Genomic DNA, 114,585 nt, shown 5'->3' on the forward strand with positions numbered 1-114,585 from the left:
CATATATTTGTTACTTGAGTTAGGGTAGAATGATTTGCAGATAGATTTATGTCAATATATTATTTTTTTGTTATAAGATATTAATTATATTTTTTGGGGTTGAAAATTCATGATATTAGAAGATTTTAATTGATTTTTAATATTTTTAGAAAATATAAAATGAGCATTAAAAAAATAAATACATATAATTAGGTAATTGGACTCACTCCTAAAAATCATCTATGTTTTTGGACCTGGATCTAAAAGCTCCTTTTTTTTTTTTTTTTTTTAATGGAGATCATTTCCTAAGAGCTTGTGTGTGTGTGTGTGTGTGTGTGTATGGTGTGTGCCATTCTTTTTTTCTTTCTATTTCCATCTTTCAGATGCATGCATGTATATATTATACAGTCCACTATTACCATAAGGGAAAGTTTAAACTTTTTAGACTGAAGAGAAATTCAGTGCAAATGGATGGGAAATTTTTTTTAAAATGCATTGTAGAGACGAAAGATAAAACCTAGGTGGTAGTAGTCTTTGATTTGGCTGTAGAATGTTTCAAAAGTGACTCACATGAATTCAGTATGCTACTTAATTATGGATATCGCAATTGTGGTGGCATGACTTTGTTGTAAAAGCAATTTTATTGAAAATATCATGTAATTACCTGAAAATTATTCATGTAGCAAAAGAATTTTCATTGAAAAATATCAGATAACGTGAAAGTTTCCATTGTTTGATCCAAATGAAGTTTGATGCTTAACTACGTAATATTGGTGGCTTCACACACACACACACACACACACAAAAATTATCTTAGCTAGGCTTCCATGCACTGAGGCCGTTCCATTGTTTCCATTTTTGGTTGGAAGCTGTCTACTTGGAGCGAAGAACTTGTATAGCACTGGTACGCTACCATGGTGATAGTTTATGTCAATAAAGTAAAGAAAAGGGTAAGTTTTTATTTACATGTTCTTGTTTTATTGATACGAAACATGACATAAAGTCGATAACGTTTCTTACTATTTGTGGCTAGAAGCTGTGTTGATTCGATCACTTATTACCTATTACCATATGGTGAGGGCGATGGTACATCCACAATAATCTGACATCGAATTCTTCATATGAAAGTCAAACTTATGACCATCCATTTGGAAGTGGAGAAGAATATAAACTCGTAGTAGACCGTACTTCATAGTATTAAATAGATTTATGAGGTTAGATCAAATATTAACAAATAAATAAATAAGTGAATTTTGTGAGCTTAAATATATAAATAGAAATTATGACAGTATTTTCAGGATAGTTTCATAAATATCCTCTTCCTACGTGGGTCGACTTGAACCTTGCCACAATTCTACTAAATTTGAACCTTGCCACAATTCTACTAAATGTTTTTTTTATAAGAAATGAAAGCACAGGCTGGAAAGTTCTCCCAAACTTGTTTCCTAAGTATCTTCTAGTGGCATGTACATTTTTACTCTTGCCCTTAGATTAATTTAGAAGTTGTAATTGTACGTTTCCATCATATTTTTTAGTCTCTCTCTAGGCGAATATTTTTCTCACCGCTCTATTTATTACGAGTTTAAATTTTGAGATCTGTATAGTGGAGTAGTTGGACTGTTTTCAGTATTCATGTGATAGATATAAATATCAAAATTTAAACTCATCCAATAATAATAAATAACATTGTTCTAAAATTCCTGCTACCGCATGCGCCAAGTGGCATGCCACCTCCCCAATTAACTCCTAGTCCTAAGCATTTGAAACTTGAGAAAGAGCAAGTCTAGGCGCCTGTCTAGCCCACCTAGAATAGCCTAGGTATCTGCTTAGGTCACAAATCTCACTTAGACAAAAAATAGATAATTTTCATTTTGTATTTTATGTTTGCAATAAATTGTAAAATACTTGTTATAAATATTTGAATAAACACTCATTCTATGTTTGTTCCTCATGTTTTCAATATCTTCTAATACTTTCTAATCTATAAGTCATTTTATTTTACAATTATGTATTTTTTTAAGTACAAGTAGACATTTATTTATATATTATATAATTTAATTAAAATTAAAAAAAAATGCCTAAGCCGCTGCTAGGCGCTAAACTCCTGCTTGCCGCCCAATTAGCGTCTAACACGTTTTTGAACCTTAATAAATGTGTGGTGAGCATTGCCATCACTTCAAGATGGTGAGCAAAATGCACCCCTCCACACACACACACACACACACACACACACACACACACACACACCTATACACTTAGGGTGTGTTTGTTTCACCTTCTTAAGTGGGATTGGACTGGCTAGGATTATTGTCCCATGTTTGGTATGCTTGGGGACTAACTTAAATGAGACTAGCCCAGACTCGTGTGGACTCCGAGCCTCGTTAGGCCGTCCAAATTAGTCCAGCATCGAACCATGGGATTGCTAAGAACTCATTCCTCACAACGTTGTCTCATTCGTCGTTCCTCATCTCTCTGTCTCTCCTTCTCCCTCTCTCTCTCTGCTCTCGTTCTTTCACTAATGCTTGCGTCCTTTCCCTCTCTCCTCGCCTCGAACCCAGATCACATCCTTTTCCTCTCTCTCCTCGTCCTGCTAGATGCCGAGCTGATCTGCACGACCCAACCTATATGCCAAGCCGATCTGCACGACCCAACCCAGATCACATCCTCTCCATCTCTTTCCTCGTCATGCTCGAATCAGAGTGTCGTTGGGTATACAAGGAACGCAATTGCGATTTCGATTTCAATTGAAATTGAGTTTTTGATTGTTTGTGTTTTGGGAGCTTTATCGATTCAAATGGAGGAGAAAGATGTGGTTGCAAGTAGTGGAATTTGGATGGAGAGCTTTATCAATTGAAATGAAGGAAAAGCCGTGATTGGAATCTATGGAGTTTGGACAGAAAAAAAAAAATAAAAAAGGAGAGGGAAGAGAAGTTTCAGGCAAGAAAAAGAAATAGAAATAGAAAAAGAAAAAAAAGAATTATTTTTATTATCCTACTTCTAGTTCGATACTGCACCAAATGTTTTACTAAGTTAGTCCTGCTTAGTCTAGTCCAAGTTAGTTCATCTTAGTCTCTGAAGCTATTTCAGTCCGAGATAGTCTGATGCAACAAACGCGTCCTTAGAAGCCAAGTATATATATTCAGAAGGACTTGGAAATTTGGAGCTGTAGCTGTCCAAACGAGGAGATGATGAATCGAGGACCAGTGTCAGTGGAGACTGAAGACTCGTGCAATGCCAACAAGTTTTCATCCATCACTTGCAGATCGTATAATTTATTAGTTATTTTTGGTTTTGGTAAAGTCTTAAATTTCTATTTAATTTGTATGGAATTTATGAATTTCAACGTTTGTTCCAATTTCACATGTCATGACATGAGAAGAGAGGTTGTAGAATAAAAGAAGAAATTATGGGTTTCGAAGAAAAAGAATATTCAATTCACTGTTTAGTTAAATATGATATAATTAGTACCCTTTCATAGAGTTAAACAGCTTTATTTGGACAGGGGATTAGTATTCTACTAAAAAATGCACAGGTGGCTTTTGATATGGAAATCATTCCCTCTGTCAACGACATTATATTAATTTTTTGGAATCCGGAACGTAGTGGATTGTAAAAGAAAACATTGTAAACTAGGACAATTCATTACCTCCGAATTCATCTAATCTAAGAGAATTTACACCCTACTAAGGCAATAATTGCCCGGTCAATTGAGCAAATGTAATTATTGTCTTAGTGAATGGTAATTGTTCTAGTGCATCCATACCCCGTAAATGAATTGTTCAGGCAATTGACATTAAAAATTTTTTTTTTTTTTTAAAAACCTATGTTTAATTTTGAATATGACTTTTTAACCAATACCTTCACACCACTTGTTATTATTTGAAATTACAATCTCATCTCAGTCACGCTACGGTTCATATTTTTTTTTTTTTTTTTCTGTATTTATAACTTTAAAATTTTTTTTAATAACAAATTTAATATGGGCCATTGGATAATATATATTGCAATCCAAGCGTCTAGGTTGTGCCATGTAGACAAAATGTGGCACAAGAAGTCTTTTTCAAATATTTATTGTTTATTTTTGAAAATTAGGACTAAACACGGACCCTCGGATTTGCGAAATTCAACAGCCCATATTCGCATCAATCCTGACAGCTTGCATTGCGGGGTCCCGCTACCTGCATTTTATCAGACCACTTGCGCTCTTGCTCACGTGCGTCGCAAAAATGTTTATAATGTGGGTAAGACGTCACACGGCCTTACCACTGAGCAGTTGAACCCTGCTTCCTTTCACTGTAGCCCGATTGATTGGGTTTAAGGTGGAGAAGATTTTGTGAGTTTTGAGGGATTCAATCACTCGTATGCTTGAGCAATTGAGATGAGTGGACTTCCTCTAAACCAATAAGCTTTTATAGGATGAGTGATTTCTAACCGTTGACGCAACACGAAGTTAGTAAGGATTACAAGCATAAATCATTGAAGAATAAAAGTCTGAAATCTACCGGTTTGATAGAAATGCCAAAAGATAATATGATTAATTGATTGAAAATATGATTACAATAGAAGCCGTCCCATGGCTTAAATAATCAGATTACAACCCCTGGGGTATCTCAAAGGGTAGGTAATTAAAACGAAAGCAAATGACATAATCGGACAAAAAACCAAAAGTCCGATTTTATGACAAACATTAAAATGCTGTGCTGGAAGCTTAAACAATTGTTTTTGGCCTTAAATGTATCAGGCTTATGATATGCCATGAGTCTTGTTCGGCTCATGATTCTCTTCAAAATCAACATATTACAAGCCCAATTTTGACACCAAAATATTTCTTGCTACCTTTTATGTTGCGATATCGATTTAATGAGATATTTCCCAACTTTAATTCTTCTTTTCTAAAATTTGAAAACACTTTATTTTCTTCATTTTTGTTTGTTCGAATAGACCCGTATCTTGTCATACATCAACCGAAAAAATCTCGAACTGACCCGAAAATTGCTTGGCCTTCAAGTCACTTAACAAGAAACAAAAGAAAATGATTATCCAATTGGAATTGGGCAAGAACAATGCACAATCATATTGGGCTTAAGAAATAAACCCATTTGCAATTTAATAACAGCCCATCACCACCACCCTCACCATGACGTCCGGAACCTCGTTGCTCCTCCTTCCCTGTAAATTTGCCACTCTTTTCTCCATCCAATTTCTCCAAAAATGGAACCCCAACAAACTTCCTGCAAATCGGAGCACCACCACCAAAACCCCAAGTCCCCAGAATCTCCACCATCTTCCATCACCACCATCGCCACCGCCATTTCCACACCAACCTGCTGTAAATGCGGAGCCCCAACCCCCATGGCCGCTCCCCCACCCTCCTTCTCCGACATCTCCCCTCCCCCAAACTACCGCCCAATCCGAGCTCCCGCCATCAACCTCCCTCCAAACTCCAACTCCCAACAGGCCATCATCCTCACCCCTGTACCCCAACCCCTCTCTGTCCCCCAAATCTCCCCTCCCTTCCACTTCCAATCCCCCTCCAAAGTCATCCAGTCCCCCGACGACCTCCGCGGCTTCCACGACTCCTTCTCCGGCAAACACTTCGTCGGATTCGTCGCCGCCCTCTCTGAGTCCATCCGCGCCAAGAAAATCTCCGACCCCTGTCACCAATCCGACACCGTCAACACCATCGTCTCCATTCTAGAAACCCTAATTCAATGGGTCGACGAAATCCCACCCACCCAGCAAGCCGCCCGATACGGCAACGTTTCATTCCGCTCCTGGCACGAGCGATTGTCCGAAACCAGCCACTCCCTCATGCTGCAGTTCCTCCCCGAGCATCTCCACCCTTCTACCATCGAGATGGTTCCGTATTTCACTGATAGCTTCGGGAACCCGAGCCGAATTGATTACGGTACAGGGCACGAGACCAACTTCGCTGCTTGGCTCTACTGCCTGGCGAGAATGGGGGTGATTAATGAAGAAGATTATCCGGCCGTCGTGGCTCGAGTCTTCGTCAAGTACTTGGACTTGATGAGAAAGCTGCAGTTGGTGTATTGCTTGGAGCCGGCGGGGTCTCACGGCGTTTGGGGCCTCGATGACTACCATTTCCTGCCTTTTATTTTCGGGGCGTCGCAGTTGATTGAGCATAAATATATGAAGCCTAAGTCAATTCACAATGATGATATCGTGGAGAATTTTTCGAAAGAATATTTGTATCTCTCGTGCATTCAGTTTGTGAAGAAGGTGAAGAAGGGTCCATTTTCGGAGCACTCGCCATTGTTGGATGATATCAGCGGAGTACCTAATTGGAACAAAGTGAATAGTGGGTTGCTTAAGATGTATAAGGCTGAGGTGTTGGGGAAGGTTCCGATTATGCAGCATTTTCTGTTTGGCTGGCTCATCAAGTGGTATGATCCTTGCCCATTTCCCTCTCTGTAAATGGTTTGAATATGATTGCTAGTTTCTGCAAATATGGAAAGATATTTAGTAAATTTTTCATTTTACTGTGTAATCTAGTGATTGTTGATAGTTTAGCAAACTTAGGTTCGTAGGAACCACGCTTGCGCTTGGCAGAATGTTGAAGCTAGTTTTCCTTACTTGGATGTGTTGTGCTAGGATAGCACCAAACTTCTTTGGAATCAACTCAAGCTAACCCACAGTAAATTTTATCAAATGAAAATGCAAGAACAAAATATAAAAGACACAAAGATTTTAACGAGGTTCCTCCACAGTCAGTGTAACTGGAGTACGTCCTCGGAGTAGTAGGAGCTCACCCAATAATCCACTATCAACCAAATGGGAGTTTACAAAGTGTTGACAATCTCACAACCCAAAAGCCCAATACACCCAATAACTCTCACACACCAAAGAAACAAATAGAGAAAGAAATATAAAGAATAATTTCTTCTCTATACATATAGCTCAAAGCTATTACAACAACAACTACTTTGATGGATGATTACTAACCAAAGAGAGGAGCTCTTTTTCAAATGGGGGATGCGGCACCCCTTCTGCTCTCTACCTCTGCAAATCAGAAATTGCTCTCTTTTCTTCTCTCTTGTTTTTCTCTGCAACTCTTTCTACAACCATAAGGCATAACAAATGCCTTAATATAAAATGTTCAACTTTTCCCATGGGAGAGCCGAATGCTCTCCCCTTGGATGCTTTCTTTATGCTTTCTTCCTCATCATGATGTTCCTTTCATCATTTTCTTATTTCTTGCTTTCGGCTTCTTTAACAAATGCTGCCAATTAAAACAATAGGAAAACCACCCCGTGGCTTTCACATGGACCAAATAAACAAAACAACTTAACCTTTTTTCCTCCCCAAAACAAGGAAAGGTGTTGTCCACCTTTGGTTTGTTTATTCTAAAGTATATGGCCACTTGGCCACATAATCCAACTACCATAGCTTGAGTTGGTTCCAAAGAAGTTTGGTGCTATCCTAGCACAACAATTGGTATCAGAGCACTGGTTGCTCTTGGGTACTGTCTAATTGCCAAAAATGTTAGACGGGCAAGATGAGAATCCTTTTGGAAGCAGCTCCGGATTTGCAAGAACTACGGTGCAAAATGCAAAGTTCGAAGTTAACAAGTTTGATGGCACAAACAACTTTGGGATGTGGCAATGTGAGGTCAAAGATGTGTTGGCTCAACAAGATCTACTTGCCGCGTTGGGAGAGAAGCCGGAAGCTATGTCGAAGCCGGAATGGGAGAAATTAAATTTGTGGGCTTGCTCTTCAATTCGGTTGTGCCTTGCAAAAACTCAGAAGTATTTTGTGATGCGGGAGACATTGGCAAGTGTGTTGTGGCAAAAATTGGAAGACAAGTATATGACGAAGAATGCAGAGAACCGGCTACACTTGAAGAAAAAGCTCTACCGCTTCCAATACAAAGGTAGAAAACCTTTGGAAATGGATGAATGTGCCTTTTGTCGTAATAAGGGCCATTGGAAGAAAGATTGTCCTAAATTGAAGACCAAAGGTAAAGAATTCCAAAGGTTTTCTACCTTTAGAGTTTCCTCTAGGTCGAGACTGTGATTTTTTCCTACTAGAAGATGATCTTCTCTCCGATGATCTACCTCTAACAAATAAAGCTTCCGAGGTACTATCATGATTTTTATCTCTATGCCTCATTTCATAATTCATCAAGGCATTTGACACATCTTCAAATTTCACAGTTTCTTTACCATGCATAATAGTGGTAACAAAATGCTCATAAGAGTCCGGCAAGGAATTCAACAATATTAAGGCCTTATCTTCATCCTTAATATCCTCATCTAAATTTAACAAGTCGGCAATCAACTTATTAAAAGCATCAAGGTGTCTAATCATTTTTGTACCTTCTTTGTATTGGAAGCGGTAGAGCTTTTTCTTCAAGTGTAGCCGGTTCTCTGCACTCTTCGTCATATACTTGTCTTCCAATTTTTGCCACAACACACTTGCCAATGTCTCCCGCATCACAAAATACTTCTGAGTTTTTGCAAGGCACAACCGAATTGAAGAGCAAGCCCACAAATTTAATTTCTCCCATTCCGGCTTCGACATAGCTTCCGGCTTCTCTCCCAAAGCGGCAAGTAGATCTTGTTGAGCCAACACATCTTTGACCTCACATTGCCACATCCCAAAGTTGTTTGTGCCATCAAACTTGTCAACTTCGAACTTTGCATTTTGCACCGTAGTTCTTGCAAATCCGGAGCTGCTTCCAAAAGGATTCTCATCTTGCCCGTCTGACATTTTTGACAATTAGACAGTACCCAAGAGCAACCAGTGCTCTGATACCAATTGTTGTGCTAAGATAGCACCAAACTTCTTTGGAACCAACTCAAGCTATGGTAGTTGGATTGTGTGGCCATATACTTTAGAATAAACAAACCAAAGGTGGACAACACCTTTCCTTGTTTTGAGGAGGAAAAAAGGTTAAGTTGTTTTGTTTATTTGGTCCATGTGAAAGCCACGGGGTGGTTTTCCTATTGTTTTAATTGGTAGCATTTGTTAAAGAAGCCGAAAGCAAGAAATAAGAAAATGATGAAAGGAACATCATGATGAGGAAGAAAGCATCCAAGGGGAGAGCATTCGGCTCTCCCATGGGAAAAGTTGAACATTTTATATTAAGGCATTTGTTATGCCTTATGGTTGTAGAGAGAGTTGCAGAGAAAAACAAGAGAGAAGAAAAGAGAGCAATTTCTGATTTGCAGAGGCAGAGAGCAGAAGGGGTGCCGCATCCCCCATTTGAAAAAGAGCTCCTCTCTTTGGTTAGTAATCATCCATCAAAGTAGTTGTTGTTGTAATAGTTTTGAGCTATATGTATAGAGAAGAAATTATTCTTTATATTTCTTTCTCTATTTGTTTCTTTGGTGTGTGAGAGCTATTGGGTGTATTGGGCTTTTGGGTTGTGAGATTGTCAACACTTTGTAAACTCCCATTTGGTTGATAGTGGATTATTGGGTGAGCTCCTACTGCTCCGAGGACGTACTCCAGTTACACTGACTGTGGAGGAACCTCGTTAAAATCTTTGTGTCTTTTATATTTTGTTCTTGCATTTTCATTTGATAAAATTTACTGTGGGTTAGCTTGAGTTGGTTCCAAAGAAGTTTGGTGCTATCCTAGCACAACAGGATGAACCACACTTAAACTACTAGGTCAAGTACTCGGTGTTGTGCAGCGTGCTTGGTTAAGCTTAGTAACTTGTTTTGGTTTGATTAAAAAATTTGTATGGAGGATGCTTCGAATTGGTATATTTATTTCTACAACATTAGGCGAATGTCTAGCAGTTGTGGTAGTCCTTTATTTAATGTTATTGAATTACCTCCAATGGCTCATTTTTCACATCAGGTTGCATCCAAATTGTGCCTCTTTATGTTATTAACCTTCTTGTGTCAAATCAACGAGATTCCTGCTAGAGCAATTTTGGAGCAGGTTTAGCTGATCACATCAACTATTTCATCATTGTTAGCGGGGTGTTATTTTGGTTATCATATTCTAGTTATGATTTTCAAGTTACCTTTATGCTATTGATTGCACAACCCTTAAGAATGGTGACATTCTGTTTACCTTAAGTTTCAGAAATGGGAAATTCCAGTGTTGTTGTTGTTGTTGTTTTTTTTTTTATTTTTTATTTTATGTACTGTTTAGACAAAAAATGCAATTTATTAGGTGTTTCGGAGTTTCCTTTTTGAATACAAACATACTGGAATCCTGTTTTGTTCACAATCACGACAGGTTTTATGTGAATAAGATCTCTATTGCCATGAGAGAGACATCATTTACTAGGTCTTAAGTCTTAACTTGAGTTGGTTTCTCTCGTACCTTTTGATAGAACTGGGACATGCTAAACTGAGATTGATTGCCTAGTTGTGAGTGTATTGGGGATCATGGTACCCGCCAACAACCAGTCATTATATGATGATTAAATAAAATATGGACTACATATCCCTCGAGGGTGCTTTCTGGGCTATACGCAGGCAGGAAAAAAAGGATTTTGAAGGTGAATTTGTTAGCAATGTGAAGTTGAGCCTTGGTGGAATGGTATGGCTTGCACCAATGACCTGATTCGCTAAACAATCTAAGTTCCACTGCACTACTCTGTCCTATGTCACAACCTCTTGGGAAACAGGAGTGTATGTGTCCATCTTGCTTCCCCAATACCGTGTGTTGTCAGGAGCCTTCACTTAGTTGTGATTATGAGCAATCTCATGTTGGAGTTAAATAGATTTATTTTCATAAGCCAGTAATGCTTAAAGGTGGCTTAAAGCTATACCAGGGAACATGATATGATCATTTCACTTTTCGTTAAACATAGGATAACCATCTGAAGTTCCTATGAAAAGGGGATAACTGCCAAAACAATATAATACCGTTCACCTTGGTTGACCTAAAGATGTTTTGTATCAGTAGTATTCATAATTTGTTTGCGTTTCCTGTTATCTTAAGACTTTTCATTGGTTGATCTAAACGGAGATGTTAATTTCTCATACTGAATGTATCAATCGTGATTCGACAGTTAACTATCTAGACAGTCTTTTTAATTCAGCATTGTACATTTCAACTGTTGGAAGGCATATTTTCTTTGATAGCGTGACGATCAAATTGCAATTATATCCCTCCATCCCGCCCTGCGCGGATGGATATTTGCAGCTTATTCTGTTTGTTAAGTGATTCATTTCCCAAATATTTTCTTCACAGGGAGTAGAAATATCGTGTGAGGTCTACCGGAGGCATCTGTTGTAGAAGAAAGAAGTCAATTTTCTAACAGGTTATAACCCATTATAAGAGCAGAATGTTACTAGATTGGAAGCGTATACTCGTCGTTTCTTATTTGTCAACTTGTTTTTGTCCTTTCAATGGTTACTGAGTATGCAGTCTTGGTGTCATGTTACTGCACTTTTCTTCTTTTGATGTTAACGTCTCACTTTGACTGGAAAATTGATTCCAAAAGAAGAAAAAGGCCCATAAAAAAAAAAGGGTAAATTAAATTTTGCCCCTCGGATTTTGTGGTCGGTTGAAATGAGTAATAAATAAATGTATGCGGTTAAAATGTTTTAAAGATCTTATATGAAATTGCAATTAACTCTAAACCTCAGAATGTGGATCTTGTATGAAATTGCAATTAACTCTAAACCTCAGAATGTGGGCTATTTGAATGTGGTCAGAGTAGGCTGAAATGCCTTCCCATTGAGAATTAGTCTTACCCTTCGAGATGTGGGAATACTTCACGCTTACTTCTTGTTTTTTAGCTAAGGCGAGCATGATGCTTATACAACAAATGACAAGAGAAAAAGAAGGTTACGAGTCATTGAAACAAGAATAAAAAAAGGGATGTGCTATCGACATATCTCATTTTACTTCTCACACATCCTGATAATTTCTATCTGTTAATCTTCTTCAATTTATCCGATCCGACTGTCGAAAATTAAAAGGGTGTGTGACAGTGTGAGGAGTAAAATAGGGTATGTGGATATCACATCCCTAAAAAAAGCCAACCGGATCCTCTCCGTATCGTTGTGAGGATCATGGAAATTCGTAAATCGTGTTTGTTCATCTTGCATTGTACGGTTAATTTTTGTTAGATATTGTTTGTATTTAATTTTAAATAAAAAATATTTAAAATGATTTTTGACCGCGTGATATATGATGAACTGATATGATTTATGGATTCTCGAATCCTCACAAAGAGGATTTGGCAAGGATCCATATTCTAAAAAAGGTAGATAGATTTCATATTATTATGGCCAGCCCACTGCTAAAGCGAAGTTGAACCATATTATTATAATAAGCTCATTGCTTATGCTTAGTTCAGTCTCCTGTTAGCATATATATTATCATTTGTTAAAATAATAATAATAATAATAATAATAATATTGCAAAACATCTATTTTTAATGATTGTACGAAACCGGTACATTCGAGAGACAGAAGAGACGGCAGGACAGGACGGGGGAGACAGTGAGCGGAGGGTGAGGTGGAGAAATCTAGGCAAGAGGAAGGGTTTCAATTTATTTTATTTGTATTTTATTTTAAGTAATTTGGTTAAAATAAAAGAAATTGTTATAACATTTTAAATATCTTATTTTGCACTTTAAAATTTATATATATTTCAAAAGAAAAATACATTAAAAAAATATAAAATAAATTTTTTGAAATGCAGTCCCTAAATAAATGACAAAATAGGAAAGAAAAAAAAAAAATGCCAAAGTCCAAATGACAAGCAAGACTCTTAAAATCCCCTTTTGTCCATTTGATGAGAGGAAAGACAAAAATAGTAAAACTTTTTGTGCAAAGTTATTTTAATGCCCATAATTTTTTATTTTTGATGTGTTAACTCACATCCCTTTTATCAGGTACAATATTAAAAATATAAAATAGTCGATTTTTAGTTTGATATTGAACTAAACGCCTGATTATATAATCAATACTATTATATGGATAGATTAGTCCATTTGACAAAAATAGCCAATACAATTTGACGTACCAAACGAGGCCTTAAGTAATTTGTCGTATACCTTACTCACAAATACACTCCATCTTAATGGATAAGCTGACAAAACTTAGCACCACAACTAGAAATGTAACTTACATAGAATGAGTCAGTCTTCTATCACAAAAAAAAATGATGGGCAATAATGTAATTTTACAGGTCCAAATTTTACTGTTTTTTATTGAAACCTCACGTACAGATGATGTTAAAATACCTCTAATGTTTATATTAAAAAAAAAAACTAAAAACAAAAACCTCCCACTCCTCTACGTTCTTTCGCTCTCTCTCACTCTCTCCTCATTTTCTAAAATAATATGTTCATACATAAAAATGTGTAGGCAAATGGTATTGAATAAGGATCCCACATGACCGTGAATCCATTTCAGTTAACGTCCTCCACAAGAAGGCGTCAAAGGTGCCGCCAAGTGTCAGCGTTTTAGGTCTTTCTCTCTCGCTCTCTGATTGAAATTGAAATATACCAGAACCGCGTTAGAGCGCCACTCGACAGCAGAAGCTAGAAAACAAAGCGACGACCGTCAATGGCCTCCACACTTCCAACCCTCCAAGCTTTCAACTTGATACCTTGATGCTGCATAGCATATACCATACTATACTTGACGAAGAAGAAGAAGCAGCATCGGCAGCAAATCATGAACGCCGCCAAGCAATCCGAACGTCCGAAACCCAAACTCGAACGCCGAAACGCCAGCAAGAACATCGACTACGACGCCTCTACCTCCTCCCTTTCCTCTTATTCTCCTTTCTACTCCTCCTCGCACGGCCGTCAGTCTCCTCTCTCCGACCAAACCAGCTTCCGCGTCAGAGGCATTGACGGCGAATTCGACCTCATCTGCCGCAGCCTTGGCCTTTCCGGCCCCGAAGACTTCGCCATCCCAATCGCAGCGTGGGAGGCCCAGCGGGCCCGCATAACCCCTCGCTCTCGCCTCCGCGAGCAGAATCATCATCCTCAGTTGCGAGACAGAGCAAACGTTGACGTTTTGGAGAAGAAGTCCGAAGCTAGGGTTAGGCAGCTCGACAGTGAAATTCAGGCTTCGAGTTTGGCGGAATTTGGGGGAAATGTGAAAAATGGTAGTGCTGGTGGAGGAATTAAAGGTCCCCGCCCGCCTCCGGTTGTTTTGAAATCTTTTTCCCCCTTGGAGGACCACATTGGTGTAAATTCGCCGATTTGCGTTGGCGATATGAGGTCGGATGAAGAGGAGCTTGCAGTTAAAGTAAATGGCGAGAGGGAAGCAGTAAACGAAGCAAACGACGAGTGTTTGTCATCCAACTCATCTCCATCCAATTACAGTAATGATGATCAAAATGCAGATGCCAGTGTTGGTTTTGTTGGCATTGTAAGATTGAACCCGGAGCCAATCCATAGTATTTTTTCTCCGAATGGGAAATTCAGGCGGAGTGTTTCGTCATCGTGGCAAAAGGGTCAGCTTTTGGGAAGTGGTTCTTATGGGACTGTGTATGAAGGCTTTACTGAGTAAGTGATCATCTTCCACCTCCATTTATCCAAAATGTTTTTTAATATTTACTCTAGCTTCCAAAACTTTATCAATTTTTGTTCCTGCCTTGTTGTACTTGTTGGTGATTAGCACTATGTTTGATTTAAACCCAATCTGAACAAGATTACTTTGAATTTGAAACAAAAATGAAAAATAAATAACTATACTTTGGTAGGAGACTGGGAATTCGTTGAAGAACTTAGCGCTAACGAATAGAAACATAGGATATCAAGACTACCACCACTTTCATAACAAGGGGGACCACCATTCATGGTTAAATGATCCTCATTTCTAATTGTATAGTTTCTTGTACTGCTATCCATTTACACACTTGTTTGTTTTTAATCTTTTGCATAATGTACCCGAAAAACCTTTGAGGTAGTCTCGAAAACCTTTATCCCTGGCATTTTCCTTTAGCATTTCCCAATTGACTTGCCATTTTATCCTACATTTATTTTTCATACTGTAAGCATTCCATTGTACTTTAGGCGTTTCCACTCAAAGTGTTTAGAATTTTCTTAGCAAGAAATTGTAAAGTTAGAAAAAGGATGGAGAAGGTGAAGTTGGGATTGCATTAAACTGGGGCTATTCTGTTCAACAAAATTAACATGTTGGTCTCACTCTCCGTTTATCTGATGCTGCAATTGTTCTTTTGCAGTGATGGATTCTTTTTTGCTGTAAAGGAGGTTTCTTTACTGGATCAGGGGAGCCAGGGGAAGCAGAGCATAATCCAACTTGAGCAGGTCGAAAGAAGCAGTCTTGTTCTGATTTGTCTTAGTTCAGCTGCAAATAACTATCTAATGGCATTATTTTGTTTTTCAAAAAAGAACATCTAATGGCATTATTAAATGATTGAAACTTCATTCAGCTGCATAACTTTTTTTTCTTACTTAGTAGATACTATTTGTTTCCTGGACCCCTTAACATTCTTCCTTCTAATACGATTGTTGTTGTACAGGAGATTCATCTTTTAAGTCAGTTTGAACATGACAACATAGTTCAATATCTGGGCACGGACAAGGTATGCTTCTTTCTTTCTTGGTTTGCATTTCTATTTGGTTCCTGCCAGTTTGTTTAGTGGGAATTACAACTTTCTACGTATTGGGGAAGATTTATCTATTCATCTTGCATGTGTTCTTGTTGTTGTAGTTAGTGCATAGGTATTTGTACTTGTATGTGTGTATGTATGTACATGTATTTGTAGAACCATAAAATGATCAATCTAAGAAATGCTTCAGCAATGCAACTACTCAAGCTGCAATCATAAGATAGAGTAGCTCGCAGTATTTCAATGTTAATTTAATATATTATTGAACTCTCCTGACTTGTACACTAATTGTTCATTGTAATCTTATTACAGGACGAAACTAAGCTCTATATCTTCCTTGAGCTTGTAACAAAAGGCCCACTTGCAAATCTATATCAAAAGTATCTCTTGAGGGATTCTCAAGTCTCTGTGTTTACAAGGCAGATTTTAAGCGGGTTGGCATATCTTCATGATCGTAATGTGGTTCACAGGTAATATACTTTGGTACTGGAATTTTTGTATTGTGAACTTTCTTTCTTGTCTTTTGTGGTTACATTGGAAGGGATTGAACCATTGACCTATACTAATCTTAGTAGACAAAACTGTGAACAAGCAGTAGACCAAAATATAGGGGAGGGTTTGTGAAATGGGTTTGTATCATTAGGTACCCTATGTTTGGGTGAGGGCCTTCCAAATTCCAAGGCATTTAGGCAAAATGATGAAGAAATGGAACACAAAATGTTTGGTAGGAGGAATTAGAAATACATTACAAAAGGCATGATAGAGGAACTTGCAAATGACTACTTGGAAGGAGTCATTTACAAGTCCCTATCACATACCTTTGTAATGATCATGAGGTGCATTTTCTAATTCCTCTTATTTGGAAGTTCCTCACCCAAACATACCCTACAGGATTATGCAATAAGTTGGAACTGAATTACACCCGAAAATCTTCGCATACAAATAATTGGATCCATCTCCTAGAATATAACTGTCTTCTTTAACACAAAATTATGAGAGCAACATTAAATATATAGGTATATCCAATTTTGTATCTTGTCACTTTTGGTGAGAATGAATTAAAACCTCTCCCATCATATAATGTGAAACATTTTATTTGTATCAATACACACGAAAGTTACAAGGAATAGAGTGACTAGGAAAACATATTTGTCTTACAACATAAAGGCCCATTTAGAGATAAGACACTAGGACGTAAAAAATAATGAACCGAACAATCCTCATTTAACCTGCGTTTGTATAATTCCCTTGGACATATTTTTCTGCTTTCTAGACTGTGTGTTTCCTATATTGATATTGAACTTGTAGAAGTTTAAAATTTGCTTCTATCATCTATATTTATAAGATTATTTTTACCAGGGATATCAAATGTGCTAATATATTGGTGGATGCAAGTGGATCTGTGAAACTTGCGGACTTTGGGTTAGCCAAGGTATAATTCCCAATACTAACCTCTCTCTCATATACATTTCATATTCATTTCTGTTTTATTGAAAAGTAAATTCATAGAATTTCTAATGCTGAATCATTCCACATTGACCTTCTGTTTTTCTAGGCAACCAAATTTAATGACGTGAAGTCTTGCAAAGGGACTGCTTATTGGATGGCCCCTGAGGTTTGCCTCCTCTCTTTACAATAAATAAGTGTTTGTAAACATCAGATTGATATTTCAACAGACGCCTTGACATAGTAAAACTAGTAATGATGTAGAGTAATTCATCTAGTTGTGATTATCCATGTAGTTAGTGTAACTTCTATTGTTGTACTGGATATACTTTTATTTTATGACTAGGATCTCCCGAATTGAAATTAGGATTTAACTGTTATTGTCCCGTTACTCTTTGACGTACAAAACTTAATTTTCATCATTTACCTTGCAATAGAAAACTTAATGACATCTTTACATTTTGTTTTTTCTGTTCTCATCCATAGATCAATTTTCTGTTGCAATGGTATAACTGGGAATAAGTTGCTCCGAGCATGCTTATCTGTTTCATGGATTTTGAGTTAACCTGTTGACCAGTAAGCTGTAAAATTGTAGGTCGTTAATCTAAGGAATCGTGGATATGGGCTTGCAGCTGACATATGGAGCCTTGGATGCGCTGTGTTAGAGATGTTAACCCGCCGGCCTCCATACTCTCACCTGGAAGGCGTATGTTCAACATTTCTGCACATTTAATGCTAATCTCTTACCCTTTCTCTCGTATAAGAAATGCATAAGAATATGCCCACTTTACATTTTGACCTAGATCATTGGATGTAGGAGCCAACCTCATGCCACACATCCCCCACCATGTGATTTTACCCGGATCATCTTACCTGTACTCGGCCTTTGTGCTACTTATTAACAATATGTTATATACTCTTCCACGTAACTCGATTACCATCAATGACATCTTAGCTCTGAAAGCTCTTAGAAGTCCCAGTTTGCTTTGTGCCCATTCCTAAATTCCTTAATCAAGTGTTTACCCCTTATAAAACCTGAATCCGGCAATTTCTTCTTTGACATTAGTGAAGATTAGGGTAACCTTAGTATTCTTAATCAATTTGGACCGTCACTCATGCAAGAAGGCTAAGACATATGAAAGACGTGGTAGATCACTAGATTGTTCCCTGTGGAGTCATTTAAGAATCTGAGAAAAATCATGGTCTTGTTTGTGTTGATTGGCAGATGCAAGCTTTATTTCAGATTGGCCAGGGTGAACCTCCTCCAGTTCCTGATACCTTATCAAGAGATGCACGGGATTTCATTCTGAAATGTTTGCAAGTGAACCCTAATAGTCGACCTACTGCGGCTCAGTTATTGAACCATCCGTTTGTGGAAAGGCCGCTCCACGCTTCCTCTGTCCCAGCTTCTCCTCATTGCAACAGTTTACGTTCGTGAATGCTTTGGTCAACCAACCTTCATCGATATCGTAAGGTAATATAGAGGAACTGGTACTGCAAGTTACCACCCTTCATATGTGCTTAGTGTTTGAATCTATATACGTCGTCAATCCATGGTAGAACATTAACTTCCACGAACGTGGTTTGGGGAAGGGGATATGCTTCCAATATTAACAAAGATATCCGATTCGCTGAAATATATGGTTACATGGAAATGGCATAAACTTTGGACATACTATAAATACGGCTCTCACCCAATACTCGTTTGGAAACAAGTCAATTTAAGAAACTTAGGATACCATCTGATTAGTAGAACTAATAAAAACACTAACAAAGAAAGATCAAAAGATAAATTCAGATGACAGTTAATTACCCATCAGTTGAAATCACGGTACTTTCAGCACGAGAGTATAAAACCGGTAAGCAGCAAGGCAGGGAATCAAGTATGACAGCCTATTGGAGTGCTGTTTCTGATTGCTGGTTTGCATCCGACAGAAAACCAAATTTCGATTGCAAGCAACTTTTGTGAGTGTCTGATACAGCAACAGCTGTTTCTGAGACATCTCTCTTCATTTCAAAAATCTTAGACTGCACATATTCTTTGTACTTCGAGACTGAGTCAATTACCGCCATGAGTCCATAAGCGCACATCTGAGTTTCTTCTTCAGTTTGTTTGATTGCATCCTGCAATTTCAGTTTGGAGGTCTGCAAGAACAATGATATTCGTTATGATATCAAACTTAACGATGTTCGTATGGCATGACAATTTGATGACCATAATGTAAAAACAACATAAACAACTTGGAAGTTAATTATTCAAGAAAGAAGTTAAAGACAAACCTTCAGAATCTCGTTTGCTTCTCTTTCCACAATATCCAAGTTACGAGTCTCCCGTTCAACATCTTCCATCAAGTTTCTAGCTTCGGCTGCACATCTGGAAGTGTATTCCTGTGTCTCTTTCTTCAACAAGCTCAGTTGAGCTTCCACCTAACGGGTAAATTATACACAAGTAAAAGATACAGTCAAAAACAAAATCTTTGTAAAATTGCATTTCTTTCCCAAAGTCCGAACCATACTGGAGCAATAACCAATTACAAAAACTGAGGTCATGTATCGCAACAGGTCTACAGTTTCGAAGTCTGACCATTAAACACCATATGATCAATTACCTTTACAGTTGATATTTTACTTTGTAAGAGATACACCAGTTATCGAGTTCATAAGGTTAAATTAACGAAATAACTCGTTCCCTTCCTATGCACAACAAAGAAAGTAATATGTCTAAGGCTTAATCTTGATCCACTTACTTCACCGATGTGAGATTGAAGCGTCGCTATAAAATTTCGTTTGCCCTCAATCTGAGCAGAAAGTTCACTTGACTGTTTCTGAAGGGAAATCAGCTCTTCCAGTTTTTCCACAGAGCTTTTCTTTATGTCTTCTGAGTAGGAGTCAAGCGCAGGCTTTAAAGTTGATTTGTAGTCAATCCCCATAATCTCAGCTGGCGTCGATCCCTTAGCATTCAATAAATACTGAAATCCATTACCAAGTTTCAACCTGCTACCACCAAAGAAAGAGAGAAATTGCAATGCATACAAAGATTACTAATTTGTAAACTTATAGCACCATCAGCTGTCATAAGCCAGCAAGCAATTCAAACAAACATAAACAAGTAGGCAAACAACGTCAAACAAATCACTAGCCATGACAAAGAGTTAATTGGCTCGACGCAAAATTGGATCAACATATCATTGTCATGCACTATCGAAGCCAATGATATGCACCGCGAAACAATCACACGAAAAAAAAATTACATTTCTATATCTATGACATCAATTGGCAAGAAAAGAAGATCACATGAAAAGGAGGGCAAACCTCCTCATTGCCTGGTTGCAGTCCATGGCCACAGCCTCAAGGTCCTTAAACTTATGGCTAAGCATGGTATCAATTTCCCAAGCCTTCTCCTCCCACGCATTCCTTTCGAGCTCGGCTTCCCCAACATCCCTCTCCACAGCCTGCAACTCCCTCTTCATTCTATCCACATCCCTGGCATTGAAGGTCTGCAACTCCACTCTCTTATTCAACTCCGCATTCTCTTGGCAAATCCTCTTATTGTCCACCACTTTGGCCTCCAATTCCTTCTCTCTCCCCTCCAACACCGCCTCCAAATTCGCGATACTCTTCTCCAGATTCCCTATGATTTCATTAAACTTGACCACATCCCCCTCCAACAAACCCCTCTCCTTCTCCAGCGCCTCCTTCCTGGACGGCTCCAACCGCATTGTTTCCACCCTCCCCTGCAGCTCCGTGGCGGTTGCCTCCAAAACCCTGACATTCTCCTCCGCATTCTCCTTCTCCCTATCCAACTTGTCCAAGAAATCCCGGTCCAAGGCCTCCACGGCATCATCGTTGCCGTGTATATAATGCAAGTAGCTCTCCAGGGCGTACTCGGACATGGCATTGTTCTCGACGAAGGCCCGGGAATCAGCGGCGAGATGGTCGGTGTAGAGCACAATCTGGAAGATCCAGTGGATGACGGCGAGCAGAGTGGGCCACTGGTGGGCGTTGACGGTGGGGTTTCGGAGCAAGGACTTGTTGGGCTTGAAGGGGCATTTCAGGAACTTGAGGAGGAGGGGGAGGTCGTCCTCGAGCTTGGGCGAAGGGTAGTCGAGCCGGGCGAGGAGGAATTTCAGGGTTTCGGTGATTTCCCGGGCGGAGGGGATTGGGAATTTGAGGGAGAATTGGAGGGAGTGGGAGGAAAGGTAGGAATTGACGGCGGAGACGGTGGACTGCTGGAAAGAGCGGTCCTTGTACAGGTCGAGGGCGGCGGTGGTGGGACCCATGCCCACCGAGGAAGGGCGGCTGCTTGCGAAGCTGGCATCGGAGTCTCGTTGGAGGCGGAAGTGGTCCAGCGGCGTCGCTGGTGGTGGCCGTGGGTTGAACGACTCCCTTGCTCGGCCGCGGCTTGTGCCTCTCATCTTTCTTTCCTTCTCTTCTCTTTCAAATTTCGGACTGCGTTTCCCGCTCCTCCGAGTAGTGGTAGGGACTAGCGAAAGACTCGGTATTCAAAAACAGAAATGGTCTCGCTCTCCGGACCATGTGATCTAAGCCGTCCACTCCAGATCGTGTGGCCTCTAATTGGTTTTACTGGTATATCCACCATGTGATCTAAGCTGTCGACTCCAAATCTACGGCCAAGAATTCTTGTAATGGATTAAAACTTGGTACAATTTTTAATTATAGGTGTAGCTAATATTGCTGAAGCTTTTGGTATTGGGGTTTATTTTATTTTTGAAGGCTTATAGCGATTGTTGTGAATATATAATATACAATTAATTATTTTCCTTATTTAATATTTAATAGAAATACGCATTGAATTTCGAACGACAAGACTTCAGTTCGGTGGTTGTTTACATTGGACAGTGAAATGTTGCTTTTTTTTTTTTTTTTTTTTTTTTGGTACCTTCTTAGTATTTTCTTGTATTTTAATTCAAATTTTGCATCGTTGAATATTGTATTCAGTTTAAGTTTAAAACGAAGATTATTTTGTGGAGTTGAATTTAAGTTTTGACCAATTTATGAAATTGAAGTTAACTAGCTTTGATGCTATTTAACTTTTTTTTTTTAGTACAAAAGAAAAAACAAAATAGCATCAAGGCTAGTTAACTTCAAACTAAGTTGTTATATAATTGAACTCAAAAAAGTTGGACAAAGTTTGATTTATTTATAAAATTTAAGTTGACTAGCTTTAATCCTATTTGGCTTAAATTTTAAGAATTCTAGCAAACTAAGTTGTTACAGTGTTAATCTCGAACAAGTTGGACGATTTGAATCCAACTCAAATGTAAACTCGAACTCAACTAAACTTATTATTTGCCTCGAATGAATCTAAATCAAACTCAACCCAAACCTGAACCCGAAACACAAAAATTGTGTAGGATTGGATTTGCCTTCCAACCAGCCAACCCGCCGAGTTTCACCCCCATGTGAAATTGTGAATCTTAGAACGTGGACAAACATTTACGGAAAGAGATCCTCTTTAGATCTTTTCCACCAAGGTCACTAGATCAAGTGATCCGAATCTTTGAAATTTTATCTAATGGTCAAAAATTATTATAGCTTTTAAGTGATCAAAACAAGTGAGCCGTTGGATGAAATTTCAAAAATCTGAATCACTTAATCTGATGACCTTAGTGAAAGAGATCCGGAGATGATGTCTTTCCGACATTTACCACATAGCACGACGACACGTGACAGCGCGACCCCTTTAAACCGGTGAAACTGAGCGTGCTCGCCAGCCGCCCAAGCAGCGCGTGGATTCCAAATCAAAGCAGCTGCCCCACGTCTCCAATCACAAATCAGAGGAGAGAGAAAATGAGGGAGGAGAGAGATAGAGTAGCGTAGAAATAACTCGAAATTGACGAAAAGCTTGGAGCTTTCTCTCTCCTCCTCTCTCTTTCTAGAAAATTAAATAAACCTCGCGACTACGAACAGCTTTTGTGATTATTTGCTTTTCATTTCGCTGCCTCCCGCCCTCTCCCGCTTATCCCTCAATCGCGTATTAGCTTCGCCTCCTCTGAAACCCTAATCCCCTTCTTCTCTCCCAAATCCAAAATCCATATCCAAATTGCTCCTACTCCGACCCGCTTTAACGTCTCCGAAGTTTCAACACTCGAATAGTACATATATAATTCTGGTGCGATTGCTATGCTTTTTCAATTTCTCTCTTATCAGATGGTTTTGTACTTTTGTTCTTCCTTCATTCTTGAGCTTGAGAGTCTGTTTGGTTGCCGGGAAATGTTAGAAAAATCATGGAAAATCATTCAGTTATGTAGTTATTCTCTCTTCCTTCTGTTTTTCATTTTTGTTTACTTTTCAAATAAAAAAAATTGGAAAATTGGAATTTTGAAAGCTGTGTTATCCCTTGAGTGCAAAATTGAGCAACCACAAGTCTACGACTCTCATTTCTGAGCAAAATCGGAGATTTTCACCTTTTTCATTGGATTTTTACAAAAGATTCTTAATATAGTTAAATTTGAATATTAATTAATATTTTTGTGGATCTCTCTCAAATGGATGAAGGGTCAGCTGCCATGTGCTTTGCTCAAGCTTTGGGTTTTTATTTGATTAATTTATTAACTTCTTAAACACGTTGGTCTGTGTATAAATCTCTGACCTGTTTCTGTTTCTCTTGCCATTGTATGCAACTGACTTATTTTGGATCCGGAATTGCTCTGACCGCGGCTCAGGTGAGGCTTTCTGGTTTTCAGTTTCAATTGCGAAAGATTATATCTTTAGCTGGAATGAAGTGCATGTGTTTCTGGGTATAATTGGCTTCGAATCAAGGCTCAAGCTGTTTCTGGCTCTGCCCAAGTTTTTAATCTTCACTAATCACATAGTTTTTGGTGATATCTATTTACTTTAGTAGTTCAATCATTCAAGATTCAATTTCATACTAGTGTGGTTATCACTGATCAGAGAGTTGATCTCGGGGGTTCTTTGTTCTTTCTTCATAGGGTTTGATAGTTGATTTCAAATTCAAGGCTTATCGACGTTATTGTCCTAGTTTAGAATTCAATTGCTACAATAAATTTGCTAGTGTATTCAGGAAAACGGGTTTTTATCACAAACAGTCCTTTATGTTTTACCAACTCATCAGTTTGGTCCTTTATTCGTCCTTTATGTATTGACTCACACATCGATGTAGTCCTTACTGTAAGACTCCTTTAAAAATTCTGTTGAGATGCTTCTGTGTGTGCTTTTTGACCACTTGTATGGTGTGTTTATGAGATAACCTGATCTAAAAATTGGTGATTGAAATGCGTACTATGGATTCCTTTCGAATTTAAAGTTCTGATATATTGTTTTTCTTTGAGACTTTGACAATTGAAGCACAGGATTGGCATCTGCAGTAATAGGGTGAACTTTATTCTATTAACGTTGGTGTGGACGTTCCTGGTTTTTGTCCTGTATGTGTGTGTATTTGTAGCCGAATAATTTTAAAGTTCCATGTATGTATATCTGGACTGTCATGGTTCTGGTATAACTTTTGCAATGTGATTTGCAGGTAGATCTTAGAAATGGCAAAAGGCAGCCGGGGACGACGCAGAATTGCTTCCCGACGATACAGACCAACTCCATATCCATTGCGGAACAGTCAAGATCTATTGGAGGATCTGTGCTCGAAGAAATGCAGAGATTTGGAAAAAAAAGACTGGGAGGATGCAACATGTTCCGTGTGCATGGAGTATCCTCACAATGCTGTTCTTCTCCTTTGTTCTTCTCATGACAAAGGTTGCCGTCCCTACATGTGTGGAACTAGTTTCCGACATTCCAATTGTCTTGGCCAGTACAAGAAAGCTTATACTAAAATTGTGTCATCTGATCTTGGACAACCATTGCTTGGCTCCAACAACGATCCAATTATGGTACCAGATGCTGGATGGCCAGTACAAAAGTGTGAAGTCACAGAACTTGCATGCCCCCTCTGTAGGGGCGAGGTGAAGGGCTGGACTGTTCTTGAACCAGCACGAGATTATCTAAATACAAAAAGGAGAAGCTGCATGCAAGAAAATTGTTCATTTGTCGGAAATTACAAGGAGCTTAAAAGACATGTGAAGGAAGAGCACCCCTCTGCGCGCCCACGAGAAGTGGATCCAGACCTCGAAGAGAAATGGAGAAGTCTTGAACATGAGCGTGAGACGAACGATCTGATGAGCACAATCCAGTCTTCCATGCCAGGTGCAATGGTTTTTGGAGATTATGTAATTGAAGGAAATAATTATGGTTTGGATATGGACGAAGAGGATGGTGGCTTTAATGCAGATGCTCCAGAAAGAAATGGGGGGTTCGGGCTGGGATTCGATGGCAATCTGGTGAACTTCTTTTTCCTATTACATGCATTTGGGCCATCAAGGACTGACCTGACAAGACGTCTAAGACCGCCTGAGAGGGCCTTCCACCACTCATTGGACAACAGTGCTGCTGGCTTCCGGCACACAACTCCTGTTGGCGGTTTGGATTCCTCTGATCAAGATGAAGGGAATGATAGTGATGGTGATGATGACGGCGGTGGTATGTCTTTCGCGAGCCGCCTTCGGCGTCATGGCAGGGTGTTGTTGGGACGTTCTGGGAGGAGACGTATGCGTAGAGAAGGAAACAGTGATGAAAGATAAGGAAGTTAGGAACACTTGTTTAGGCACACAAATTTAGTAGTGATTGCACAAAAACAGAAGTTATGATTTTAACTTTCTCGGATTTGCATTGGATTTAAGTCTCATTGAAATTGAATAGCTGTAAAAAAGGAAATTGGAGATGAAGTTGTTCCTTTTCCCTTTGTTCTGTTGTGTAATATATTTTCAAAATCTAATTTTACTCCTTACTTTTTACCTTATTCAATGTACGAATATAGTTTTCTTCATGTATGTGGTTCTCTCTCTTGGGATGAGGATATATGGATTCTCTTTGATAGGATCTTAGGAATCAATTCATCTAGTCGTTCAGTTTTCGTTAGATAATGTTTGTATTCAATTTTAAATAAAAAATTCAAAATGATTTCTGATGCAGGGTGACCGATGAATTGATTTCTAGGATCCTCACCCTTGTATCAACAATCCATTTTGGTCAATGTGCCTGAATTTGTTTTGATAGGCAGGATTTGAAATTTCACTTTACTCGCTTGGTTTTTAACATTTGTAAATCTTATTTTGGTAGAAACATTTGTAAATCTTAATCACTGCAATAAGAGTTGGTTTGGAAATACTTTTAAAAATGACCAAAAGCGTTTTTAGAGAAAATATTTTTGGATTCCAAACGCATTGAAAGTGCTTCCTGCAAAAAATATCAGTTATGTGTTTCTTCTAAGAAGCTCTATGGATGCTTTTTCAAGATACAATTGCAATGTTACTAAAGTTTAGTTCCATAAATATTTTCTTAAAAACGCTATAAGTCAATTTCAAGATAAATTATTTTTGAGTTAAAAGTACATAATTCATTCATTTTAAAACTTAGAAACACATTTTTAAAATACAGCAAGATCAAGTCTTAAAAAAAGAAAAAAAAAACACTCATAAATCAATTTAAAAAACCATTATTTTTCCTATAATAGCATTAAACCAATCAAAGTGTAGAGAGGGGAATATGAACTCGAGTGCATAAGGAGAAACACATCCACACTAGCCACCACGGCATCACCTCAATGCAATTTGATTTATCAAACATATAAATGAATAATAATAGTTTAACAACCATTTGATTTCTCTCCCAGTGTTCTAATAGTTCAACAACAAAGCAAATGACACTATGAACGAAAAATTATGTACAAATTCCATCTTCCATTTACACTGCACATTAACCTGCATTTCCGAACTCTGCTCTAAAAAATGGCTGAAACGAAAAATAATGGAAATTAGTGCGTATTGACATGTTTACTAGACAACATGTTTGCTGATTCTTGCTAGAACACACACCTTAAGTTTCCATCCTGTAGTTGGTTGCTAAAATCGGAGACTTGAAACTTAAAGCTCGCCCGCGGCATTGATGAACTTGGAGAGCATGCCATTTTCCACATGACGGTGCTATGAATCTTTTCTCCGTATGCCTGTAGGAACACACCATAACATACCGGTGAGCTCCAATCAAGAAAGGGAGACTGCAAGCTTCACGAGCCTGACTCGTGAATGATCCAATCTTCGGCCTATGATCGCAAGAAATCGTCGTTGGATCACTTCCACAAGCTTCAGGCGATTTCTTTCTCGAGAATTTCTTGGCATTACCTTGACGGCCCCTAATGCACAAGGCCTCAAATTCTTCTGCTACTTTGCATTGGGCACAACCCTGAGAGGAACTCGATCTTTCTTCTAGCCAACCATCAAGCATGGCCTTTGCAAATCGGTTAATATCCTTGTCCGTCACTTCCCATAAATTTCCAATAGTGACAGGAGAACCGGCTAGCAGATAAGATAGTGCAGGACCGTGTGGAACATAACAACCATTCAGTGTCAGAGAACCACTACTACATCCTATCAAAAGAGTAGCAGCGCAGTTTTCCAGACTCTGAATCTGATGCATGGGAATGTAGTTCACCCCTGTACCACAAGACATACGGGCACAAATGTTGAGTTTGACGTTTTAAAAACTTTTTATGCCAAACACAAAAAAGCCAGAATAATCAAACATACCACTTCCATGGCCGATATATATAACGAGGTCGTGGCTTTTCAAGGCTTCAGCCAATTCTTCAGCTGGGGGTGCACATCCAGCCTTCCCCTGTGCAGGGTACTCAAATGAAAGGTTACTTATGGAAACATATAGATTTGTGCTTATATGTATACAGATAATATATGCCGCATCCTCGTGCATCTAATTTCCGACACTGGTGAGGAATGTTTCAGAATTCCCCACAGAGGGCATGCGATAAGCATCCTGACAGAGGGCATGCGATAAGCGTCCTGGTTTCATAGTATTACTCACAACTTGATCTTGATGGTAGTTCTTCTCCAGTGTTGCAAAGATGCTTCCAACAGAAGGCGTGCGGGATAAACAGTGTTACAAATTCTTCAAGTTGTTGAATTGACTCAGGTGCAAGCCTGCATCAGGGACAAACAAATCGTGTTAGAATAGTTCATCGACAGACACCGTCTATGTTGTATAGTGACAAAAACAACCTGAGTAGATTCGTTTTTTTTCTGATCTCAAACAAATTGAGCCAGTAACAAGTGAAGCCTGAGGATTTAACAACAATTAACTTATTAGTATGTGTTAAAGAAAGGAAACAAACATTAAGGTTGCTATGCAAATACAACAATCTGGAATGCTAATCAGCAGAAGAAAATATGAAGATTAGAAAACTTTAAAAACAAATGGCAGCATGCATTTGCATCAGGGAGGTAATTCCAAATGATGGGTCATTTCACTACTAGACAGGATATTCAAGTGGCAGACAATACTTGTTCATAATTACGCAAGAACAGATCGATAATATACCATCTGCATTTATCTTGGGTGCTAAGACCCACATTCAAGTAATTGATATAAGCCCCCAAGTTTAAAAATCTGGCATATAGATTGATTAGTATGCATGTAGCTTGATTAATTGCTTATATAAATAGACTAAATAAAAAGAACCAAAGTGTGTATACATACCTCATTGTTTATAAGGTGTTGAACATTAGATATCCCAGATATATTCGTGAAAAATTGGCAACTAAGATGAGTGCCAGGTGAAGCTTGATGAAAAAAAGAAGCCCAATGGTTTTCACGGAGAGTTTTAGAAGGAGATGACATAGAAAACAGATCACTTGGATTTGTAATAGAAGAAATAAAAGCGAAACGACAACAGACAGAGGAAGATACTTGGATTTGTAATATAAGAAACTTGAATCAGTAACATCCAAATTCAATGCAGAGTTGTTATTTACAGTTTTACATAGATTAGGAACGAAATCCAAGTCCTAAAACTCCCTTTGAAAAAACATGGAACACAAAGGATCGTAAATTCAAAATAATTCCTGTAGAAATTATGGATAATTGGATGTTCCAATCTCCACTTTTTAGGCAGTTTAGTCAACATCCACAATTTTTAATGAGACTACATGTAGGACTAGAGGCTTGGAACATTTCAGGCTTAAGTTATTTATTGCACCGTTATTTAGGTTAAATATCACAGAAATAGCCAAGACATAATTTTCCTTTTTAATAAATAAACACAGTTGGGTGTGTTAGACCATGCAATCCAATTTGACAAGAGCTGACCCTGGTGAGCTTGATGACATTACTAGGTTCGTAGTGTATTGAAGTTGGGTGATTTCTTAACTGCAGTCTTCAAGTGCAGGAACTGTGGAACTTGCAATGGTTGGCAAGCATTGCAGTGTACCATGTCTAGAGGATCAGGGAGGGTGTAATGCCAAGTGAAGAATTACACCTTGAGAAGGTAGACTTTCATTCATTTAGATTTTGACCTCTATGTCTAGAAAATATGGTTTGGGATTTTGGAATGCATATGTGGTTCTTGGTTCTAAGAACAAAAGTTACTTTTGTTTTGAAATTGCAATTTAGTTGATGATTCTGTCTGTGTTTTGTGAATTTGTTTTTAGGACCAAAGTTACATTGCTTTTCATTCATTCAAAAGTAGGAAAAAAATTGGATTTTTAGTTGGTTTATATAATCTTTTATACAAAGCCTTAAAAATGCCAAGCTTGATTCATTCAAAAGTAAGAAAAAAAAAGGAAAATTTTCCGTGAAATTGTCTGGTTTTGGTTCAATGGTTTAGGCAGTATGGATAAAAGTTACATTGGTTTTCAAATGGTATGCTTGATTCATTCAAAAAGGAGCAGAGAATTAATTGTATAATAAGTAATTCCTCATTCTGAGAATTTGAAACCTTGGACTGATATGCATTTCTGAGATTTATTTTTAATTTTTTTTTATAGAATATTTAAAGGTGGTTTTGAAATTTTAATGTAATTATAAAAGTATGCGTCTTTGATTCCATAAAAATTGCTGTTTATATATGTGAATTCAAGAGGGGATCATTTGTATGTGGATGTAATACAGAGAGGGTGCCTTTGAGAACGTTTGGCTATCTATTTTATATTGATACACTTCATCTGAAGTCTAAAGTCCTATAAAAATTAATTTGAGATCTCTGACTTTCTATGATGAATTAGGTGATGTTGAAAACTTCTAAGCGTAAATTTAATTCCGAATTTAGTGATACTGTGACATAAGAAATGTGAGATGTTAAAAAATGATAATATACGTTGATACACAATAATTTAATTCCTGAGAAAGTAATGTTGAATTTACTCTTACTATATGTTCAATTTATAATCTAATCTTAATTTGTCTTCAATTTCTTTTAGAAATAAGAATTTCAATTTTTATACTGAGGTAAAAGTCTCAACCCTTCTGACATAGTAGTACGTATATGATCATTTATTTTTAAATACAACCGTCTTATCTTAAAGTGCCAAATGTTGAAATATAGGAATCCAATCCATTTTTAAAACTATTGAGAAGCATGCTATAAGACAATTTGGTTCTTCAGTCCACCATCTTCTAGGATATTATTCCACATATATGCCCTTCTCCAGTACAACATTGTACATCAATGTCTTCTCCATTTTAACATTCCTTACATGTTACTTGTCACATCCCCGCCCGGGGGGATCACTTCCCGGGCCCGCTCCACCACCGTAGCACGATATTGTCCGCTTTGGGCCCCAACCACGCACTCACGGTTTTATTTTTGGGAACTCACACGAGAACTTCCCGATGGGTCACCCATCCTGGGAATGCTCTCGCGCACTACTCGCTTAACTTCGGAGTTCCCATGGAACCCGAAGCCAGTGAGCTCCCAAAAGACCTCGTTCTAGGTAAGGATGAGAATATACATAGGATCACTCCTCTGGGCGATATGGGATGTTACAATCCACCCCCCTTAGGGGCCTGACGTCTTCGTCAGCACACACGCGGCCAGGGTTAGGCTCTGATACCAATTTGTCACATCCCCGTCCGGGCGGGATCACTTCCCGGGCCGGCTCCACCACTGTAGCACAATATTGTCCGCTTTGGGCCCCGACCACGCCCTCACGGTTTTGTTTCTGGGAACTCACACGAGAACTTCCCGATGGGTCACCCATCCTGGGAATGCTCTCGCACGCTACTCGCTTAACTTCGGAGTTCCCATGAAACCCAAAGCCAGTGAGCTCCCAAAAGGCCTCGTTCTAGGTAAGGATGGGAATATACATAGGATCACTCATCTGGGCGATGTGGGATGTTACATTACTCATTTATATGCAAAAATTTCGTTTGCACCTTCAGGATCACAAATAAACTCTATCTCAGTTTTACATATATGCCCTCCTTTTGTTTTCTTATGTGTCCGTACTAACAATTCATTTTTTTCAAAATTTGTAGAAACTAGTTGAAATCGTAAACCTCAACATCATGAAGATGAAGATGAGCTAGAAACATTGAAGTAAGAGAATCTAGATTCAGTAACATGTTCATAGTCTATCTAAATATTTCGAATAATGAGCAATTTAATGTTGTTAATCTTTTGATCACTATATATGTTGCTAATTTACCTTTTCAAACAATGTACATATAAACATTGATATATAAAATTTAGGGTAAATCTCTGTTTATTAACCTCATGTTTCGTAGTTTTCAACATTTAGTACATCAAGTTTTTTTTCGTCCTAGAGTCATACCTAAAGTGTAAATTTTGGGACAGTCTCATACATCCGTTAGTCAAACTGTTAAGTCTTCCATTAAATGTGACGTGGTGCCCATGTGGACAATGATTGGGAGCCACGTGGAAATTGTTTTTTTTTTTTTTTTTTGAAGTGGCGTTGAGTTAAAAAAAAAATTCATAATTCATAAATTGCGACCCCCCATTTCCCCTAGAAAAAGTGAAAAAAATGAAAAGTGGTTTCACTTTTCAATCCCCCAAAAAATCGAGACCCCCCATCTCCGTTCGAAACCTTACCAATGGCCCGTCACTCGACCTCGCCATCGCTCCACCTCGCACACTGTCGTACGTTGCACACACATTTCTGGGAAAGATTGTCATGAAGCCATCGCTGACGATGGGGTGGGAAAAAAGGAGGATCGAAGTGGGTGAAACACCACTTTATTGTAAGTAACCTACCTTTTTCGAAGTGTAGATAATATGGGTTTAGGTTTTCTGATTTTTCAATTTTGAATTTTAAGGATTAGGGATCTGTGAGTTCCAATGCCATTTTTTTTTCTATGGTTTCTGGAATTGTGTTTTGTAGTGGGTTGTGCATGTGGTTGTCTTCAATCGTGGTCCCCATGGTTTTGTTTTCACCTTTTTTCCTCATGATCCTACTAGTGTTTTCATCTTTTTCCCCATGTGCCCCTAGGATTTTATGTTGTTTTCACCTTTCTCCTTGACTTTGCAGGCAGGCCCGAATTATTTAGCCTTAAAATTAACCACGATGAGAAATGGTTTGAAAGTGCATATACGGGAGGGTTTAAGGCTTGGTTTGATTATGTAGACAAAGACTTCATGTTTTTTTTTCGAGATTGATGAAATGGTTAAGGAGTTAGGATATGCTGGGTTTATGTTGTATCACTATAGGATTCCTGGGATGTCTTATTGGGAAGGATTAAGGCTTATTGAACGAGATCAAAATGTGGGTGAAATGTGCAAGTATGTTCCAGGGGTTAAGGAAATAGAAATATACCTAGAACATCTAATTCCGAAGCAAGCTGCCTTGAAACATAAGCTTTTGATGAATCTAGATGAGAGTGCCATATTAAAAAAGGTGTCATTATAGAAGATATTGAGGAATCGAGGGTGGCGATTTCGATTACAAAGGGAAGTAGATCAAAACTAAAGAAGGGTAGAGCAAAAAGGGGTGCGGATGACTTAGAAAAACGGCTATGTCTTTTAAATGACATAGCCTACAATGGTGACGATGAACATGAGGCTGAAGCAACTGAGGGAGGACAAGGAAGTCGATATGAGGCTGAAAATGGTTCTCTCAATGCTGATAATGAAGGTGATGAAGATGATGAAGGTGATGAAACTGAAGAAGGTTACGAAGTTGAAGAAGTTAATGAAGGGACCAAAGTAGAAGCTAATGAAGGTAAAATTTTTGAAACATTTATTTTTACAATTTTAATTTCAATATTCAATTATTTTTGCAAAGTTTAGGTTTTTAACAAATATGCATTGTTTGTGGCAGTAAATGCAGAGGATGACACTACAAATAGTGAGTTTGTGGAGAGTGACTACAATTTGGAAGATGATAATCATCGTGTAGTAGATGATACAGCTGTAGAAAGTGTCGTTGAAGATGCTGAAAGGGGTGAAAGGGTTAGGAACCAACATCCAGAAGACGTTATTGATGCAAGAGGTGTAGAAGACGTTCCCCTTGATGATGAGAGATAAGACTCAGATGGCCTGCATAGTGTTGATGATTCAGGTTCAGACTGTGATGAGAAGGTCATCTACCTTGAGTTTAATGAAGAAGTCGACATGGATGATCCAAAGTTTGAAAACGGATTGAAGTTCAGAGATACTGCACATTTGAGAGAGGCAATGTGGTCTCACTCTATTAAGCATGGTGCACCTTCTATTAAGCTAAAAAGGAATGAGAAATGGAAGATTAGTGCAAGGTGTGAGAAAAACTGTCCATGGACATTGTATGCTTCTAGGATGTACAATGAAGATTCAATGCAAGTGAAAACCTATGTTGAGAAACATGAATGTCTGAGGATTTGGAGGGAAAATCGTAACTGCAAAGTGGCATGGCTTGTGAAGAGGTATGTGGATAAGTTCAGACTCAACCCAAGTATGCCCATCACTACATTTATGGAGATAGTGAAAGAGGAAATAATGGTTGATATCCACCTCAAGACAGCCTACATAATGAGAGCACAGTGTTTGAAAATCCTTGAGGGGAGTAACATGGATCAGTACACAAAGTTGTGGGAGTACTGTGATGAGCTTAAGAGGACAAACCCGGGTAGGACAGTTCAGATGAAGGTGTTGCCCCTATGATGATGCTCATGTGATATTTTAGAGGATTTATATTTGTTTGGGGGCTTGGAAAAATGGATTTAAGTATGGAGGTAGGCAGCTTGTAGGGTTGGATGGTTGTCACTTGAAGGGAGTGTTCAAGGGCCAGTTACTATCTGTAGTGGGAATGGATGCAAATAACCAAACTTGGGTTATTGCATATGCTATAGTAGAGCTCGAGAACAAGGACAATTGGGTTTGGTTTCTGGAACTGCTAGCTGCTGACTTGGGAATTGTGAACCAGCATGCTTAAACTTTCATTTCTGACAAACAAAAGGGTTTGATACCAGCTTTTGAAAACGTGCTGCCTAATTGTAATCATCGATTATGTGTTAAGCACTTATAAACCAACTACAAGGCATATGGGTTTAAAGGGAAATGATTAAAGGATGCCTTGTGGAATGCTGCCAAGGCAACAACCCTTGCTGATTTTAGAGAGAGTATGGCTGAGGTGAATAGGCTAAATGAAGAAGCTTATAAATGGTTGGAGAATAGACCAGCCTTGCATTGGAGTAGGTCACACTTTAGACACACACTCAGTGTGACATTCTCTTAAACAAACTATGTGAGAGCTTCAATTCTTTTATCCTTAGGTCTAGGGACAAGCCTATTATTACCATGTTGGAAACTATAAGAGTTTATTGATGAAGAGGATATGATTGAGAAGAGATGCAATGAGGAATGATAAAGGAACTATCTGCCCAAAAATCGAGAAGAAGTTTGAGGAGTACAAACTGAAAAACTCACACAATATAGCTACATGGTTTGGAGGAGAAAATTTTGAAGTGGATGAAGGCAGAGGCAATATATTTGTGGTGGATTTGAATGGGTGCACTTGCTCATGTAGAAGATGGGATTTGATAGGCTTTCCTTGCATACATGGTTGCTTGGCCATCTATTATGTAAGAAGACAGCCTGAGGAATTTGTTTCCTTTTGGTACAAGAAGGAGAAATACTTTAAAGCTTACGAAAACTTGATTCAACCTGTCCAAGGCATGAAATTTTGGGAGCCATCTAAAAAGAAATGCATTCTTCTTCCAACTTTTAAAAGGTAGTCGGGGAGACCAAAATAAAGGAGACATAGGGAAGGTGATGAAAATGAATTTAGGTTAAGCAAGAGAGGGCAAAAAAGTGTGAAGTATAGTGTTTGCAAGGCCTCAGGACACAACAAGGCCAGATGCCCTACCACTCATCCTCCTTCAGCTGTTAGAAAAGGAAGAAAAAGCAAGAAAAATGAGGTATAATTTTGATATTTTTTGTTGATTTTTCATTTCTTAAGTGAATTTATTATTTGTGAAGTGTAGTATCTGTCATTGCTAATGCTATATGGGTTCATTACTTAGGCCTCAACATCTAAGGCATCACAACCCTCTCAATCATCGCAGCCATGCACTTAGGAAGCTCCACAACCTTCATCTCAGCCAACTCAAGCCTCTCAAACCACTTCAAAGTCTATTGCAAGAGGTCAGAAAAGGAGGAGGAATGTTCCATGATGCTGCTTTAATGCTTTAGGTTGTTTAAGGATTCATTTTGTTATAGTTGAATATGCCCTTAGTTTTTTTGGAAACTTTCCGATAAATCTTTAGTGTTTTGGGTAGAGTTCAATTAGTTGTTAAAGTTGACCCATTAGTGTTTTGGACATATCTTTAGTGTTTTTGGAAGAACACATTGACCTATTAGTTGTAAAAGTTGTGGTATGTTGATACTTTTGTGTGAATTGGAGGATGTATATTGAACTTTGTTGTGAATTGAAAGTTGTTGACAATTGAACTTTGTTGGTAGTTTAAATGATGAATTTGCAGATTTAGAATTCAAAGTTTGTTTGGAATTGAATTCGCAGATTTAGAATAGAAAGTTGTTGTTTTTTCCTTATTTAATTTAATTTTTTTTTCAAAAAATTTTGGTGGGAAAAAAATGTAAAGTTTGTGGGAAAAAAATTTGGGCGGGAAATTTTTTTTTTTGAACCCGTAAATTTTTTTTTTTTTCACTCAACGCCACTTAAAAAAAATCCACGTGGACCCACATGGCATCCAATCATTGTCCACATGGGCGCCACGTCATAATTAACAGGAGACTTAACAGTTTGATTAACAGATGTACGAAACTGTCCCAAAATTTACAATTTAGGTATAACTCTGGGACGAAAAAAATTTGATGTATTAAATATTGAAAACCACGAAACATGAGGATATTGAATAAGGATTTACCCTAAAATTTATTTATACGTTAATAGTATTGTCTTAAATGTTATTCTTAAAACCCACGACAAAGCGCGGGCATTCATGATCTAATCACCCAAAGCCAAAACGTTCATTACAAAGAAGTTGTACGGTCATAATTCTTGTCTTTCATATTTGATCAATTTCAATTTATTATAGAAAATCATTGGTCGACAGAAACAAGATCCATTTGCTAGCGAAACGCCATCTGTACACATACTTAACCAACCGCAGATTATTCCGTTTTATCATCTTACGCAACAAGTCATTCCGTTTTATCATCTTACGCAACAAGTCACAAAGCATTCACCTCATTTTCTTCCGTAAGAAACCCGAAAACCCAATTACAAAACAAAATATCTCCGGCGACTCCGATGGACTCTACACCCTCCAGCAGCGAAGTATCATTCGAGTTCCCCACCCTCTTCCGAATCTATAAGGACGGCCGAACCGAGAGACTCATGGGCACCGAAACCGTCCCACCCTCCACCGACCCGACAACCGGGGTGCAATCCAAAGACATCGTCCTCTCGCCACAATCCGGGCTCTCTGCCCGCGTCTTTCTCCCCAAGCTCCCCGACCCGACCCGCAAACTCCCTCTCCTTATTTTCATCCACGGCGGCGCTTTCGTCATCGAGTCCCCCTACTCTCCTCTCTACCACAACCACGTCTCGTTACTGGCTTCCGAAGCGAACGTCGTGGCTTTGTCGGTGCACTACAGGCGGGCGCCGGAGCACCCACTCCCCGTTGCTTTTGAAGACTCCTGGGATGCAGTCCAATGGGCCGCGGCCCATTCCAATCGTAACGGGCCCGAGGCCTGGCTCAACGATCACGTTGACTTTGACCGTGTTTTTATAGGTGGCGACAGCGCTGGTGCCACTCTAACGCATCACGTGGTGCGCCAGGCCGGGCTCTACGGTTTGAGTGGCACCAGGATAGTGGGGATGATTTTGTTTCACCCCTTCTTCGTGAATGACAAGCCCGGTAAGTTGTTGGAGGTTATTTATCCGACATGTGGGGGGTCGGATGACGCGAGGGTGTGGCCGGGTAAGGATCCGAAATTGGGTGAGATTGGGTGTGGGAGGGTGTTGGTTTTCGTGGCTGAGAAGGATTTCTTGAGGGACAGGGGCTGGGCATACTACGAGGCATTGAAGAAGAGTGGGTATGGTGGGGTGGTTGAGATTGTGGAGAGTGAAGGGGAGGGCCACGTCTTTCATTTGTTTAACCCAAGTTGTGACAGAGCTGTGGACTTGGTGAGAAAGGTGGTTTTTTTCATAAATCAAGACTAATCGACGGCCCAAGTGTGAAGATATGGGATCTTATGGTGACAAAAACGGTCAGATGATGTATTTTTTGTGTTATAACAAGAATTATCCATGGTATTATAAAATATAGATATACGAGCATGTATTATCCTCATACAGCAACCGTCAGATGATGCAATTTTTTCGTGTTATAATAAGCATTATCCATTGTATTGTAGACTAAAGGTATACATTATCCATTTTATTAGAACTAAAGTTATTGCTTTGAATTGCCAAACATGCCATGATTCCAACATAGTTTTGCTGCAAATGCACGTTACATCACACCCAAAAACGACCTCACAACTTTTTAAATCCAATAGAAAATCCCTCTTACTGAAAGTATCAGGACAATCACACTCACTTTTTCCTTGCAACTGCTTTGAAGGACCAAGTTGGGTGATGCAATCACACTCACTTATTAATGTCAGCAAGAAATCCAACTTCCAAACAAACAAAGCGTTACCCGCAAAAGGCGAGTTATTGAGATTCATAAAAAGAAAAATAAACAAAAACACAAAAACTAAAATCAAAATTACTTACAAGTAAACATATTGCATCTGATAAACACTGAATACAGTCCTTCAGACCTCTGATTCCAGACAGCCTTAATGCCCTTCCCTTTTTAAATAGAAAAAGGATAAATATTTAATGAACTCCAACAGAAAAGAGATATAAAATGTTCTAACCTGTTCCAAAACAATTTCGCGTATCTTCTTTGGGAATTTCTTACAAGACAATAACAAACTGTATAAAGTTTGAGCATCATCGTCGACATTCACATCCTTGTAACGTTTACATTGTTGGATTATGTGGCCAAGTGGCCATATCTTTATAATAAACAAACCAAAAAGAAGAAAACATCTTTCCTTCTTTGGGGGAGAAAAAAAGGGAAAAGATGTTTTGTTGTCTTCACCACCCGTGGGTGTTGGTTCAAAGAAAGAGAGAATTTGCTTTTTATAATGAGAGCTCATTCATTTTCGGTTTGGAAGAAAAACAAGGAGGAAGAAAGAGAGCTCATTTTTCTGCAGAGAGAAGGAAAGTTGCAGAGAGCCCAAAAGGAAGAAGAAGCTGCTGCTTCATTTGGTTAGTAATCATCCATCAAAGTAGTTGTTGTTGTAATAGCTTTGAGCTAGATGTATAGAGAAGAAATTATTCATTATATTTCCTTCTCTATTTGTTTCTTTGGTGTGTGAGAGCTATTGGGTGTATTGGGCTTTTGGGTTGTGAGATTGCCAACACTTTGTAAACTCCCATTTGGTTGATAGTGGATTATTGGGTGAGCTCCTACTGCTCCGAGGACGTACTCCAGTTACACTGACTGTGGAGGAACCTCGTTAAAATCTTGGTGTCTTTTATATTTTGTTCTTGCATTTCTATTTGATATATTTCCTGTGGGTTAGCTTGAGTTGGTTCCAAAAGATTTTGGTGCTTTCTTAGCACAACAATTGGTATCAGAGCACTGGTTGCTCTTGGGTACTGTCTAGTTGCCAAAGATGTCAGACGGGCAAGATGAGAATCCTTTTGGAAGCAGCTCCGGGTTTGCAAGAACTACGGTGCAAAATGCAAAATTCGAAGTGGAAAAGTTTGATGGCACAAACAACTTCGGGATGTGGCAATGTGAGGTTAAAGATGTGTTGGCTCAACAAGATCTTCTTGCCGCCTTGGGAGAGAAGCCTGAAGCTATGTCGAAACTGGAATGGGAGAAATTAAATTTGTGGGCTTGCTCTTCAATTCGGTTGTGCCTTGCAAAAACTCAGAAGTATTTTGTGATGCGGGAGACTTTGGCAAGTGTGTTGTGGCAAAAATTGGAAGACAAGTATATGACGAAGAGTGCAGAGAACCGGCTACACTTGAAGAAAAAGCTCTACCGCTTCCAATACAAAGAAGGTACAAAAATGATTAGACACCTTGATGCTTTTAATAAGTTGATTGCCGACTTGTTAAATTTAGATGAGGATATTAAGGATGAAGATAAGGCCTTAATATTGTTGAATTCCTTGCCGGACTCTTATGAGCATTTTGTTACCACTATTATGCATGGTAAAGAAACTGTGAAATTTGAAGATGTGTCAAATGCCTTGATGAATTATGAAATGAGGCATAGAGATAAAAATCATGATAGTACCTCTGAAGCTTTATTTGTTAGAGGTAGATCATCGGAGAGGAGATCCTCTTCTAGCAGGAAAAAATCACAGTCTCGACCTAGAGGAAACTCTAAAGGTAGAAAACCTTTGGAAAGGGATGAATGTGCCTTTTGTCGTAATAAGGGCCATTGGAAGAAAGATTGTCCTAGATTGAAGACCAAAGGCAAAGAAAGTTCTGAAGCTAATGTTGCTGAGGTTGAAACAGATTTTTCTGATTTTGCTTTAACCACTTCCTCATCATTTGATTGTGCTACTAAGTGGGTGTTGGATACGGGTTGTACTCATCATATGACTCCTCACAAGGATTGGTTTTCAAGCTTGAAAGAGTTTGATGGCGGTGTTGTGTTCATGGGAGATGACAATCCTTGCACAACAAAAGGGATTGGTACAGTCCGTTTGAAGTTGCATGATGGCATGGTTAAAGAGTTGACAGGTGTTCGGTATGTACCGAATTTGAAGAAAAATCTTATTTCTTTGGGAACTTTGGAAGCCAAGGGCTTCAGGTTTCATTCAGATGGGCAGACATTGAAGGTGACTTATGGTGCACTTGTTGTGATGAAAGCTCCTCGATGTGGCCATTTGTATTTATTGCAAGGAAGCACTGTGACAGGTGAAGCATCTGTAGTCTCAGAAAATATGGGCACATCCGATTCTGATACTACTAGACTGTGGCATATGAGATTAGGCCATGCCGGTGAGAAAGCTCTACAAGGGCTTGTGAAACAAGGTCTTCTAAAAGGTGCCACGACTTGTAAGCTTGATTTCTGTGAGCATTGTGTCTTGGGGAAGCAAACTAGAGTGAAGTTTGGTACTGCTGTACATCAGACGAAGGGCATTCTTGATTATGTGCATTCGGATGTTTGGGGTCCTACAAAGACTCCCTCTTTGAGTGGTAGACATTGGTTCGTGACCTTTGTTGATGATTATTCAAGAAGGTCTTGGGTCTACACTATGAAGCACAAGAGTGAGGTGTTGAGCATTTTCTTGGGTTGGAAGAAAATGGTTGAGAACCAGACTGGGAGAAAGATTAAGATTTTGAGATCGGATAATGGTGGTGAATACACATCCGACCCTTTCTTTAAAGTTTGCAAAGAGGAAGGGATTGTGAGACATTTTAGTGTCCGGGGAACTCCACAACAAAATGGAGTTGCAGAAAGATTGAATCGAACCTTGCTTGAGAAGGTTAGATGCATGTTGTCTCAGTCGGGTTTGAGCAAGTCATTTTGGGCAGAGGCAGTTACTTATGCATGTCACATCATCAACCGATTACCCTCAGCTGCTGTTCAGGGTAAGACGCCAATGGAGGTATGGACTGGAAGACCTTCTACTGATTATGATTATATTCGTATTTTTGGTTCACCTGCTTATTTTCATGTAACTGAAAATAAACTTGATCCTAGAGCCAAAAAGGCTATCTTTCTTGGTTTTAGTAGTGGTGTCAAAGGTTACAGGTTATGGTGCCCGAAGATGAAGAAACTTGTAATCAGCAGAGATGTGACATTTGATGAAGAAAATATGTTCAGAGACTCTGAAAAGAATGTGAAAGATGTCCAACAGGTGGAGCTTGAGAAAGTTGCCTCTAGTACTTCAAATCCTATTTCCGCTGATGTCGAAGCCACTACAAGTGAAGAAGTGGGAGACCATGAGGATGTTGAAGAAGTTGAACTTGAAGATTCTATTCAAGTTGAAGAGCAAGTTTCACCTCAAGAGTCTATTGCCAAGAACAGAGGAAAGAGAAATATTACCAAGCCAGCTCGGTATAGTGACTATGTTGCTTTTGCTCTTCCTATTATCACTGATGAGATTCCATCCAATTTTGAGGAAGCCATTGAGAGTGAGGAAAAGGAGAAGTGGTGCAATGCCATGGGTGATGAGATGAATTCTCTCTTGAAGAACAAGACTTGGGAGTTAGCTAAATTGCCTAAGGGTAAGAAAGCTATTGGTTGCAAATGGGTGTATGCCAAGAAGGAAGATGCTGATGAGAAAAGCAATGTGAGATTCAAAGCAAGATTAGTTGCTAAAGGGTATGCACAAAAGGAGGGCATTGACTACAACGAAATATTTTCTCCAGTTGTGAAGCACTCCTCAATTCGCATTATGTTAGCTCTTGTTGCACAATATGATCTTGAGCTTGTGCAACTCGATGTGAAGACGGCTTTCCTACATGGTGATTTGAATGAAGAGATCTATATGTGTCAACCGGATGGGTATAAAGTGAAAGGGAAAGAAAATTTGTTTTGCAAGTTGAAGAAATCACTTTATGGCTTGAAGCAATCTCCAAGACAATGGTATTTGAGGTTTGATAAATTTATGAGAGGCCAAAATTATTCTAGAAGTCAATATGATCATTGTGTGTACTTCAAGAAGTTGCAAGATGGGTCTTTCATTTATTTATTGATATATGTTGATGATATGTTGATTGCCTCAAAGAATGTCGAAGAGATTGAGAAATTGAAGAAGCAAATGAAGAATGAGTTCGAGATGAAGGATCTTGGTGAAGCAAAGAAGATCCTTGGCATGGAGATCACTAGAGACAGAGAAAAAGGTTTGGTATGCTTGAATCAAAGACAATACCTTGAGAAGTTGATTCGGAAGTTTGGAGTTCATGATTCAACCAAACCGGTTAGTACCCCTTTGGCTCCTCATTTTAAATTAAGTTCTCTACAGTGTCCTAAAACTGATAAAGAGAAGCTGCAAATGAAAGATATACCATATGCAAATTTGGTTGGTAGTTTGATGTATGCAATGGTATGCTCTAGACCGGATATTGCTCATGCAGTTGGCATGGTGAGTCGATATATGCATAATCCAGGTAAAGAGCATTGGCAAGCAGCTAAATGGATATTGAGATATCTCCATGGTACTCGAGACGTTGGTTTATGCTTTGAGAGAGATGACTCTGGTATTGGTCATTTTGCAGTTGGTTATGTTGATTCAGATTATGCAGGTGATCTGGATGGAAGGAAGTCTACTACAGGCTATGTGTTTACTATGGCTAAAGGGCCAGTTTGTTGGAGGTCCATTTTGCAGTCGTCTGTTGCTTTGTCTACTACAGAGGCTGAATATATGGCAGTTGCTGAAGCTATAAAGGAGGCCATTTGGATACATGGGCTGATTAGAGATTTGGGGGTTGATCAGAAGCAGGTGGAGGTGCATTGTGATAGTCAGAGTGCCATTTATTTGGCTAAGTATCAGGTTCATCATGCGAGGACCAAGCACATAGATGTGCGTTATCACTTTGTTCGTGAAGTTGTTGGTGAAGGAGAAATCATTCTCCAGAAGATTCCAACTAAAGACAACCCCGCTGATATGTTGACTAAGGTTGTTGGTGTAGCCAAGTTTGTTCATTGCTTGAACTTGGCTCACATTTTGCCTATATAAAGAAGGCGTTGAGCAGTAGGAGTTTTGGAGAATTGGCTCTGCATGAGTTGTTCTCTTGCTAGTGTTTGGGAGTGTTTTTTTGTGTCAATTGTGTTGGTTAGTTTATCATGGCGTTTTCGGAACTTGGCCAAGGTGGAGATTGTTGGATTATGTGGCCAAGTGGCCATATCTTTATAATAAACAAACCAAAAAGAAGAAAACATCTTTCCTTCTTTGGGGGAGAAAAAAAGGGAAAAGATGTTTTGTTGTCTTCACCACCCGTGGGTGTTGGTTCAAAGAAAGAGAGAATTTGCTTTTTATAATGAGAGCTCATTCATTTTCGGTTTGGAAGAAAAACAAGGAGGAAGAAAGAGAGCTCATTTTTCTGCAGAGAGAAGGAAAGTTGCAGAGAGCCCAAAAGGAAGAAGAAGCTGCTGCTTCATTTGGTTAGTAATCATCCATCAAAGTAGTTGTTGTTGTAATAGCTTTGAGCTAGATGTATAGAGAAGAAATTATTCATTATATTTCCTTCTCTATTTGTTTCTTTGGTGTGTGAGAGCTATTGGGTGTATTGGGCTTTTGGGTTGTGAGATTGCCAACACTTTGTAAACTCCCATTTGGTTGATAGTGGATTATTGGGTGAGCTCCTACTGCTCCGAGGACGTACTCCAGTTACACTGACTGTGGAGGAACCTCGTTAAAATCTTGGTGTCTTTTATATTTTGTTCTTGCATTTCTATTTGATATATTTCCTGTGGGTTAGCTTGAGTTGGTTCCAAAAGATTTTGGTGCTTTCTTAGCACAACATACATTCCATCTAGATATGGCATAAAAGTGAGATACCGCAGCATGTTCATTGATACAAAATTTTAAGATTATTTGAGATTTTGTGTTGACATTTGATGATTAGATGATGTTAAGTAAACACAATACGAAAAGTAAAGGAAACTCTCAGATGATACCTTAACCCACTGCTTCACCACAGCAATAGGTCCTGGCAGCCTCCTAAACAAGTTCGCAGAAATAGGCCAATTTTCAAAGCTCTCTAATAATGTTCTTTCCACATCATAACTGTGCAAGTCATTAAGAACATCCAAAGGAAAAGCACTTCTCGTACAGCACTCATTAAACAAAATCTACAATGGCATCTTCTGGCAGATCAACCTGGGACACCTTCTGTTTGTGTGCAAACATCTCACAAAGACGTTTAACACGAGTCCATGATGCCTTACAACGTAAGTTAAATGAATCTGATGCCTGAATCGGTACTTTACAAAGTTAACAAAAGAAAGGCCTCCAAAAGAATTATAAAGTACAAAAACGGTACAAAAGTGGTTTTATTGTTTCATAGGAAATTAGATTTCATTAAAAGAAAGGAGGCATGCAATCTAGTGGACAAACACATCCACTACCCCTAAAGAACTAAACACCTGCCTACACCAATAAATGAGCCAGATACAACTACAACATCCAAACAGAAATACACAGAACAATCAAACAGCTGCATTCCTATCCTATAAGATTGAAATAAAAAAGTTTCCCGTACAAAGTGATATTACAGGAACAAAAAGAAACATTAAAAAATAACAGAAAATTTCCTTGAATCTGGTTTAATTAGGACAAAAGTGAAACATATTTCAACAAAGCAAGAGCCTAGATGTATATAAAGCTAACTTATAAAAATAAAAAGTTCAGTAAATGAGAGATAAAGCAGTGCCTTGTCTGCAAATCTATCGAGTTCAAATGAAAGTACATATGCAGATAATCAACTAGAAGCTTGAATTATAGTAAGGAGTGATCCTATATTTCTATCACATCTGTTGTAAATTGATTAAATCCTTCTAGCTTTCTATATTTCTACTACCTATAATTACCAAACACAATGTAAAAGAAAAAAAAAAGACCAAAACTATCTAACATGGGACCTCAAACCATGCAGCGGGAATCATTTTTGGAACTAAAAACAAAATAGTTCTGATGAAATATAGAAGCAAACTAAACTACTAAAGCTAATGGTATAAAATGGTTGTAGAAAATACAACTTCAAACTAGAAATGGTTCAATGTTTAGAATGGATGTGTGGCAAGAATTTATTCAAGACATAAGAGCACTTACAGAGCCTAGTACAATGAAGAAAACAAGTAGAATATAATAGAACCCAACATTACTTTAGACTAAAAATAATGCTTCTCATTTACATCATATGCCATCCAGTCATAGATATATCATTCTGTAAAAGAATACCTCTTTTAGCTCCTTGTTTTGGTACAAATGTATCCCGGTATTGTACAGAGAGACATATGGATGCTTTAGACCATGAGGTTGAATCCAAGCACCGGTGATGATATTTTCAAGTATTTGCACTCTTGTGAAACAAGAAAAAGGCAAGCAAATTACCTAGTTTGCACATATAAAGATTGTGCTGTACAAGAGTCATAAGAAATAAATATTTCACTTATGAGAAAACAAATAACTCGGACCATTTCAGTATTATATCATAAGAATGACAACCTGCATGTTCAGCTTTGTTATGATGGCGAGGGTAAAAGCAGCCAGAGCAACATCAAGGGTGCTGTTTCCATCAAATCCATCTCTATCCACGTCATATGTACATCTGCACCTAGGCACAAACATATTTCAGATACATCTTATAACATCAACTGACTGTGATCTTGTGAGATGGTATTTAGGGAAAAGACTGAAGAAATTGTGGATTAAGAAGACCAGGCAACTTCAGTCATGAGTACATAATACTCAAAGAAATGAAAACACTGAAGCTTATCGTTGACTCACATTTGCAGAGAAAGAAAACAAAACTGATGGAATGTACCCTGGATATGGCACAATTCAGTAGAAACAGAAGCAGCTTCATTATTTGTAATAATCTGTTTCCTTCCTGAATTTACTACCTCTGTAAGCGGCCGGCATAAGAATTTCAATGCATTAAAATAAGACAGAAGATAGTTCTTTCTGTCCTGCATTTGAATCAAGTATTCCCCATTGTCCGAACTCAACTGTGAATTGGATAACAAAGGGTCGTCTGCAGTCAAATTGGAAAAAACTTCTCCATGAACCAAGCAAATCGGACAAACGATTCATTGCGTCCCCATCATCAAACAAAACTCTAACTGCACCTTCAAATGATTGAAGATGACTAATTTTTGACTTCATACTGCGATCAATAAAGTGCAATCCAGTGGCATAAACCCTCAGAATCAAATGAAAAGGTGCTCCAACCTGCACAAAAAAGGCTGTATTTTAAATTACAACACAAAATGCAAATACTGTAAACGAGTGCCAGTTTACTGAAATTTTTATGAGCAAACTACATAAATAAGACACCTGATGGAAATCACCTGCTAATTTATTTAAATGGGATCCAACAATACCGCAAAGGTTTGGGTTTGTAGTTTGACATTTCTTGGCACAATAAGCAATAATTTCAATAAACTCTTTTCCTGTATTTTCCACTTTAGCCTGCCAAAAGTTTACAGAAATGCAATGAGCAGCTGACTAATTCAATTCCATAAGTAATTATCTCCAAATGGTTCAAACGAACATAGCATCACCTCCAAAAGGAAAGAAATTGTATATAAGGTTCAAGGCAACATTTGTTATGAGGTGCTCAAATAAATAAAAAGTTTACATCAAGATGTAACTCAGTAAAAGAGACAATATAATGTACTAAAAGTCTATGCATATGAAATGGAAATTTCACTATAACATTGTAATGCGATGTTGACCCAAAAAAAAAAAAAAGCATTGTAATACAATTAAGAAACCAAGTATGCTCTGTCTTAACAAAACAATGGTAATCAAATCAGAGGAATAAAACATACCAAGTAGATACAACATATAAAAAATCTGCATGATCCGATGTCTAATTCCCAAGACATCATACATTTTCAAAAGGGGCAAAGCACTTTGAATCCAGAAGATATGGCAACCTTTTTAGCTTAATCATTGTATGGTATCTCGAAGTTCAAGAATTACAAATAAAAACATGCAATCATATTTCTGCCATTTAGTTGAAATAGAGGTCAACATTTCTAATACAAACTGGCTCAGCCTTCAAGTGAATACCTTGAAACTAAACATTGACATGGGCACTGATGATTACATCTTAGTCAAACCACATTCTTTAATCTTAAAATATACATTTAAAACTCAGTGTTACCTCACATTCGTGGACAAGGGAGTCCAACAAGCAAAATAAGATGCGAGAGAGCGTGAATCTGTCATCTCGAGACAAGAACAAAGATGAACACATCGTACGGGCAAACTGTATTAACAAAAGACAGTTACTGATTAGATACATGCATGAAATTTTTTATGAATCACAACTATAAAATCAAAACATAGGCTACCTTGAAGATTGTATCTTTTATTGATGACTTGACACACTCAGCCATGGTTACAAGGCAGAACTTTTGCACAAGATCCCCATTGAACGATAATAGCTCCCCAACTAAAAATTGAGTACACCTACTCAGGTAGACAACGAGATTCCTGTACAACTTCTCACATGTGCTTGCATCTAATACCCTGAGACATTTCAGATCAGGTACACCAATCGGTAAACTACATATCATAACCTTAAAATCATAAATAATGTTGTGCACGAAATGTTTATATGCCATGCATTATGTTTGCCGTTTGTTTATGCATTATTAGTAGCATATATATATCTGTATGTTGGTGCTGCGGACGCACAGGTAAGTGCCAGGTAAGTTATGGTTATATTCATGTTCAGTAGTGATTTGAGATGCATAGAGAGCTCAAAACCTGCACCCCCAGTGTTAGTGCTCCCGCCCAGAGTTAGGCACAGTCCTTCACGTGATGTTCACCTCCCGCACCACACGCTCATCTTAGATCCAAGTTAGGTGCACAGACCTGTTGTACAGACTACTTTAGGTGGTTCCGACTCGTAGGTGACTCGCGATTATTCGCTCAGCCTTCATGTGATCGTAGCACTCGAGCGTACTTATTATACACCCAGTCCTGTCGTACAGACCACTTTAGGGGTTCCGACTCGTGTGCAGGTACAGTTAGTGAGATGGAGATCTGAGCTCTAGATTCAACCGTACAGGTCACGTTAGGTGACTCCGGCTGACAGATTCATGGCATTGATTTTGACATTTTCCTGAGCACTTGCATTTATTCGAGGCATTTGGCATGGCATATTTCCGAGCATGACTTATATATATGCATATTCTATTTTTCTGGAAAGTATACAGGTTTTACGGCGAGGGATTAGAACCTTGTTTATGAAATGGTTTTTGAAAAGCTTTGTTTTTGCCCACTCACACTTTTTGTTTTGCGCCACTCCAGGTTCTAGTTGGCTAGCACTTTTGGTGGCTCCCCAAAGGATTTCCCCGGCATATCTGACAGATTACCATCAGTATAGGACCACCTTTGGGTGTGTTTTTATAGTGTTATTTCTCCTGGACTGCATTAGGTCTTCAAGCTCTGAACTTTGTTTTTCACACTTACGCTTGCACATGTATGTTCTTACTTTGTGTAAAGCTGGTTTTTAAATATTTCGTACTTTTATTATTATTTTATTAGTTTCCGCACTGTGCACATGGTTACGTCACTTCCACGTGACGGCCAACATGCCCTGATCTTGATCGGGGTGTGTCACCCAAGTATGTTAACATATGTTAATAAATGCATTCCTCATTCCACACCTCTATCCTCGTTAATTCGTAGTTCAAAATACATAGACCTCACACATCCCGTATATAATATGCTTATACTACTCGTCCTTATGTGAATTAACACCCATCAATTCTACGTAAGTGGTTGAATTCTACGTTTCCATTCATCACGACGCAAGCCCATATAAACCACATGACTCATATATATATCGATCCCTTTCAGTTTAACTGCATGATATATATCAATCAATTATTACAATAATACCAACAAGAAGTTCATGTGATCTCATGCATATTATCCAAGCAATTAAAGCGATTGAATGAAAGCTAAACATTCGTTTCAGATTAATGATTCCGATTATCCAAACAAATATCAAGATGTAAGTTCACAAATATTAATAAGCACAGGTTACATCATGCGGGTGGACGTGATCTAAATAGTAGATACAATAAAGCTGCTCCTTATTTAGGAGTAATAGGCAGCTGCACAGTTTACCGGCATGCGGTGCAGCCGCCGTAGTAATGATATTATATAACTCATTTAAAGAAAGGAAAGGCGTCCATTCCATTTTTCTTAATCAAGGGGAAAGCATTTTTATTTTTCACCATACCTGCACTGGTCATCACCACCACCGCAGGCTTACCCTTGTAATTCCACTTCTCTTTCATGTACTTGATGCCTGGTTTGGTTGGAAAACACTTCAATGTGTACCACGGCATCTTCAACCTCGACATCTCAAGTTGTTTTTCTTTGTCTTGGTTCCACTGCTCCACAACGGGAACCCAGACAATCCGATACGATGGGTATCTTCTTATTCCCTCATAAACTGGTTTCAGATATGAAATGTAACAATCTTCAATGCCTACATCGGAGAGTAACAAAAACATATCCTTCCACTTCAGCTCATTGTCGATATTAACCTGTTTGAAAGAAAATTCCAGCACAGTTAATGAATAAATTGTGACGAGATTCTTTAACTTTTAACGCCAAATCCGACCAGCTGGATAATTTGATAATTTTTAATGCCAAATCGTAGTTAGACTGTTAATATAGAATGAGAGCAAACCTGCTTGTTAGAACCATCAAGAAGGACAGGCGTCGCATCAGTATTAGTGAATGGCTGAGGACGAGTTAAACTCTTCAACACCACCACAGCTTCAGCAAGCGTTCGAGACAAGCCTTTGGCACGGCACTCCCCTGGTTAAAATAATTATAAAAAGGAGAAACAAAATCATTAGATTTAGCATTGCCAACATAATTTTATGTGCTCTTCCTATTGAATTAAATGGTCCACTAGTAACCCACGTGCTTCTGGTATTTCAGCGAAAAGCAAAGCGATTGCCGCAGCAGTCGTTCCAAACCAGGCAGAGTGCTCCTCCTCCTCCCCTGGTTAAGATAATTATAAAAAGGAGAAACAAAATCATTAGATTTAGCATTGCCAACATAATTTTATGTGATCTTCCTATTGAATTAAATGGTCCACTAGTAACCCACGTATTTCTTTTTGTATTTCAACGTTAAGCAAAGCGATTGCCTCCGTTGCTTGTGTCCGAATCAAGTCGATTATGTTTCCGATTGCCACCGTTCCTTTCCGGTTCATCACCACCACCATGGGATTACCTTTGAAGTTCCACCGCTGCTCAAGGTACCCAATCACCGTGCGCGAAAAATATTGCACCGCGTACCATGGCATCTTAGACCTCCACTCCTTAAACTGCTCTTTTCCTCCTCCCGTCCAGTCCTCAACGACAGGGATCCACACAATCACACACTTGTTATGCTTTTCGATTCCCTCGTACACTTCTTTGAGACATGAAATATCTTGATCAGAAACATTGTCCAGGCTTGAAATGTAAAATAACACCCACTTCCCCTCTAGCACATTGATGTTAAAAACCTGTACGTGAAAAATAGATCAAAGAAGATAACTACAATTAAATAAGTTTCTGAGTAGTAATACAGATACGAAGAAAATCAATGTGCTAAGGGACCAAACCTCCTTGTTAGTGGGATTAACACTGATGATGGGAGGCTGCGGATACGCTTTATGCTTGAAAAGAACCAGCCTTTGGAAAACCTCGGTAATTTTAGGAGGGGCAGTGCATACAAGTTTCCAAAGCTCTTTCTTGGCCCTTACCTCCTCTGTATTAATTAGAAGAGAAAAAAAAAAAATTCAACAATATTGGACTAATGGCAAATGCAATATATATTGTCCCTCGGGAGTCATATCATGCATCCACAACCGACCTTTTTCTTGTTGGCAGATTGTAAGCTGTCCCTCAAACTTGTTGAGGATGAAGCCCATTTTGTGAGAAAAATGGGATAGATCATATGACTTAATGTCCCTGAAATAATTTAAGAGCAAATCAAATGATAGTCAGATATAAATAGCAAATTTAGAATATACCAAACATTAAAGACGTTTGAACTGCAAGAAATCTGCCAGTTTTAAATTTGGATTATAGCAAATTTGACTTGATGTCCCCGAAAGTTTGGATTGCAAGAAATCTGCCAGTTTTAAATTTAAAGTCCAACTGCTATTGCATGCACCATATTAGTTTCCTAATTGAAGGGCTTAAATTGCTTTTAGCTAGTTGTCTTTGTTTTGTAGTGAAGTAGAAGAAGATTGTACAAACATCCAATGTTTGAATCAATGAAAATATCTTGCAGAGCTCCCGCAATTCTCTCTGAAATTCTCTGTGTTGTTCTTCATTCCTTGTTCTTAGAAATTACATCACAAAAACACTGTCAAATATAGATTTTAACAAAAGAACCCTTTTAGTTATTATATATGTACACACGCGCGCGTATACGTAGTTGGCAAGAAGAATTGTTTTTGTTTTCTTTTATCAAATCTTAATAGAAAAATTAGTACTAGAACTTACTCATCACTGGTAAGAAGAGAGAGCTCAGTTGCGCAAGCTACAAGAGTTATGATTGACCAGTAGGCATAAAATGGGGTATCCATAATTACCCTCGCCAATTTTGGTTCACTGTCTCGATCACCAGAAATTAGTCTCTCCAACTCAAGGATGTGCTCAATCACTTGTAATGCTTGATTGACCAGATTGTTAAGCTCAACTACTGCATCTTGGCGTTTCAGCGATGTCGATTTCTTGGAAAGTTGGCCGGAACATTCTTCATATTCCAAAGCAAAAACGGCCAGGGCCAAGACTACATGTACTTCACATGGATAACTTGATAGTTTTGTAAGTATTTCTTCCGTACGTGATTCAAATGCATTTTCGTTACCTGGACTCTTACACGACATCTGAAATTGCATCATAGTGTTGTTAACAACATAAAACGGGACAATAGGATTTTAATCTTTGGATAAAACACTTTTCCATTGGAAGGTGCATCAATGAAGCTACGATTAAAAGTGCTAAAAAAATAAACTAAAAAAAATCTAATTAATTTAACATCACACTTCAATCAAAGATATTTGATAATGACAATATAATGTCTTAAACAAAAATTAAACAACATTTTCATTTTCACCAGTAATTACCAAAAGGATTACCAAATTAAGAACAAAAAGAAAATAGTATTCAGTTAATATGATGACCTTGCAGCCGAAGGAGTTAATAAGAGTGCAGAAGCTGGAGCTGGCTTTGGGTGTTTCAACATCATTAAATCCGCTGCCCTGCGACAAGACATGCAAAAGTGGTAATCATCTTTGGGTGTTTCAACTAATATCTAATTAATACTTAAAAACTCAGACATTACTGGTGCACTTCTTTAAACATTTGATCTGATTTTTTTTTAAATTTTTTTTCACAAATCAAGCAATCCTGGATTGATGTAACATTTTGGCTATTTTTGGGGTACCGCTGATCAATAAATCGAGTCAAGTTTTCAAGTTTGCAATTAGAAGTTTGTCGATGGTATAATTCTCGTAACATAACAGTTAGAACGGGAAGAAACAAAAAACAGTCGTAAGGAACAAATATAAAAAGAAGGAAAAAAAAAGAGTTGTCGAGTACCCACCTCCACATTATCAATATTATTAAAAAAAAAAAAAAAAGAAAAAAAAAAGAAGAAGAAGAAGAAGAAGAAGAAGAAGAGCTAAATGAGCACTATTTTCTTACTGCTTAAAGTTCTTAAGAAGCAGCAGTATAAATACCTGCTCAATAATATTGTGTATGATCTTGGTCGAATCCTTAATGATTTTCTGACTAGTCGAGAAAATAGCATGAACATCAAAGCTGGCATGGCCCTCATCAGGAACACGGTAATTAACTGCAAAAATGAGCTTCATGATTTCGTTTTGAGACCTGTCGAAAAGGCTGATCCGTTCACTACCTTCACCTTCACCCTCACCCTCACCCTGATCACTAACCCCCATCTCCATGCGTTGCTCTTGCTCATCATCGGTTAGTAGTTGGACAGACAACTCCTCTGTCATGACCTCATTTTCTGGTAGGCTTTCCATGACCAACGAAGATGGACTTTTTTTTTTTTTATTCGGTCGAATGATCGAACCTTTTCAGATTAGTCTACGGTTTCTTGAATAAATAGGGAGCCCAAGAGAAAAACATAGACAATATTTCAAGAAACTCACGAGGGTCCAAATCAGGGTCTCCATCTCGCCTTATTAGAACGGTCAGACTCTAGTCGTCGGTTTACTGGAAGACTTTTCAAATGGATATTTAGGAAGGCGCAGACTCCGCGAACGTCCCGCGCCGCCTTATGCTAATAAAGGAAAGGAAGCATCAACCACATTCCTTTTTTTAAATATTTCAAGAAATGAAAAATACAAAAATACCCGAAGTCCAGCCCAAGAAACATTTTTTTTTTTTTAAAATGCTAGCCATACCCCTAACAATTATATTTATTAACATAGCCTAGCCCACACAACTTCAAAGAAATTAATATGTGCCATCAGCTGAACCCACTGATAGGATTTTTACCATACACGTAAAGAGGGTTAAAAACAGTTAGAATACTTGCAAGAGAAATAAGGTAATTATAGTATAGTCGGCTATAGCAAGATCATCCAATCGAAGTCCAAAACAGCTCCTTCCTACTCAATCTAACCTTCTTTGGTCAATTTTGGCAACTGGACATGAAGTCAATTTTGGCAACTGGACATGAAGTTATGAACTCGTGCCAGCATTATGGACTTTGCAAGTATCACAAGTTAAAAAAAAAAAAAAAACCCTAACATTATTTTTAGTTGAATGGAAGATGAAAGCTGGTATTGGCATGGGAGCCACAACTGAAAATTCAACTGAACAATGAGTCGATCAACATTTGGATATGAAATTTACGTTTAGGATAGTATTGGTAGGTAAGGATAGTTAAAGAAATAAATTAAAAGCAAAGTCGTGACTCGTGTCTCTCATGAATCCATGACTCGTAATCGCAAGGTCTCCCTAGTCAATCAGTACTATAATAATGTCAAAACTTGAGCAAAGCAGTAGAGGAAACTCAAAAGCCCAAACAACCTTCGCCGAGAATGATTATGGTAGTTCAGCACATTCCAAGCGAGCTCGAGGTTCCGTGATCTGCTGCCTGGTTTGCGTTTCTGAGGACCCAATCGAACTTGTAAGTCTATGACAATGAAACTCAAGAACTTTCTGTAGCTTAATCATTATGATAAGTTGCTAAATGTTGATTATTTTTCAGTCTTAGTTTCAAATGAAACGTGTTGCTGCAAATTAGTTAGAACAGATCCTTGTTTAGCTTAGTCCCTGAGTTTACAAGCAAGTGTTGCTGATTGTTTGATCGTTTTCATTTTTTGTTTTCAATTTCTTAAAAACTGAAAATTTGTTTTGTGAAAACTAAAAAATAAAAACAAAATGTTTTTCAAACGGCCACTAAATAAAATGAACTCATATGTGTCATATGTGGACACCATATCTATGATCTATTCCACTTGATATTCAACCATGTACGATCTGCTGTTGTGGCTTTTAATTATATATGATTGAAATAAATTAATGTTTTAATTATATTAATCTCAAAAGAAATCATAATATAAAAAATTATTTAATTAGATTAAAATTGAAATATTCGAACAAATGTATGTAAAATATCCTAAACTAACTACTCATGGGGTGACTACTGGGATGGCGGCTAAAGGTCGCTCGGAGGATCGGGGAGGCGAATGCTAGAGGCTACCATTGCCTGCACCATCTCTCACGTGCACTACGAAAGTCATCCTCCCATTGGCGCTCAGCTGCTTCCCAAGCTTCAGCTCGTTGGTGCATCGACTCTAACTCCATCTCCAACTACTGCAGTCTAGAAGTTGTAATGCCTGTAGGTTGAGAGGTAGATGAAGAAGATCCCTCGAGGTCCTGAACCTAACCCTCTCCTAGGTCGCAGATCTCTCGACCTTTTCGCTGCCCAACCCCATCCATCAACAACTGTAAAGACACATCTGGATCAGGCGTTAGCCGTTCCTTATGTAAAAAAATTAAAAAAATTAAAAAAATTAAAAAAATTAAAAAAAAAACCTAACTAACAAACAAACCAATTAAGATTATCAATCAAAATTTTAAAATTTTTAAGTGTTGAAATTTGAAATTAAAATTTTTGAACGGAATACTTACATAATTGTCGTCAGCCACTTGGTTGCCATAATTGTCCAGCGTATCCCCCCATGAGTCATTTCAGGAAAAGCGAACTCTTCGCACGCTGTTCCTTGACTCGAAAAGTAAAGGGCTGTGCACCAAAGTTATGGATGTATTGCTTCGCTTTTGGGTTACCTTTATTTGCCGTCAATTTCAGCAGAAAAAGGCACAAGTCTAGTACTATTTATGCAGCTTGTACTTCCACTCCTTGAACTGATCAATCGACACTTGGGTTATGTACACGGACATACCAAGCTCTTCTATGTTGATCTCAAAGTTGACCTGAAATAGATAAAAAAAAATGTTAGTTTAAAAATACACAATAAAAAATTAATAAAAAACTATTTTTATTTTATTTTATAAAAGCACACTTACTGAGATCTCTATCATCATCGCCTTTTTCACCTCTAAGGTGAGCTTCTTCTATGTAGGGGCTTTCATTAGGCACTTGGTGCGGACAATGGCTCTCATTTCATGAGTCAACAGGCTATTGACTTCGGCTGTGGATACGCTTGGTAGATTGGGCCTTCTGAACTGATGAAACTTATGATGTGGTTGACTCGGCAGTAACCACCTAGTTACCGCTGGTCCTTTCCAGTGGAATATCCATCATCTCTACCGCTTGGGTACCAAAGGCAGAGCAGCTGCCACTGGCAATCCACCACGATGACATCTGTGGAAAAAAATCACAAGGTATTGATTGTTTTGTAGGTACAAATTGGTCAAGACAAAAGGTGGCGAATTTCTGCTACCACACCTCTTTCGATTGTCGATGTCGCAAAATTGTCCAAATGGCTTGCCAGCCAAGGAAACAGTGTAGATATCAAACGTGACATCTAGAAAATAATATTTTCTGCTACAACTAACAAAATTAATTAATTAATTACACAATTAAACAAAAAAACTTAAATTAATTGGGAGAGGGAGAGTGAGATGTGTGATGAGTCAGGTGTGAGATGGGCATGAGTGAGAAAAAGAGCAAAAATATAGAGCAGAGAAGAGAGTTGGGAAAGAAGAAAGGAGAAGGAAAAGGAAATGGAGAAGGTCACATGACTTGTTTTAATGAATTGGGTTTATTTCGTTGGCACAGTAGCCAATATCATCAAGCAAAGGGGTGTCGATAGGGTTTAGGATAGGTCATCGTGGATCTTTGCTTGATGACCCATATATTAGCCCGACCAATATTTTGACGAACAAAGTTACTTCTGCCAACATACTTGTTTTTCTGTTGGGCAAAAGGTGGCATAATACGCACCAATTTTTTCCTTTGTTGCAAAAACATTACCTATGTAAATTTTGCGTCACCCAAAGTCTCTGGAAAAAACCAAAACCTTGATCACTTTTTGCCCACCCCAAATTTTTTTACTTCGTGAAATAAAGTAACTTTCCCAACGAAATTTGGTGCGTCGGGCAAATGGTAATTTTTGGTAGTGATAGTTTGCATAGAAGAATTGTAGCCTTCTTTTCCCTTTTTTTTTTTTATGTTTAAGTTAAAATATTAATTTGACATTTTCTATTTATTTATAAAAAAAAGTTTAAGTAATTAGCAACGAGGGTAAATTTGTCCTTGAAGGGTTTATGTGAAAATGAATTAAAATCTTAGGAGATGTTAATGCAAGTTTATAAATCTAAACGGGTTTTGTGAAAACATAGAAATCTTCAAAGGATGTTTGTGTAATTACCCCTTTAGGTTTACTGGTCTCTGTGGGTTTTTACGTAAAATGGTAAAATGGATGATCGAGTCGAAATGCAAAAAGTAAACAAACTAATCATTTGACAACTCATCTGTTTGGTTTTTTAACTATTCCTTTGGTCATCAAAATTGTTCCTGACATCCACTTCCGTTAGTGTGCAGATTTTACACTTGTGTGTGATCCACAAAACTAATCAAACGATGCCACGTGGAATAAAGAAAAAAAATTCTTAAAAATAGTTACCTTAAAGATTTAAATAAAAGGGGTCGGTGGGGAACGGGAAAATCTGGGGTGGGTCGATGGCAGGACAGCCGGAGAGGAGGGAGAGTGAGAGAGAGAGGGTCGGGGAAATGTGATTGAAAACCAATTGAGCATGGGTAACTTCAGCACAGGCGTTCATGTGCAGCATTGTCCGCGAGGTGGGATATGGTCAAGGTTTTAAGTGGTCTTCTTAATACATGGGGTATTATTGGTTGGGGAAGGGGGTGGGTCTGCTGGTGGTTTACATATCGGAAGAATGTCATGTTAATCTCCTTAATTCTACAGTTAACTTGATTTGTTTTCAGCGTTTCAGGACCACGAACAAATTAATTAGATTGGAATCATAAGTAATCGCTATGGACATAGACATTTTACTTGAAGCGTCGAAGGACACCTCGACGCCAAAGCTTCCCAGGTGCATCTTCAGAGTTCCTGAAGTTCTCCGCAGACATAACGTACTGGCATACGCACCTGACATTGTCTCAATCGGACCCTATCATCCACGAGACAATGTACAATTTCAAGCAATGGAAAATCTGAAATACGAGTATTTGCGTGACCTCCTCTTACACATGGATAGGTCACACGACAGGGATATGAAGACTTTTATGCGCATCCGTTTGAAACTCTGATGAAAATGGAGTTTCTCCACATGATGATACTTGATGGTTGCTTCCTAGTACAAATATTTAGGAAGTTTGTGAATAAGGAACAGAGGGACATTAATGACCCTGTATTCAACATGGATTGCATGTTCCAGTACATATGCCATGACCTTTTGCTCTTAGAAAATCAGATTCCTTGGTTTGTCCTCCAGTACATATATGAGCTCACCGTGAAGTATTACCAGAACCCTGAGCCCTGCCTCTCGGTACTCATCCTCACCAAGCTCAGCTCACAACCACAACTGTCCCATAACTGCCGGTGGTTTCTGGATCATCTACGAGGAAATAACTACAAAGAGGATGAAAGTGTGCTCCACATTCTCGATCTCATAAGAACTTCCATAGTTTCCTTATTCACTGAACGCTATGAGAAACCTTTCCACGATGCAAATATACAATTGATAGCTTCAGCAAGGATTGTCCCCTTGATGTCTCCCCTTTTCTTTCTTAGCCGAAAGTGGCCAAGTTGGCCGCCATCCAACATGGTTTCTACTTAGTCAACATGTTTGACTTTTTCTAATCTAATAACTGTAATAAATTTGATTTTTTCTATTTATTTATAATTAATTAGCAATGAGGGTAAACTTGTCCTTGAAGGGTTTTTGTGAAAATGAATTAAAATCTTTTTTTTGTTGGGGGGGTAATTAATGTAAGTTTATAAATCTGAACGAGTTTTGTGAAAACATAGAAGTCTTCAAATATTTAAATAAAAAAAGTCGATGGGGAATAGGATAATCTGGGGTGGGTCGAGGGTTGGGGAAATCTGATTGAATACCGGTTGAGCATTGGTAACTTCAGCACAGGTGTTCATGTGTAGCATTGTCCGCGAGGTGCGATATGGTCAAGGTTTTAAGTTGTCATCTTAATACATGGGGTGGGCGTGGGGCTTGAATCTGTGTAAGGAATTGTGGCTGGTGGTTTACAGATCGGAATTTTGATGACAAAAACTATAATTAAAGGACCGAGTTTGAAACATAAAAAGATCAAACTGATGAGTTGTCAAAAAATAGAAGATCTTTTGTGATTTAATAAAAAAAAAAAGTCCAAAAAAAGAAAGCATTTTACTTTTAAGTCCACATGATGTGTTGACCCAAAAAAAAGGCCATGCAGCTTTTGGTTGCAAACTGAATTTTGCGAGAAAATAAAAATAAATAATTTTTTTTTTTTTTTTATATACTAAAGCCCAGTTTTGGGTTACTGTTCATCTATAATGTCTGGACGAAAATGCCCCCAAAATGATGCTCTTAATGTTACTTTTCCCCACTTTTGCACAGAAAAATGGCGATTTTGCCCATTGTCCACACCTGTCGATCATCTTTCCTGCTCGACTTCTCTGCTTTTTGTTTTTCTGATTTCCATCTCTCTTTCTCTCTCTCTCTCTCGCACTCCCTTTTTTCCTTCTCCAGCCTTTGCATATTTCTGGTCTCCGCACAGCAAACAGTTGCAGCAGCTGTGACTTCTATTTCTTTTTTCTCTCTTGAAAATGGTATGAACTCTGATCACTCTGTCTCGATCAAATCTCACAAAGTTTTCAGCTTTTTCCGATTTTAATTTCTGGGTTACTGTTCTTTGATAACTTCCTCATCTGGGCAATCTCCAATTTTCATTTGTATTTTCATCTGGGAGGAGTTCTTGAATGCTAATTAATCAATGTTAGTAGATTGTTACTTATTAACTTGATGTTTAAGCATGGACATTTGTGAATTTCCAGGTTTACAGTTTTGTAGATTTTGTTTTGCTGTCAGTTGTGGTGCTTTGTTGGGGCTTTCCCGGCTAAAAGAGTACTTTGTGTTTTGGTTGCTCAATTAATAAATCTGAGATTTGCTAGCACCTGTGATGCTGCTGTTATATTTTGGGTACGTTTTTTGTCCTCCTGCTTTTTTCCAGTTTGCAGATGAATTGATAATTGTTGGATTAAATGGATTTGTATTTTTTGGGAAGAAATGAGAAGAAGAAGAAGAAATTGAAAGGGTAAAGCTTCATACTTTAGTATGAAGAAGGAGAAAATTACTTGGTAAAGATTTGAGCTTTAGCTACTGCATGCAGATTCAGCTTTCCTTTGCATTTGAATGAATTGGAAACTGAGTGGAAAATGTTGAGAGAGAGAGAGAGAGAGAGTTGTGTTGGGATTTTGGTGGTAAGCTAGCTGCCTTAAGCTCGCACAGGAAAACCCAGCAGCATGTAGATAAGTAGACTGAGTTGGCCTTTTGAATAAGTTTGAAATGAGTTGGAAACTGAGTAGAAAAATGTTAGAGAGAGAAACAGAGAATGTGATTTGATAATTGGTAATATGATCAATCCTTGGGGACATATATATTATATCAAATTAGATTAGAATTTTTTGATTAAATTAGATTAAAATTTGATCATATAAAGTAAAATAATTTATACATATTGGAAATAGGCATTAAAAAGTTTAAGTCTCACATTACATGGATTAGAATGACTCTTCTAGCTGCTTAAATGCTTTTTGCTGAAGAGTGTTTTGTGTTTCTACTGCCGATAACCAAATGTTGTAAGGTATACCTTAATATATATTCTATGCTGGTAAACAAAGAGGTTTTTCGTTAGAAATATTTGTTGCTGTTTTCGAGTTGCTCCATTTCTTTCAAAGTTTATTTCCTTAAAGGAATTAAGGTGTATGAAACAGCAAGTTATTATGGTTCTGATGCTTCTAAAATTTATGATTACAGGCTTCATTTGGCTGTTTGTTTTGCAGGTTTCTTTTTTGCACAGTAAAGGACATATGCAACACCTTCCACGATTTTAGAACACTTGAAGGTGAGACCTAAGAAATAAAATAGCGGTTTGAAAAGTTGTGATGGCATGCTAATTTCCCTTTTTGTGAACTGATTTTAAAGCACATTTACTTATTTATTTTTCCATATTTTGTTTACATTTGATTTATGATAGATTACGCACATACTTAACAAGTTTGCATAAATTTAATGCCTTAAGCTTACACCTTACCAAATACCTATGAAATCTGCAATATTATCTAATTGAATTGGTTAGTTTTGATTTGCATTTTGTTAATTTATATATTTGTAATAGTTGACTGTGTTGAAATTTTAGTGTATCACTTTCTGTCAACACTCTGCTTCTTTTTCATATTATATTTTCTGTGTTTAAATAGCATGAACATACTAAAAACCTGTTAATTACAAACTATCCATTACAAGTTTGTACTGCCTGTTTTCTTCTTTTACGTTCAGTAGTTTTAAGACCCGCAACAACGCGCGGGCACTATTGCTAGTAAAGAAATAAAACCAAGTCATGTTCAACTTCCCGGTTCAAGGTACAACTGCCCTCAAGCTCAAGGCGCAAACTGTATCTCTCTAATCCTTCTTCGCTTTGTATTCAATTTTCAGATACATTAGTTGGAAGTATTTTCAGTTTTATATCATTATGTTCGGAAGAATGTCATGTTAATCTCCTTAATTCTACAGTTAACTTGATTTGTTTACAGCGTTTCAGGACCACGAACAAATTAATTGGATTGGAATCATAAGTAATCGCTATGGACATAGACATTTTACTTGAAGCGTCGAAGAACACCTCGACGCCAAAGCTTCCCAGGTGCATCTTCAGAGTTCCTGAAGTTCTCCGCAGACATAACGTACTGGCATACACACCTGACATTGTCTCAATCGGACCCTATCATCCACGAGGCAATCTACAATTTCAAGCTATGGAAAATCTGAAATACGAGTATTTGCGTGACCTCCTCTTACACATGGATAGGTCACACGACAGGGATATGAAGTTAGAAGCATCGATCAATAAACTCATCGATTACATTTTAGTTCACACGAAAGTACAAGCCATGGCTGAGTTTGAGAGAAAAGCTCGTGATTTTTATGCTCATCCGTTTGATCCTCTGATGAAAATGGAGTTTATCCACATGATGATACTTGATGGTTGCTTCCTAGTACAAATATTTAGGAAGTTTGTGAATAAGGAACAGAGGGACATTAATGACCCATTATTCAACATGGATTGCATGTTCCAGTACATATGCCATGACCTTTTGCTCTTAGAAAATCAGATTCCTTGGCTTGTCCTCAAGTACATATATGAGCTCACCGTGAAGTATTACCAGAACCCTGAGCCCTGCCTCTCGGTACTCATCCTCACCGCGCTCAGCTCACAACCACAACTGTCCCATAACTGCCGGTGGTATCTGGATCATCTAAGAGGAAATAATTACAAAGAGGATGAAAGTGTGCTCCACATTCTCGATCTCATAAGAACTTCCATAGTTTTCTCGTTCACTGAACGCTATCAAGATGAGAAACCTTTCCACGATGCAAAGATACAACTGATAGCTTCAGCAACTGCCCTTTCTGAGGCCGGCATTAGATTCAAAATGAGCTCCGATGAATGTAACAGCATAATGAACATAGAATGCGAGAATGGGGTTATTATGATTCCGCATCTAGATATTGGAGAGTTAACTGAATCGATATTCAGGAACCTGATCGCCTTGGAGCAGTGCTGTTATGGTCGTTCGCATAAAATCACATCGTATGCCGTTCTGATGGATAACCTCCTCGGTTCTAGCAACGATATTAAATTTCTCTGCGACATGGGAATTATAGGTAACTGGCTGAGCGCTGAAAATGGTTCTGAGTTCTTCAGCAAGCTTTACTGCGACACGGTGCTTACTTATTTCTACTATGATGGACTCTGTACTCGAGTGAAGAAACACCAAACTGCATCGAGGAGGTGGCGAGAAATATTCAAGCGTAACTATTGGTCAGATCCATGGAAAGCCACCTCCTGGGCTGTAGCAAGTATCCTTCTGATTCTCACCATAGTGCAGACTGCATACACCATTAGGCAATACTATTCTCCTCCGGCATGAAGTTTTTTATTAGTTAAATCTGTGGCTTGTAAGCATGTAATTCATTTTAATTTTACAAATTTCTTTTCTTTTTTTTTTTTTTGGTATGACAATATATTTTAATTTTTGTTTTCGGGTATAACAATATCAACTCGTATTTTTTTTAGTATAAAAATGTGTTGTAAAGCTAAGATTGTTTTTTAAGAAACAAATAACACAATAATTTGTCATCCACCTTACTACATCTGTCCCTGGAATCTTAAGAAGTATTATAATCTCGTTCCAAAGAGCAATTGGGCAAAACCTATATTGGCTAGAAATTCATAACATGCAAAATTGATTTTCTTTTTCAACATATGCATTTCTATTTCTGTTTTTGCAACTGCAGTCAAATCCAACCATCAGATTTGGCCTAAAAAATAATCAGTTAATTGTACTTTAAGAAAAGAAAAAAAGATTCGCGCTTAAATAAAATAGTTTGAACCGAACCATGCCAATCAATTCATTTGTTATGCCAAATTTTGATACACGAAAAGTTTAGTATGGTAATTGGTATGTGATTTTTGGTACAGTAAACGTATCAAAACCACCAAAACGATCTCTCATTTTATTGATTTTCGGTAAAAATGATTTTCAAATGAAAATTAAGTTTGAACGGTTTTGATTAAAAATGTATACGGTGAAAATATGTTATTCGCAATGATGAGTTTTGTGCATTTCCCTAATAGGGAATGCAAGTATTATTCATAAATAGGTTTTGGTCTTGGTATTAAGTAAATGAAAATGGGTCATTACATAATCAGAGAGTTGATAACTATCGCAGCGAGAAACAATTATATGGCAACCAAAAATTGGAAAATTTTCTCTGAGAGTTGCTGAAATCTAAAGGCCGGCCGTGTTTCGAATTCGATCGTTTTATTTTCTAATTAATAATTTGCCATCCCCTTGACTACATCTGTCCCTAGAATCTTAAGCAGTATTATAACCTCATAATATGCAAAAATGATTTTCTTTTTCAACATATGCATTTCTATTTCTGTTTTTGCAACTACAGTTCAATTTGTAACAACCCGTCCCTAATTTTGCGATTTTATCAATTTTAAAAGAGTGAATTAATTGACGAAAATGCCATAGAGGCAAGATTGTTGACTTTCTTTGACCATCATTTCCTGACGTGTATGAGCTATTATTCTACCATATTCTCGAAGTACTCGACGGTACGAAGGCATAGGCACAAGCAGAATAGAAATCGGAGCTACGATGGAGGTTTTATAGAACTACGAATCTGGAAAATACTTTTGTAAAAATTACTATTTTATATTTTATATATTTCTCATAAATATTATATTATTATATTGTTATTTTACTATTTTTCGGTAGGATATTTTTATTATTTTAATATATTTTTTAGGCCGGGGGACCTATACCACAACCAAACTCTCATCTCCTTTCTTGCCACGTGTCACTCATCCCAAAAAAATATTAGGATCTCTCTCTTCTCCCGACTTCCCTTTCTCCCTTCACTATCTCGGACTCCCTTAGCTCTCTGTCCATCTCTGCAAACACAGACACTGACGACTCTGGCCTTCCCCAACTCCGGTGAGCTGCACTACTCGATGACCCAAGCCGGCACCACCTTCGACGTTTTCTCCCCCAGGTCGAACCAGCACCACTTACTCTTCCGTTCTTGACGAAGGTAAGGTTCAAAAACCCTCAAGAACTTCATAGATCTTGTTTTGGAGTACAATTAGGCCAAATTTGAGAATTTTTAGTGATGTTTGAATGCATAACCAACTCGGGGAAACTAATTCTCAATTTTCTAGCGAGAGCCGCGATTCTTGCAGGCGATTTTCAGGCCTCTCCGGCCACCTATTTTACTTGGGCCAAAACCCAGATTCGGATCTGAACCCGGGATCTGGCCCCGCCCATTTCCAAAAAGAATTCAGAATATTCCTGGAATATCTCGAATATTCCTAATGTTAACTTTTTTGATATTTTCTCGGAAACCCTCCTAGGCTAATTTCGACATCTCGAGTCCATTTTTGACATCCATTTGGTGAAATTTCGAAGTTTTAACATAGTTCACCGGCTCGGCATCTTGGTTGACTTTTTGGTTGACCGTTGACTTTTTACGAAATTTGCCCGGTATCGTTCTTAGCATATTTCGACGCTCTAATTCTAAATCCGGCTCCGTTTTCCCAAATTTAATCATTTCAGTTGAGTTTTACTAATGATACCTAATATTATGCTTCGGTGCGATTACTATCGGAGACTCTAGTTTTTCTTGTCCGAACGGCTGCAACCTCACAAGTATCTATGAGTGAGTTTTTTCCTTTATATATATATATATATATATATATATATATATATTTGTATAGTTTCCGTATATACATCTAATAAAAAAATTTCTATGTGATGGCATAATTAAATTAATGTTTATAAGAAATGTCATAATGATGAGAATTAGGAAATCATTATAATCTTACGGGATGCACAGGTAAGTGTACCATAAAGGGATGCCTTAATTATATTTACGACCAATAATAGTGTTATATTGACTAGAATTATTGAATTACTGTGGCATGATCATATTTTAGGTTATTTGCTCATTGTATATTACAGTAGTGTTAGTACTCGCCCAGGTCAGGGCCAGGCTTTACGTGTATGTTCACACCACACGCTCACTTTGGATCCATTGTAGGTGCCAGTCCTGTCCTAGATTGCTATAGGCAATTCAGACTCGTATGTAATGCGCATAACGCGAGTTTTCATGTGATTGTAGTACTAGAGCGTAAATCATTATTACACCTAGTCTTGTTATTGTCAGAGTATCTTTGCATGAACTCGTGTGTCAGCATATGTTGATGAGCACTCGCTATTATATGTTTTTTTATGTGAGATTATGTGATATCGGTTGTTATGTGTTTATTTACGCAATATTGCAATGTATTGCATTCTTATGATATTGTTGGCTACAGTAAATATTTTCATGCTATATGTAGTATATATATTTGTAAACTATACTTGTTTCACGGCGAGGGGTTATTACGTTTTCAAAAAGGTTTTATGAAGTTTTATTTTAGGCCCACTCACCCTTATTTTTCGCCTCTCCAGATTTTAGTAGCAGAGCTTTTGTGCCGACAAGGATTCTTGGCAAAAGTTGGTATGGAAGAGTACCTTCGATAGTATAATTCTCATTCTACTTTTACTGTACTTTACTTATGCTTTGACATCACGTGTGAAATGGGTTCATTCCCGCTCACATGCGCACTCTTCTATTTAGGCACTTTTAGGTTTAAATTTACTCACATTTTCCACATCACTACACTTTATGGCTTCATCATCCTCTTGATGTCGGCCAGCACAACGCAATTCGAAGTCCAATTGGACATTCCGGGTTGGGATGTGTCAAAATCCAACTATCAGATTTGGCCTAAAAAGTAATCAATTAATTGGACTTTAAGAAAAGAAAAAAAAGATTTGCACTAAAATAAAATAGTTTGAACCATGCCAATCAATTCATTTGGTATGCCAAATTTTAATATACAAAAAGTTTGATATGGCAATTGATATGAGATTTTTGGTACAGTAAACGTATCAAAACCAAAAAAAAGATCTCTCATTTTATTAATTTTTTTGTAAGGATGATTTTCAAATGAAGATTATGTTTGAACGGTTTTGATTAAAGAATGTATATGGTGAACATACCATATTCGCAAGGGTGAGTTTTGTGGATTTCCCTCATAGGGGATGCAAGTATTATTCATAAATAGATTTTGATCTTGGTATTAAATGAAAATGGGTCATTAGATAATCAGAGAGTTGATAACTAACATAGGAGAAACGGATTAGCTAGGACCGATCATCGTCAACTCCTAGATTACAAGCTGAAGTCCACCAGCAATCCGAAGAATCCACCTGAAGACACAAAAAACTCTAAAGTTGAATTGACAATCACATGAATAGTGTTGAAATTCAGCCCTAAAAGTTGTTTATATAGTCTTAGCAAACACTAGCTACAAAAGGAAAATAAAATAGGAACAATTAAAATTATAAAGACTTCCTAAAATATAAAAAATACAGAAGAAATGTTTCTAGCAGAATGGTCCCAAGACCAATAATCCCGAAACTTAGGTGCAAGTTTTTGGTGAACAAGTCTTCTGAGACTAGAAACCTAGAGATTTGTCAAAACTGACTCTTCTTTCTTTTTGGCTTGTCAAGCTACCTGAAAAGTCCAGAATATTAACTTTCGTGATATGACAACAACAAATAATTTTCTAACCCTAAAATTTTCAATTCTCCAATCACTTTTCTTCATTGAATGTCGCTTTCTTGTTTTAATTTTATTACATCTTGTTAGGGCCCAAAAATTTACTAAGAAGCCACTTATATTTGGAAGCACAGTCATTATATATTTGTCACATAGCTTGAATTCATGCGTAGAGTGCAAAACAAGGGGTATGCAAATTCATAATCATGCCACAACAATAGAAATGAAAATTCAAACATTCGGAAAATCACGCTAAGCCCATGCAGCACGCATATTCATTATGCCAAGTCATATCGAAACAAGCTTATAATATTAATATATTAACGTTTTAACCAGATTCAAACCCAATTTGCCTAGATTCATGCATTGACAGAGCCCAACCTTAAGTCCCGCACCTTGTTTTAATGTGCATGAAGAAACTTACCATTTTAAGCTCGTGCAGGAAACCAAGGAAGAAAATGGAGTAGAAGCATAGCTAAAGATGGAGCTTTGTTATGGGATTTGGTGTAGGAAAGGAGAGATTTGGTGCATGAAAGGAGGGATTCTGGGCAGAGCTTTCAACCTAGCCTTCACGAGGCTGCCAACTCGCTCCAATTCTAACCCAAAGAAGTAAGGTGTAGTTGTGACGATGGAAAAGAGAAAGGAAAATGAAGACTTAAAAAACAAGAAGATGAGAGAACAAAAGGATTCTCCATATGAGATTTTGAGGAATTCATGCGCCTATAAAAACAAGTCCACCCCTAATAAATGAGCTGGGCAATATCCCATTTTCCCCCTAGCCCCCCAAAAATCCACTCTACCTTGTCCAATTAGTTGGCCCAAAGTGGATGCCAACTTTGAGCCTAGCACAAAATGGACTTAGCAAGAGACCGGCTTACATGATGCCAGACTAACGTCAGCCATATGCATTTCATTTTTTTTTTCACAGTTGGCGCATGGGCACGCGTTCATCAGAATCTTATCGTTGACCACGTGTCCACTTTTGGTTTGTTGGATTTCAACCTTTTGGAAACCCAAACGGTCCAGATCAATTAACTTAATAAAAAATTATAAAAATTGTTTAAAAATACAAAAAAAATAAAACGAATTTTTATTTTATATATATACACACACAGACACATAACCATCTTCCACAAGAATTGTACTTTCGGATAATGATATGTGGCATGACAAGATTGATAATGACACGTAGTGTGACAAGATTGATTAAAAATCATATCCGAAATTAAAAATAATTTATGAAAAAAATTAATAATATTTTAATACGAATTGAATAGGATATTCAGTTTAGGGGTGGAGATGTACTTGAACAATTACTATTTATTTGGGTGGATTGAATAGACTCTTGCCCAACTTGGTTTTTAAGGGTGGAATTGCTCTAAATTCAAGCCATCATCATGCTTGGAAGGCAGAACGCACCAAGCAAAGCAAGCAATCTATGGGTACTGGAAAACCCTAATTCATGAGCCTTAGCTTTTCCTTCATTCTACGCCTCCCTGGTCCTTCAAAATTACCAACACATTAGAAAACCTAATTAGCCACTCCAAAACTAGCATCCATCAATGATATCTCTCTCACACTAAACTAGAAAGTTACAATTTGTTGTTTAATCATTATACATATTTAGATCACATTCTCTTAGGTATATATTATTTGGACTTATTGCTTAAGCCTATAACATTTGATGATATTACTTTAAACAATAATTTTTGCCCTTACATTAATCCAAATTAGTTTAACATATGAAATGTCCGTAAAATATCATCTCATGGTTAACTTTAGAGCATCTTTCAAACATAAATATAATATTAGAAAACCAAAAAGGAAAAAACAAAAAACGATCACGATGTTGCACTACCGCCATCTATCCTTCACCCTCCACCTCCTTCTTCCCGTGCCCACCTCCCATCTCCTTCTTCCTTGTCCGCGAAAATCCCAATAACCCTACCCCCATCTCCTTGACCGGCCACTCATATTTTTTGTTTCTTAATATAAAATTTTAGAATTAATTCAAACAATATGGAATAATTTTTTTTGTTTTCTTTACATGTGCTGACGTGGCATGCACATAAGCAAAGCATTGGGCCCCCACATGCCACATTAGCATTTTGAACAAAAAGGATTCTTTTTTTGTTTTTTTTTTTTTTTTAGGAATCTTTGATGTGGAAAATTTTATTGATAAATGAAAAAAGAAGTTACACCTATTCAAGAGGACATAAACTCTACCCTTGATAATACCGAAAAAAAAGGAAGAAAAAGAACATGAATAAGAAGGGGGTCATAAACCTAAACTCTCTAGAAATGAACAAAAAAAAAATGAACGAAAAAATGAACTGACTAAACGGCATAGGATAGTGTGAAACGAGCACGGCGAAGCGGACAACACAGGGGACACGGCGGTCAGGCAGTAGAGGCAAGGTAAATATCGAAGAGTTCCAGGGCAAATTCGTCATCTAACTTTGTGGGGTCGGCGAGGCGTTTGGGAAGAAGGGATAGCGCGCGGTTGAGGAAGGGGAGGAATTTCTTGGCGAGCGAGCGGATGAAGTAAGGCGGCGACGAGGGGATGAAGGCTGGTGGAGAGAGAGAGAGTGTTGCGGGTTTCGCGTTTGGGATGAAATGTCTGTCTAGTTTTCAGTCTTGGGCGCCAAGACTGCCCCTCTCGGCTTATTTCAAAATTTTAGCAATTGAGTTCATTTTCATGGTTCCATAATTATTGTTAATCTAACCTACGTATTAAATATTATTAGAATTGTAAATTTTTATTAATTATATACAAAATCAAAAAAATAAAAAAAAGGCCAAATTGGATTAATCATCCTCATGGTTGTAGGATACTTGTGTGATGACTCCTGTGGTAAAAGAATTAGAAATTAAAACTCTGTGGTCAACATTATTAGCAAATTTAATCCAGAAATGAAGTTTCTGTTAAAAATCTGTTAAAAATTGTATTTTCATGTCCACTAATCCAAAAACCATCCTACCATTGCTGATAAACTACATCCCAACATCTTTCACCGATCAACAACGTTAACTCTGGTACCATCCACCGTCGCGGCTTCTATTAATCTTTTCCTCTTCTCTCTCTCCTCTGTCTGCTTGGCCTCTATCATCTTTCTCGTCCTGCTTATGGCAGTCCCCAATACAAATCAGCATTTAATTTTGCAAACAAATTAACCCTTTCGATCTCCTTTCTACTGTTTTTGCAATGAAAGCTTGTTGAGCTTTGTTGTGGTGCTATGCGGAGGATTTGATTTTCCCCAGAATTTGACTGATTAATCTGCAGTATTTCTAATGCTTTTGCCCATTTAGTAGGATAATGCCCAAACTGCTTGCAATCAAAATAATCAAAAATAAAAAACCCAAAAAGCACCAAATGTATAAAAGGTAAGGACTAAGAAAGAACATAAAATCCCACTGCCAAGTCGACGAAGAAGCTTCCATGGAAGAGATTATAAACTCTGCTGGGCTTCCATATTTTCTCTCTCCTCTCCCCAATCTCCCCCTCCCCTGTCAATTTACCGAGTCCTTGTCCCAACTAGTTTACTATTGCACTCATACTATGTTCTTCCTCATTTTCATGGTTCCACAATATTGGGATGGATTCTATGGAACTAGGTTTCTTTCAGGTACATGCATACATATATCTACTTCCTGCTATTGTGCATGACACGCCTCGACCCCGATATTCCCCGAATACCAGGATAGGCACGTGCTGGCCGACACCCGAGGGTGACGAAAGCCATTTATTGAGTATAAATACTAAAAACAAAGGATAAATAAGGTTTATAAATATAAAAGAATAATTAATATGCAAATAAGGACCATGTTCAGAGCACACCACTAATCTAAAACACTAAAAGAAAAATAATATAAAATTGAATGAAACGAAGGAGTGGGTCCTACACCGAGAGGACTTGAAGATGCGGATGCGGAAGTACCTGGACGTCGGGATTGTATGCCTCGATTCTAAGTCCTGAAGGGGGCGCAAAACAAACATGAGTGGACCAGGTTGATATATATATATAATAAAACAGTTATCAACATACTAACCCCCAGGTTTTATGAAAACACATATATATAATGATAAACATAGGTTTTCCGAAACCTAGCATGTCGTGCAATGTCTCAAATCATACTTCGCATAAATAATAAACACTAGTGAATGTCCGATAACTCTTCAGGCCCCATGCCGGCTTCCCGTCTCTGAACCAAGAGTCAAAGGAAAATACACTTCAGGCCCCATGCCGGCTCCCCGTCTCTGAGCAGACAGTCAGAGGAAAACACACTTCAGGCTCTATGCCAACACCAAACCGTCGCCCGGGACGAACCGGATCTATCCCTACGTCCCGTAGTGAAAATGACCACTAGCTAAGTACAAAACCAGTGAACATACATATATTGAAAATCAACTTCATAGTATAAAGTCATGCAGCATCTATGTTATAAAGAGGTGTTCTAAACATGTTCTAAATATCATATCGTCATCCATCAGATATTCTATAAGAACATGGGTTATAGGAAAAATAGTAGTAATTCAAACTAGCCTCAGTAAGCATGTAATCTCGTAAAACGTTTCATAAAACATAATCATCAAATCATGTTTTTCATGTATGCATTTATACTATCAAAACATGCATTTTTAGAAGGGGTCCACTCACAGTACTTCGCCGTCGAAAAGCCACGCCATCTAGCAAAGAAGGAAACGCCACAGATAACGCCCCTAAGCACATAAATGGTACATTTAGTCAAACTCTACTCAAACGACTGAGTTTGGGAAAACGGACATCGGAAACGGGTTCAGAACGTCGAAATTAGCCTAGGAGGGGTCCCGCACGAAAACCCAAAAAGTCAACGGTCAAAGTCAACGCTGACCGTTGACCGGGTCCGGGTCAACAGGTCAAACGGGTCTGGGCTTGGATCCGGATTGGGTTAAAGGGTTTGGACTTGGGTTGGATCCGGGTTTGGGCCTAAAGGGGTTTGGGTTTAATGGGTTTAGGGTTAACGGGCCAAAGGCCCTAAAGGGAACGGCCCAAAAGCCTTTAAATTAACGAAACAAAATAAAAATAAATAAAAGGGTTGGGTTGGGCTGCCCAGGGTTTTGGGCTTGGCAGGAAAGGCCCAAAGGCCTTGGGTTTTGGTGGTTCGCCGGATTCCGAGGAAGGAGAAGGCCGGTTTTCGGCCGGAGAATTCCCAAGCTCCGTTGGAGCTCAAAACTCAACCAAAACATGTCATTCAATATACCAAATTGAAGCCCCGAAGGTAAGGAATCGAAATATACCCTTGGTTCCCATCATCATGGCCGGAGTTGGCCGGACAACAGCCTGGAAGCCACGGGTGTCCGCCGGAAACTGGGTAAGATTCAAATGAGTATAACTTCTTCAATACTTAATGAAATTGGGTGAAACAAAAAGGAAAGTTGTAGTACTCAGCGAGACGAAGAGATTGATACTAGCACGCCGGGCAACTAGCCGTGGTTTGGCTGGAAATTGCCTCAAAAGGGGCCGTGCTCGCCGGAAAACTGGGAAATGTCTCCGGGGTGGTTTCTTCGTGATTTGACGTCCAAAACACAACCACGGGGTTAGAAAAGAGCTATAGGTGTGGGCATAGGTGTGTGTGTGTGTGTGTGTTCTGCTCAGAGGGAGGGAGAGGAAGACAAAGAGAAAGAAAGAGAGAAGAGAGATATTTCAGAAAAAAAAAGAAAAGGGAAAGGGAAAGGAACCGGGAACAAAACAGGGGGTGGGCCCCTTGGGCTCACCAATTAAGGCTAAAAAACAATTTAAAAAAAGAAAGAATTCTCCAAACTTAGTAAAAATACAAAAATACCCATTTTCTTCTGTAAATTCCGAGACGGGTTGTTACAGTGCATCTCCATATCATGGTGACCACTGTTTCTAAAAAGAGTGTCATTATCTAGAAATGGTGACTATTATTTATAGAAATATTATTACTTTGTTTTAAATGATGCAAGGTTGTATTATTTAACTCATAAGATATGACATAAACTCAAAAAATTTGCCAAAACTAAATTGTTGTTTCCAAATTAAAATCAACACTCATTAAAGCTCCCTAATTATTTTCCATATTTCTAAGTTTTATCATTCCTTCATTCTCCCAAGTATGTTAGCATATGTTAATAAATGCATTCCTCATTCCCACCTTTATCCTCGTTAATGCGTACTACATAGATCTCACACGTCCCGTATATACCATGCTTATACTACTCATCCCTTTGTATTTGGTTATGTGAATTAAAATCCCATGGATTCTACGTAGGGGGTTGAATTCTACGTTTCCATTCATCACGACGCAAGCCCATATAAACCACATGACTCATATATATCGATCCCTCTCACAGTTTACACTGCATGATATATATCAATCAATTATTACAATAATATCAACAAGAAGTTCATGTGATCTCATGCATATTATCCAAGTAATTAAAGCGATTGAATGAAAGCTAAACATTCGTTTCAAATTAGTGATTCCGATTATCCAAACAAATATCAAGATGTAAGCCCACAAATATTAATAAGCACAAGTTACATCATGCGGGTGGACAGTGATCTAGATAGTAGATACAATAAAACTGCTCCTTATTTTAGGAATAATCGGCGGCTGCAGAGTTTACCAGCATGCAATGTAGGCACCGTAGTAATGATATTATATAACTCATTTAAAGAAAGGAAAGGCGTCCATTCCACGTTTCTTAAAGATAGAAAAGGCGTCCATTCCACTTTTCTTAAAGAAAGGAAAGGCGTCCATTCCATGTTTCTTAATCAAGGGGAAAGCATTTTCATTTTTCACCATACCTCCACTGGTCATCACCACCACCGCAGGCTTACCCTTGTAATTCCACTTCTCTTTCATGTATTTGATGCCTGGTTTGGTTGGAAAACACTTCAATGTGTACCACGGCATCTTCAACCTCGACATCTCAAGTTGTTTTTCATTGTCTTGGTTCCACTGCTCCACAACGGGAACCCAGACAATCCGATACGATGGGTATCTTCTTATTCCCTCATAAACTGGTTTCAGATATGAAATGTAACAATCTTCAATGCCTACATCGGAGAGTAACAAAAACATATCCTTCCACTTCAGCTCATTGTCGATATTAACCTGTTTGAAAGAAAATTCCAGCACAGTTTATGAATAAATTGTGACGAGATTCTTTAACTTTTAACGCCAAATCCGACCTGCTGGATAATTTGATAATTTTTAATGCCAAATCGTAGCTAGACTATTAATATAGACTGAGAGCAAACCTGCTTGTTAGAACCATCAAGAAGGACAGGCGTCCCGTCAGTATATGTGAATTGCTTAGGATGACTTAAATTCATCAACACCACCACAGCTTCAGCACGCGCTCGAATTAACCCACGTTTTGGCAATCGCAATATCTTTTGTCCCTCGGGATTCAGGGCTGGTTTGGTATTGCTGTGCTTTGAAAAAAAAGCTGATTCTGCTGTGCTGTGAGAATAAGCGGCTGTGAAATAAAGCAACAGAGTGTTTGGTAAACTTTTTTGTAAAAGTGCTCTTGAAAAAAAAAACAGTATTATAGTGTTTGGTAAACTTTTATGTAAAACAGATGTGAAAAAAAGCCGATTTTTCAAAGCTGGGTTTTGCAGCTTCTTGTTTTTGGCTTTTTTTCACCCAAAACTGTGAAAAAAAGCTGAAGCTGAATGTTTACCAAACACAAAAACAGCTCCCAGCTTTTTTTGATACCAGAGTTTTTCAGAATCACCTCACTACCAAACCAGGTCTCATATCATGCATCCACAACCGACCTTTTTCTTGTTGGCAGATTGTAAGCTGTCCCTCAAGCTTGTTGAGGATGAAGCCCATTTTTTGAGAAAAATGGGATAGATCATATGACTTAATGTCCCTGAAATAATTTAAGAGCAAATCAAATGATAGTCAGATATAAATAGCAAATTTAGAATATACCAAACATTAAAGACGTTTGAACTGCAAGAAATCTGCCAGTTTTAAATTTGGATTATAGCAAATTTGACTTGATGTCCCCGAAAGTTTGGATTGCAAGAAATCTGCCAGTTTTAAATTTAAAGTCCAACTGCTATTGCATGCACCATATTAGTTTCCTAATTGAAGGGCTTAAATTGCTTTTAGCTAGTTGTCTTTGTTTTGTAGTGAAGTAGAAGAAGATTGTACAAACATCCAATGTTTGAATCAATGAAAATATCTTGCAGAGCTGCTACAATTAGCTCCCGCAATTCTCTCTGAAATTCTCTGTGTTGTTCTTCATTCCTTGTTCTTAGAAATTACATCACAAAAACACTGTCAAATATAGATTTTAACAAAAGAACCCTTTCAGTTATTATATATGTACACGCGCGCGTATACGTAGTTGGCAAGAAGAATTGTTTTTGTTTTCTTTTATCAAATCTTAATAGAAAAATTAGTACTAGAACTTACTCATCACTGGTAAGAAGAGAGAGCTCAGTTGCGCAAGCTACAAGAGTTATGATTGACCAGTAGGCATAAAATGGGGTATCCATAATTACCCTCGCCAATTTTGGTTCACTGTCTCGATCACCAGAAATTAGTCTCTCCAACTCAAGGATGTGCTCAATCACTTGTAATGCTTGGTTGACCAGATTGTTAAGCTCAACTACTGCATCTTGGCGTTTCAGCGATGTCGATTTCTTGGAAAGTTGGCTGGAACATTCTTCATATTCCAAAGCAAAAACGGCCAGGGCCAAGACTACATGTACTTCACATGGATAACTTGATAGTTTTGTAAGTATTTCTTCCGTACGTGATTCAAATGCATTTTCGTCACCTGGACTCTTACACGACATCTGAAATTGCATCATAGTGTTGTTAACAACATAAAACGGGACAATAGGATTTTCATCTTTGGATAAAACACTTTTCCATTGGAAGGTGCATCAATGAAGCTACGATTAAAAGTGCTAAAAAAATAAACTAAAAAAAATCTAATTAATTTAACATCACACTTCAAAGATATTTGATAATGACAATATAATGTCTTAAACAAAAATTAAACAACATTTTCATTTTCACCAGTAATTACCAAAAGGATTACCAAATTAAGAACAAAAAGAAAATAGTATTCAGTTAATATGGTGACCTTGCAGCCAAAGGAGTTAATAAGAGTGCAGAAGCTGGAGCTGGCTTTGGGTGTTTCAACATCATTAAATCCGCTGCCCTGCGACAAGACATGCAAAAGTGGTAATCATCTTTGGGCGTTTCAACTAATATCTAATTAATACTTAAAAACTCAGACATTACTGGTGCACTTCTTTAAACATTTAATCTGATTTTTTTTTTAATTTTTTTTCACAAATCAAGCAATCCTGGATTGATGTAACATTTTGGCTATTTTTGGGGTACCGCTGATCAATAAATCGAGTCAAGTTTTCAAGTTTGCAATTAGAAGTTTGTCGATGGTATAATTCTCGTAACATAACAGTTAGAACGGGAAGAAACAAAAAACAGTCGTAAGGAATATAAAAAGAAGGAAAAAAAAAAGAGTTGTCGAGTACCCACCTCCACATTATCAATATTATTAAAAAAAAAAAAAAAAAAAAAGAAGAAGAAGAAGAGCTAAATGAGCACTATTTTCTTACTGCTTAAAGTTCTTAAGGAGCAGCAGTATAAATACCTGCTCAATAATATTGTGTATGATCTTGGGCGAATCCTTAATGATTTTCTGACTAGTCGAGAAAATAGCATGAACATCAAAGCTGGCATGGCCCTCATCAGGAACACGGTAATTAACTGCAAAAATGAGCTTCATGATTTCGTTTTGAGACCTGTCGAAAAGGCTGATCCGTTCACTACCTTCACCTTCACCCTCACCCTCACCCTGATCACTAACCCCCATCTCCATGCGTTGCTCTTGCTCATCATCGGTTAGTAGTTGGACAGACAACTCCTCGGTCATGACCTCATTTTCTGGTAGGCTTTCCATGACCAACGAAGATGGACTTTTTTTTTTTTATTCGGTCGAATGATCGAACCTTTTCAGATTAGTCTACGGTTTCTTTAATAAATAGGAAGGCTAAGAGAAAAACATAGACAATATTTCAAGAAACTCACGAGGGTCCAAATCAGGGTCTCCATCCCGCCTTATTAGAACGGTCAGACTCCAGTCGTCGGTTTACTGTAAGACTTTTCAAACGGATATTTAGGAAGACGCGGACTCCGCGAACGTCCCGCGCCCCCTTGTACTAATAAAGGAAAGGAAGCATCAACCACATTCCTTTTTTTTAATATTTCAAGAAATGAAAAATACAAAAATGCCCGAAGTCCAGCCCGAGAAACATTTTTTTGTTTTTAATGCTAGCCATACCCCTAACAATTATATTTATTAACACAGCCTAGCCCACACAACTTCAAAGAAATTAATATGTGTCATCAGCTCAACCCACTGATAGGATTTTTACCACACACGCAAAGAGTGTTAAAAACAGTTAGAATACTTGCAAGAGAAATAAGGTAATTGTAGTATAGTCGGCTATAGCAAGACCATTCAATCGAAGTCCAAAACAGCTCCTTCCTAATCAATCTAACCTTCTTTGGTCAATTTTGGCAACTGGACATGAAGTCAATTTTGGCAACTGGACATGAAGTTATGAACTCGTGCCAGCATTATGGACTTTGCAAGTATCACAAGTTAAAAAAAAAAAAAAAAAACCCTAACATTATTTTTAGTTGAATGGAAGATGAAAGCTGGTATTGGCATGGGAGCCACAACTGAAAATTCAACTGAACAATGAGTCGATCAACATTTGGATATGAAATTTACGATTAGGATAGTATTGGTAGGTAAGGATAGTTAAAGAAAAAAATTAAAAGCAAAGTCGTAACTCGTGTCTCTCATGAATCCAGGACTCGTAATCGCAAGGTCTCCCTAGTCAATGAGTACTATAATAATGTCAATACTTGAGCAAAGCAGTAGAGGAAACTCAAAAGCCCAAACAACCTTTGCCGAGAATGATTATGGTAGTTCAGCACATTCCAAGCGAGCTCGAGGTTCCGTGATCTGCTGCCTGGTTTGCGTTTCTGAGGACCCAATCGAACTTGTAAGTCTATGACAATGAAACTCAAGAACTTTCTGTAGCTTAATCATTATGATAAGTTGCTAAATGTTGATTATTTTTCAGTCTTAGTTTCAAATGAAACGTGTTGCTGCAAATTAGTTAGAACAGATCCTTGTTTAGCTTAGTCCCTGAGTTTACAAGCAAGTGTTGCTGATTGTTTGATCGTTTTCATTTTTTGTTTTCAATTTCTTAAAAACTGAAAATTTGTTTTGTGAAAACTAAAAAATAAAAACAAAATGTTTTTCAAACGGCCACTAAATAAAATGAACTCATATGTGGACACCATATCTATGATCTATTCCACTTGATATTCAACCATGTACGATCTGCTGTTGTGGCTTTTAATTATATATGATTGAAATAAATTAATGTTTTAATTATATTAATCTCAAAAGAAATCATAATATAAAAAATTATTTAATTAGATTAAAATTGAAATATTCGAACAAATGTATGTAAAATATCCTAAACTAACTACTCATGGGGTGATTACTGGGATGGCGGCTAAAGGTCGCTCGGAGGATCGGGGAGGCGAATGCTAGAGGCTACCATTGCCTGCACCATCTCTCACGTGCACTACAAAAGTCATCCTCCCATTGGCGCTCAGCTGCTTCCCAAGCTTCAGCTCGTTGGTGCATCGACTCTAACTCCATCTCCAACTAATGCAGTCTAGAAGTTGTAATGCTTATAGGTTGAGAGGTAGATGAAGAAGATCCCCCGAGGTCCTGAACCTGACCCTCTCCTAGGTCGCAGATCTCTCGACCTTTTCGCTGCCCAACCCCATCCATCAACAACTATAAAGACACATCTGGATCAGGTGTTAGCCGTTCCTTATGTAAAAAATAAAAAAATAAAAAAAAACCTAACTAACAAACAAACCAATTAAGATTATCAATCAAAATTTTAAAAATTTTAAGTGTTGAAATTTGAAATTAAAATTTTTGAACGGAATACTTACATAATTGTCGTCAACCACTTGGTTGCCATAATTGTCCAGCGTATCCCCCCATGAGTCATTTCAGGAAAAGCGAACTCTTTGCACGCTGTTCCTTGACTCGAAAAGTAAAGGGATGTGCACCAAAGTTATGGATGTATTGCTTCACTTTTGGGTTACCCTTATTTGCCATCGATTTCAGCAGAAAAAGGCACAAGTCTAGTAGTATTTATGCAGCTTGTACTTCCACTCCTTGAACTGATCAATCGACACTTGGGTTATGTACACGGACATACCAAGCTCTTCTATGTTGATCTCAAAGTTGACCTGAAATAGATAAAAAAAAAATGTTAGTTTAAAAATACACAATAAAAAATTAATAAAAAACTATTTTTTTTTTTTATAAAAGCACACTTACTGAGATCTCTGTCATCATCGCCTTTTTCACCTCTAAGGTGAGCTTCTTCTATGTAGGGGCTTTCATTAGGCACTTGGTGCGGACAATGGCTCTCATTTCATGAGTCAACAGGCTATTGACTTCGGCATTCGCTCGCAAATGTTCGTTTATGACCTTGGCTTGCATTATACAAGTGATCTAGTTCAAGGACAAGCCTTTACAAGTCCCCCACACTTTCACCTTCTTCAAACCACCTCGGAGTTCTTCATCCCCTGCCGGGGGCATGGCCTCTAAATCTACATCGGCCTTCGCAACGTAAAAAGCCGAGGTTGGGGTTGGCACAACACCAGGGCGTTTTCGGCTGTGAATACGCTTGGTAGATTGGGCCTTCCGAACTGATGAAACTGATGATGTGGTTGACTCGGCGGTAACCACCTAGTTACCGCTGGTCCCTTCCAGTGGAATATCCATCATCTCTACCGCTTGGGTACCAGAGGCAGAGCAGCTGCCACTGGCAATCCACCACGATGACATCTGTGGGAAAAAATCACAAGGTGTTGATTGTTTTGTAGGTACAAATTGGTCAAGACAAAAGGTGGCGAATTTTTGCTACCACACATCTCTTTCAATTGTTAATGTCGCAAAATTGTCCAAATGGCTTGCCAACCAAGGAAACGGTGTAGATATCAAACATGACATCTAGAAAATAATATTTTCTGCTACAACTAACAAAATTAATTAATTAATTACACAATTAAACAAAAAAACTTAAATTTATTGGGAGAGGGAGAGTGAGATGTGTGATGAGTTAGGTGTGAGATGGGCATGAGTGAGAAAAAGAGCAAAAATATAGAGCAGAGAAGAGAGTTGGGAAAGAAGAAAGGAGAAGGAAAAGGAAATGAAGAAGGTCGCATGACTTGTTTTAATGAATTGGGTTTATTTCGTTGGCACAGTCGCCAATATCATCAAGCAAAGGGGTGTCAATAGGGTTTAGGATAGGTCATCGTGGATCTTTGCTTGATGACCCATGTATTAGCCCGACCAATATTTTGACGAACAAAGTTACTTCTGCCAACATACTTGTTTTTCTGTTGGGCAAAAGGTGGCCTAATACGCACCAATTTTTTCCTTTGTTGCAAAAACATTGCCTATTGAAACTTTTCGTCACCCAAAGTCTCTGAAAAAAACCAAAACCTTGATCACTTTTTGCCCACCCCAAATTTTTTTACTTCGTCGAATAAAGTTACTTTCCCAACGAAATTTGGTGCGTCGGGCAAATAGTAATTTTTGGTAGTGATAGTTTGCATAGAAGAATTGTAGCCTTCTTTTCCTTTTTTTTTTATTTTTTATGTTTAAGTTAAAATATTAATTTGACCTTTTCTATTTATTAATTTGACCTTTTCTATTTATTTATAAAAAAAAAAAGTTTAAGTAATTAGCAACGAGGGTAAATTTGTCCTTGAAGGGTTTATGTGAAAATGAATTAAAATCTTAGGAGGTGTTAATGTAAGTTTATAAATCTGAGCGGGTTTTGTGAAAACATAGAAATCCTCAAAGTGTGTTTGTGTAATTACCCCTTTAGGTTTACTGGTCTCTGTGGGTTTTTACGTAAAATGGTAAAATGGATGATCGAGTCGAAATGCAAAAAGTAAACAAACTAGTCATTTGACAACTCATCTGTTTGGTTTTTTAACTATTGCTTTGGTCATCAAAATTGTTCCTGACATCCCTTTCCGTTAGTGTGTAGATTTTACACTTGTGTGTGATCCACAAAACTAATCGTACGATACCACGTGGAATAAAGAAAAAAAATTCTTAAAAATAGTTACCTTAAAGATTTAAATAAAAGGGGTCGGTGGGGAACGGGAAAATCTGGGGTGGGTCGACGGCAGGACAGCCGGAGACGAGGGAGAGTGAGAGAGAGGGTCGGGGAAATGTGATTGAATACCAATTGAGCATGGGTAACTTCAGCACAGGTGTTCATGTGCAGCATTGTCCGCAAGGTGGGATATGGTCAAGGTTTTAAGTGGTCTCCTTAATGCATGGGGTATTGGTTGGGGAAAGGGGTGGGGCTTGAATCTGAGTAAGGAATTGTGGCTGGTGGTTTACATAACGGAAGAATGTCATGTTAATCTCCTTAATTCTACAGTTAACTTGATTTGTTTTCAGCGTTTCAGGACCACGAACAAATTAATTAGATTGGAATCATAAGTAATCGCTATGGACATAGACATTTTACTTGAAGCGTCGAAGAACACCTCGACGCCAAAGCTTCCCAGGTGCATCTTCAGAGTTCCTGAAGTTCTCCGCAGACATAACGTACTGGCATACATACCTGACATTGTTTCAATCAGACCCTATCATCCACGAGACAATGTACAATTTCAAGCTATGGAAAATCTGAAATACGAGTATTTGCGCGACCTCCTCTTACACATGGATAGGTCACACGACAGGGATATGAAGACTTTTATGCGCATCCGTTTGAAACTCTGATGAAAATGGAGTTTCTCCACATGATGATACTTGATGGTTGCTTCCTAGTACAAATATTTAGGAAGTATTGGAAGAAAGCATGGGTGTATGTATGGTACATTGGCTGTCATAGTTGTCCCTTTACTTTTCCATGTTTTCTGCTTTACTTTTCCATGTTTTTCTGCTTTGCTTTTCCTTTCTTTCTGCTTTGCTTTTCCTTGTTTTCTTCCTTGTTTTCTGCTTCTGTTTCTTTTCCTTTGTTCCGCTCATTTATATGAGCTTTCCTTGTACTTGGTTTCACACAATACAAAATATAGACATTCAAAATTCAATATGGTATCAGAGCAGTGACCCTAACCGGCCTGTCTCTGTGGTGTTCTCTTGAGAGATTTGTGAGCTTCTTGTCCTTCAATCATGGTTGAAGAAAGCTTAGTAAATTTGGAAGGAGACGGCTTTCATGCTACTCCACCATCACCACACTCAGATATTGATATCAACCCAAATCAACGTCTTAGTTCTGTCTTGCTAAATGAGTTTAACTATCTTTCATGGGAGAGAGCAGTTTCTCTTGCTCTGGGAGGACGATCAAAGCTTGGTTATGTTAATGGTGTTATTCCAATGCCTGAGACTACCTCACCGGAGTATGATGATTGGCTATGCAAAGACCAGTTGGTCATGTCGTGGCTACTCAATTCCATGTATCGTAAGATTGAAGAAATTTTTAGCTATGCTGAATCTTCCATGACTCTTTGGAAAAATCTCAAGGAAATGTATGGAAATCAGAACAATGTGGCTAGAGTGTTTCAGTTAAAGAAGGACATTGCTGGTTTGCAACAGGAAGGGAAGCCATTTGTGCAACATCTTGGAAAGCTGACCACTATGTGGAACGAGCTGAATGTGTATCGACCACACATCATCGACGCTGCTGTGCTAACTAAAAGAGCCGAGGAAGACAAAATATTCCAACTCCTAGCAAGCCTGAGCCCTGAATTCGAAGATCTTCGAAGCCATATCCTCATGAATCCTGACCTGCATTCTTTTTCAAGTGTGTGTGCCACAATTCAAAGAGAAGAGGTTCGAAGGAAAGTCATGACCTTGGACATGAAGGCAAATATACCAGAAGCTAGGGCTTACTTCTCTAACCAAAAACTTGGTGAGGAGAGAGGCTACAAAGGAAAGAAAACTGGCTTAAAATGTAGCCATTGTGATGCTGGTGGGCACTCAAGAGACCAATGCTGGATTCTTCATCCAGAGTTAAAACCAAAGTTTCCTAGGGATAACAAAGGTGTCTCGAAAGGCTCGTACAACCCTTCTTACAAGGCAAATCATGTTGCCACAACTTCTTCTGATGGAGCACTGAAGTTCACCATTAATCCAGCTGCACTGATCAACGAGTTTGCTATGTTTCTTCACAAGAAACAAGGGCTTGGAGATAGTGAAGGACCACTAAATCATTGTGACAATAATCAAACTGCACTACTAGGACAGTTTGCTGGCTTCCTGGCTGGAAATGAAGGCGTGGTACAAATGGACATCCCATGTATCTTACACTCCTTCTCAACTGCTCTCAACATTGGTAATGTGCATGATTATTGGATTATAGATTCTGGAGCCACTGATCATATGACTAATAAGTCTACAAACTTGCATAAATTTGAAAAAAATTCTATTCCATCTCAAGTGTCAGTTGCCAATGGAAAAAATGCTATGGTTGTAGGAAAAGGAAAAATACATTTGATCTCAAGTGATGTCAAGTCTGAGGCTCTTTATGTTCCCTCGTTCCCTTTTCAACTTTTATCTGTTAGCAAGATCACAAACTCATTAAATTGTCTTGCCATTTTCTCTCCCAAAAATGTGATCTTTCAGGATGTAGTCACCAAGAAGACGATTGGTGAAGGATTTTTCTTAAATGGTCTCTACTATCTTTCCAAGCATATTCAAGTTCCCAAGGTTTTTCAAGTCACTTCAAGCTTAGCTCAAGAACAACAACTTTGGCACCAACGTCTAGCACATCCTTCTGAAAAAGTTCTATCCACCTTGTTCCCAAATATGTGCAAAGTTACAAGTCCTTGTGATGTTTGTCATTTTTCTAAGTTTACTAGATTACCATTTACTTCCTCTTTGTCTAGGGCTAGTAACCCTTTTGAAATCGTGCATTCCGATGTTTGGGGACCAACTATAGAGTCTTTTGATGGATACAAATATTTTGTAACTTTTGTGGATGATTTCACAAGGATTACTTGGTTGTATCTTTTGAAATTTAAAAGTGAAGTGATGGAAGTTTTTCAAGATTTTCATAGACTTGTGGCCACCCAATTTGCTTCAAAAATTCATATTTTACGATCAGATAACGGCACAGAATATATGTCTCATAACATGTCACACTACTTGAGCACGCATGGTATATTACACCAAACAAGCTGTGTTGGAACACCTCAACAAAATGGGGTGGCCGAGAAGAAGAATAGAGATCTACTTGAGAAGACTAGAGCTCTTATGTTTCACATGAATGTGCCTAAGAAGTTTTGGTCTCAAGGAGTCTTTACTGCGGCATATCTCATCAATAGATTGCCTAGTAAAGTGTTGAATTTTAAATCACCTTATGAGGTCTTGAAAAATAGAAAGATCAACTTTTCCCATTTGAGAGTCTTTGGGTGTACATGCTTTGTTCACATTCAAACTCAAAATCGTGACAAGCTAGACCCAAGGGCTGCCAAATGTGTCTTTCTAGGTTATTCATCTACCCAAAAAGGTTACAAGTGCTATAATTCAACAACTAGAAAAATGGTTGTTTCAAGGGATGTTAAATTTGAAGAACATGTTCCTTACTTCTCACAATCACTGGATTACTCTAGACAGGGGGAGCATTTGATGGACTTATTTCCTTTTCCATATCCAAACGGAGAAGATGCAACATGCACTCCTAGTGATCATGTGCCGGATGATGTTAACCTTCACTCGGTGGAACATCTTGAAGATGAAAACCCTTCCTCATCGGAGATTCACACTGCACCCTCCAGTGATCCTTCCAATCATGATGTTGTTCAAATACCTGTAGTTCAATCTCCTACAGTTCGTCGCAATCCTGCACGAGAGAGGAAACTTCCATCCAAGTTGCATGATTATGTGACCTACACTGCCAGGTATCCCGTGACTGATGTTATTGATTATAGCAAAGTCTCATCTTCTTTTGCTACATTCCTAAGTGCCATTAATGAAGCTCAAGAACCTCAAAGTTTTCAAGAAGCCAATCTTCACAGTGAGTGGAGAAATGCTATGGCAGAGGATCTTCAAGCCCTCCATGAAAATAACACATGGACTATAGTGAAGCTTCCAAAAGGAAAGAAGGCAGTGGGGAGTCGTTGGGTGTACAAAACTAAGTTTCATTCAGATGGCACAATCGAAAGGAATAAGGCTCGCTTGGTTGCTCGAGGTTTTACACAAACCTATGGCGTCGATTATAAAGAGACATTTGCTCCGGTGGCAAAAATGAACACTGTTAGAGTATTGTTGTCGGTTGCAATTAACAATGCATGGCCTCTCTTTCAAATGGATGTTAAAAATGCTTTCCTGCATGGTGAACTTGAAGAAGAGGTTTACATGAAGCTACCCCCAGGTCATCCTCAATCAAACAATCCAGAAATGGTGTGCAAACTCCATAAATCATTTATGGTCTCAAGCAAAGTCCACGTGCATGGTATGCCAAGCTCAGTCATGTTCTGGAAAGGGTTGGTTTTTGTCGAAGTATTGTGGATTCTTCCCTATTTGTTCGTTCCAGCTTAGTGGGTAAACTAGTTGTGCTCATTTATGTTGATGATCTAATTGTGACTGGTGATAATATGTCAGAGATTAATGCTCTTAAACAGTATCTCAACAACAAGTTTGCTATCAAGGATCTTGGCACTCTCAAATACTTTCTGGGCATCGAGATGGCACACTCTCACAAGGGTTTCTTCCTCAACCAACGCAAGTATGTCATGGATCTTCTTCACGAACCAAAAATGACAGATTGCAAGCCTGCTCGTACCCCCTTGGATAGCAACTTGAAGCTAAAAACTCACGGTGATCCAGTTCCCAATTTAAGTTACTATCAAAGAATGGTTGGCAAACCCATTTATCTGACTATCACACGTCCTGATATATCATATGTTGTCAACATTGTTAGCCAGTTTATGCACTTTCCAAACATGGATCATTTGAAGATTGTTCATCGTGTGCTACGTTATCTTAAGGGTTCCATTGGTAGAGGAATTCTTATGCGCAACAATAGTCACACTCAGATCTCAGGCTATACCGATGCTGACTGGGCAGGCAATTCTCTCGATCGCAAGTCTACCACTGGGTTTTGTACGTTTGTGGGAGGCAACCTAGTTAACTGGAAAAGCAAGAAACAAAGTGTTGTTGCACGCTCTAGTGCAGAGGCAGAGTATCGTGCTATGGCGTCCACTGCTTGTGAACTTATTTGGCTCAAAAGCCTTCTGTTGACTTTAGGTTTTCCTCATCAACAACCCATGTCCCTACACTGTGATAATCAGGCCGCGATGCACATTGCATCGAATCCTGTATTCCATGAGCGAACTAAACATATTGAAGTTGATTGTCACTACGTCAGAAATCAAGTTCAGTCCAAGGTGATCGACACTCACTACACGCGCAGTCATGATCAACTTGCGGATATTTTCACAAAAGGATTACCCTCTGCTGATTTTCAACGTCTTTTGTTCAAGCTTGGATCAATTAATCCCTTTGATCCAGCTTGAGGGGGAGTATTGGAAGAAAGCATGGGTGTATGTATGGTACATTGGCTGTCATAGTTGTTGTTTTACTTTTCCATGTTTTCTGCTTTACTTTTCCATGTTTTTCTGCTTTGCTTTTTCTTTCTTTCTGCTTTGCTTTTCCTTGTTTTCTTCCTTGTTTTCTGCTTCTGTTTCTTTTCCTTTCTTCCGCTCATTTATATGAGCTTTCCTTGTACTTGGTTTCACACAATACAAAATATAGACATTCAAAATTCAATAGGAAGTTTGTGAATGAGGAACAGAGGGACATTAATGACCCATTATTCAACATGGATTGCATGTTCCAGTACATATGCCATGACCTTTTGCTCTTAGAAAATCAGATTCCTTGGTTTGTCCTCCAGTACATATATGAGCTCACCGTGAAGTATTACCAGAACCCTGAGCCCTGCCTCTCGGTACTCATCCTCACCGAGCTCAGCTCACAACCACAACTGTCCCATAACTGCCGGTGGTATCGGGATCATCTACGAGGAAATAACTACAAAGAGGATGAAAGTGTGCTCCACATTCTCGATCTCGTAAGAACTTCCATAGTTTTCTCATTCACTGAACGCTATGAGAAACCTTTCCACGATGCAAATATACAATTGATAGCTTCAGCAAGGATTGTCCCCTTGATGTCTCCCCTTTTCTTTCTTAGCCGAAAGTAGCCAAGTTGGCCACCATCCAACATGGTTTCTACTTAGTCAACATGTTTGACTTTTTCTAATCTAATAACTCTAATAAATTTGACTTTTTCTATTTATTTATAAAATTTTTTTTTTTTTAATTAATTAGCAATGAGGGTCCTTGAAGGGTTTTTGTGAAAATGAATTAAAATCTTTTTTTTGTTTGGGGGGGGGGGGGTAATTAATGTAAGTTTATAAATCTAAACGAGTTTTGCGAAAACATAGAAGTCTTCAAATATTTAAATAAAAAGAGTCGATGGGGAACGGGATAATCTGGGGTGGGTCGACGGCTGGACAGCCAGAGAGGAGGGAGAGTGAGAGAGGGTTGGAGAAATCTGATTGAATACCGGTTGAGCATTGGTAACTTCAGCACCGGTGTTCATGTGCAGCATTGTCCGCGAGGTGCGATATGGTCAAGGTTTTAAGTTGTCTTCTTAATACATGGGGTGGGCGTGGGGGTGGGGGTGGGGCTTGAATCTGTGTAAGGAATTGTGGCTGGTGGTTTACAGATCGGAATTTTGATGACAAAAACTATAATTAAAGGACCGAGTTTGAAATAAAAAGATCAAACTGATGAGTTGTCAAAAAATAGAAAATCTTTTGTGATTTAATAAAAAAAAAAACCCAAAAAAAGAAAGCATTTTACTTTTAAGTCCACATGATGCGTTGACCCAAAAAAAAGGCCATGCAGCTTTTGGTTGCAAACTGAACTCTGCGAGAAAATAAAAATAAATAAATTTTTTTTTTTTTAATATACTAAAGCCCAGTTTTGGGTTACTGTTCATCTATAATGTCTGGACGAAAATGCCTCCAAAATGATGCTCTCAATGTTACTTTTCAGTTTTCCCCACTTTTGCACAGTAAAATGGCGATTTTGCCCATCATCTCCACCTGTCGATCATCATTCCTGCTCGACTTCTCTGCTTTTTGTTTTTCTGATTTCCATCTCTCTTTCTCTCTCTCGCACTCCCTTTTTTCCTTCTCCAGCCTCTGCATATTTCTGGTCTCCGCACAGCAAACAGTTGCAGCAGCTGTGACTTCTATTTGTTTTTTCTCTCTTGAAAATGGTATGAACTCTGATCACTCTGTCTCGATCAAATCTCACAAAGTTTTCAGCTTTTTCCGATTTTAATTTCTGGGTTACTGTTCTTTGATAACTTCCTCATCTGGGCAATCTCCAATTTTCATTTGTATTTTCATCTGGGAGGAGTTCTTGAATGCTAATTAATCAATGTTAGTAGATTGTTAATTATTAACTTGATGTTTAAGCATGGACATTTGTGAATTTCCAGGTTTACAGTTTTGTAGATTTTGTTTTGCTGTCAGTTGTAGTGCTTTGTTGGGGCTTTCCCGGCTAAAAGAGTACTTTGTGTTTTGGTTGCTCAATTAATAAATCTGAGATTTGCTAGCACCTGTGATGCTGCTGTTATATTTTGGGTACGTTTTTTGTCCTCCTGCCTTTTTCCTGTTTGCAGATGAATTGATAATTGTTGGATTAAATGGATTTGTATTTTTTGGGAAGAAATGAGAAGAAGAAGAAGAAATTGAAAGGGTAAAGCTTCATACTTTAGTATGAAGAAAGAGAAAATTACTTGGTAAAGATTTGAGCTTTAGCTACTGCATGCAGATTCAGCTTTCCTTTGCATTTGAATGAGTTGGAAACTGAGTGGAAAATGTTGAGAGAGAGAGAGAGAGAGAGAGAGAGAGAGAGAGAGAGAGAGAGAGAGTTGTGTTGGGATTTTGGTGGTAAGCTAGCTGCCTTAAGCTCGCACAGGAAAACCCAGCAGCGTGTAGATAAGTAGACTGAGTTGGCCTTTTGAATAAGTTTGAAATGAGTTGGAAACTGAGTAGAAAAATGTTAGAGAGAGAAACAGAGAATGTGATTTGATAATTGGTAATATGATCAATCCTTGGGGACATATATATTATATCAAATTAGATTAGAATTTTTTGATTAAATTAGATTAAAATTTGATCATATAAAATAAAATAATTTATACATATTGGAAACAGGCATTAAAAAGTTTAAGTCTCACGTTACATGGATTAGAATGACTCTTCTAGATGCTTAAATGCTTTTTGCTGAAGAGTGTTTTGTGTTTCTACTGCCAATAACCAAATGTTGCAACGTATACCTTAATATATATTCTATGCTGGTAAACAAAGAGGTATTTCGTTAGAAATATTAGTTGCTGTTTTCGAGTTGCTCCATTTCTTTCAAAGTTTATTTCCTTAAAGGAATTAAGGTGTATGAAACAGTAAGTTATTATGGTTCTGATGCTTCTAAAATTTATGATTACAGGCTTCATTTGGCTGTTTGTTTTGCAGGTTTCTTTTTTGCACAATAAAGGACATATGCAACACCTTCCACGATTTTAGAACACTTGAAGGTGAGACCTAAGAAATAAAATAGCGGTTTGAAAAGTTGTGATGGCATGCTAATTTCCTTTTTTGTGAACTGATTTTAAAGCACATTTACCTATTTATTTTTCCATATGTTGTTTACATTTGATTTATGATAGATTACGCACATACTTAACATGTTTGCATAAATTTAATGCCTTAAGCTTACACCTTACCAAATACCTATGAAATCTGCAGTATTATCTAATTGAATTGGTTAGTTTTGATTTGCATTTTGTTAATTTATATATTTGTAATAGTTGACTGTGTTGAAATTTTAGTGTATCACTTTCTGTCAACAGTCTGCTTCTTTTTCATATTATAATTTCTGTGTTTAAATAGCATGAACATACTAAAAACCTGTTAATTACAAACTATCCATTACAAGTTTGTACTGCCTGTTTTCTTCTTTTACGTTCAGTAGTTTTAAGACCCGCAACAACGCGCGGGCACTATTGCTAGTAAAGAAATAAAACCAAGTCGAGTTCAACTTCCCGGTTCAAGGTACAACTGCTCTCAAGCTCAAGGCGCAAACTGTATCTCTCTAATCCTTCTTCGCTTTGTATTCAATTTTCAGATACATTAGTTGGAAGTATTTTCAGTTTTATATCATTATGTTCGGAAGAATGTCATGTTAATCTCCTTAATTCTACAGTTAACTTGATTTGTTTACAGCGTTTCAGGACCACGAACAAATTAATTGGATTGGAATCATAAGTAATCGCTATGGACGTAGACATTTTACTTGAAGTGTCGAAGAACACCTCGACGCCAAAGCTTCCCAGGTGCATCTTCAGAGTTCCTGAAGTTCTCCGCAGACATAACGTACTGGCATACGCACCTGACATTGTCTCAATCGGACCCTATCATCCACGAGGCAATCTACAATTTCAAGCTATGGAAAATCTGAAATACGAGTATTTGCGTGACCTCCTCTTACACATGGATAGGTCACACGACAGGGATATGAAGTTAGAAGCATCGATCAATAAACTCATCGATTACATTTTAGTTCACACGAAAGTACAAGCCATGGCTGAGTTTGAGAGAAAAGCTCGTGATTTTTATGCTCATCCGTTTGATCCTCTGATGAAAATGGAGTTTCTCCACATGATGATACTTGATGGTTGCTTCCTAGTACAAATATTTAGGAAGTTTGTGAATAAGGAACAGAGGGACATTAATGACCCATTATTCAACATGGATTGCATGTTCCAGTACATATGCCATGACCTTTTGCTCTTAGAAAATCAGATTCCTTGGCTTGTCCTCAAGTACATATATGAGCTCACCGTGAAGTATTACCAGAACCCTGAGCCCTGCCTCTCGGTACTTATCCTCACCGCGCTCAGCTCACAACCACAAATGTCCCATAACTGCCGGTGGTATTTGGATCATCTAAGAGGAAATAATTACAAAGAGGATGAAAGTGTGCTCCACATTCTCGATCTCATAAGAACTTCCATAGTTTTCTCATTCACTGAACGCTATCAAGATGAGAAACCTTTCCACGATGCAAAGATACAACTGATAGCTTCAGCAACTGCCCTTTCTGAGGCCGGCATTAGTTTCAATATGAGCTCCGATGAATGTAACAGCATAATGAACATAGAATGCGAGAATGGAGTTATTATGATTCCGCATCTAGAAATTGGAGAGTTAACTGAATCGATGTTCAGGAACCTGATCGCCTTGGAGCAGTGCTGTTATGGTCGTTCGCATAAAATCACATCTTATGCCGTTCTGATGGATAACCTCCTCGGTTCTAGCAACGATATTAAATTTCTCTGCGACAAGGGAATTATATGTAACTGGCTGAGCGCCGAAAATGGTTCTGAGTTCTTCAGCAAGCTTTACTGCGACACGGTGCTTACTTATTTCTACTATGATGGACTCTGTACTCGAGTGAAGAAACACCAAACTGCATCGAGGAGGTGGCGAGAAATATTCAAGCGTAACTATTGGTCAGATCCATGGAAAGCCACCTCCTGGACTGTAGCAAGTATCCTTCTGATTCTCACCGTACTGCAGACTGCATACACCATTAGGCAATACTATTCTCCTCCGGCATGAAGTTTTTTATTAGTTAAATCTGTGGCTTGTAAGCATGTAATTCATTTTAATTTTACAATTTTTTTTTTTTTTTTTTTTTTTTTTGGTATGACAATATATTTTAATTTTTGTTTTCGGGTATAACAATATCAACTCGTATTTTTTTTAGTATAAAAATGTGTTGTAAAGCTAAGATTGTTTTTTAAGAAACAAATAACACAATAATTTGTCATCCACTTGACTACATCTGTCCCTGGAATCTTAAGAAGTATTATAATCTCGTTCCAAAGAGCAATTGGGCAAAACCTATATTGGCTAGAAATTCATAACATGCAAAATTGATTTTCTTTTTCAACATATGCATTTCTATTTCTGTTTTTGCAACTGCAGTCAAATCCAACCATCAGATTTGGCCTAAAAAATAATCTGTGACATCCCACATCGTCCAGGGGATTGATCCTTATATGTATATTCTCATCTCTACCTAGCACGAGGCCTTTTGGGAGCTCACTGGCTTCGGGTTCCGTAGGAACTCCGAAGTTAAGCGAGAAAGGGGCTAGAGCAATCCCATGATGGGTGACCCACTGGGAAGTTGCTCGTGAGTTCCTAAAAACAAAACCGTGAGGGAATGAAAACCCAAAGCGGACAATATCGTGCTACGGTGGTGGAGCGGGCCCGAGAAGTAATCCGCCCCGGGCCGGGATGTGACATAATCAGTTAATTGTACTTTAAGAAAAGAAAAAAAGATTCGCGCTTAAATAAAATAGTCCGAACCATGCCAATCAATTCATTTGGTATGCCAAATTTTGATACACGAAAAGTTTGATATGGTAATTGGTATGAGATTTTTGGTACAGTAAACGTATCAAAACCACCAAAACGATCTCTCATTTTATTGATTTTTGGTAAAGATGATTTTCAAATGAAAATTAAGTTTGAACGGTTTTGATTAAAAATGTATACGGTGAAAATATGTTATTCGCAATGGTGAGTTTTGTGCATTTCCCTAATAGGGAATGCAAGTATTATTCATAAATAGGTTTTGGTCTTGGTATTAAGTATACGAAAATGGGTCATTAGATAATCAGAGAGTTGATAACTATCGCAGCGAGAAACAATTATATGGCAACCAAAAATTGGAAAATTTTCTCTCAGAGTTGCTGAAATCTCAAGGCCGGCCGTGTTTCGAATTCGATCGTTTTATTTTCTAATTAATAATTTGACATCCCCTTGACTACATCTGTCCCTAGAATCTTAAGCAGTATTATAACCTCATTCCACAGAGCACTTGGGCAAAACCTATATTGGCTAGAAATTCATAATATGCAAAAATGATTTTCTTTTTCAACATATGCATTTCTATTTCTGTTTTTGCAACTACAGTTAAATCTATAACAACCCGTCCCTAATTTTACGATTTTATCAATTTTAAAAGAGTGAATTAATTGACCAAAATGTCATAGAAGCGAGATTGTTGACTTTCTTTGACCATCATTTTAAGACGTGTATGAGCTATTATTCTATCATATTCTCGAAGTACTCGACGGTACGAACGTATAGGCACAAGCAGAATAGAAATCGGAGCTACGATGGAGGTTTTACAGAACTACGAATCTAGAAAATACTTTTGTAAAAATTACTATTTTATATTTTATATATTTCTCATAAATATTATATTATTATATTGTTATTTTAGTATTTTTCGGTAGGATATTTTTATTATTTTAATTTTTTTTTAAGCCGGGGGACCCATACCTTAACCAAACTCTCATCTCCTTTCTTGCCACGTGTCACTCATCCCAAAAAAAATACTTGGATCTCTCTCTTCTCCCGACTTCCCTTTCTCCCTTCACTCTCTCGGACTCCCTTAGCTCTCTGTCCATCTCTACAAACACCGACACCGCACCACCCTCGCCTTCCCTAACTCCGGTGAGCTGCACTACTCGATGACCCAGGCCGGCACCACCTTTGACGTTTTCTCCCCCAAGTCGAACCAGCACCACTTAATCTTCCGTTCTTGACGAAGGTAAGGTTCAAAAACCCTCAAGAACTTCATAGATCTTGTTTTGGAGTACAATTAGGCCAAATTTGAGAATTTTTAGTGATGTTTGAATGCATAACCAACTCGGGGAAACTAATTCCCAATTTTCTAGCGAGAGCCGCGATTCTTGCATGCGATTTTCAAGCCTCTCCGACCACCTATTTTACTTGGGCCAAAACCCAAATTCGGATCTGAACCCAGGATCTGGCCCTGCCCATTTCCAAAAAGAATTCAGAATATTCTTGGAATATCTCGAATATTCCTAATGTTAACTTTTTTGAAATTTTCTCGGAAAACCTCCTAGGCTAATTTCGACATCTCGAGTCCAATTTTGACATCCATTTAGTGAAATTTCGAAGTTTTAACATAGTTCACCGGTTCGGCATCTTGGTTGACTTTTTGGTTGACCGTTGACTTTTTACGAAATTTGCCTGGTATCCTTCTTAGCATATTTCGACGCTCTAATTCTAAATCCGGCTCTGTTTTCCCAAATTTAATCATTTCAGTTGAGTTTTACTAATGAGACCTAATATTATGCTTCGGTGCGATTACTATCGGAGACTCTAGCTTTTCTTGTCCGAATGGCTGCAACCTCACAAATATCTATGAGTGAGTCTTTTCCTTTATATATATATATATATATTCGAGTAGTTTCCGTATATACATCTAATAACGAATTTTCTATGTGATGGCATAATTAAATTAACGTTTATAAGAAATGTCGTAATGATGAGAATTAGGAAATCATTATAATCTTACGGGATGCACAGGTAAGTGTATCATAAAGGGATGCCTTAATTATATTTACAACCAAGAATAGTGTTATATTGACTAGAATTATTGAATTACTGTGACATGATCATATTTTACGTTATTTGCTCATTGTATATTACACTAGTGTTGGTACTCGCCCGGGCCAGGGCCAGGCTTAACGTGTATGTTCACACCGCACGCTCACTTTGGATCCATTGTAAGCGCCAGTCCTGTCCTAGATTGCTATAGGCAATTCAGACTCGTATATGATGCGCATAACGCGAGTCTTTATTTTAGGCCCACTCACCCTTATTTTTCGCCTCTCCAGATTTTAGTAGCAGAGCTTTTGTGCCGACAAGGATTCTTGGCAAAATTTGGTATGGAAGAGTACCTTCGATGGTATAATTCTCATTCTACTTTTACTGTACTTTACTTATACTTTGACATCACGTGTGAAATGAGTTCATTCCCGCTCACATACGCACTCTTCCATTTAGGCACTTTTAGGTTTAAATTTACTCACATTTTCCACATCACTACACTTTATGGCTTCATCACCCTCTTAATGTTGGCCAGCACAGCTCGATTCGAAGTCCAATTGGACATTCCGGGTTGGGATGTGTCAAAATCCAACTATCAGATTTGGCCTAAAAAGTAATCAATTAATTGGACTTTAAGAAAAGAAAAAAAAGATTCGCACTAAAATAAAATAGTCTGAACCATGCCAATCAATTCATTTGGTATGCCAAATTTTAATATACAAAAAGTTTGATATGGCAATTGATATGAGATTTTTGGTACAGTAAACGTATCAAAACCACAAAAAAGATCTCTCATTTTATTAATTTTTTTGTAAGGATGATTTTCAAATGAAGATTATGTTTGAACGGTTTTGATTAAAGAATGTATATGGTGAACATACCATATTCGCAAGGGTGAGTTTTGTGGATTTCCCTCATGGGGGATGCAAGTATTATTCATAAATAGATTTTGATCTTGGTATTAAATGAAAATGGGTCATTAGATAATCAGAGAGTTGATAACTAACATAGGAGAAACGGAATAGCTAGGACCGATCATCGTCAAATCCTAGATCACAAGCTGAAGTCCACCAGCAATCCGAAGAATCCACATGAAGACAGAGAAAACTCTAAAGTTGAATTGACAATCACATGAATAGTGTTGAAATTCAGCCCTAAAAGTTGTTTGTCTTAGCAAACACTAGCTACAAAAGGAAAATAAAATAGGAACAATTAAAATTATAAAGACTTCCTAAAATATAAAAAATACGGAAGAAATGTTTCTAGCAGAATGGTCCCAAGACCAATAATCCCGAAACTTAGGTGCAAGTTTTTGGTGAACAAGTCTTCTGAGACTAGAAACCTAGAGATTTGTCAAAACTGACTCTTCTTTCTTTTTGGCTTGTCAAGCTACCTGAAAAGTTGAGAACATTAACTTTCGAGATATGACAACAACAAATAATTTTCTAACCCTAAAATTTTCAATTCTCCAATCACTTTTCTTCATTGAATGTCGCTTTCCTGTTTTAATTTTATTACATCTTGTTAGGGCCCAAAAATTTACTAAGAAGCCACTTATATTTGGAAGCACAGTCATTATATATTTGTCACATAGCTTGAATTCATGCGTAGAGTGCAAAACAAGGAGTACACAAATTCATAATCATGCCACAACAATAGAAATGAAAATTCGAACATTCGGAAAATCACGTTAAGCCCATGCATCACGCATATTCATTATGCCAAGTCAAATCGAAACAAGCTTATAATATTAATATATTAACGTTTTAACCAGATTCAAAACCCAATTTGCCTAGATTCATGCATTGACAGAGCCCAACCTTAAGTCCCGCACCTTGTTTTAATGTGCATGAAGAAACTTACCATTTTAAGCTCGTGCAGGAACCCAAGGAAGAAAATGGAGTAGAAGCGTAGCTAAAGATGGAGCTTTGTTATGGGATTTGGTGCAGGAAAGGAGAGATTTGGCGCATGAAAGGAGGGATTCTGGGCAGAGCTTTCAACCTAGCCTTCACAAGGCTGCCAACTTGCTCCAATTCTAACCCAAAGAAGTAAGGTGTAGTTGCGACAATGGAAAAGAGAAAGGAAAATGAAGACTTTAAAAACAAGAAGATGGGAGAACAAAAGGATTCTCCAGATGAGATTTTGAGGAATTCATGCGCCTATAAGAGTAAGTCCACCCCTAATAAATGAGCTGGGCAATATCCCATTTCCCCCCTAGCCCCCCAAAAATCCACTCTACCTTGTCCAATTAGCTGGCCCAAAGTGAAGGCCAGCTTTGAGCCCAGCACAAAATGGACTTAGCAAGAGACCACCTTACATGACGTCAGACTAACGTCAGCCATGTGAATTTCACTTTTTTTTTCGCGGTTGGCCGTGGGCACGTGTTCATCAGAATCTTATCGTTGACCACGTGTCCACTTTTGGTTTGTTGGATTTCAACCTTTTGGAAATCCAAACGGTCCAGATCAATTAATTTAATAAAAAATTATAAAAATTGTTTAAAAATACAAAAAAAAAAAAAACGAATTTTTATTTTATACACACACACACACATAACCATCTTCCACAAGAATTGTACTTTCGGATAATGATATGTGGTATGACAAGATTGATAATGACACGTGGTGTGACAAGATTGATTAAAAATCCTATCCGAAATTAAAAATAATTTATGAAAAAAAAATTAATAATATTTTAATACGAATTTGATTAGGATATTCAGTTTAGGGGTGGAGATGCACTTGGACAATTATTATTCATTTGGGTGGATTGAATAGACTCTTGCCCAACTTAGTTTTTAAGGGTGGACTTGCTCTAAATTCAAGCCATCATCATGCTCGGAAGGCAGAACGCACCAAGCAAAGCAAGCAATCTATGGGTACTGGAAAACCCTAATTCATGAGCCTTAGCTTTTCCTTCATTCTACGCCGCCCTTGTCCTTCAAAATTACCAACACATTAGAAAACCTAATTAGCCACTCCAAAACTAGCAACCATCAATGATATCTCTCTCACGCTAAACTAGTGGACTTTTAACTCCCACACCACGCATCATTCAGGAAAGTTACAATTTGTTGTTCAATCATTATACATATTTAGATCACATTCTTTTAGGTATATATTATTTGGACTTATTGCTTAAGCCTATAACATTTGATAATATTACTTTAAACAATAATCTTTGCCCTTACATTAATCCAAATTAGTTTAACATATGAAATGTCTGTAAAATATCATCTCATAATTAACTTTAGAGCATCTTTCAAACATAAATATAATATTACAAAACCAAAAAGGAAAAAAGAAAAAAAGATCACGATGTTCCACTACCGCCATCTATCCTTCACCCTCCACCTCCTTCTTCCCGTGCCCACCTCCCATCTCCCTCTTCCTTGTCCGCGAAAATCCCAATAACCTTGCCCCCATCTCCTTGACCGGCCACTCATATTTTTTGTTTCTTAATATAAAATTTTAGAATTAATTCAATTAATATGGAATAATTTTTTTTGTTTTCTTTACACGTGGTGCTGACATGGCATGCGCATAAGCAAAGCATTGGGCCCCCACATGCCACATTAGTATTTTTAACAAAAAAAGGTTCTTTTTTTTTTTTTTTAGGAATCTTTGACGTGGAAAATTTTATTGATAAATGAAAAAGGAATTTACACCTAATCAGGAGAACATAAACTCTACCCTTGATAATACCCAAAAAAAAAAAAAGGAGAAAAAGAACATGAATAAGAAGGGGGTCATAAACCTAAACTCTATAGAAATGAACAAAAAAAAAAAAAATTGAACGAAAAAAATTAACAGACTAAACGGCATAGGATAGTGTGGGACACAAAACATGCTTTAGAGTCTTAGACCATCGGCAACTGACTCAACTCTTGGTCACATTCAACCATCAAGAAGGGCAAATCGGGACAATTTTCAAAGGGCAAAGTGAGATTTAAAAACACTTTCAAGAGGTAACTGAGTAATTAAGCCTTTTTATAATAAATAAGAAAACTAATGAAAATGACTTGAAAACTTTGAGTTTTAACGATAAGGACAAAATCAAGGGTAAAATGAATAGTACCAGAATTGATTTTTTAGTGTAAAAATGTGGTTTTTCATTAAAGTGAACAGTAACACGAATTTTTCGTTAAAACTCCCTAAATAAATTAGGTTTGTGGATCCTCTTTATTGGTCTTGTAGTGTCTCATGTTTCCTTGTTATTGCAATTATGTAGAATTAAAAAGTATATATATATATATATATATATATTATATGTGTTTTTAACTTTTTAGGTTTACATACTTACACTTTTTTCTTTTTGAACAAACAATAGTATTTACACTAAAGGGGAGTGGGATACGCTAAGCCTCACAATGGGCTAGCAATAATTTGCCTAGTGGTATTCCTCTTCACTTGTAAGTAAGAGGTTTTAGGTCCGATTCTCGCCAAAGGCGAATTTCAATCACATTATTGCTAGCTCATTGTGAGGCTAAGCTCACTGACTCCTCTTTAATTAAGATAATATCGTTTGTTAAAAAAAAAAAAAATTCTTCATTTCTTCATTTTTTTAATTTTCCATATTTTATGCTTTTTCAATTTTAATATTAAAATCCACATAAGCATGCATGTCATTTAATGAATATATAAAAACCGTTGGATGTTATAAAATTTAAAGACTATAAAGAAGTGTAAAAATATGTGTCCCTTGAGAGAAAAATTTGTGTAGGGCTTGGTTTGTTACTGAAATTTGCCTAGTGATGCTACAACGTAATCAAAACTCGCCATGTGGTAAGTTTTAAATATAATATTTATCATTCTTCTATTTAAAATTTTTCATAATCATCTTTTCTGTAAATTAATATACACCATAAGATTGATCTAATATTTTTTACTCCCCTCCTTTTAATTTTCCCTCCCTCCCTGCCGTTGCAGTCTTCTTCCCCACACGTTTTTCTCGTTTCTTCATAAGAATATGGAAAAAGCCAATCTTCTCCAACTATCATGAAATAAAAACAAAAAAAAAAATCCAATTTCAAAATCATAGTTAAAATCATCTCAATCCTCAATCGAATCTTGATTGAGAAAATTCACCCATGATCTAAATTCTGGGCTACTCTACTGCTCATCAAGGTAGAAGAAGAAAAAGCAAAACAAAAATTACAGATTATTTAATATATATTTTTGTGATATTCAATTTTGTTGTTAGTCGAATGGAATTCATATTTATTGATAAAGTATTAGAATTGCATAGGCCTTTTAATAAAAGTGATCGCTATTTTTTTTTTTTTTTCAAAAAAAAGCACCCACTACTGTTAGATTTGGCTTTAATAAAATTATATGGTTGAGATTAAATTATAGACCACAGAATGTCAACCACAAAATTTCATTAAAGCTAAATATGAGATCCCACATCGACCAACGGAGAGAGGGGTGATGTGCCTTATATGTACATGCTCCCCTATAGCACGAGGCATTTTGGGAACTCAATGGTTTCGAGTTCCATCGGAACTCCGAAATTAAGCAAGTTCGGGGAATTTGCAATCCTAGGATGGGTGACCCACTGGAAAGTTCTCGTGTGAGTTCTCAGAAACAAAACCGTTAGGGAATGGTAAGCCCAAAACGGATAATATCGTGTTACGGCGGAGCCGAGACTGGGATGTGACATAATGGTTTCAGAGTTACTCTGCCTTTTGGTATGAATGTGCCGATGAGGATGCCGGGTTCCCCTTAAGTGGGAAGGATTATGAGATCCCACATCGACCAACGGAGAGTAGGTGATGTGCCTTATATGTACATGCTCTCCTCCCTATAGCACGAGATCTTTTGGGAACTCACTGACTTCGGGTTTCATCAGAACTCTGAAGTTAAGCGAGTTTGAGCGAGAGCAATCCTAGGATAGGTGATCCACTGAGAAGTTCTCGTGTGATTTATCATAAACAAAACTATGAGGGAAATGTAAGCCTAAAGCGGACAATATCGTGCTACGGCGAAGCCGAAACTAGGATATGACACCAAATCTAACGGTCAAGAGGGTGTCCTTATTTTTTTCTGAAAAACGGGGATCCCTCTTATTAAAGGTTCCTAGAATTGTAAATGTTATTGTTTACATTTGTATTCGTTTAAAGAAAGGCATGCACAACCGTTCATATTTGCTGCATTTTGCTGAACACTAGTGGTGCATTTATGTAACCATAATGAAAATAGGAGGAATTAAATTGAGGGGAAATTGAATTGAGGATGAGTTGGAATGGGAAGAAGTTAGAATCAGATTTCTGTTGAAGTTGGTTACTTAAATGTTCTGGAATCGGAATAAAAATGACACTAATTCCATGAAACTATTTACTAATTCAACAGAATCGGAATATAAACAATTATGATTACTAAAATGCCCTTGTCCCAAATCAAATATTTTATATATTTTTATAGTAAAATTTGATATAATATATAATAGTAAGAAAAAGTTAAATTGTTTTTTTTATTTCATAGATACACTTAAATGCTTTTGTTTTCATTTTATTTATTTATTTATAAATTTAAGTATTTACTTTAATATTTAAATTTTCTCACTCAAATTGTAGTTTCTTCTCTTCGACATATGCATGGAGTTATGCATAATGTGAATGAGGGCATAATAGGAAGAAAAAATGCATTCCTAATTCCCTCACCCTCTTGGAATTCAAATATCTCATCTATACAGGAATTCTACTCCTCCAATTTCAGGAATTGCATTCCTTGTTTTGGATGGGGTCCAATACACTATTGATTCCCCAGTATTTAGTAAACACTGGAGTAATCTGTAATCGGAATTTAATTCTTTTTTTTTATTCCCATTACCCTTACATAAATGTGCTCTAGAAGAACTTTTTCATAGGATTTAAGTTCTATATTTTATATTTTGATTTCATTTTAGTAATTTTCTTCTATAATGTACCACGGGAATGATTTTGAGGACCATGCAGAGCTCTAATTAAACTTTTTATCTCCTGTGGGAATCGGCTTAACAGTGGGATATGGTTCCTCATGATGCATATGAATTAGTAGCAGATAATTTCTAATTAAAAAATTATTATTTTTGCCATGTGGTGTGCCACGTCAGCACTTAACGAATCAATGGATGAAAAATGTAATGGATGTATTATTTTGAAATAAAATAATACTTAAGGTCTGAAATTGAAATGTTTTGATAATATTGTAAAGAATTGAAATATACCCTAAACATGAGGTATGAAAGTGTAATTTATCCTAAAAAAAAAAAAAAAAAAATCTCTCTCTCCCTCTCTTTCATCCCTACCTACACACACAAAGTGTGTGTGAAACGTGGGATGGAAGAGAGGAAGAGAGGTTTTTTTTTTTTTTTTTTTAAGTCGAGTAATATTAGATTAGAAGTCTCAATACGTAGGTCCTGTTATTTATAACAAATTCGGATCGTATCGGAATAAAATTCGATCCACCGACCTATTCTACTAAATGAATTTTTTTTAGTTTGGTAATTTTCTAAACATGGGCTGTTTTGGAGTTTGGAAAAATATAACCGTGGGACACAAAAAAAGAGACATGACCCATTGACCCATCCAAACCGGGCCTAACCGACCCGCCATCAACTGGCAACTTAAAACCCTAGAACAAAGAACGACGAACCTCTTTAGCTGCTCGTTGGGATTTCTGCTGTCGCTGAGAGCAAAGGGCAGAGAGCTAACCAGAAGCCGCCCGCTTCCTATCCTTCACCATGCCTAAGTCTAAGCGCGATCGACAAGGTCTGCCGTCTCTCTCCTTTCTGTTTGGTTGCCGAGAAAACTTGCAGAAAACCAAGAAATTCCGTTCTTTTTATTTAAATTTTAACATATATATATATATATATATATATGTATATATATGTTCTGAACTTTCAGGTGAAATCTCTGTAAAACAGGTTGTTTTTCATGAGTTAAGAGATTGCTTTCTATTGTTATACGTATAATTTATTGTGGGTTTGAATTGTTGAATTTTGTTTATATTTTCTTGAATATTATGTTTGTGTGTTTCAAATTGGAAACTAAAATTATATGGTTTGAATTTTGTTTCATATTATTTTCCTTTGTTAAATGTTTGTTGTGAGATGCTAACAGAAATTTAAATGTGTAGAAAATGAAGTTCATATTTTTGAAATTAGATGCATATGAAGGAAGTTTTTTTTATTTTTTTTCTTGTACATATCGCTAGCGTTGAGCGTTGGTCTTATGGATTGGAGAATTGTATGAATAATGTTATCGTCCGTTTTGTGATTTATTGAGTTTATGGTTGCAGTTACATTATCCAAGACAAAGAAGAAGGGAAGGGAACATAAAGAAACAATAGTAAATACGATTCGGCAGGCAGCGGAAGATTACAGTTCTGCTTATGTGTTCTCTTTTGAGAATATGCGGAATCATAAATTCAAGGAGTTCAGAGAGCAGCTCAAATCAAACAGCAGGCAAGTTCATTTTCAAGATGCTCCATTTGTTTTAGTGGTAACTGGTAACTCAGTATGTATGCCGTGAAAGTTAGAGAAAAGCATCGGTATCTATAGTTTGTTTTGCAATTTAAGCTATAAGAGAGGAGAGACTTTACAGATAAAAATTGAGAAGAGAAATGCAACTTTTTATTGTGTTTTGATTGGTTGGCCTAGGAAGAAATTAGTTGTATTTTTTCCATGTGTGGGGTATTCCGTAATCTTGAACGATGCAAGACTTTCAAAATCTTTTTCTCATCTCTCAACTTTCAAAGAAAATTAAAATGTGGGCCAAAAAAATTTGATGCTTCTTGTGGCTTTGGGGATGGAAACTTTTTAAAGGCGTGAGAAAGCATCTTTTACAAAACCCAGCCTGCCTTTTCAAAATCAAAATTTAAAGCCTTGAAACGATTTAATATCACTTTCCTGTGGACAACTAATCACAATTAAAAGCGAGTTGTTGCCCGGGAATTGATCTTAACCTATAAAAGATGAGCTTTGAGAGGTAAATCCTGTATTGGAGTAAACTAACTGTGCCCCAAATATGTAATTATTTTGTGGAAAGATAAGTTTCTTAGTCATGGATTCTACAATTTGAGCATGTGTATCATAAGGGATTTCATTGTTGTTTTTAGGTTTTTCCTTGGCTCAAACAAAGTCATGCAAATTGCCTTAGGTCGGTCTGAATCCGATGAGATTAGAATGGGCCTCCACAAAATCTCTAAGGTACTCCTTTTATGCACCCAAGATTTCTACTGTCTTTTTTTAGTTGAAACTGTCTTACACCTTTTGTTTATTTTTATTAGGTTCTACATGGAGATGCTGGTCTATGTTTTACCAATTTGCCCAAGGAAGAGGTTGAAAGGTAAAAGTTCACATTTTCTCATGTTTACAAGCTCGGGAAATGTGTGGAATTTTGGATTATCTACTTGTATAGAAGATGGCCGATATGAAGCTTTATAACTCAGTTCATAGAACTTCAAAATATGTGAGTCTATGATGGTCAATTCTGTGAGATTGATGCCTGCTGTGATTTTACGGATTACAAAACACATCCATCTTTATCGGCATTACAAATACTCTATTAACGCACCGGAACCCTGGAAAAATAGTTGAAATAAAAAGAATATAACACAGTTTGAAGGAAGAAACATAAGTTTGTTGGTAGTTAATATATTCAAGTGTATAAAACCAAGGCCACCTAGAAGAATGGTTAATTGAATCTTTCTGGTGCAGAGCTTTGATGCTTACATTATTTTGCCACATATAATTAATTGTTCTAATCTTGTAGGGTACCTTGAGAGTTGTATCCAAAATTGTGCTCATTTCCTTTTTAAATTTCAAAGTTTGAAAATATCCTTTCTTCCAAGTACATTATACTTGTTTTATTTTTTACGTTTTCAAAATCCTCATTCTTTTTCCAGGTTATTCAATGAATATGAGGAATATGACTTTGCAAGGACAGGAAGCATTTCGACAGAAAAGGTTCTTGAGATTTTTTTTTATGTGTTGTTAGTGAGGTTAATAGTTGTTCCTTTTTTTTTTTTTTGACAAACGATAGCGGTAGTGGGTTAAATTGTTAGTTGTTAGGGGTGAGGGGGATCGGTGGGGATCAAGCCCATACTAGGGTGCATAGCCATGATTGCTTTCCGCCACTGCGGTAAAGCGCCATCTGCATATCATGAGTTTTTAGTTGAAACACTAGACATATCTTCTGGGGTTATATTTTTTGGTTTAGTTGTTAGCTTTCAACTATCCTACCATTAACTCATGAATTTTCTTTCAAATGTATTAGGTGGAGCTCAAGGAGGGTCCCTTGGAGCAATTCAGTCATGAGATGGTGCCCTTCCTTAGAAAACAAGGGATGCCTGTTCGATTAAACAAAGGTATCTATTTTCTTTTTTGGTTTGCTAGTCTGTGTGCATGTAAGAGAAGACAACGTAAACCGTTTGATTCTACTATTCATACTTGCAGGTGTCATAGAGCTTGTTTCAGACTTCCTTGTCTGTGATGAAGGAAAGCCCTTGTCACCTGAGTCAGCTAGGATACTGGTTCGTTTCATGCTCGTATTTTTATTTAGTTTGTATTTCATGTCCATGAAATGTTGTTTTTTTGTCCCTTTCCAGTCCCATCAAGTTTTTATGCAAATTAGTAATGATAATAATACGTGTGACCTAATGTACCTATTTGTATGCAGCGTTTGCTGGGAACCAAGATGGCTAGCTTCCGACTTCACTTGATTTGCAGATGGAGCCCCGGTGATTTTGAACAATATGCTCCAGGACCAGACGATTCAGGTGTCGAATCCTCGTAAATGCTGATATGAGATCCATAGGCATTTGAATACAACACTAATGTGACGATTTATGTGGAATTATTATGTGTTTGTACTACTAAGGAATACAATGGCACTTGTAGAACCTCGGGCCAATTTTGAGTTTGTTTTGGTTTGTGGCCGTAGTCTGTAACCTGTGCACTTTTAAATTTTAATCCATATGTTTTGACCTGCTGCTGCATGCTCTGGTTTTGCAGTAGACCACTTAGCATTTATAAGAAATATTGCCATTTCTGCAAAATCCCAAATTACGGTTTCCTAGTTATTACAAGTGATCAGAAATAAGAGCCCTCTCAGAGTACGACTCTCCTTTGACTTTACCACGCTATAGTTTAACGTTAATTCTTGTGCTAGCTTTAGACATTGTGTTAAAAACATGAGATGGTAGGGTACATGAAGAGTCTCAGTTTTGAGTCTCCTTGGCATTTCTCCCGAAATAATGTTCCTTGAAGGTTGTCAATTAGTATTACGGTCTAGTAGTATTCTTCTTCACTGGTGAAAGGTCTTAGGTTCGATTCTCGTTAAGGGTGAATTTGAATCACATTATTGCTAGCCCATTGTGAGCTTTAGCTCACTCTCACATCCTCTTAGCGTCAATATCATTGTTTGTTAAAAAAAATGTTCCTTGAAGGTTTTGGCCCTCAAAAAGGGGAGCCCTCTGCTTTTAGGCTTACGTTTTTGGAGGAGGAAGCCCTACGTAACTTGGAGTGATTCTAGGCCTTCTACATTAGTTCGGAAATAGTAAGTGTGATAGCAATATATTAAACTCATGAGTATGATAGTTATAATATAAATAAGCTCGGTTCCGCTATTTTGGTGTTATATTTCTAATGAACAATCAACTCACTTTTTTTAAAAGTCAGCGGGTCACTTTTTGAATTTAAATGGACTACCTAGATTTTATGAGCTGCTGAAGATCAATGGTCCATCTTCTTCCAACAGCTACTCTCATAGTTATTAAACTCACTAGTGTAATTTAAACTCAAGTAGCCTAATTAGATATATAAGTATCACACTCACTTGAACCACTGTAGAAGACCTTAGGATTTTAATTTGATGGTTTTATACAATGGCGAATCCAGAGATTTACCCTTGTGGGGAATTTTTCAATTTTTTCATTAAAGCATTTAGTCAAACACTTGATGAAAATGTCGTTATGTTCCTAGTTTTATCAACAGCTTCGAAGGCCTAATGTCAAGCATTACCTGCCAAGGCATGTTGAGCATCACTTGCCAAGGCCTGCTGCTTGCTTTAGCATTTGTAAACCCTAGTTCTTGACTCAAACTTTGCTTATGAAGAGAATGAAGTTGCATAATCTTTCATATAATTTTCAATCCCGCAACAACGAGCAAGCATAAATTTCTAGTGTTTTTACTAAATAAGGGTAATGACTATTGCCTAGAGGTTGATCAATGCAAGGGAGCGAACACACATTGTACACGTGCAGGGCTTCGATTTGGAGCAGTAGGTTCATTCCAAATAATGTGTATGAAGAGATGAACCTCTTTCTAAAATCAGCATTCATGTCTTCATGAGTGAAAAACATAAACTGAAAACGAAACGTGGTCTATTGGTTCTAACACAAACCCTTGTTCACAGTGCGGCTGCCTCAGCGTTCTTTTTATCCTCCAAAAGCTTTAGCTCCTTACGCCAACCTTCCAGTTTCGTCAACTTCTCCAACTGTTCTGACTTGATATCTTGCTGATTAGTTTTCTGCTGTTGAGCTTCTGCAAGTCGAATCTGCAACGGTGAACCATACGATAAGAGAAAACGTACTGCATATGTTTTCAAATCATGGTCTATATCATTTAAAGGCAAGGCCGATGAGTTAATAAACTATACCTTCTTTTTAAGAGCTCGAATTCTTTTATCTATGTCTTGAGCTGGACCCGCTGGATTCGAATCCTCTGTTGAATCAGAGGGAGGGGTAACTAAAGAAGGACTAGAAGAAACACCTAGCTCGTTCATCTGAGATGCCAATGACTCGACATATTCTGATACATGACCTAAATTTTCAACTTCTTCCTTAGTTTCCCCACTTTCCGAGGTTTTCTCCCTTTCAAGAGCAGCCTGCAGAACACAGATAAAGGAAGGGAATCAAGCAGCTTGAATGAAACTAGTAACTTTGCAAAAATAAACTGGAATTTCAAATTACAGATAAACATCGGTTCCAAAAAATTGTAATTTCACATAACAGTAATGACAGCAATGCCTGAGTTCAGAAAATTAAAACCATTGCTATATTGAAAATCTCTTGCTCAACTTAAAAGCAAAGCTATGTCTAAAATCAAGAATCCCCATATTTGGGCTTTGTATATCTTCTGCCTTGTTAGCAAACAAGAATAAACACATCTATTACTTCATAAATAAGCTATTCCAACACATGGATAAACCTCAACATCAACACAATGATGAAAAAGGGATTAATACCTATTATTTTTGCTCCTGTACAACATCGTTACATCATAATTTCTGCCTTGGAAGGCGATATCGTAATGTCAATAAGTTGAGAATGTGAGATGGCAATGTATAACATTTAACTTTGAGCAGCACAAGTGGATCTAGAATGGGAGCAATCAATCACGCAGTCACCTGATCAAATTTTCAAAACTTTTACGCCTCAACATTTCAAGTTTATGAAAATTATTTCAATTCAATTTGTTTCACGATCACTGGGTCACTCAGTATTACAGGATCAAGTGACTTTCCTTTCAGCTCATGCTACCCATTTCAGTCTCTAGTTAATGGAAGACAAATGTTTGGGTTGTGGGCTAGATACTAATGAGTTCTTGGTTAGTGGATTAATAGATACCTACATGAAATGTAGAATTTTACAGGATGCCAATTATGTTTTTAGGAACATTATTCATAAAGAGTCAATCAAAGGAAATACAGTGACATGGGATGTGTAGATTTCAGTCTCTGTCCCTAATGTGTTTGCCATGTGCCGTGGGGTTGTTCCTAGAGACGTTGGCACCTTGGTTGTAACCATAACTTCCACAATGGTGGCAGCTATAGTTTTATGCTTGTAGCTATTTAATTTAGCATTTGGAAAACAACTGCGTGAATTCACTTTTAGCATTCAATTAAACAATGATGTAAGCACCGAAACAGCTCCTATGGACATAGATTGAATATGGTGATGGCAAAGCTGGTCTTGAAAGCTTGGGAAGGTTTATAGATCATAACATGGTTTACAGTGGACTGCTGTTGTCATCTCAACCTAGATGTCCTCATGAGGAACTGAATCCATTTATAACTATTTATTAGAACACTGCTTTGTATATTCTGTCACAATCTTGTCTGTTCTGGGCCTCTTTGTGCTGAGCAGTTAAGCCTGAAGGCATGAAAATCCAGGTCCAGTAGTAAAAGTGGAAGAGAATCCTAGCAGTCAAATCCATTATGATACACAAGAACAAACCAAGGGGATCTCTCGCTCTCATCGTTAGCTCTAAAACCCCTAAAAAGCTGACTTCACTGCCACTTAATAAATCCTACAACCAGTTTAAACAATATCAGCACCCTATTTGCCTCTAATCCTGTTTTATTCACACCCCACATATGCTACAAATTCTAAACTCCTCTCAGATGGCCAGCACCACTGTAACCCTTACTTCCCTAAAGCTTGCATCAATAACCTAGGTAGTTAATGTTCATATACTGATGCAATGAAACCCTCATTAAAAATCATTAGTAATACAAATAGAAGCACTCCTCAAAAAATCACATCGATTGCAGTTAAAAGGAAGAAGCATAACCTACAACCATAAATCTTTTGAACAAAATAAAAACAGAAACAAAATAAAAGGAAGAAAAATACATAGTGGGAAAAATCTATTGAAAATATAAGTAAAAGACTTTCCTAATCGTTGGAGTAAAAGTACCACAAAGTCCCCCAAGTGTCCAATTCAAGAAATAGAAAAAACTCCATCATTTCAAAACTTCAATATAGGATGTTAACATGCATGGCCTTCCTTGTGCATCCTTCACAGAGCTATTAAGAATAGCTTGGCAGAAGAAAGAAGAACGCAATTCATAATTGTTTACCTATTCACGTTGGTTTCACAAGAGAGAAGGAACAAAGTTTAGCCCCACAAGCATCAAATGAAAAGAAATTGCAGAGCCGGTGAATCTCCTTTGCACATTTATACAAACACCAATCAAGAACCAGATCCAACTTTAAGATCTTTCTCAAATGACAGAAAATGGCACACGGGGGAGGTAGTAGGTGCACCAAATTGCATTCCCAGGAGAAGAGCACAGACACCTTGACAAAGCCGTATAAAAGAATTCAACCCTATAAATCAATTATCCTTTAATCGTGTTCGAACAGTGGACAATGTCCTCTTAGGAAGTGTCTCGTTTCCGACGATGTGCTACTTGTAAGACTAGTCTAAGAGAGCATCCGTTCATCCATAAGGCATTACACTTCAGATGCTTAGCCTTGGTTTTTATCATTGCCAAACTTGTATCAGTTCTTCCAATGTTGGCAAACTCATTAAAGGGTAGATAGCTAAGAAATGTGAAGAGAATAAACTGTTGTCTTTGCTTTTGTTTGTAATTCAAAATAGCTCCCAAGTTACAAAAAAAGTTCTGGCTTTTGGGCAAAGCTTGACAGCAAAACTATGATATCAAACCCCTCCTCATGAGTAGATTTTTGAACTTTGCACCAGAAAATCGAACAAAGGAAATTCGCTAAAACCTACTCTACAAAATCGATTTAGCAACAAAGTACAATGATCAACAAACAAAACAAACCGAAGAGCAGTAAATAAGTTTTATGCAATAGCAGCTCAATAACAGACATACCTGTATCCGCTTCTCCTTTTTTCTTTCGTTCCTCTTTACAGACTTAGTCTTGGGTTTCGCTGTATCAACGGAAGTAACATCATAACCCGGAGGTCCAGCCGCTGAGGCCATCTCCTTTTTCCACTGCATTACAAAAATGAAAACCCCACCCTGAACTTCCATTCAAAACCCAACTTCACTAAATTCAAACAACTAACTTGTAACATTCCCAACTTCCACAAATAATCAAACCGAAACGAAATAAAACACTGGTTTATCAAAAGATTCAAACTTTTCACCTTGTCTATGATTTCTACTAAGCAGCCAAACATTGCAACTTAGAGTTTTGTGGGCAAAAGGAATAAGGGTTTAAAGAGGGAGAATGATATCATACCAAAGCACCTTTGGATTGGTAAATGGCGACTTCGTCTTGGGGAAAATATCCAGCCCGAATGCGGATGGGTTTACGGAGCGTACCGTCGGGTCGTCGGGTTGGCGCCAGAAGCCTCTCCCCTTCTTTTAGGGTTTTGCTAAGCTCCGCCAATTTCTCCAGCGGCTGATCTTCTTCTCCTCCGCTTCCATTGTTGCTGCTTGCCATGCTGATTCACAACACAAACAATCCAGTGATCAGATATGATGGGTTGGGCTTGTTTTCCTTTTTCCACAGAGAGAGAGAGCGAGCTGATACTTTAAGCTTAGGTGGCTACTTCGCAGGTTTCTCTCCAACTAGGTTTTAGTGGGTCTACCATATTGGTTGGATTTTACACATTAAAATTTTTTATTTTTGGGCAAATTTTTTTTAAAACTTGAATTGAGATAACTCTTCATTTTAATATTTGAGATTTGAAATCGATAGATGTGATCATTGAGTTTATTTACCATCAATTATTATAATCATTCTGTGAAAAAAATCTATTAAATAAGGATCAAAATGACCAAAATAACCTCAATTTGATTATAAAAAAAAAAGAGTTTTAACGAAAAGCCCGCGGTACTGTTCATTTTTATGAAAAACCACATCTTTACACTAAAAAGTCAAACATGATACTATTCATTTTACCCTTTATTTTGTCATTATCGTTAAAACTCTTAGTTTTCAAACTCTTTTCATTAGTTTTCCTTTTAAAAAAAAGGTCAAGATTTGACAAAAATTATGGGTATCTTTGTCATTTTATCTTTATTTAATGGAAATTTTTCACGAAATGATCAAAATGATGACGGTAGACAAATTCAATGACCACTTCTATCAATTTCAAATCTCATGATCAAAGTGAGGAATTATGCTAATCTTATGGATCATTTTGACTTTTTAGCAAAATTTAACTGTCTGTTTAATAAATGGGTTATGTTGAGTCGAAGTCTTATTATGTCAACCAAAATTAACTCACTGAAGGACAATAATTCTTTAAAATGTAATGTATATTATGTACATCTATACATAAAATTTAGTATCTTTTACATGCATTTATATACCAATTCGTGATTTGAATAGTGAAATTTATGTAATAGCAACATGTGGTGATTCATATGATTTGGGTCTAATTTGACATAAGGATTGATTATTTGTTTGTCATACTTACATTAGGAATAAGAATAACATCAATTAAGCCCAATTTATAAAACCGGCCCAACCTAACCTGCCAAAGAATGATTTGAGTGAATTGGGTTGCCAATGTTCCTGGGTAACAATGGGTTTGAACAACTCCAACCCGAGCTTAGGGTTGGCCAACAGATTAAGGTCTAACCCGACCAACCCCCAAGGCACATCCTTACTTCCAACCCACCCAATGTTCACCCCTACTTCCAACATCCAACGAAGCAAAAGTACTGATGCAGGAAATCAATGTTAACATCCTGGCCCCATTGGGTGAATGAGCCCCACAACATTTTTTATTAAATATTTTGTCAATAAAATAAAATCTCGTTCTCTTAGACTCTATGATACAAGCAAATTATAGGCAATTTTAGTCGATCTTAATTCAACAATGGATGAAAAGAGTTCAACATAAAAAATTAAACGACCACCTACCGTTTGATATAAATAAAATGGTAGGCAACCACAATTTTCTTGAATTATAGAATCTAAATAATGACACACCAATAAAATAATACAAAATACATTCTATTGAAAAAGAGCAAGTGGGGGATGATCACAATGGTCGTGTATAGGTTTTTTTTTTCCATGAGATATTTACTTGTCTCCCACTTATTATTAATGAATTTTTACCGTTTGAACTGTTCTTCTTTTTATCACGATTTAAAAATCATATTTGCAAAAAATCATTCAATTTAAAAATTGTTTAGTCATTTATACGTGTTAAATCAATTAACAATTTTGGTAACAAGTAACATCCTTATGATGCACTATCCATTTATTTTAATTGTAACATCCCACATCGCCCAAGGGAGTGATCCTTAAATGTATATTCTCATCCCTACCTAGCACGAGGCATTTTGGGAGCTCATTGGCTTCAGGTTCCGTAGGAACTCCGAAGTTAAGCGAGAAGGGGGCTAGAGCAATCCCATGATGGGTGACCCACTGGGAAGTTGCTCGTGAGTTCCCAAAAACAAAACCGTGAGGGAATGGTAAGCCCAAAGAGGACAATATCGTACTACGGTGGTGGAGCGGGCCGGGAAGTGATCCGCCTCGGGCCGAGATGTGACATTAATCATATGAATGGCTAAACGGTCTTCCAATTGAATGATTATTTTCAGATATGATCTTTAGATGATGATAAAAGGAATAAGTAGTTCTAATTATGATGTTCGGACGATAAATGTTCGTTAATTATAAGTGGGGAACAAGTAAGTCCTCCCATGAAAGGACACAAGCATTATTATTAAGGAAAATCAATGAAAATGACTTTAAATTTTTGAGTTTTAACAAAAAAAAATCATCCTATAACTTTATTTAATAATAAAAACAAGAGAATGGCTAAACGGTCTTCCAATTGAATGATTATTTTCAGATATGATCTTTAGATGATGATAAAAGGAATAAGTAGTTCTAATTATGATGTTCGGACGATAAATGTTCGTTAATTATAAGTAGGGAACAAGTAAGTCCTCCCATGAAAGGACACAAGCATTATTATTAAGGAAAATCAATGAAAATGACTTTAAAATTTTGAGTTTTAACAAAAAAAATCATCCTATAACTTTATTTAATAATAAAAACAAGAGAATGAAAAGTGCGTGCAGTAGCTCACCCCTGCTGGTCATATTCAGCCCAATTCTTGTCTTGGCTGGGAAGGTGAGGGAGATGAAGGACATCTTCGAACCGGGTTCGTTCTAAAACTTCTTGAACCATTAGTATGAAAAATTTTTAGTAGTGACGGAAACACGGACGGTACATCACGTGTTTTTATATAAGTGGTGGAAAATTTTAATTTTTAAGTTATTAACATTTTATTACACATATCCCACTATTTATATAGGGACACGTGGTGTACCACATCGTGTGACGGTCATACTGAAAAATCTTTCCATTAGTACATGATCATGCACTGCCACGTGTTGTAGACGGAGTCGGAGGTTGTCACCGTGATGTGGGACTGCGCTTTGAGCTCCCTGGTTTGCCTTATCTGTGCATTGGCATCTGGATGATGGGGTCCACAACAATCGACAATAGAGAGATTTTTTAGTGTGACTATCACACGAGGTGATATACCACATGTTCTTATAAAAATTGTGGGTTATGTGTATTAAAAGGTTAATAATTTAAAAATTAAAAATTTCCACCACTTGCATAAAAACACGCACGTGAAATTTTTCACCACTTGCATAAAAACACGCATATGATGTACCATCTATGTTCCCGTCATAACTAAAAATTTATCTCCACGATGATGATCTCGCCGGACCGGGAAGGTCCTGCTGCAGTGGTGAAATGACTGAGATGATGATGTTGTACTCATGTGGAAGGTCATGAGTGCGGTAAAGAAGAAATTCCCACAGCCCAATTTTTTCCTCTCTTTAAAGCTTTCTCTCTCTAAAAATGGCGACTAGATGGCGACTAGAGAAAGTCGCATGTGTGTCCATCTAAGTAGTAGGTGAAGATGGGGGCTGGCTCTGGCTGGACCTTTCATTAGATTTGGCCTAAACGTTTTGGGGCTGGCCTTAATTATGTTAGGTTGGTTTGTTACTTTTTCTTTATTGAAAGAATTAGTTAGTTAGTTTAATCAAAGAAACTTGGAGAGGAGAGGTTAATTATGATCTTAATCTACGGAAAGTATTATTGGCATTCCAAAAATCTCATTCTACACTCCTCATAAATGTACTTTTATTTTCTAATATAGAAAGTTTGAAGTGTAGAATGTGATTTTTGGAGTGCTAATAATAATTCCCTAATCTACTCGTGTTTAGTTTTAGAATCAATATAAATAATTAGTG

The 114,585-nt window shown here is 37.6% G+C and overlaps 12 protein-coding genes, 2 long non-coding RNA genes and 2 pseudogenes across 48 annotated transcripts; 10 read left to right on the forward strand and 6 right to left on the reverse strand.

Moving 5' to 3' along the window:
- Positions 1 to 5,109: 5,109 nt before the first annotated feature.
- LOC137718056 (uncharacterized) lies at positions 5,110 to 11,518 on the forward strand. 3 transcript variants are annotated; one of them, XM_088698506.1, is made up of 2 exons: positions 5,110 to 6,383; positions 9,808 to 10,066. In XM_088698506.1, exons 1-2 carry the CDS (start codon positions 5,191 to 5,193, stop codon positions 9,839 to 9,841), a joined length of 1,227 nt encoding a protein of 408 aa, XP_088554632.1. In that variant the 5' UTR covers positions 5,110 to 5,190; the 3' UTR covers positions 9,842 to 10,066. The 3 variants fall into 3 exon arrangements, with proteins under 3 accessions (XP_088554632.1, XP_088554633.1, XP_068313669.1); XM_088698507.1 differs by lacking the exon at positions 9,808 to 10,066 and adding an exon at positions 10,292 to 11,047 and having other exon boundaries at positions 5,111 to 6,383; XM_068457568.2 differs by lacking the exon at positions 9,808 to 10,066 and adding an exon at positions 11,158 to 11,518 and having other exon boundaries at positions 5,112 to 6,383.
- A 1,766-nt stretch (positions 11,519 to 13,284) lies between these two features.
- Positions 13,285 to 18,593, forward strand: LOC137718055 (mitogen-activated protein kinase kinase kinase 1). Its single transcript, XM_068457567.2, has 8 exons — positions 13,285 to 14,440; positions 15,121 to 15,205; positions 15,421 to 15,483; positions 15,823 to 15,980; positions 16,870 to 16,942; positions 17,066 to 17,125; positions 17,552 to 17,662; positions 18,182 to 18,593. The coding sequence occupies exons 1-8, from the start codon at positions 13,599 to 13,601 to the stop codon at positions 18,392 to 18,394; spliced, it is 1,605 nt and encodes a 534-aa protein (XP_068313668.1). The 5' UTR covers positions 13,285 to 13,598; the 3' UTR covers positions 18,395 to 18,593.
- An 18-nt stretch (positions 18,594 to 18,611) lies between these two features.
- On the reverse strand, positions 18,612 to 21,428 carry LOC137718054 (kinetochore protein NDC80 homolog). The gene is made up of 4 exons (XM_068457566.2): positions 20,269 to 21,428; positions 19,704 to 19,950; positions 19,237 to 19,383; positions 18,612 to 19,101 (listed from the first exon to the last, which is right to left on the reverse strand). The coding sequence occupies exons 1-4, from the start codon at positions 21,369 to 21,371 to the stop codon at positions 18,850 to 18,852; spliced, it is 1,749 nt and encodes a 582-aa protein (XP_068313667.1). The 5' UTR covers positions 21,372 to 21,428; the 3' UTR covers positions 18,612 to 18,849.
- A 1,323-nt stretch (positions 21,429 to 22,751) lies between these two features.
- Positions 22,752 to 25,813, forward strand: LOC137717849 (uncharacterized). Of its 7 annotated transcripts, none has more exons than XM_088699106.1 (3): positions 22,812 to 23,089; positions 23,643 to 24,362; positions 24,461 to 25,813. In XM_088699106.1, the coding sequence occupies exon 3, from the start codon at positions 24,474 to 24,476 to the stop codon at positions 25,566 to 25,568; it is 1,095 nt and encodes a 364-aa protein (XP_088555232.1). In that variant the 5' UTR covers positions 22,812 to 23,089; positions 23,643 to 24,362; positions 24,461 to 24,473; the 3' UTR covers positions 25,569 to 25,813. The 7 variants fall into 7 exon arrangements, with proteins under 7 accessions (XP_068313438.1, XP_088555232.1, XP_088555235.1 ...); XM_088699109.1 differs by having other exon boundaries at positions 23,643 to 23,717; XM_088699108.1 differs by having other exon boundaries at positions 24,286 to 24,362.
- Positions 25,814 to 26,589: 776 nt separating this feature from the next.
- On the reverse strand, positions 26,590 to 27,999 carry LOC148694571 (separase-like). Its single transcript, XM_088698470.1, has 2 exons — positions 27,573 to 27,999; positions 26,590 to 27,479 (listed from the first exon to the last, which is right to left on the reverse strand). Exons 1-2 carry the CDS (start codon positions 27,751 to 27,753, stop codon positions 26,863 to 26,865), a joined length of 798 nt encoding a protein of 265 aa, XP_088554596.1. The 5' UTR covers positions 27,754 to 27,999; the 3' UTR covers positions 26,590 to 26,862.
- Positions 28,000 to 32,453: 4,454 nt separating this feature from the next.
- On the forward strand, positions 32,454 to 35,001 carry LOC148694572 (uncharacterized; annotated as a pseudogene).
- Positions 35,002 to 36,474: 1,473 nt separating this feature from the next.
- On the forward strand, positions 36,475 to 37,709 carry LOC137718781 (putative carboxylesterase 12). Its single transcript, XM_068458315.2, has one exon. It carries the CDS (start codon positions 36,540 to 36,542, stop codon positions 37,452 to 37,454), a length of 915 nt encoding a protein of 304 aa, XP_068314416.2. The 5' UTR covers positions 36,475 to 36,539; the 3' UTR covers positions 37,455 to 37,709.
- Positions 37,710 to 45,216: 7,507 nt separating this feature from the next.
- Positions 45,217 to 47,576, reverse strand: LOC148694573 (separase-like). 4 transcript variants are annotated; one of them, XM_088698473.1, is made up of 7 exons: positions 47,344 to 47,576; positions 47,154 to 47,258; positions 46,333 to 46,453; positions 46,111 to 46,213; positions 45,770 to 46,016; positions 45,488 to 45,590; positions 45,217 to 45,341 (listed from the first exon to the last, which is right to left on the reverse strand). In XM_088698473.1, the coding sequence occupies exons 1-4, from the start codon at positions 47,566 to 47,568 to the stop codon at positions 46,155 to 46,157; spliced, it is 510 nt and encodes a 169-aa protein (XP_088554599.1). In that variant the 5' UTR covers positions 47,569 to 47,576; the 3' UTR covers positions 45,217 to 45,341; positions 45,488 to 45,590; positions 45,770 to 46,016; positions 46,111 to 46,154. The 4 variants fall into 4 exon arrangements, with proteins under 4 accessions (XP_088554599.1, XP_088554600.1, XP_088554597.1 ...); XM_088698474.1 differs by having other exon boundaries at positions 45,488 to 45,596; XM_088698471.1 differs by having other exon boundaries at positions 45,770 to 46,213.
- A 1,381-nt stretch (positions 47,577 to 48,957) lies between these two features.
- Positions 48,958 to 76,982, reverse strand: LOC137718488 (protein SIEVE ELEMENT OCCLUSION A). Of its 2 annotated transcripts, none has more exons than XM_088698459.1 (9): positions 76,604 to 76,982; positions 76,070 to 76,147; positions 75,391 to 75,776; positions 74,742 to 74,839; positions 50,634 to 50,779; positions 50,132 to 50,534; positions 49,943 to 50,023; positions 49,704 to 49,834; positions 48,958 to 49,557 (listed from the first exon to the last, which is right to left on the reverse strand). In XM_088698459.1, the coding sequence occupies exons 1-9, from the start codon at positions 76,910 to 76,912 to the stop codon at positions 49,174 to 49,176; spliced, it is 2,016 nt and encodes a 671-aa protein (XP_088554585.1). In that variant the 5' UTR covers positions 76,913 to 76,982; the 3' UTR covers positions 48,958 to 49,173. The 2 variants fall into 2 exon arrangements, with proteins under 2 accessions (XP_088554585.1, XP_068314152.1); XM_068458051.2 differs by lacking the exons at positions 74,742 to 74,839; positions 75,391 to 75,776; positions 76,070 to 76,147; positions 76,604 to 76,982 and adding exons at positions 50,885 to 50,982; positions 51,523 to 51,908; positions 52,206 to 52,283; positions 52,764 to 53,204.
- LOC148694574 (uncharacterized) lies at positions 53,899 to 58,332 on the forward strand (annotated as a pseudogene). The gene is made up of 2 exons (XR_015965614.1): positions 53,899 to 54,187; positions 57,476 to 58,332. The product of XR_015965614.1 is annotated as an uncharacterized LOC148694574 (transcript).
- LOC148694575 (UPF0481 protein At3g47200-like) lies at positions 59,108 to 62,872 on the forward strand. 10 transcript variants are annotated; one of them, XM_088698461.1, is made up of 5 exons: positions 59,188 to 59,321; positions 59,547 to 59,691; positions 60,555 to 60,616; positions 61,051 to 61,165; positions 61,305 to 62,872. In XM_088698461.1, exon 5 carries the CDS (start codon positions 61,356 to 61,358, stop codon positions 62,700 to 62,702), a length of 1,347 nt encoding a protein of 448 aa, XP_088554587.1. In that variant the 5' UTR covers positions 59,188 to 59,321; positions 59,547 to 59,691; positions 60,555 to 60,616; positions 61,051 to 61,165; positions 61,305 to 61,355; the 3' UTR covers positions 62,703 to 62,872. The 10 variants fall into 10 exon arrangements, with proteins under 10 accessions (XP_088554586.1, XP_088554590.1, XP_088554587.1 ...); XM_088698462.1 differs by having other exon boundaries at positions 61,054 to 61,165; XM_088698464.1 differs by lacking the exon at positions 61,051 to 61,165 and having other exon boundaries at positions 59,171 to 59,321.
- On the reverse strand, positions 70,725 to 73,022 carry LOC148694576 (uncharacterized). The gene is made up of 2 exons (XR_015965702.1): positions 71,610 to 73,022; positions 70,725 to 70,924 (listed from the first exon to the last, which is right to left on the reverse strand). It is a non-coding gene; the product is annotated as an uncharacterized LOC148694576 (long non-coding RNA).
- A 793-nt stretch (positions 76,983 to 77,775) lies between the features above and the next one.
- Positions 77,776 to 81,999, forward strand: LOC148694577 (uncharacterized). The gene is made up of 2 exons (XR_015965735.1): positions 77,776 to 78,026; positions 81,545 to 81,999. It is a non-coding gene; the product is annotated as an uncharacterized LOC148694577 (long non-coding RNA).
- A 6,229-nt stretch (positions 82,000 to 88,228) lies between these two features.
- Positions 88,229 to 91,901, forward strand: LOC137718415 (UPF0481 protein At3g47200). 13 transcript variants are annotated; one of them, XM_088698090.1, is made up of 5 exons: positions 88,240 to 88,384; positions 88,610 to 88,754; positions 89,646 to 89,707; positions 90,142 to 90,256; positions 90,396 to 91,901. In XM_088698090.1, exon 5 carries the CDS (start codon positions 90,447 to 90,449, stop codon positions 91,791 to 91,793), a length of 1,347 nt encoding a protein of 448 aa, XP_088554216.1. In that variant the 5' UTR covers positions 88,240 to 88,384; positions 88,610 to 88,754; positions 89,646 to 89,707; positions 90,142 to 90,256; positions 90,396 to 90,446; the 3' UTR covers positions 91,794 to 91,901. The 13 variants fall into 13 exon arrangements, with proteins under 13 accessions (XP_068314064.1, XP_068314062.1, XP_088554218.1 ...); XM_088698095.1 differs by having other exon boundaries at positions 90,142 to 90,224; XM_088698091.1 differs by having other exon boundaries at positions 90,145 to 90,256.
- Positions 91,902 to 102,196: 10,295 nt separating this feature from the next.
- LOC137717828 (uncharacterized) lies at positions 102,197 to 105,577 on the forward strand. Its single transcript, XM_068457311.2, has 8 exons — positions 102,197 to 102,357; positions 102,887 to 103,052; positions 103,706 to 103,796; positions 103,877 to 103,935; positions 104,495 to 104,555; positions 104,866 to 104,956; positions 105,045 to 105,121; positions 105,268 to 105,577. Exons 1-8 carry the CDS (start codon positions 102,330 to 102,332, stop codon positions 105,382 to 105,384), a joined length of 690 nt encoding a protein of 229 aa, XP_068313412.1. The 5' UTR covers positions 102,197 to 102,329; the 3' UTR covers positions 105,385 to 105,577.
- Positions 105,578 to 106,690: 1,113 nt separating this feature from the next.
- Positions 106,691 to 110,907, reverse strand: LOC137718397 (partner of Y14 and mago). The gene is made up of 4 exons (XM_068457935.2): positions 110,588 to 110,907; positions 110,215 to 110,337; positions 107,248 to 107,475; positions 106,691 to 107,145 (listed from the first exon to the last, which is right to left on the reverse strand). Exons 1-4 carry the CDS (start codon positions 110,789 to 110,791, stop codon positions 106,999 to 107,001), a joined length of 702 nt encoding a protein of 233 aa, XP_068314036.1. The 5' UTR covers positions 110,792 to 110,907; the 3' UTR covers positions 106,691 to 106,998.
- Positions 110,908 to 114,585: the final 3,678 nt, after the last annotated feature.

This window comes from Pyrus communis, chromosome 8 (assembly GCF_041283825.1).
Source record: "Pyrus communis isolate YQ-2024b chromosome 8, ASM4128382v1, whole genome shotgun sequence".
NCBI lineage: Eukaryota > Viridiplantae > Streptophyta > Magnoliopsida > Rosales > Rosaceae > Pyrus > Pyrus communis.

Bases quoted from the DNA above. Each gene is read 5' to 3' on its own strand.
- LOC148694571 (XM_088698470.1), bottom strand. From the start codon at position 27,753: ATGCACGAGGATGCGGCATATATTATCTGTATACATATAAGCACAAAT. The intron at 27,480-27,572 runs GTATGTTTGATT...CTTGTGGTACAG, and splicing joins ATATATCGGCCATGGAAGTG to GGGTGAACTACATTCCCATG.
- LOC137718781 (XM_068458315.2), top strand. From the start codon at position 36,540: ATGGACTCTACACCCTCCAGCAGCGAAGTATCATTCGAGTTCCCCACC.
- LOC148694573 (XM_088698473.1), bottom strand. From the start codon at position 47,568: ATGATATGTAGTTTACCGATTGGTGTACCTGATCTGAAATGTCTCAGG. The intron at 47,259-47,343 runs GTAGCCTATGTT...TTGTTAATACAG, and splicing joins TAAAAGATACAATCTTCAAG to TTTGCCCGTACGATGTGTTC. The intron at 46,214-46,332 runs GTGATTTCCATC...TTTTTTGTGCAG, and splicing joins CCATTTAAATAAATTAGCAG to GTTGGAGCACCTTTTCATTT.
- LOC137718397 (XM_068457935.2), bottom strand. From the start codon at position 110,791: ATGGCAAGCAGCAACAATGGAAGCGGAGGAGAAGAAGATCAGCCGCTG. The intron at 110,338-110,587 runs GTATGATATCAT...TTTGTAATGCAG, and splicing joins ACCAATCCAAAGGTGCTTTG to TGGAAAAAGGAGATGGCCTC. The intron at 107,476-110,214 runs GTATGTCTGTTA...TGTGTTCTGCAG, and splicing joins AAAAGGAGAAGCGGATACAG to GCTGCTCTTGAAAGGGAGAA.
- LOC137717828 (XM_068457311.2), top strand. From the start codon at position 102,330: ATGCCTAAGTCTAAGCGCGATCGACAAG. The intron at 102,358-102,886 runs GTCTGCCGTCTC...TTATGGTTGCAG, and splicing joins GTCTAAGCGCGATCGACAAG to TTACATTATCCAAGACAAAG. The intron at 105,122-105,267 runs GTTCGTTTCATG...ATTTGTATGCAG, and splicing joins CTGAGTCAGCTAGGATACTG to CGTTTGCTGGGAACCAAGAT.
- LOC137718054 (XM_068457566.2), bottom strand. From the start codon at position 21,371: ATGAGAGGCACAAGCCGCGGCCGAGCAAGGGAGTCGTTCAACCCACGG. The intron at 19,951-20,268 runs GTTTGCCCTCCT...TGGTGGTAGCAG, and splicing joins TGCAACCAGGCAATGAGGAG to GTTGAAACTTGGTAATGGAT. The intron at 19,102-19,236 runs GTTTGTCTTTAA...TTGTTCTTGCAG, and splicing joins AAGCAAACGAGATTCTGAAG to ACCTCCAAACTGAAATTGCA.
- LOC137718056 (XM_088698506.1), top strand. From the start codon at position 5,191: ATGGAACCCCAACAAACTTCCTGCAAATCGGAGCACCACCACCAAAAC. The intron at 6,384-9,807 runs GTATGATCCTTG...TTTTCACATCAG, and splicing joins TTTGGCTGGCTCATCAAGTG to GTTGCATCCAAATTGTGCCT.
- LOC137718415 (XM_068457963.2), top strand. From the start codon at position 90,447: ATGGACGTAGACATTTTACTTGAAGTGTCGAAGAACACCTCGACGCCA.
- LOC137718488 (XM_088698459.1), bottom strand. From the start codon at position 76,912: ATGGAAAGCCTACCAGAAAATGAGGTCATGACCGAGGAGTTGTCTGTC. The intron at 74,840-75,390 runs GTAAGTTCTAGT...AAATTATTTCAG, and splicing joins TCTCTTCTTACCAGTGATGA to GGACATTAAGTCATATGATC. The intron at 50,780-74,741 runs GTCGGTTGTGGA...TAATTAATACAG, and splicing joins AATCTGCCAACAAGAAAAAG to AGGAGGTAAGGGCCAAGAAA.
- LOC137718055 (XM_068457567.2), top strand. From the start codon at position 13,599: ATGAACGCCGCCAAGCAATCCGAACGTCCGAAACCCAAACTCGAACGC. The intron at 14,441-15,120 runs GTAAGTGATCAT...GTTCTTTTGCAG, and splicing joins GTGTATGAAGGCTTTACTGA to TGATGGATTCTTTTTTGCTG. The intron at 17,663-18,181 runs GTATGTTCAACA...GTTGATTGGCAG, and splicing joins CATACTCTCACCTGGAAGGC to ATGCAAGCTTTATTTCAGAT.
- LOC148694575 (XM_088698460.1), top strand. From the start codon at position 61,356: ATGGACATAGACATTTTACTTGAAGCGTCGAAGAACACCTCGACGCCA.
- LOC137717849 (XM_068457337.2), top strand. From the start codon at position 24,474: ATGGCAAAAGGCAGCCGGGGACGACGCAGAATTGCTTCCCGACGATAC.